Source organism: Myotis daubentonii, chromosome 3 (assembly GCF_963259705.1).
Source record: "Myotis daubentonii chromosome 3, mMyoDau2.1, whole genome shotgun sequence".
NCBI classification, from domain to species: Eukaryota; Metazoa; Chordata; class Mammalia; order Chiroptera; family Vespertilionidae; genus Myotis; species Myotis daubentonii.
Window position 1 is genome coordinate 59,675,787 of NC_081842.1, and position 118,373 is coordinate 59,794,159.

The following is a 118,373-nucleotide window of genomic DNA, read 5'->3' on the forward strand; positions in this document are numbered from 1 at the left end:
AATTTGGAGATAATGGTAATAAGACAAAGACAGTTGGAAAGGAGAGTTAACAATAGTCTTGTTTGTTTAAAGGTCTCAGAGATTTGAACAGGCTTCTAGGTACAGGAAAAGACCATCTCTATGGAGAATTTGAAGGCGAGAGAGAGGAATATTGAGAGTACAAAAACTCTAGGGAAAGTAAGCTAGGTAATGGTGACACATATGTGAAAATTCATCAAACTTTACACTAAGACTTTTGATTTCTGTATTTTATTTTAATTATAACTCAATAAAAATAATTTTTAAAAAATAAAGAATACCTCAAAAAGGATTGTGATTGAGGGCATAAGTAGAGGTTGTAAAAAAAATATATAGTTAAAATAAAAAAATCCTTAAAATTAAAAAAAAGTAGAGGTTGTTATATTTCCTCTGAAATAGACAGGAAGCTATTGTTCACCATACCCAAGAACTATACTCCAACTTTAAAGGAAGTCATTTTTAAAAATCAATGGGAGTACTGATTATGTATGTGAGTCTTTTATTCTATAACTGAATAGAGACCATGGCTTATGCTTTTTATTCTGCATATAGTGCCAAACCCCAATTTGGATGGACTTGGTAACTAATACTATAGAAGGAGCAAACATAGATCTCAGCTACCTACGTACCGTCCCCCTCTCAAGTAAAAACAAAACAAAACTGTTTAGTACTTTACATATAGGTTGTAGTTATTATAAAGTGCTGATTAAATGCTTTAGAACAATGATTATATAGAGGCCAAAGTGAGATATAAGCCAGTGTTTCCTAAGAGAATTCTTTGAAACACTGGGTCCACAAGATACCCTGAAAAAAATATCCTTTAGTCAAACAAGTTTGGGAAACACTATGTGCCATAACCTTCTCTTTGAGATTTTCCAGTGCATATTAGCATGTTAAAGGCTATAAGAAGTCATGCAGTAAAGAAACATTTTAAGCTGTGTTCAGCCTAGCATTTTTCAAACTTATTTTGCCATGAGGTCTTTATCTTCCTATATAACACTCATTATTATCCTATATAGCAGATTTTTAACAGAATGTACTTTGAGAAATGCTAATTCAGATAGAGCCATAGGTGACAAGTCCACAGAAAATAACTGGGTGATGGGTATCTAAGCTCCATCTCTAGCCTGTGAGGATAATGTTACAGAGGACAACTATAACATCATCCTATAAATGTCTCCTGGCGCTAATTTCAGGAACTTAAAAGATACTGAACTGAACAGACCATTAGTCTAACTCATAAAAAATTTTAAATTCTTAAGAAGAAAACTACAGAAAGAGGTTAGAGAAGAGAATAAGAGTTGGTATAAGAACCGAAAAGAGGGACTCATAGATATTAAAGGAATTGGGATGATTCAATATGGAGAAGAAATGGCGAGTATATCAAATAACTACACTGACGTCTCTAAAATTATAAATTTTCTGGTGGTTAGCAATCTTTATTTTCCCTGAGATCAGAACAAGAATTAGTCTTAGACTACAGGATAGAAAGTTAAAATTAGATTTAAGTAAAACAACAACAACTCCTGATTGAAAAGGATGTAAAAATATTGGAAAAACTGATAATGAAAAGAAATAGCCTTTCTATGTGTGTGTCTTAGAGAGATTCTATCTGTCATGGATGATATGGTGTGTTCTTGCTTGGGAAAAGAGGCTCTAAGTGGTAACCTCTGTGAAATTAATCTGTAAAACTTCTGGGGGTGTGATCTTCCATCTTCCTTACTTGAATTTTCCCAACCATGAGTCAGCAACGGCGGCTCCCAGAATGGGAGTGAAATAACAGAGGCTGCTGAAGGCATGGTATACAGATGTGGAGGTATCTTCATTCCAGTGCAGGAAATACAAGAAATACAGGGTCAGCACAGCTGAGATGGGAAAAAAAATGGAGGCAAAATAAGATAGGTGCATTAAAGTGACTTATGGAAGAGAAGTACATTTGCTCTATGGTCTTTGAAGGTGATCTTAACCTTCAACACTCCTAGCAGTGAAATGACTGAGGAGTGGCTCCCAGGCAGTAGAAGCAGTGCCCATGGGAGCTGTGAATGGGGTGGTGCTTAGTGTACAAATACAATACTCCTCCCTTCAGTCTATGTTCACACATAGCATCATTTAGGCCAATCATAAAGAATAGGATGCTTCTAATATACCTTCCATCTCCTTTTCAGCAACAATCCTATGTAATAAAACGCTAATATGCAAATCGACCAAACAGGGGAATGACCAGTCACTATGACACTCACTGACCACCATGGGGCAGACGCTCAACACAGGAGCTGCCCCCTGGTGGTCAGTGTGCTCAGCTAAAAGTGGGGCTCAAGACCAGCGAGCACAGCAGCGGTGGTGGGAGCATCACTCGCCTCCACAGCAGCGCTAAGGATGTCCAATTGCCGGCTTAGGCCTGCTCCCCATCAGTCGGACATCCCCCGAGGGCTCTCGGACTGCAAGAGGGTGCAGGTGGGGCTGAGGGACACCCCCCCCCTGCCCGAATGCACAAATTTCGTGCACCGGGCCTCTAGTACATTCATAAAACTAATATGAAGAATGGAACTCAGATGGTGAGTGTTTTCTCATTACAATTCTCACAGATTGTGTTCTGGTTTCTATTAGTCCTTTCTATGCTTGGCCTGTATCCGTTACTAGGTAAAATCCCATGAGGCATTTATTGGAAGTCCTGGCCAAAGGAAGGGACCAATTTGGATGAAGACAGAAAGAGTGGATAAGGGAAATAAATGCATACAAGAAAACTAGACATTACAAACATGGAGTGAGGGTGCATGGATAAGACTTTGGGACACAAAATTACCTTTCATTCCATAATAGGAAAAGCGCTCACAGAATTCATTCACCACAATGAAGATAATGCTCAGTGGATAGTTGGAGCCACAGATTTTCTATGAAGCAGAAAGACAACGGTTCAAGCATGAGCTTCTCATTTAGATCTCTACCATTCCACAGCAGAAAAATGCATTTCTTTCAAGTCACCATGATAGGTAATGTGAGGCAATGATGCCTACTCTTCAAGAAACAGCTATTATCTACTAAAAGTGCTTGCATTGATTGCTGATTTAGGAATGATAGAAGCTATAATGAACATTACTTGTTCTTCATTCATTTAATATGGAACTGCTCAGATATTCCTTGATCCTAGACCCAGGATTTGCTTATCTTCCCATCACTACTAACTGAAAAGCCTGGAACTCTGGGCAGAATACTTACTATATCTAGGAACATAATGAAGAGGTGGCTATCAATAGATTAAAAACAACCCTCCTAAATATTAATATACTAGAAGCCCAGTGCATGAATTCATGCACCAGGGAGGTCCCTCAGCCTGGCCTGTGGGATCGGGCTGAAACTGGTTTTCCAGCATCCCCCAAGGGGTCCCGAATTGCAAGAGGGCACAGGCCAGACCCCACCAGTGCACGATTGGGACCAAGGAGGGATGTGGGAGGTTGGCCAGCCAGGGAGGGACCGCAGGAGGGCTCCAGCGCATGCCCAGCACATCTCGCTCTATCCGGATCTGCCAGACCCCAGCAGCAAGCTAACCTACTGGTTGGAGCATCCGCCCCCTGGTGGTTAGTGCACGTCATAGCAACTGGTCAACCGGTCGACTATCTGCCCCCTGGTGGTCAGTGGACGTCATAGGGAGCAGTTGAGTGGCCTTAGCATATTACACTTTGGTTGAACGGCCGACTGGACGACCGAACACTTAGCATACTAGGTTTTTATTATATAGGATATTAATGTATGATAATAACTTGCTTGAAAGACACAATGAATTGACTTATAACCTTCCCAGCTCACAGCTTGAGAATTCTGCAAGCTGACGTTTTGTTAATACACTTTCACTAGCTATGTAACATTGTCACTGGCTGGGGGAACATATTGACCCTGGCCATGTCACTACACCTGTCTTTATGCTTCAGGTCTGTTACTTCAACAAAATGAGAATACTACCACCTCTTGGCCCACATTAAGTACTTAGTAAATATTGTCCATTATTACTGTATCCTCTTCATTACAGGATTTTGATGTGAGAACTGAATGAGATAATGAATTTGGAAGTGCTTTAACCATTATTACTTTTTTGTTTTTCTATCCTGCCTCCCACTGTAAACTTGAACACATCGTAAGTACTGAATCTATTCTCAAACTTCTCTTGGTGTCCAGCTTAAGACTCTGGACACGGGGAACTAAGGGCTGCGTTTTCATATTGGTAAGAAAGAACAAGCACACACAGTTCTCTAGCACAGAAGTGCTTGCCAAGTTTCCCTGGACTTTCCCATTGCTTTTTCTTTTCTTCACAGAGAAATTCAGAATATACATACAATGAAACATAGCAAAGTCCTGGGTCTCAAGTGAAAAATTTTGACTATCTCTTCCTGCTGCTTCCCCTCACAAGTAAAAGAAACCTGTTTAGGTTTTCACGTTAATTCTAACTCCAAGAAAGAGTAGTTTTTAATCCCTATTACATCTCAGCCTAACGCTCCAAGAAGCCAAAGAAGAGAACCAAAAGAACAAGCTTGTTCCTGTCTAAGGCAGAAAGGAGTCTGGGGACTCACCGGAGGTGGCTTCTTTGGAAGGCTGGGAGGTGGAGGTGGTACCTCTTCAGTGGAGACAGGTGAAAAAAAAGTTTCCTTGGACTCATTTTTCTGGAAGGGATTCATAGCTGGCTCCTTACTCTCTCTCTCTCTTCAAGCATTTGGCTTCGGTAAGCACTTGGGACAGCTGCCAGCCTACTGTGAAAAGTGGGACTGACTGGGAGGGGAAAAGGGGTGGCTTTAGAAACTAGGTTTAACCCTGTAGGTGTTGGCTTGAGCAACTGCCTGACCCAGAGCAAAGCATAAATCTATAGGAAAAGAAAGTGTTGGGTCTTAGAGACTAGTTCAAAAGAATAATTATGTAAAAGGAGAATTGTGAACAACACATCATAAGATGGGAAAGACAATGCTGGAGAATTGCAAAAGAATGCATAATAGTTAAGAATGCAATCCTTCAAACATAGATTTAAGCATTGATTTCTGGATAACAACAGTTGCCACTTACTGAACACCTATTATAAACAATCTATACTAATAAAGAGCTAATATGTTAATGGTCAATACGCCATAACGGTAATGACCAGATCATTAGCATATTAGCTGGAGCATTGCTCTGGAGATGGGCAGAAGTGGGGAGGCGCCCAGAGGAGGCGGGACCATCCCCTGCTGGGGAGGGAAGGGGTGAGAGTGCATAGCGCCCCCCTTACCAGTCCTTCGCCACCCACCACTCACACTCTGAGTGCCCAATGGCCATCTGACAGGGGAAGGAGCACAGCACAGGGGGTGGGAGGCTTCCATGCTCTCCTCTGGTGCCATGATGGGGTGGTGCTGCTGTGTTGCTCCAGAGACGGGGCGGAAGCGGGGAGTCACCCAGAGAAGGCAGGACCAGCCCTAGGTGACTCGAGGGACCGAGGGTGGGGCTTAAAGCGGCCAGCAAAGGCCAGAGGGTTTGGGGGCTGGGCCAGGTGTGCTGGAGCTCTGCATGGAGAGGTTCGGGTGTCAGGGCAGGGCGGCACCACAATTTCAAATTGTGCGCTGGGCTCCTAGTATACATATAATTACATATAGGGTATGGCAAAAGTAGGTTTACAGTTGTTTGTATGGAAAAGAATATAGTAATCCTATATAATAAAAGTCTAATATGCAAATTGTTCAACTGGGAGTTCAACTGCTCACTATTATGTGTGCTGACCACCAAGGGGTGGTGCGGGACACGGTGGGCGTCTGCCGGGGTCCAACCCCAGCAGGTCCAGGGGTCCCCAAAGGTGTGGACGGAGTCGGCGAAGAAGGAAGGACACAGAGACAGCGTTCAGTTGATCAGCAGCCTAGCCAGGATCTCTAGCCAAGTTCTGGTCTGGATCTCCAGAGAGGTTCTGATTCAGATCTCCAGCCAGGTTCAGTCACCAGGTTCTAGTCAGGTTCTCTTGCCATGTTCTATAGTCAGGTTCAGTTCAGGATCTATTGCCATGTTCTCTCCAGCGAAGTTCTTCTGTCTCCAGGCTCCGTGTAGGTTCTGTCTTCTGAATTCTGTCTCCTGAGTTCTGTCTTCTAAGTTCTGTGTTCTAAGTTCTGTCTCTTGCTGTCTTGTTACATCTGTATTTATACCAGTTGATTCAATCCTATCAATCTCTATTCCAAAGGTTAGGGCGTTTCTTATCTCCATTCCAGGGAGTAAAGATTATGTAGCTTAAGTAAAGTGATTAATTACCCGCCTGGCACTTAGTTGAGGGGTTTTATTCCCTCCCTAACTTCAGGGGAAAATCCCTACCTGGGGATTCAACCTTTCTCCGAGAGGTGACCTTGGTTAAAACACAGCGCCAAGAAGGTGAGCAAACATATTAAGAACCGTATGCCATATATGCCAGGTCCCTTGAAACAGCAAGGATGGACCGGCTCCCGGCAGGCGTCAGCAATGCGGGGCTGGCAGTGGGCTGCAGTGAAGGCATTGCCGGCCCGATGGACCTGGACAAGAGTGGGTCCATGGCAGGATGGTGGAGCAGGTAAGTGGGCAGAGCTAGGCCAAGGCAGGTGTGAGCGGGGTCCTGATCACCCGACAGATGGTGACCAGCGGCTGGAAGGCCCTGATCGCCTGATCAGGGCTGGGCCCCAGGCTGGGACAGGGTACTGGGAGTGGGTGGCTGCGACCAACCTCCCGCAGTGCCCGAGTGGGGGGCTGTGACCTCTTGCCAGCTACCTGGGGGTGGGGGTGACAGGAATGGAGGTGTGGTGAGAAAGCGTGCTGCCTGCCCGGTTTCCATGCAGTGCCACTGGGTGGCCCAGAGGCCCATGCTATGCCCTGGCCATGACATCTGACTATACTCACCGCATCTCTGTGTGGGGACTGGGGTGCCATGACTCAGGTGGAGGGGGGTGAGTGGGGGCCCAGGGACCCAGGTGCTTCCCAGGGCCCAGAGGTCAGCTGGGACCTGCCCTTCCATGCCAGATGCTTGCACTTCTATCACCGGCCAGGCCTAGGGACCACACCCTTGCAGGAATTTTGTGCACCAGGCCTCTAGTCCTATATAATAAAAGGCTAATATGCAATTGTCCCCTTGGGAGTTTGACTAACCAGGAGTTCGACTATTTGCTATGGTGTGCGTTGACCACCAGGGGATAGCACAGAATGAAGGAAGGCCCTGGCCAGCAGCTAGGGAAGGAAGGCCCCAGGCAGTAGTCAGAGGCCCCTATCGGCTCTGATTGCGGGCCAGGCCTAGGGACCCTACCCATGCAGGAATTTCATGCATCGGGCCTCCAGTAAATAATAATACAAAAATAAACAATATTTCATGTACTCACAACTGTAAACCTACTTTTGCCTCACCATGTATATATAATCTATCTACCTATTCTGGAATTCTAGCACTGGAATTTCACCATGACAAATAAAGATTGGTTTTAGTAAATTGAAATTCATTGGAGAGGGGGAGTCAACACAAAATTGAATTTAGAGAGGTAGAAAGATGATGATTTTTGGTTTTCAACATAATAAAGTTCAAATAGAAATATCCTATAAGCAATTAAAGGCGTGGGGCTAAAGAAAATGAGAGAAAAGGGTGGTGATGTACATTTGGGAATCATTCGTCTCCTTTGCTAAATTCATCCCCTGTGCTTTCATCACTTCAAGATGAGTCCATCATTTCATGAATAAATATTTAATTTGAGCAAAAGTTATGAACCAGTTACTTTCTAGGTACTATTGCAAATATCATTTTCCTTATATTTTAGTGGATGAACTCCCAAATACTCCAGAATATAGTTAGACTTTTTCAGAAGAGGAATAAGAACAGGGATGGTGATAACAGATGAATTTTATACATACTGTATTATTTTTTTTTAATATATTTTATTGATCTTTTACAGAGAGGAAGGGAGAGAGATAGAGAGTTAGAAACATCGATGAGAGAGAAACATCGATCAGCTGCCTCCTGCACATCTCCTACTGGGGATGTGCCCGCAACCCAGGTACATGCCCTTGACCAGAATCGAACCCGGGACCTTTCAGTCCGCAGGCCGACGCTCTATCCACTGAGCCAAACCGGTTTCGGCAATACTGTATTATTTTTACTAATTCAAAAAAGTAAAAAAAGGAACAAAGGAGTAGGGTGCCCTTCTAGTTTTCAGTTAAAAGGAAAAGAATGGTCAGAGAGCAATAAGAAAAAATAAGGAAACCAACTAGGAGGTCGGGAAACAGGAGAATGAATTATTTTATCTGAGACTATGAAAGAGAACCTATGGCTCTATTCCTTGCAAAATTCTTACATTACCTATTTGAGTAATTTATTGACAAAACCAGGAAAAGTCTGGCCTATCTTCCATAAACAACTTCAGACTTTGACCATGGTCTCCCAGCTTTTTTTACACGCATCCCCGCTCTGTCCCACAAACTTTTACCTAAAGAGTCCAGCTTCATTTCTGAATGTAGCATTAATAATTAAGCTGTAGTTATTCTTTCAGGAAATATTTCTCTGTTTGGGTTGGTTAATGACCCTACATGCAAAACAAATGAAATTACTAATCAAGTTAACCACTAGAGGCATAGATGCCTTGAAGGGCTAATTATGTCAATGGCTCCCCTGCTCTAGCCTTGTACTTCTAGAACAGCATTTGACTTAGCAGAGCAGATGAAATAGTACCTGTATGCAATGCACTATTTCATTTGTGCTTATAGGTACCCCAAATACTAAACTTTATTGCATTGGTTCTCTGATACTCCTTTGTGTAGATAAAATTCTTCTTTTGATGATGGCAATATAATGCTAGTATTCATAGACTCAAATAATATCAGAGATGGAAGAAATCTTAATCTTGTCCTATGTAAAGTAAACTTGCCTGATGATCAGTCATTAATGTTAATTTACATATGTAATAGAGGCTCAGTGCACGAATTCCTGCACAGGTGGGGTCTGGCAGCCTGGCCCCAATCACGGCAGATCGGGGCTGGGCCTGTTGGGAGGAGAAAGCAGGCAATTGCTGGCCCACCCTGATTGGGGCCCAATCATGGCCAGGCTGGCTGAGGGGAGGGGCCATGAGCAATTGGCTGATGGGCCCCACCACTGATTGGGGTGGGGGGAGGATTGGGAGTGGGGCTGGAGAGGGGCTGTGGGTGGTGGGCTGGCCAGCTCCATCCCTGGTTGGTGTGTGTGGGGTGATTGGGGGCAGAGCTGGCTGGGGGGGAGGGGCCGCAGGCCAATCGGGGTGGTGGGGGCCCATCGGGAGCAGGGCCGGCCAGGGGGAGGGGCTGCAGGTGGTTGGCCAGCTGGCCCTGCCCATAGTTAGGGTGGAGGGCTGATCTGGGGTGGGGCCAGGTGGGGGAAGGGGCTGCAGGAGGTTGGCCAGCCAGCCCTGGCTCCTATTGGGGGAGGGGGGGCAATCAGGGGTTGGGCTGGCTGTGGGGAGGGGCTGCAGGCTGATAGGGGTGGTGGGGGCTCATCAGGGGCAGGGCTGGCCAGCAGGAGGGGCTGCAGGAGGTTGGTGGGCCAGCCCCACCCCCTGATCAGCCAGTTTGCTGGCTGCAGTGAGCGTCATAGCAACTGGTCATTCTGGTCATTATGGCGTTCTTGTTGCTGGCTTTTTATATATATAGACTAGAGGCCCAGTGCACTAATTCGTGCATTGGTAGGGTCTGGCCAGCCTGCCCCCTGATCAGGGTTGGGGGACTGATTAGGGGAGGGGCTGGCCAGGGGGAGGGGCCGCGGGTGGTTGGCCATCTAGCCCCATCCCCTAGTTGAACTCCTCGTCGAACACCCGGTTGAGGGGACAATTTGCATATTAGCCTCTTATTATACAGGACCAGAGGCTTGGTGCACAAAAATTTGTGCACTTGGGGGGGTCCTTCAGCCCGGCATATGCCCTCTCTCAGTCTGGGACCCTTCGGGGGATGACCATCTGCAGGCTTAGGCCTGCTTCCTGGGGGATAGGGCCTAAGCTGGCAGTCATACATCCCTCTGGCAGGTGGAGGGCCCTCAGGGGATGTCCACTTGCCAGTGGGGACCAGGCCTAAGCTGCAGTCGGACATCCTTAGCGTTGCTGAGGAGGTGGGAGAGGCTCCCACCAACACCGCTGTACTGGCAGCCGTCAGCCTGGCTTGTGGCTGAGCATAGCTCCCACTGTGGGAGCGCACTGACCACCAGGGGGCAGCTCCTGCATGAGCATCTGCCCCCTGGTGGCCAGTTTGTGTCATAGTGACCAGTCATTCCCAGTCGTTCTGCTGTTAGGGTCAATTTGCATATTACCCTTTTATTATATAGGATAGAGGCCTGTTGCATGGGTGGGGACTGGCTGGTTTGCCCTGAAGGGTGTCCTGAATCAGGGTGGGGGTCCTGCTGGGGTGCCTGGCTACTCTGGGTGAAGGGCTGAAGGCCGTTTTCAGGCTGGCCATACCCCCTTCAGGGTGGGGGTCCCCACTGGGGTGCCTGGCCAGCCTGGGTGAGGGAATGAGGGTCGTTTTCGGGCTGGCCATACCCCCTTCAGGGTGGGAGGTCCTGCTGGGGTGCCTGGCCAGTCTGGGTGAGGGACTGATGACTGTTTGCAGTCTGGCCAAGCCCCCCAGCGGGGACCCTCACCCCATGAGGGTGTGGCCATCCTGGGTGAGGGGCTGATGGATGTTTGCAGGCTGGCCATGGCCCCCAGCCACCCAAGCTCCCAGTGGAGGCTGGCTGGAAGCAGGTTTCTGGGATTTATCTTCTATAATTGAAACTTTATTGCCTTGAGTGGAGGCCACAGCTGGCCAGGGAAGGTGGGAAGCTTGGCTTCCTCCATCGCCGGGGCAACCAAGCCTCTTGCTTGCTCCAGCTCCCTGGCTGCCCGCCACCATCTTGGTTGGGTTAATTTGCATATAGTCGCTCTGATTGGCTGGTGTGCGTGCCTTGGGCATAGCAGAGGTGCGGTCAATTTGCATGTTTCTCATTTATTAGATTAGACTAGAGGCCCGGTGCACGAAATTCATGCATGGATAGGATCCCTAGGCCTGACTGGCGATTAGGGCTAATAGGGGCCTTCTGGCTACTGGCCGGGGCCTTCCTTCCCCAGCTGCTGGCCATGGTCTTCCTTTATTCCATGTTGCCCCATGGTGGTCAACGCACATCATAGCGAGCGATTGAACTCCTGGTCTCCTGGTTAAACTCCTGAGGGGACACTTTGTGTATGTATGTGGGTGTGTGTGTGTATATCCTATCTAATAAAAGAGACACATGGTAATTAGCCGTAACTTCGCTACCTTTCCCGTTGGCTAATCAGCGAGATATGCAAATTAACTGCCAACCAAGATGGCAGCCAGCAGCCAGGCAGCTGACGCGAACAAGGAGGCTTGCTTGCTCCAGTGACAGAGGAAGCCAGGTTCCCCGCCTGCCACTGCTGGGGTCTGAGCTGCTCTCTAAGAAACATTGTTACAAATATAGAAGCTAAACAAAACCCCAGAAACCTGCTTTCAGTCAGCCGGGATTTCAGAGCTGGAGTCGCAACAATGTTTCAAATGCAGAAGGTAAACAAAGTCCAGAAACCTGCTTTCAGCAGCTGAGGTCTCAGAGCTGGAGCCGAGCCTCAGAGCTAAAGACGGCTCTCAGCTCCAGTGACAGCCATAGAAGGTAAATAAAATCCCAGAATAAAAAAGAAAAAAGAAATAAAAGAGAGGTTGGGAGTTTCAGTCACCCGCCAGCCTGAAAATGGCCCTCAGCCCCTCACCCAGACTGGCCAGGCACCCCAGTGGGGGCCCACACCTTGAAGGGGGTGTGACCAGCTGCAAACAGCCATCATCCCCTCATCCAGGCTGGCCAGGCACCCAAGTGGGACCCCCACCCTGATCCGGGACACCCTTCAGGGCAAACCAGTCGGCCCCCACATGTGCACCAGGCCTCTATCCTATATAGTAAAAGGGTAATATGCCTCCCAGCACCAGGATCAGCGGAGCCTCAAGGCCTCCCGGCCTGGGATCAGCGGAGCCACAAGGCCTCCCGAACCCGGGATCAGCGGAGCTGCGAGGCCTCCTGGCACTGGAATTAGCGGAGCCGCGAGGCCTCCCAGCACCGGGATCAGCAGAGCAGCGAGGCTTCACTGCCCCTATGTCAAGCGGAGCCATGAGGCCTCCCAGCACCGGGATCAGCTGAGCTGCGAGGCCTCCTGGCCCCTGGAGCAGCGTGACAGGGGGCAGTGCTCAAATCCCCTGATCGCCCTGCGGCTCTGTGTGTGACAGGGGGTGGGGTCACAACCTCCCTATCCGCCCTGCTCTGTTGGTGACAGGGGAAGGTGCCCCAAACCCCTGATCGGCCCTGCTCTGTGCCTTACAGGGGGGAGCTCCCCAACCCCCTGATCTGCCCTGCTCTGTGCATGACAGGGGGTGGCGCCGCAACCTCCCCATCGACCCTGCCTTGAGTGTGACAGGGGACGGAACCCCAACCCCCCAATCGACCCTGCTCTGAGCCTGACCAGGGGCAGCGGGGCAGGCACCTAGGGAGTGGGCCTGCCCTCTCCCACTCGGGAGTGGACCTAAACCAGCAGGTCGTTATCTCTGGAGGGGTCCCAGACTGCGAGAGGGCACAGGCCGGGCTGAGGGACCCCCCTCCCCCCTGAGTGCACACATTTTTGTGCACCGGGCCTCTAGTATCCTATCTAATAAAAGAGAAACATGGTAATTAGCATACGACCGCTACCCTTCCCATCGGCTAATCAGGGAGATATGCAAATTAACTGCCAGCCAAGATGGCCACCGGCAGCCAGGCAGCTTAAAGCGAACATGAGGCTTGCTTGCTTCAGTGATGGAGGACTCCAACGTTCCCCGCCTGCCACTGCAGGCCTCTGAGCTGCAACTCTAAGCAACTATGTTACAAATATAGAAGCTAAACAAAACCCCAGAAACCTGCTTTAGTCCGTGGGTCTTCAGCCAGCAGGATCACAACATTGTTTGAAACCTGCTTTCAGCAGCGGAGGCCTAAGAGCTGGAGCCAAGCCTCTGAGCTAAAGCTGGCCCAGAATAAAAAAAAAAAAGGAGCGGTTGGGAGCTTCAGTCACTCACCAGCCTGAAAACAGCCCTCAGCCCCTCACCCAGACTGGCCAGGCACCGCAGTGGGGACCCCCACCCTGAAGGGGGTGTGACCAGCTGCAAACAGCCATCATCCCCTCACCCAGGCTGGCCAGGCACGCCAGTGGGGACCCCCACCCTGATCCAGGACACCCTTCAGGGCAAACCAGCCGGCCCCAACCCGTGCACCAGGCCTCTATCCTATATAGTAAAAGGGTAATATGCCTCCCAGCACCGGGATCAGCTGAGCTGAGAGGCCTCCCGGCACCGGGATCAGTGTGACAGGGGGCAGCGCCCAAACCCCCTGATCACCCTGCAGCTCTGTGTGTGACAGGGGGCGGGGCCACAACCTCCCTATCCGCCCTGCTCTGTTTGTGACAGGGGAAGGCACCCCAACCCCCTGATCAGCCCTGCTCTGTGCCTGATAGGGGGAGCTCCCCAACCCCATGATTGCCCTGTGGCTCTGTGTGTGACAGGGGGCAGCGCCCCAACCCCCTGATCGTCCCTGCTCTGTGTGTGATGGGGTAGAGCCATAACCTCCCCATCGGCCCTGCCCTGAGTGTGAGAGTGGCAGTGCCCCAACCCCCTGATCGGCCCTGCTCTGTGGGTGATAGAAGGCGGCGCCCCAACCCCCACCCCACGGGCCCTGCTCTGAGTGTGATGGGGTAGAGCCATAACCTCCCCATCGGCCCTGCTCTGTGAGTGACAGGGGGGAGCTCCTCAACCTCCTGATCGGCCCTGCTCTGTGCATGACAGGGGGTGGTGTCGCAACCTCCCTATCGACCCTGCCTTGAGTGTGACAGGGGGCGGTACCCCAACCCCCCAATCGGCCCTACCGTGAGCGTGACTGAGGGTGGCATCACAACCTCCCGATCTGCCCTGCTCTGTGCATGACAGGGGGCGGCGCCCCAACTCCCCAATCAGCCCTGCTCTGAGCCTGACCAAGGACTGCACCTAGGGATTGGGCCTGCCCTCTGCCACCCAGGAGCAGGACTAAGCCAGCAGGTCGTTATCTCCCGAGGGGTCCCAGACTGCGAGAGGGCACAGGCCGGGCTGAGGGACCCCCCTTCCCCCCGAGTGCACAAATTTTTGTGCACCGGGCCTCTAGTATATATACATTTGTATACACACACACAAACAAAAATATACAGGTCCCTTAAAAATGTATCTAAGAATCTGTTTTTTAAATTAAATTTATGAGGTTAACATCGGTTAATAACATTATATAAATTTCAGATGTACAGCTTTGTAATATAATATGTGTGTAACCTATTGTGTTTTCACCATCGGAAGTCTAGTCTCCTGTCACCTTATATTTGACCTCCCCAGTTCCCTTTCCCCTCTGGCAACCACAATTCTGTTGTCTGTACCTTTGAGTTTTTGTTTTGTTTTGTTGGTTCATTTATTGCTTTTTGTGTTATATCCCACATATTAGTGAAATCATACAGTTCTTTTCTGCTTTTTTCATTTACCATAATAATCTCAAGATCCATCCATGTTGTCACAAATGGCAACATTTCATCTTTTACATGACTGAGTAGTATTCCATTGTCTATATGTAATTGTCTGTATCCAATCATCCATCTAAGGACACTTCGATTGTCTCCACATTTTGGCTATTGTAAATAATGCTGCAATGAAGATTGGGGACATACATCTTTATGAGTGTTTTCAATTTTTTTCAGGCAGATACCCAGAAGTGGGGTTTGTGGGTCATATCATAGCTCTGTTCTTAATTTTTTGAGGGACATCCATACTGTTTTTCATAGTGGCTTCACTGATTTACATTCTCACCAGCAGTGTACTAGAATTCCATTTTTTCTTCTCTAACACTTATCTTTTGACTTATTAATAATGGTCATTCTAACAAGTGAGTTCATATCTCAGTGTGGTTTTGATTTTCATTTCCCTAATATAATTGGTGACATTGAGCATTTTTTCATATATGTGTTGGCCATCTATATATCTTCTTGAGAAAAATGTCTATTCAGGTTCTCTGCCCATTTTTGTAATTTTTTTTTCTGTATGTGGTTGAGTTGTAGGAGTTCTTTATATGTTTTGGATATTAGCCCCTTATGGGAGGTATCATTAGCAAATATCTTCTCCCAATTAGGTTGGTTACCTTTTTGTTTGGTTGATGGTTTCTTTTTCTGTGCAGAAGCACTTTAGTTTGATGTAGTCCCATTCACTTATTTTTTGCTTTTACTTCCTTTACCTTTAGGGTCAATATCACAAAAGAAACTTTATTTTATTTTTTATTTTTTTAGGTGCCCTTGACCAGAATCGGACTTGGGACCCTTCAGTCCGCAGGCCGACACGCTATCCACTGAGCCAAACCAGTCAGGGCACAAAAAACCCTCTAAAAGTCCATAAATTTAGTGCCTATGTTTTCTTTTATGCATTTTATTGTTTCAGGTGTCATATTCAAGTCTTTAATTCACTTTGAGTTAATTTTTGTGTATGGTGCCAGATGGCAGTCTAGTTTCATTCTTTTGCAAGTAGCTTCCCAGTTTTCCCATTTATTTATTTATTTATTTATTTATTTATTTATTTATTTATTTATTTATTTATTTTAATATATTTTATTGATTTTTCACAGAGAGGAAGGGAGAGAGATAGAAAGTTAGAAACATCGATGAGAGAGAAACATCGATCAGCTGCCTCCTGCACATCTCCCACTGGGGATGTGCCCGCAACCCAGGTACATGCCCTTGACCGGAATTGAACCTGGGACCCCTCAGTCCGCAGGCCGACGCTCTATCCACTGAGCCAAACCGGTTTCGGCGTTTTCCCATTTATTGAAGAGATTTTCATTTCTCCCTTGTATATTCTTGGCCCCTTAGTTGAAAATTAGTTGCCATATATGTGTGAGTTTATTTTTGAGGTCTCAGTTCTATTCCATTACTCTGTGTACTTGTTTTTCTGCCAACACCATACTGTTTTGATTACTATAGATTTGGAGTATAGTTTGAAGTCAGGGAGTGTGATACTTTTGACTTTGAGAACCCATGTTTTTAACAAGAACCTTTAATGATTTTTATGACAGGGATTTAGAGAACCTGGTTTGAATTCCCTCGCCTAGTCTAACCTGAAGAATGTTACAGAACAGCTCAGAAGGGACAGAGCATGGATCAGAACTCCAGCCTTCCAAGGCCTATTCTAGAGCCCTATCAGATCAATATGCCTCTTATACCTTATCGTTTTTGCTAAGTTGAAAACAGATATAAGGACAAAAAGAAATAGATTTGAGCACAAACTCTTCAGAGACAAAATATAATAAAAAAGAAAAAAGATAATAAAAATGGAAAATTCTAAAATATCTGTGATAAGAATAAAAACATTTATGTCCTCATTGCTTGACATCTGAGTGACATTTTATAGTCATCTATAGAAAGGAGACTGATGCTCTAAATTGATAGATACTAATATATTCAGAGAGAATATGGAAATAAAACGTGTTTAACAGGCATATAAATATAAAATCAGCACACAAAAATAAATTGTATATAAATTCAGCAAAAGCAAATAGAAAGAAGGATTTAAAAAAATAATAATAGCATAAAAAAAATACCTGGAGGAAGTCTAACGAAAGATGTTCAAGACCTCAAAAATCACATGATCTTACTTACATGTGGAATCTAATGAACAAAATAACAAACAAAACAAGTCCAGAGACATGGAAGCATGGAAGAGACTGACAGATCTCAGAAGGAAGGGGGGCAGAAAGAGATTAACCAAAAACCTTTACGCACACTTAGAGGCCTGGTGCATTAATTTGTGCACGGGTGGGGTCCCTTGGGGTGACCTGCAGGAATCAGGCCCCAGTTCGCGGACCCCAGCCTTGCAGCCCCAGCTCGTGCCCCCACAACCCCACCTGGCACCTAGCCTTGGCCTGGTGCTGCCCCCTCACCTGCTCCACCATCCCTACAGGGCGATCAGTTGGGGCCGGGCCCCTCTGTCCAGCTCCCTCAGCGACTGGGATCCAGGCGGTGGCCCCACCCCCCACTGCCCCCACTGGTCACCCTCTGTGGGGCGAATGACAGGGTGATCGGGCCCCGCTTGCACCTGCCTTGGCCTGATGCTGCCAGCTCACCTGCTCCACCATCCCTCTGTGGTCCGGCTTGTCGGGGCCCATCAGGGCCAGCAGCACCTCCACTGTCACCCACTGCCAGCACAGTGTTGCTGACGCCCGCCATGTTCCGCACTGTCCCTGGTGGTCAGCGCACGTCATAGCACGTGGTGACCGCCCAGGGGGCAAATTTGCATATTAGGCTTTTATTATATAGGATATGCATAGTCCATGGATACAGACAATAGTGTGGTGAAGGCCTGGCGTACGGTGGGAGCCAGGTGGAGGAGGACAGAGGTGGGGAAGTGGTGGACATCTGTAATACTCTCAACAATAAAAACAAATTAAAAAAAGAACTTGCTACTGGTCAGTGGCTTTCAACTATAAACTAATATTTATTTTTTCATACAAATAAAAAAATGTTAGAGATGTAAATATTAATTATATCAACACTTAACTGTTTATTTTTCTCTCAAAAGTAAAATAAGAAAATGATGAAAAATATTGAGATAAGTTATTTCATTAAAATAATTATTTAGCTTCACCTTACCCTAAATTATAATTTAATTTTGTCAAGGACTAATAGATTTTCAACAAAAATTAATGGAATACGAGATAGAAAAGGCTCAAAGATATAATTAAAATCACAGAATTTATTATAAATCCATAGCTTTGACATTTCACAATTGGAGATAGCAATCTGGTAAAACAGAGCACTGAACTTGAACACTACAACACCTGATCTGCCACTTGTTAACTAATAATATGTGGGCAAGTTACTAACCTCTGAGTCTTTTTTCTCATCTGTAAAACTTCAAAAAAGTGCCCAGCTAGGTGTGGCTCAGCAGTTCAGCAATGACCCAGGACCAAGAGGTCACCGGTTTGATTCCCGGGGTTGTGGGCTCAATCCCCAGTGTGGGGCGTGCAGGAGGCAGCCAATCAATGATTCTCTCTATCGTTGATGTTTCTATCTCTCTCTCCCTCTCCCTTCCTCTCTGAAATCAATAAAAATATATTTTAAAAAAAGAGCAAGTGGAATTAAAAGAAAATTCTTTTAAAAAACTTCAAAAAACTTTTAGGATTAAATGAAAACACATGGAAATGCAGGTTCTCATAAAAGGTTAAAAAATGTAACATCAATAGAAAATTCTGAATCAAATTTAATTTCTTTTACCACTTAAAGTACATTTTCCTCAGTCTTAGGAATTTTTTTTCTTAGTATAAAATATATTGTCATATGTCTTGTAAATTTTATATTTATAGCTGAATGTTTCTTCAATCATCAGTATCACTTCCTGAATCACTCAGCTGCAAATCGTTTCCTAAAATAAAAAATAGCAAAACTGTAATAATGAAATATTTATATTTAATATATTTATTTTTTTGACAACAAATATTATACAAAAAGTAATCCAAGTGGTCCTATTTAGGCAACATTTTGTCATTAATAATCATATTGTTGATCCTACAATTTAATCATATCATTAGTAACTTAAATAATACTATCTCTAAAGAAAAAATACACCATCAATCTTCAGCATAGTTTTAGTATCATCTGGCTTCTATATTAGTATTCTTTTACATACCAACATCACCCTTCTTTTTATATCACTGGTTTAACTACATCAGGAAATGAGAGAAAATATAATTTAGAAGATCAGACCATATCATTTGGAAGTGAAAAAATTATATAACTTCTTACTCAAAATGTTGTCAAAATATTTACATAGTGTTTAAGGGTAACTCATCATTGATTCCTTTTGTAATTCATCCATGTGATTAAAGTCATGAAACTTACATTCCAGTGGAGAAAACAGACAGTAAAAAAAATAAACAAATATATAATATAATGCCAAGTAGGTATAAATACTATGAAAATATAAAGATGGGTATGGAACCTGGCCAGCATGGCTCAGTGGTTGAGTGTTGACCTATGGACCAGGAGGTCATGGTTGGATTCCTGGTCGGGGCACATGCTTGGGTTGCCAGCTCTATCCTCAGTGTGGGGTGTGCAGGAAACAGCTAATCAATGATTCTCTCTCATCATTTGTATTTCTATCTCTCTCTCCCTTCCTCTCTGAAATATATATATATATACGTAAAATAAATAAATAAAAATGAGTATGGAGAGATGAGAGATGCTACTTTATACAGGGTAGTTGGGGAGGCCTCCTTGAGGAGTGACATTTGACTGGAGATCAAGATTTAAAAATAAAGTCAGCAAAATATGGAGATGGGTAACTGCCCAGGCTCAGGGAACAGCACATACAAATGCCCCAAGGCAGAAGCATGCATGTTGTGTTCTCTGACTATGAAAAGGCCACTGTGGCTGGAGTGAAATGAATGAGGAGAATGATAAGAAATGAGGCCAAAAAGATATCAGTTGTTTTTTAGGTCATGGTAAAAACTTTGAATTTTGTTTGATATGGGAATTCATTGGAATAAAGATTTGGGAGTCACTGACTGCAGGGGTTTATCTGAAATTATGGAATTGGACAAAATCATTTGGGTGGTAAATTAAAATGGTTAAAAATATTCTCATATTTTTTAACTCCTCCACAATCAACAAAAGCTGGCATGTTTCAAAGTTAATACACAGTTTAAGAGTAGATTTTATGAGATTAAAAATGGCGACAGAGTAGGAGGATGCTGCACAGACATGCTCCCAGGAACAAGCTGGAATTACAACTGGAATACAGAAAGGCTTCCTGAATAATCAATGGAAAACTCACAGGAGAGAACACTGATACCCAAGGACCAAAGGTGGAGACAGCACAGAGACTGGTAGGAGGGGCGGAGGCGCGAAAGGGCTGACCTGGCACCCACAGACGGCAACTGAAGTCCCGGAGAGATATATCAGCTGTGGGGGAAAGAGGGGTGCCACTGAGAACTCTGGGATCTAATCCCAAAGCTGGGGCTCCCCAGCAGAGAGCACCAAACTGAGGAAGATATCCACATAACATCTGGCTGTGAAAAGCAGTGGAGTGCTCTCTGCCAAGGAGTGGCAGCTGAAAGTTCAGGCACCCTCTTAAAGGGCCAATGCACAAAAACTCCCTGTAGAGCCACCCACCTTGTGCTCTGGCAGAGGGAGGGTGAAGTGGAATAGAGCTGTGAGAGCAGAACCCAGGACTGGGGACTCAGAGGACAGAGCTCAGAAGGCAGACATCCCAGGTTTCCTGGGCTGAGTCATTCCCTCACACAGCAGGAGACATCCTTCCCACATAGACATCTGCCTGACTTGGGGGGGAAGACACACTACTGGAAAACACCTTGCCCTGAGGCCACTTAAGAGATTAAAAATAACAATTAGCCTCCAGGCAGAAGCAACTGCCCCACCCAGTTGAAAAAAACTCTCACCACACCTGAGGATGATTGCCTGGGGGCAATTCAAGTCAAAATCTTATTAGTCTGTAGACCAGTGGTTCTCAACCTTGGCTGCACATTAGAATCACCTGGGAATCTTTTAAAAATCCTGATTTCTGGACCTCATCCTCCGGAAATTCTGTTTCTTTGTTACTAATGTTGTGGCCCCACCCCATAACAAAGAAACAGAATTTCTGGAGGATGAGGCCCAGAAATCAGGATTTTATAAAGATTCCCAGGTGATTCTAATGTACAGCCAAGGTTGAGAACCACTGCTGTAGATAGAGGTCTCTAGAGGCTTTGAGTCTTTGCCTGACCCAATTAGTAAGAAACAACCTTCTACACTATCCTGCACTAGAGATTGAGAGGTATAGAGGATCTACCTAAAACATAGTCACAAACCCAAACAGACAACCAAAATGAGGAAACAACAAAACAACCCCCAAATGAAAGAACTAGAGAATTCTCCAGAAGAAGAGATAAATGAAGCAGAGATAAGAAATTTATCTGAAACAGAATTCAGAGCAATGATGTTAAAAATGCTCAACAGCATGAAAAAAGATATAGTAACTACGAAAAAAGAACAGTCTGAGATAAAGAATGACATAACACAAATGAACACATTGGAAGGAATACACAGCAGATTAGGGGAAGCTGAGGATTGAATCAGTGAATTAGAAGACAGCTGAAAATATCATTCAATTAGGGAACCAAAAAGAAAAAGCAATTAAAAAACAGGAGGACAGCTTATGAGAGCTGTGAGACAATGTGAAAGGTAACATTAGAATAGCAGGTGTGCCTGAAGAGGCAGAAAGGAGAAAGGAATAGAGAAGGTATTTGAAGAAATAATGGTAGAAAACTTCCCTAACCTGGTAAAGGAAAAAGTCACACAAGTTCAGGAGGCACAGAACCCCAAACAAGAAGAACCCAAATTACACTGTCTATTAAACTGACCGATGGCCAGGCACATCATAATTAAAATGCCAAAAATTAAAGACACAGAGAGAATCTTAAAGGCAGCAAGAGAAAAGAAAACTGTTACCTACGAAGGAATTCCCATAAGGTTGACACTTGATTTCTCATCAGAAACTCAGGCCAGAGGGAATGGCATGAAATACTCAAGGTAATGGAAAGCAAGGATCTGAGACCAAGATTACTATATCCAGCAAGGCTATCATTCAAAATAGATGGTTAAATAAAGAGCTTCCCGGATAAAAAAGAAAAAAAAAAAGCCTAAAGGAGTTCATCACCACTAAGCCAGCATTACAAGAAATGCTAAAGGGATAGCTGTAAGGGATTGCTGAGAAGAAACAGAGAGAAACCTAGCCATACTGAATTAAAATGGCTATAAATAAGTACCTCTCAATAATAACCCTAAATGTAAATGGATTAAATGCTCCAATCAAAAGGTGTAGGGTAGCTGAATGGATACAAAAACATTACCCAACTATACGCTGTCTACAAGAGACCCACCTCAAAACAAAAGACACACGCAAGATGAAAGTGAAGGGATAGAAAAAATTTTTCCATGCAAATGGAAAAGAAACAAAAAAAAGCTGGAGTAGCAATACTCATATCCGACAAAATAGACTTTAAAAGCATCATGCTAAGCGAAATAAGCCAGTTGGAGAAAGATAAATATCATATGATCTCACTCATTTGTGGAACATAATGAACAACATAAACTGATGAACAAAAATAGAGCCAGAGGGGAAAAATATTCTAGAATATAATAGAAGTAATCCTGTTATTTGCAGATTTTTAATATTTCCTACAACTTTTATGATATCATACTATGTTAATACAATTTTGGTGATATTATTATACTTAAAATTCTTTTATTCTTGAAATATTAATGTTTATTGCATATAATATTATAGGTAAGACCATTTTCTTGAATAATTGGTGTTTATGGCATGTAACATCATATTTAAAATGATTTTTCTTGAGATATTGTTTATTGCATGTAACATTATATTTAAGATCATTTTTCTTGAAATATTAAGGTTTCTTGCATGTAACATTATTATATCTAAAATCGTTTTTCTTGAAATAAAAAAACTGGGAAAAAGGGTAGTTTTTATGCAATATACAAGTTATTGTAAGACATCTCAGTCCATTACCTGAACTCCAGAACTGATTACATCATTTGATAAAGAAATCTGCTAAAGCTTCTTGTGTGCATCTGGTTCCCATGTCCATTTTCTCATTTTCAATACTTAAACTTCCACTTACTGCCTTAGCTAGTTTGGCTCAGTGTTTAAAGCATCAGCCCATGGACCAAGGATCCTGGGTTTGATTCTGGTTAAGGGCATGTACCTCAGTTGCTGGCTCAATCCCCAGCCCTGATCAGAGCAAGTGCGGGAGGCAACCAATTGATGTGTGTCTTTCACCTCGATGTTTCTCTCTCTCCCTCTCCCTTCCACTCTCTCTAAAAAGCAGTGGAAAAATATCCTCGGGTGAGGATTAGCAACAACAAAAAATTTTTCCACTAATTACTATACAACTATTGAATGGCATAAGAATGTTAAACTTGATATGATACCTGTAACAGGCATTTCTCAAGTGACACAAACCCAAACATCCTGAATTCTACTTTTCTTACTAGACTTCATGCTATAGAGGTTATATTACCATGTTGTTAAAATGGTCAGTTTTGAAGATATGAGATTAGTCTTTGAATATGAGATGTTTAGTACAGGCAATATTTTTAATCAAAATGGTAATTATAACTTGGGGAAAAATAGTTTCCCATAGCAAATGCATTCAGACACCTAAACCAATGGTTTTTAATGAAACCAATACTGCCCCCTAAGAGATGTTACAGAAATTTACATGAGGGGTTGCTTATGCAGGTGATTTGCAAATTGCTAGTGGCATTCAGTAGGAGAATAATTTAGGGATGTTAAATGTTTTGCAATGCTGGGGCCAGTCTTGTACAATAAAGATCTCTTCTACATTCTGTAACACTTGAAAGTCCAGTGGGATATTCATGTACTTGGAAGAAATGTTTATAATTTTAAGGCCATAACCAAATTACATTTTTATAAACTAAAAGTATTCTTTTGCACAGATTTAAAATTCACTTACGAGGATGTAGCTATCATGTAAACTGAGAGAATACTTTACTTTTGTTTTTCTTAGAAGCATAGAAAGATTTTCTTTTTTAATAATTTGGGAAAACACAATAGTGATCTCAATGCTGCCCATTGTATTTGGGTCAGCAATACAGCACCTCAATACAGAGTTGATATATATAATTTTATTTGTAAATAATTCTTTATTGTTGAAAGCATTACATATGTCCGTCCCTTTTTTCCCACCATTGACCCTCTCCAGCCCACCCCCCCCAGGTTCTCACCACCCCATTGTCTGTGTCCACGAGCCACGCATATATGCATACAAGGTCCTTGGTTGATTACCTCCCACCCACCCAGCCTCCCCTGCCTTCCCTCCAAGATTCCGCACTCTGTTCCATGTACTCTGTTCCATGCTTCTGTGTCTCTGGACCCACTCCATTCCTCAGTTTATTTTGTTAACTAGATTCCACAATTGAGTGAGATCATATTATACTTATCATTCTCTGATTTACTTATTTCACTTGGCATGATACTCTCCAGGTCCCTCCATGCTGTCTCAAAGGGTAAGAGATTCTTCTTTTTTTACTGCTACATAGTATTCCATAATATAAATGTACCACAGCTTTTTAGAGTGGATATATGTTAATTTATATAAATTATTTTCATTTTGTCTTAATATATTAAATTAATAATTTTAAGACAGTAAGGGAGATTAAAAATATCTGTTATAAAAGAGGGTACTAGGTTTGATAAGGTTGAAAAATGAGATGATTTCAGTAACAGTAGGGAGAGTTTATTTTCTCTTATTAGGAAACCTCCAGTTTGGATAAAATATATTGAGAAAAAAATCCCAAGTGGTTACTATTGGTATAACAAATCACTACTGACTTTTGCATGTAATTTTTGTATTCACAATCTTTCCAATTCTTTTATTATTTCTATAGTTTGCTGATTCTCTTGGATTTTCTATGTAGGAAATTACACTGTCTATTAAATGAGAATTTTATTTATTGTTTCCAATTCTTATATCTCATTTCTTTTATTTTTTATTGCATTTTCTAGAGCCTTCAGTAAAATGTTGAATAGAAATCATAATATTAGTCCTCCTTGTCTTCTCCTGACTTTAGTGAACAAGAGAGAATGCTTCTAGTCTTTATTACCATAACTAGAGGCCTGGTGCATGAAAATTTGTGCACTGGAGTGGGGGGTTCCTCAGCCCGGCCTGCCCCCTCTCATAGTCTGGGAGCCCTCAGGGGGTGTCCTACTGACAGCTTAGGCCCGCTCTCCATGGGGGAACGGACTTAAGCCACAGCTGGCCTCCCTCTGTGGGAGGCGACCAGGCCTATCGGGAAGGCACCACCCCATCACCCCGCTGCCGCCACTGCTGCTGGCCACAGTGGCTGCCTGCCCTTGGACGGAAGGACATCCACAAGGACGGGCGTTCGGCTGTCTGGTCTAATTAGCATATTATGCTTTTATTATTATAGATGTTTAGGTGTTTTTTTTAATAGTTAATTTTTATGAAGTTAAAGAAATTCCTTTATATTTAACCTTTGGTAAAAGTTTTAAAATTAATATTGAATTTTGTTAAATTCAAATTTGCTGAAATGATCATATGGCTTTACTCCTATAACCTGTTAATGGGGTGAATTATATTGATACTATTTCAGCTACTGAACACTTCCTACATTTGTGTGATAACCCTCATTTGGTCATGATTTAGCTTTGCTTGTTTCAAGTACATTGGTCATTCAATTCGCTAATATCTTATTTGGTAATTTTGCATCCATGTTATTAAGTGAAACTAATCCACATTGCTTTTTGTCTGTACAGTTTTTATATTGAAATTATTCTAGAATTATAAAAGAATTGGATCACTTTCCCTACTTTTCTATACTCTGAAAAGGTTGTAAAAGAATTATTTGTGAAACTATCTTTAGTTTTCCAGTACCTTGGGAATTTGGAAATAGGGTAGAAGATAAAGAGACATTAGTTTCTTCAGGCTTTCCATTTCTCTTTGAGTCAGATTTGGTAAATTATACTTTTTCTAGAAAATCATCTACTTCTATGCCAAATTTACTGGGTTAAATTTTTCATATAATTCTCATAACTCAGAAAACAAAAGCATAGCATAGCTATAATTTTAACCACTTTTTCATTACTAATATTGTTTATTTTGTGCCTTTTCTCTTTTTCTTCATAAGCCCTTGTTAGAGGTTGGTCTTTTTTATTAGTTTTCAAAGAAATTACTTCTGGTTTTGTTTATCCTCTAATGTTTCTTTTTTTCCCATTACACTACTTTAAAATCTAATCTATATTACTTTCTTCTGCTTCCTTTAAGATGTTATAATTTTTCTAGTTCCTCCAAGTGAAACTTTTACTCATTTATTTTCAATTAAAAAATTTTTGTGAGGCCATACAACATTTCCTTTTAAGTACATGTTGGCTGCATTCCAAAATTGCTAAGATATACTATTTTTGATTCTGCTTAATTATAAATATTTTATAATTTCATGTAGCTTCCATTTAACATGTAAGTTATTAGGCATGTGCTTTGAAGTTTCTAAGCATGTATTTAGAATTAATTTTTATTAATTATTTATATTTTTATTGTAGTATAATCATATAAAATAATCAATAAAATATGAATTCTTTGAAATGTGTTATTTCCTTAATATAGTAGGAATTAATTTCTATAAATGTTTTACATATATCTAAACCAAAGGCCCACTTCGCAGTTTTGGATTGTAGGATTCTATATTTACTATTAGAATAGGTATGTTAATTATGTTGTTGAAAGATTTTGTATGTCTTTACTAAATTTTGTCTGCTTGATTACAGATGTGTTAATATTCTGCTATGATAAACACTTGTCTTATGTCAATTTCTCTTATGTCAATTTTTGTTTTATATGTATATACACATAAATAACTACATATTTTAATATATATGAACATATGTGGTAAAGATATATTATTATGGGTATACCACTTAATAATTGTTTATCCTCCTAGTGAATTAAACCCCCTTGTCATTATTTGGCCATTCAAGAAATCAGATGCTCCAATTTTACCTCTCAAGTTAGGAGTAATAGCTTTAAAGACATAAATAACTGGAAGTTCAAAAGACCTTTCCTGGGCCCTAATTAATGCATAGTTTTACTCTCTTCACCACCTAGACTTGGCTCTTTTCTTGTTTAATTCTGCTACTAGGCTAGAGCTAGTCAGTCTTTCCTAGATACTTACTTTATCATTATTAATTTACACAGTGAGAGTAGTTTTAAACATAAAATCCCATTCTCCCCCAGAGAGTATCAACCTGCATGCCTTTCCTTGGCATCTACTATATATCAGGTACTGTGCTAGGTGCTAGCATTCAATGATAAGAAAAAATAAAGAAGATTGCTGTCCTCCTGGAGCTTATACTTTGGAATAGAACAAATCACACAAAAAAATATAAATTGATAACTATGAAATCTGATATAAAAAAGATATTACTCTGAAGGTCTAAAAAAAGAGGGATCTGACCCTATCAGGAAGGTCAAGGAGGCTTTCTTGATAAAGAAAACTTTGAATTGTAACCCAGAGGGGAAAAAGTTAACTACATGAAAAGCAGGAAGTATTTCTGGATGAATGGACAGCATTTAAAGGGTCCTGATATGGAGAAAGGGTTTAAGTATAATGACAAAAGAAGGCAAATGTTGCTATAATACAAAGAGAAAGATCATTATGTTAAGGTGTTTTGTTGCTATCCTAAAAGAATTACAAGCTATTAAAAAGTTTAAAGCAGAAGAGGCGACAAATCATAGTTTAATTATGAAAAGATCAATATAGTTGCAATGTACACAATAGATAAAAAATGGGTTTAAATAGAATGGGGTGAACCAATTAGAAAGTCACTACATAGTTAAAGCAGGAAATAATGGTATCTATAATAATTTATAATAATAAAAGCATAATATACTAATTAAACTGGATGGTCCAGACAAAGCCATCCAATGGAATGACCCGTCACTATGATGCACACTGACCACCAGGAGGAAGATGCTCAACACAGGAGCTGCCCCCTGGTGGTCAGTGTGCTCCCATAGGGGGAGCACTGCTCAGCCAGAAGCTGGGCTCACCACTGGTGAGTGCAGTGGCGGTGGCAGGAGCCTCTCTTGCCTCTGCATTAGCGCTAAGGACCCCTCGGGGGATGTCCGACTGCCGGCTTAGGCCTGGGGGAGCGGGCCTAAGCTGGCAGTTGGACATCCCCTGAGGGATCCCGAACTGTGAGAGGGCACAGGTTGGGCTGAGGGACCCCCCCACCACCCAGTGCACAAATGTTGTGGACCAGGCCTCTAGTATTTAACTAAAGTAATAGCGGTAGTGTAAGGACAGAAAGAGGTCTCTCCTTTTATTTGCTGCAGCCTTTCCTAATTATGAAAAGCACCTAGCAACTAAACCCCAAGATTGGTGGCTCCTTTGATTCAAACAGCTCTTCTGTTCAAGCTGAGGGTCAAGATAAGCTACTCTCAAGGCTTCATTCTCGCATCCCCCTCTCCTCCCTGCTGTTTTCATAACTCAGGGATAATTCACATCCAGGAGTCTCTAGTTAGTAGAAAGTGCCTTTCCTCCTCCCTTTCAAACCCAAGCCTCCCCCTTTTGAACTTTTTGTAAATTTTGCTCTAAGCATGTTATACAGGCTTGGAAAATATACTGATAATACACCTCCTTAGAACATTTGCCAGACTATCTCCTGGAAAGCAAACAAACTATAACTTTTCAAGACAACCCCCCTGGTATCTGCCCCATTTGAACCCAAGCCCTCTTCCTTCCTTGTCGCTTAGCAACAGCCACTGCTTAAAAGAGCAGGCCACCCTTTCTTCCCTGCCTGTATTGACTAGCAATACTTGGCCTCTCTTGGAAAGTAAAATAAACTTCCTCTCTGCATCTCCTCTTTTAGTTGTGAATTTTTTCACAGCCCATGTCACCAGCCAAACCCTAACAGGTAAAGATGCAGAGAAATAAATGAATTTGAGAAATATTAAGGAGGTAAAATAAACAGAACTTGGTTAAGGACTGACTATACTGTAAAGAAAGAGAGGAATCAATTCTGGTCAAGGGCACATGCAGGCTTGATCCCCAGTAGGGGACGTGCAGGAGGCATCCAATCAATGATTCTCTCTACTCATTGATGTTTCTAGCTCTCTCTCTCCCTCTCTCTTCCTTTCTGAAATCAATAAAAATATATAATAATAATAATAAAGTAAAATTGTTTTAAAAAAGAGAGGAAATCAAGTCTTGAATACAATCAGGCTTCTAGTTTGCCTAATTAGAGGAATCCTATCTTTTATTTGGCTGAGCTTGTTTAGAAAATAAGCTCAGCTAAACACTATAAGTTGGTAAAAAAAAATATTATAAGTTGGTTTTGGACAAAGTGAATTTTAAATGCCTTTTACTAAAAGATGATGTTGGATTTATGCATCAAGAGCTCAGAGGTCTGGGTCAAAGATGTAAATTTAGAAGTTATCCACTGACTGCACCACAAGTATGGAGATTATGCAAGGAAAGAGTATAGAAGAAAAAGGACCTAGGATTAAGTCTTGAAGAACTCCAGCTCTAATGACTGAGTAGAAGATAATAAGCCAGCAAAGGAGACAGAGAAAAGTATCTAGAAAGATAGGAGAAAAGTCAATAAGACATTATGTAACAGAGTCTAAAGAAAATGAGTAATTCAATAAGAAGGTAATGATTAATATCATCAACTGAATAAAACAGGAGTCTTTCTCCTTATACAAATTTTACATCATAATTGGTATGGCTTCACTGTGAATTTTTACTTTTCTAATTACTCATGCTTATGTATACTTACTTAAAGTATTCATCAGAAGGCCACTGTTGTTATGATATCTATTATGAACAGCATCTACATCAGGAATCCTGCATTGTGGCATGGCAGACATGGTAGGATCTCCAGAGATATAATTCCCTGGATCAGATGGAGAGGGTCTGTACTCTTCATCTTCTGAGTCACTGGAACTACCCTCACTGCTTGAAGATGATGAACTTTTAGAATCTGATGAACTACTATCACAACTACTCATCTGGTCCATCAGACTTGCTTCTGCCTTCAGTTCTGAAAATGTAACAGAAGTTAATAGATAGGTTAAGTAAATAATATTAAATACATATAATAAATTTTGAATGAGTTAGTTTCTAAGAAAGTGTTAACAAGAAATAAGACTAAACATACATTTACAGCTTTTTACTTTAAAAGCTTCTCTACTAATACAAAATAAAAAGTAACATCCTCCTCCTAACCTTCTTTAAGTTCCTTTAAGCCTACCCCCTCAGCCCCTCCCCATCCCCCCCGGAATAATCACTTTCTTGTGACCATATATGTTTTTAAATTCTGATTGGAAACTGGTATTTTAGATTTTAACACCCAACTCACACATTGTTAGAGCCTGAGTTCACTCTTTGTCACTACCCAACTAAGAGTTAAAAAGAGAAAAAGAAAGGAGCAATTCAAATTTTCCTGCAAAAGCTGCATCCATGGACCCAAACTTTTCCTTTCCAGCTTTTCTCTGTAGTACCTCTTTCTCTCATTTCTGGACAACATACATTTCTGGACAACATACATACAGAGTTCAAGAAATTCCCCAATTAAAAAAAAATCTCTATCATCAAGCCAAGCCTTACTTCAATGTTGAAATTACGAAAATTAGAAGACATAGGCAGTGTCTAAATCTAAACACTACATTTATTTATACTATTCTACTGAAATATACATGTAATTCAAATAAAATATATTAAAAATGTGAAAGATTAAAACTATAAAAATTAAAACTTATTTAGGCAGGAACCATCCTCCAATTCTTTTTATTTCCCCAAAACATATAAGGCAATGCAATACATACAGATGAATTCCTTTTTTTGTCAGCTCTATTGAGGTATAATTGACAAAATTAAAGTGTACAGTTAGTTTTTGTCATGAAAGTATATTACATTTTTTGTCAAATGCTTTTTTACATCTATTGAGATGACCAAGAGTTTTAGTCCTCATTCTGTTAACGAGGTGTATTGTGTTTATTGATTTACATACATTTAAACATTCTTGCATCCCAGGCAAAAAAAAAAAATACATTTAATCATCATGGTATATAATTCTTTTAATGGGCTAGTTTTTTTTGTTGAGAATTTTTGCTATGTTCAATAGATATTGGTTTGTAATTTGCTTTTCTAATAGTATCCTTTGTCTGGCCCTGGTATGAGAGTAATGCTGGCCTCATGAAATGAATTTTAAAGTGTTCCCTTCTCTTTAATTTTCTGAAATAGTTTGAGAATATTTGGCATTAACTCTTCTTTAAGCAGACATTTGGTAGAATTCATCAATGAAGCTGAAAAAAAAATTGCTTTTTAATCAAGAATGATAGTTTGCCAAAACCGGTTTGGCTCAGTGGATAGAGCATCGGCCTGCAGACTGAAGGGTCCCGGGTTCGATTCCGGTCAAGGGCATGTACCTGGGTTGCGGGCACATCCCCAGTAGGAGATGTGCAAGAGGCAGCTGATCGATGTTTCTCTCTCATCGATGTTTCTAGCTCTCTATCTCTCTCCCTTCCTCTCTGTAAAAAATCAATAAAATATATTAAAAAAAAAAAGAAAAAAGAATGATAGTTGAGCCCTAGCTGGGTTGGCTCAGTGGATAGAGCGTTGGCCTACAGACAGAAGGGTCGTCCTGGGTTCGATTGTGATCAAGAGCATCAATCCCCAGTAGGGGGCATGCAGGAGGCAGGCGATCAATGATTCTCTCTCAACATTGATGTTTCTATCTCCCTCTCCCTTCCTCTCTGAAAAAAATAAAAATATATTTTTTAAAAAAGAATGATAGTTGAAGTCACAGGGATGTAAAGGACAGCACAGGGAATATAGTCAATAATATTGTAATAACTACATATGGTGTTAGATAATTACTAGACTTATCAGAGTGATCACTTCAGAAGTTATATATAAATGCCTAAACACTATGTTGGACAACTGAAACTAATATAATATTGTATGTTGACTGTAATTGAAAAAATTATTTAAAAAAAGAATGACCTGAAATTTGTCAAATGTTCTTTCTACTGTTTTTTTTTTCTTTCTTTTTTAAAATTTGGTTTTTATTGATTTCAGAGAGAGGAAGAGAGAGGGAGAGCGTGACAGAAACATTAATGATGAGAGAGAGAATCATTGATCAGCTGCCTCCTGCACACCCCACACTGGGGATTGATGTGCCCTGATCGGAATGGAACCATGATCTCCTAGTTCACTGGTCAAAGTTCAATCACTGAACCACACAAACTGGCCTTTTTCTACTGTTTGTTTTTGAGATGGCTTTTGTTTTTTATTTTTAAAACTGGTGAATATTGATTGACTTTCAAAAATGTGTACTCCTGGGAAAACTCCACTTACTCATGATATACTGTCCTTTTAATATCTTAGCATTTCTCCACCTCAGCAATACTGGCATTTGGAGTTATATAATTCTTTGTTGCTGTTCTGTCACTGCAGCATGTTTAGCAGCATCCCTAGCTTCTATCCACTAGATGCCAGTAGCACTACTGCTTGCCAGCTGTGACAATCAAAAATGTCTGCAGACATTGCCAGATCTCCCCCTAGGGGACAAAAATCATACCTAGTTGAAAACCACTGTTATATAATCGTTAAATTCAATTTGCTAAAATTTTGTTTAAAAATTTTGCATCTGTATTCATAAGGTATCAGTTTGTAGTTTTGTTTTGTTTTTTTTTTTCCTTTGTACTATCTTTGTTGGGTTTTGGTAGCAATAATTCTGACCTTGAGGAATGAGTTATAAAGTATTCCCTCCTTATTTGATGATTTATTTTAGATTTATTTATCTTTATTGTTGAGGGTATTACAAATGTCCCCCATTTCCCCCCAATTGCCCCTCTCCATCCAATTCCTGCCCCACCCTAGGTCTTTACCACACTATTGTCTGTATCCATGGATTATGCACATGTGCATGTAAGTTCTTGAATTATTCCTCGCTGGTTCCCCTCTCCCCTTCCCTCTGAAATCCATCACTCTGTGCCATGCTTCCATGCCTCTGGGCCTATTTTATTTGTTGGTTTATTTTGTTCATTAGATTCCACATATAAGTGAGATCATGTGATACTTGTTTTTCTCTGACTGGCTTATTTCATGTAGCATAATACAGAGTTTGTATCAAATTGATATTATTTCTTCCTTAAATGACTAGTAAAATTCTCCAGTGAACCCACCTCTGGCTGGAAATTTGTGTGTTTATGGGGGTAGGGATAGGGTTTTATTCTATTGTTTAAATTATTACATATAATATTACATATGTTTCCATTCCCCCCATTGACCTCCCCTCACCCCCCGGGCATATGCCCTCACCACCCTAGTGTCTGTGTCCATTGGTTATGCATATATGCAAGTATACAAGTCCTTTGCTTGATCTCTTACTCCCCCCACCCTCAGGGGTAGGGCTTTAAATACAACTCAATATTTTTAGAGGATGTAGGAATATTCATGTTATCTGTTTCTTCTTGAGTCAACTTTGTACCCTTTAAGGAACTGGTCCATTTCATCAAATTTATCAAATTTATGGGCATGCACAGGGAGAATAAGAGTTTAAGTAACTTTCCCTAGGCCACACAGCTGATACATGATAGAGCTGAGATTTAAGTGCAAGTATTCTGACTCCAAAGATGACATTCTTAGTTAACCATATATACTATGTCTAACAGAGACCAAAAGCTGGTTCTTTGAAGATTGAAATATATCAAATTCTAGAAATATTGATCAAGAAAATGAGAAAGACATGGCACAAATAATCAGTGTTAGGAATATAAAAGGGCCATAACTATGAATATTGTAGGGCTTTGTATGGCTAAATTATGCTAACAGTTTGAAAATGTGAATTAAACTGACAAGTTTCAAGACAAAATTAAATAAAGAATAAAAAAAACTGAGTAAACCTATAGTCAGTAAAGAAATTTACCCACACTATCAAGAATCAGGAAAACATATACAACAGTTTCAATGAATAGAAAAGTATCTTGTATATAAATCCTTTAGAGTACATTCAGACATGTACACAGATAGACAGGAAAAGGAGAAGAATGTGTTGGAAAGTAAAGAGACTCCTGTAATTTTTTTAAAAAACCTAAACCAAAGTGGCAAAATGTTAAATCTTAAGTTGTAGGTGTATGATTTGTTATATTATTACCCGTATTTTTCTGTATGTTTGAAATATTCATTAAGGAAAGTTTTAAAGGTTAGTTGAAATCATGTACAGGAAGACTTGGCACATAGTATTTACCTTTAAAAACATAATGTAAAAATTTTACAGTATGGATAGAAATTGACAGTTGCATTAGGGTGGTGAGATTGAGTGATTTTATATTAACATTATTCTTCAACATTATATTACCTTCTAAATAAATAATAATTGTCTAAAAAATAACAACTTCATTATAAAAATTCAAATAATTTGCACATAAAAAATGAAAGGTTCCTATAATCCAAACTCCTAAAGATAATGCTTACATTTTACTATAATTCTCCCAAGTTCTTCTATGCATCTACAAACTTATACAAATTTTGTTTTCAAAAATTATTCATACAACACATATATTACATGTAAAATTTTCTTTTTTGCTTAATAAAATATCTGGATATCCTTCTTTGTTACTAAAAATGTGGTCTCTTTTAAAAAATCGATGTGCAGTATTTGATGGGCACTTGGGATTTTTCCATTTTTTCCTTAATATGAAAAACGCTGCATAGAACATTCTTATGTGACTGATAGGGATATATCTATGTATATCCTATATAATAAAAGGCTAATATGCAAATCCAATGGCAGAATGACCAGTCGCTATGGTGCGCACTGACCACCAGGAGGCAGATGCTCAACACAGGGGCTGCCCCCTGGTGGTCAGTGCACTCTCACAGAGGGAACATGACTCAGCCAGAAGCCCAGCTCATGGCTGGCGAGTGCAGCAGCTGTGGCAAGAGCCTCTCTTGGCTCCACTGCAGTGCTAAGGATGTCCTACTGCTGGCAGTCAGGGAGCAGGCCTAAGCCGGCAGTCAGACATCCCCCAAGGGCTCTAGGACTGTGAGAGAGTGCAGTCCAGGCTGAGGGACGCCCCCTGAGTACACATATTTTGTGCACCAGGCCTCTAGTATTTAATATATCTATCTGCACAAGTTTTGCTTTAGGAGAACTTTCTACGTAAGGGATATGCACTTTTTATTTTAATAGTTATTAGCAAATAAGGATGATGATAATAACAAATCCTCATATAGTAGTTACTATGTACTAGACCAGTGATGGCTAACCTATGACATGCGTGTCAGAGGTGACACGCAAACTCATTTTTTTGGTTGATTTTTCTTTGTTAAATGGCATTTAAATATATAAAATAAATATCAAAAATATAAATCTTTGTTTTGGTGTAGCTGCAAATATCAAAACATTTCTATGTGACACGGCACCAGAGTTAAGCTAGAGTTTTTCAAAATGCTGACATGCCTAGCTCAAAAGTTTTGCCAGCACTGTACTAGACACTGTTCCAAGTGCTTTGCAGAAAAAATTGCTCTACAAAAATTAATATGTGCCAAATTATAATTTCTTAAAAAATGCATGAACTACTTGCTTCCCTTTATGTTCTTACCACTACCGAATGTTGACAAATGTTTTAGCTACTTCCAATCTCATAAATGGAAAACTATCTGTTAATCTTAAAATGTGCATTTTAAAAGCATTAGTGAGTTTCACCAATCTATCTATATAAAAGCCTAAGCGACCGTTAGGATGGAATGACCAGTCGACCAGTAGCTATGATGTGCATTGACCACCAAGGGGCAGACACTCAATGCAGGAGCTGCCCTCTGGTGGTCAGTGCACTCCCACAGGAGGAGCGCTGCTCAGCCAGAAGCTGGGCTCATGGCTGGTGAGCACAGGTGCAGCGGCAGGACTACCAAACAGGGAGCGGCAGGAGCAGGCGCAGTGAGCTAGGATGAGCATGAGCAGCATGGCGCCTGGCCCCGGTTCGGGCTCCGCCCTGGCTGCCTGCTGCTTGGTGCACTGCTACATCCCTTAGCAGTCAGACATCCTCCAAGAGGTCCTGGATTGCGAGTGACTGTGTCATAACTTATAAACTACTACATCCCATACACAGTTAAACAAGGAAGGTGGCTTCTGTAATATTTGAAAAAGAGATCTGTGGCTGCTTAATTCTACTTTATCAGAAGACTCTCCAAACTGTCCACGTCCTATTTATTCTACATGGGGATGAACATGCATTCCTATATATTGGGAACAGTCTCTGAGATTTAAAAATTAAAACCTGGCAAGACTACTCTAACAATGAAAAAACAGGATGCTGCAGCGATGACATGCATGGACTCTGGCTTGCACATTTTGCAGTCAGCCCTGATTCTGACACTTATAACTGTGTGACAAAGCCAATTACTTCTCTCTGCTTCAGTTTTTCCACCCGTAAGATGGGGAAAATGGTACTAATACCTCAGAAGGATCATGTTATGAACTACTTTTTATAATCAGAGCAAAAAAATGTAGCTGCCCATACACAGCAAGATGCCTTTCACCTGTATGGAAAGTATGGTCACTGGTGCATGCAGCATCGTGGATTGCAAGAAGAATGTCCAACTAAGCCGGCCTAAGCCGGCAGCATGCGGACATTCCCCCGAGGGGTCCTGGACTGAGAGAGGGTGCAGTCCGGACTAAAGGACCGCCCATCTCCCCCCCCCCCACCCCCAGTGCAGAAATACACTGGGCCTCTAGTTAATAAATAATATTGACGAGACTACACTCTGTTTTACTTACAACTGTAAACCTACTTTTGCCCCACCCAGTATTTATTAGCCAATGTATATTTTACGTTGTGAAACAGACTTAAATCTATATAGAAATTTTGCATGTGATAAAAATGGCTCTTCATATTACAAAAGAAATGATGGCTTATTCAATAAATGGATATTGATATATAATACTGTTTATCAATACAATATGTTGATTATCAAGACTATTTATTGATACTGTTGGGGCAGAGGGAAATTTGGATTCTTATTTCTTAAACCAGTGGTCGGCAAACTCATTAGTCAACAGAACCAAATATCAACAGTACAACGATTGAAATTTCTTTTGAGAGCCAAATTTTTTAAACTTGAACTATATAGGTAGGTACATTGTTATTAACTTAATTAGGGTACTCCTAAGTTGGCCTTTGCTAAAAACGTCCTCAATCTGATTGAGGTACGTTCGCTGAGGTCGACCCCTTCCAACTCTCCCATCCACACTCGTGTTGTATACTTGTTTCGTCTATCTCCTTTCATTCATCCTCTCTATATGTCCAAACCATCTCAACATACCTAAAAAAATGTTTCATTTTATAATAATAAAGCCACCATCACAAAATAATTACAATTCTTAAATTGATGACAAAAATACCTGTAGGATTTGCAGCTGGTTGGAAAAATACAGGTAACTTTATGCTTCGAGTAGGCACTTTTGTCACCCGCGCGCGATTTGCGGACACGACTAGCACTAACCACTGCACAATGAGACTGCTGACTGACTGGCTCACGCAACTCCTGCATGAATCACGCACGCCTCCCCCGAGCTGTGTATCCCGCGGCCCGCCTGTGCTGCATCTCCTGTTGCCTGACCAATCGACACCCCCCACTTCGCCACTTCTTCAAAATAGACTTGCCCAGGCCGAAAACCAACTTCTGCGCATGGGCCACGAAGTTTCAATCGCACTGTACGTGCGCGCCCGCACGTGGTATTTTGTGGAAGAGCCACACTCAAGGGGCCAAAGAGCCGCATGTGGCTCGTGAGCCGCGGTTTGCCGACCACTGTCTTAAACTAAAATTCCAGGTAGCTCAAAGATGTAAATGTAAAAATTAAACCATAGAAACACTAACACAAGTGCTAGGCATCTAGATATAAATCTGAAAACATGATTCAACTATTGCAGGAGGCACTGGCAGAGTAGGGTCAAGAAAATATTTAAAAGAAGGCTGTCTGCCCTAGCTGGTTTGGCTTGGTGGGTAGAGTGTCGGCCTGTGGACTGAAGGGTCGCAGGTTCGATTCTGGTCAAGGGCACATGCCCAGGTTGGGAGCTCAATTCCCAGGAGCGGGTTTGCAGGAGGCAGCCAATCAATGATTCTCTTTCATCATTGGTGTTACTAGTTCTCTCTCCCTCTCCCTTCCTCTCAGAAATCAATAAAAATGTTTAAAAAAAAGACTGTCTAAGGAACAGGCTATACTAGTTATATACATCTCAATGTAAATTCTTATACAAAGTTAGATCTTATGCTTAGATCATGTTAACTTACTCTACTCTACAATGCTTCAATACAATGCTTTTATTAAGGTCTCTGCTACAAAAACTGACACAGAGAGGAACTTCTCGTATTGTAAAATTATCATTGAAGATACTATATCATTTAATATTCCCTAGAACGGGTTCCATATGATGAACTTCTTTTAGAATTTAATAACAAGGAAGAGTCTAATTCAGCCGCGGGCCGGATCCGGCCCGTTTGAAATGAATAAAACTAAAAAAAAAAAAAAGACCGTACCCTTTTATGTAATGATGTTTACTTTGAATTTATATTAGTCCACACAAACACTCCATCCATCCTTTTGTTCCGGCCCTCCGGTCCAGTTTAAGAGCCCATTGTGGCCCTCGAGTCAAAAAGTTTGCCCACCCCTGGTCTAATTCTTTAGAACCTGTCTCTTAGATAATCCAAAATATGCTATTTAGGTCTTAATTTTTGTTTTAGTGTTTAGAAAGCTCAGATCTAAATTTAATGTTTTATTTATTAACGAATTTGCTTCCTCTTCCCCTTCAATACCATGATTTTCTTTTCCAGTATTTTTCTGTATATATGTAAATTAATGACATCATGATTTGAATCCATTTTGGAAGCAGATATGATATAATAATAAAATCAAAATCCCTTTTACCAAAAAAGGGCTCTGAGCTTATATCTTCCTTATTGTTAGTAAAGGGGACAATAATATATTAGGGGACTAAAACTATACTGGGCCTAGAAGAGAGCAAGTGGAATTGGATTGCTACATGTAATTTATATAGGAAAAGTGAAGAGGCAAATATACAGAAGCAAATATACTTTGGTGACCAGGGTCTTATTACTACCACAATTACTATAACACTAACACTGAAACTGCAGCTAGAAAAAAATGGAGATTTAAATGTTCTTACTTTCAAAAGGACTGTGCCTCCCTAGAAACACTTTCTGCTCAGATTCAGAAGAACTTGCCTGCTGCTTCCGCTTACTATTTCTCCTCACTTCACTATTGTTTTGGTGACATCTTAGACATCTATAGTCTGGCTATGCATAAAGAACTTCGACAGGAAGATGCTGTGAAGAACTGAATTTGAATCATCACAACTGTCAAAAAGAAGAAAACTCCAGTTACATATATCTAAACACTTTCCCCCCTGAATAATAAAAAAAGATATAAATTCTCTTATATAGATACATAATTACAGAATACCCTAAATCACAAACTATACTCTTCCTCTCCAAAATCCATAATAATAAAAAAAATTATGTTCTCAATAAAACTTTACAGTTAATTCCTTTGTTAATTAAAATGAAAAATTTCACTTATCTATATCATAAAAACAACCGGTCACCAGGACTCATGGCTCGCGTGGTGGGGGGAGCCCCGCGGTGAAGAGGGAGCAACAAGGCAGGTGGCGGGGCCATGTGGCGGAGAGGGTGCAGGGGATGGGCGCTGGGCAGGCGGGAGGTCGGCGCAGGTCCCCAGGTGGTGAGCAGAGGTGCTCCCGCCACTGGGGGAGGGTCGGGGGCGCAGGGTGAGGCGGCACGCAGGGGAAGGGCGCGGGCTGGGAGCTTCGCAGGGCACCGGCAGCGTCCACAGAGCGTGTGAGGCGTCACGGGGTGGCGGACAAGGCCCTGATGGCAGGCTAGGCCTAGGGGACCCTACATGCGCATTATTTAATCGTGCGCTGGGCCTCTAGTTCTTAATAATTTCTTGTAAAGGAACATTATATACACTTAGATTTTACCTCTTTCAATATCATCCATCGGAGATGTTGGGGACATCTTGTCTTCGGATGGAGAATCTTTTACAAGATTGGGAGTCCTAGTTAAATTCCACATTTGTTGCTGCTGATGCTCTACACGAGACTGAATTTTACTGCTTCCTTCAACTCTGCAATTAAGAATATCAAAGGTCAGCCCTGGCTGGTTTTGCTCAGTGGATAGAGCGTCAGCCTGTGGACTGAACGGTCCCAGGCTCGATTCCGGTCAAGGGCACATGCCTGGGTTGCGGGCTCCATCCCCAGTAGGGGATCCTGTGCAGGAGGCAGCCAATCAATGATTCTCTCTCATCATTGATGGTTCTATCTCTCTCTCCCTCTCCCTTCCTCTTTGAAATCAATAAAGATATATTTTAAAAAGAGAATTATAAAAAAAATCAAAAGTCAAAAAAGATATGATGGCAATGTAACAATTTCAATTTACGAAGTTACTAACACTGACCACTTATTTTTTCCCCTAGACATCTGTAAATGGTATTCAAGAATTAAAACATTAATTCATTATTTAACAAATACTTCTGGATCCCTGCCTGCTATATATGCACGGCATATACACAGTTCCATTGAGGGATACAAGTGTGAATATAAACAAAACCACTGCTCAAAATTAAAGTGTTAAGATATACACAAATGCCTAAAATAAAATACACCTAAGTGTATATAGGTACTATATATTCCCTACATTCTAAAATTATCATTTCTGTTAAAACTAAGTCACTTCCACATTTTAACAGAGGCTTGCTACTAAAGCAGATTCATTTCCTGTTAATACTTTTAAGAAGAGTTTATAACACAATTATATTTGACTTTTCTGCCTTTCCTTTTTCCAGTCACCAAATTCTGTCAATTCTTTCTGGTATGCATTTTTCTGTTTCCCACATAGTTTCACTTTACTCAGTTATTTGGTGTATTAATGTTTCAAAACAAAAATATTTTTAATTAAAAATTTAATCTTAGTTTAAAAAATTTAATACATAATCACTGCCAATGGAGCCGTTAAGACGTCCTAATTTCATATTTAATATTGAAGGTATTAGCTTTAACCTACCTTTATGACCTTACTTTTAATCCACTATCAACCTCACTCCTCACTTTCCAATACTTATTTATTTGCATGCACAGAGACAAATCCCTTCCTTATTCAAACAGGTCTTACTCATTGGCCCAAAATAAGTCAGATATATTCCTGCCTTTAAATATCTTCATGTTCTCTCTGATCAATTAAATCAGTCATTTTCAAACTTTCCTACCAATAAAAAATCACCTGGGAACTCATATATTTAATAAGCATTAAGGGTAATTCTTATCACCAAGTATGTTTGGTGTGGAAAAAGCCCTAAATCTTAACCTCTTCTCAAATTACATCAATAAAGGCTCCCTGAATGCTGCAATCAACCATAATCTTTCTCTTCCTTTAATTCCTAGAGCAAATTTTATCTATACTATTTGCATAGCTTTGAGAGCAAATCCCTTATATTACATAGCAATTAATGCACCTGCCTAATTCCAAAAAAAGGTATGAGATGGCTATATTCTCTTATTGACTTTCCTAGTAGAATTATATGTTAATCCAATTAAAATGCAGAAATTTTGAGGTTAGTACTTATATAGAAAACCTTCGTTCTCCAAGTGCCTTACATAGTCTAGGTGTTCAAAGACACTTTTACTAATGAAGATGAAATTATGTTGAAGAGTACATAATGGCTCCTTTCAGTCCAGTTATATATAGAAGAAATTATATCTATACATGTAGAAAATATTCAGAAACAAGTTTTTATGTATCACAGAGAAAAATCGTACAAGGTTGTGGCTAAGGCTCTCCACCAAATTTAAACTTGAAAAAAGGTTAAAACATTTTTGTATCCCATATAAATAAGCCTTATATAATAATGTGGCTTAATCAAATAATTTTTTTCACTGACATTTCCTTAGCAATTATGTGTTGATAAAAGAATTTGTTTTGTTAACCACATACCTTGTTTTTTTTACAGTGATGTTGCTGCTGAGTTTTTCTAGTCGACATTCTCCAGTATCATGGTTAATTATCAAAATGCATTCTTTTAAGTAAGGTTTCTTTGAACCTTTAAAAACAGTTACTGGTGAAGTTGATCCCTGTTTAAAAAGTTAATTATCATTACTTGAAATTTATCATATAAATTCAATTAGGAGGAACTTTGAGATCTTCTGTTTCTCAATCTATACTTCAAGTCACCTAACTACCTAAGTTTAGTAAAAGTCAAAAATAAAGAGAGGCTGAGATCTTAAAGTTGCTATCCTTGAGGAAAGGGAATAGAGAAAGTACTTTCCCTGAGTCAGTAAAGATTTGTTTCATTCATCTACAACAGGTAATTGGGATTCAATTCTAACACAACCAATATATTTTACAGATAAAGGAGCAGAAGCCCTGAATCATATTTTCTACCCCTTTTCTTCCTTTATAAGTTTAGTTTTTAAAATCTTATATTTTCTTAAAATGGTGCTTCCCTATGCAGATTAAGGAAAATGAATGTATCAAGAAACACCTGTTGTCGAAACCGGTTTGGCTCAGTGGATAGAGCATCGGCCTGCGGACTGAAGGGTCCCAGGTTCGATTCCGGTCAAGGGCATGTACCTGGGTTGAGGCACATCCCCAGTAGGAGATGTGCAGGAGGCAGCTGATCGATGTTTCTCTCTCATCGATGTTTCTAACTCTCTATCTCTCTCCCTTTCTCTCCGTGAAAAATCAATAAAATATATAAAAAGAAAAAGAAAAAGAAAAAGAAAAATTAAGTTTAAAAAAAAAAAAGAAAGAAACACCTGTTAGAGTAAACCCACTGATTAAACTTAGCATCATGAAAGGTGGGACAAGCAAACATTATATGCTTCATGACGTGATATAAAAGAAAGTATGCAGCATCACCCCAAAACAAACAAAACAAAAAACCCACAAATAATCTAACTCTCATCAAGTCTTTAAATATATAACTACCAGTTTACAGGAAATATGAAGAATAAAGGAACAAGTTAAATAATACCAGGCAGAAGTAATTTGAAATCCAGAACATGGGTATATTCTCTAAGACAAATAACCTGGTTTCTCTAGCATACTAATTGTATAAAAAGGGGAAGGGACATTTACAGAATAAAAGAGACTTAAGAAACATAGTCAAAATATTATAGAAACTCTAATTTGGATTCCTAGAGGAGAAACTGTAAAAAGACATTTCTGAGTGCATCATGAAAATGTGAGTATGGATCCAGTATTATAATTAACTAGGGGCCTGGTGCACGAAATTCGTGCACTGGGTGTGTGTGTGGGGGGGGGGGAAGTGTCCCTCAGCCCAGCCTGCCCCCTCTCACATATTGGGAGCCCTCAGGCATTGACCCCCATCACCCTCCAATCACAGGATCGGCCCCTTGCCCAGGCCTGACGCCTCTGACAGAGGTGTCAGGCCTGGGTAGGGGACCCTCATTTCCCCCCATCACTGGTTCTGCCCCCAGCCCAGGCCTGATGCCTCTGGCCAGGCATCAGGCCTGGGCAGGGGACCCCCAAACCCCTCCGATTGCTGGCTCTGCCCCTTGCCCAGGCCTGATGCCTCGGCCAGAGGCGTAGACCCCCATCACCCTCCGATCGCCTGATCGGCCCCTTGCCCAGGCCAGACGCCTCCGCCAGAGGTGTCAGGCTTGGACAGGGGACCCCCATCTCCCCCCGATCACTGGCTCTGACCCCCACCCAGGCCTGAGGCCTCTGGCCCAGGAATCGTGCCTGGGCAGGGGACCCCCATCTCCCTCTGATCGCTTGCTCCACCCCCCGCCCAAGCCTGACGCCTCTGACCCAGGCTTCAGGCCTGGGCAAGGGGACCATCATATCCCCCCAATCCCCGGCTCTGCCCCCCGCCCAGGCCTGATGCCTCGGCCAGAGGAGTTGACCCTCATCACCCTCCGATCACCAATCACCGGATCGGCCCCTTGACCAGGCCTGAGGCCTCTGGCAGAGGTGTCAGGCCTGGGCAGGAGACCCCCAGCTCCCTGCGGTTGCAGGCTCCGCCCCTGCCCAGGCCTAACGCCTCTGGCCTAGGCATCCGGCCCGGGCAGCGGGGACCCGCAGCTGCAGCGGCCCCGCGATCGTGGGCTTCGCTTTAGGCCCAGGCAAGGGACCCCTAGCTCCTGGGACTGCCAGCTTCGACCGTGCCCAGCTCCCATCGCTGGCTCCACCCCTACTTCCTGCTATCACTGGCCAGGGCGGAAAAGGCACCTGATTCTCCGATCATGGCTGGGGGGGCAGGGCAAAGGCGGCCCCAGGGCCGCCTTTGCCCTGCCCCCCAGCTCTTAGCTCCCCCCTGGGTTTCCGATCACTGTCAGTGGCAGGGGGCTTCTTCCTGCTTTCCCTTTCGCCTCCCTGCACTGTGCCTATATATGCAAATTAACCACCACCTTGTTGGCAGTTAACTGCCATCTCAGTTGGCAGTTAATTTGCATATAGCCCTGATTAGCCAATGAAAAGTGTATCGTCGTACGCCAATTACCATCTTTCTCTTTTATTAGTGTTGATTCTGCTACACGTAATAACAGCAAGTTACTTAGGTAAAAAAAGAAAAAATCCTTGTCAGTTAGAGATGCATACATAAGCATTTATGAAATGGCATAATATCTGAGATTGCTTTAAAATATACCAGGAAAAAAAGTGGTACGAGAATATATAAAAAAGATTAGCAAAATGTTGGTAATTATTGAAAATCGGTGATGAGTACATGGGGGTTCATTATACTATACTATTTTCCATAATAAAAGGTTAAAGAAACCTAGATCATTGCTCACGACCTATGTGTTCTCCTCCTTCATTCATGTGCATCCCTCAATCCTTAAGGAATCTTGTTTATCATCTTTTAACTTTATTCCATACATTTGTATCCTTAAACAATAAAGTGTTATATTTGCTTGTCTTTTAACTTTTTAAAAATGCATTAAAATGTTAAAGCACTCATTATAATAATTTTGTCAAACACAATAGTAATATTAAATCTGGTTAGAAAAGGGTGACTTCTGAAAAGACTAAAGGATATATCATAGTTTAAAAGTTAACAATCAGAGATTTAACATGTAACAGAAAAAGTAATATGAGATAAATTTGGTAATTAAAGGTATCATAAATGGGGGTAGATTAGAGATTTCTGAAAGGTAGGGAGAGAAAATGATGAAACCAAAAGAAAAGAACAGGTTTTCACCTCACATCTAAGACTTAAAAAAATCTATAGGGAATCAAGCATGCAAGGTACACAGACAAGAATATGTCTGGAGTGGCCTTAGAAGAGTGAGATGTGGAGCACTAAGTTGAAGCACTGGTAATGTGAAGAGCCAGAAACATGGTCATGACAAAACAAATTGGGCTACTTAGTTGGTAATTATATTTTTCAAATGTCCTGGCTGAAGACAAGTGACTATGATACCCCAAAATAGCAAGGACTTCAAGTTACGGTTGGTAGACATTCATGCAATATTCTTTTATATTCTTATTAAAGACTAGAGGCCTGGTGCACGAAATTTGTGCATTGGGGAGGCGGTCCCCTCAACCCAGCCTGCACCCTCTCCAAACCGGGACCCCTTGGGGGAAGTCCAACTGCCAGGGATCAGGCCTACACTGGCAGTCAGGCATCCCTCTCACAATCTGGGACCACTGGCTCCTAACCGCTCACCTGCCTGCCTGCCTGATCACCCCTAACGGCCCCTGACTGCCTACTTGATCACCCCTAACTGCCCCCCTGCCAGCCTGGTCACTCCTCACTGCCCCCCTTCTGGCCTGGTTGCCCTTAACTTCCCACCCTCCCATGCTGGCCTGGTCACCCCTAATTGCCCCCCTCTGCTAGCCTGGTTGCCCCTCACTGCCCCCCCTTCTGGCCTGGTTGCCCCTAACTGCCCACCCTCCTGTGCTGGCCTGGTCACCCCTCACTGCCCTCCTCTGCCAGCCTGGTTGCCCCTCACTGCCCCCCCCTGCTGGCCTAGTCGCCTCACACAGCCTGCTGTATGGTCATTTGGTCGCCCCTCACTGCCCCTCCGCCTGCCTGGTTGTCCCACACAGCCTGCTGTTCGGTCGTTGCATGAGGGTGTCCCGACCAATTTGCATGTTCCTACTATTATTAGTATAGATATTTGTATTATTACCTAGATAGAATACATCTTAAAATTATAATACATTATTGTACTCTTGAGTTACTAAAGAATAAGGATTAGATCATAAAATTTTGTATTGCTCCTAGCAACTAAACTACCAAGCCCTTCACAGATACTCAATGAACGTTGAATACCAACAATATGAACATTTTTTACTGTAATTAACAAGGTAAATAAGACTTTCATAGTCTCTATACCTGTCTTTCACACTTAAACAAGTTTTAAAAAATTAAACTTTTTGTCATCATGAAATTGAGCAGCATTATTTTTATTTATTTATAGTTTTGTAAGTCATTGATATATTTCATTATCTTGGGAAAATTAAAAAAGGACAAATACAGTTGACTACATTTTGGTGGTAATTAAGATATAATTTTCATCTTACTATTTTTTATTGAATTTATTGGTACAATATTAATGAAATTGTATAGGTTTCAGGTATACAATTCTATAATACATCATCTGTATATTGTATTGTGAGTTTACCATCCCAAGTCAAGTCTCCTTCCAGCACCATTTATCCCTTCTTTACCCTGTGCTATCTCTACCCATCCCCACTTTCCTGTGGTAATCACCATAGTATTATCTGTGTCCATGAATCTTCCTTTTTTTTTTCTTTGCTAATCCTTTCACACTTTTCACCTAGCCCCCAACCCCTTCTCCTCGGACAGCTGTCAGTCTGCTCCCTGTATCCATAAGTCTATCTCCACTTTGTTAGTTTATTTTGTTCATTGATTCCACATATAAGTGAAATAGTATGGTGCTTGTCTTTTTCTGACTTGCTTATTTCACTTAGCATAACACTCTCCACGCCCATCCATACTGTTGCAAAAGGTAAGATTTCCTTCTTTTTATGACTGAGTAGTATTCCATTGAATAAATGTACCACAGCTTTTTTACCCACTCATCTACTGAGGGGCACCTGGGCTACTTCCAAATATTGGCTATCTATACTAATAAAAGGGTAATATGCTAATTAGACCAGGTTGACTGGACATGTTCCAGACATCCAACTTCCTTCCAGACAAAGCCATGGTGGCAGGGGCCAAGACAGAGGTGGTTAGAGACAATCAGGCCAGCAGGGGAGCAGTTAGGGGGTGGCCAGGCTGGCAGGTGAGCAGTTAGGGGGTGGCCAGACTGGCAGGGGGGCAATTAGGGGGCAACCAAGCTGGCAGGAGGGCAGTTAGGGGGCGGCCAGGCTAGCAGGGGACCAGTTAGGAGGAGATCAGGCCAGCAAGCAGAGGCAGTTAGGGGCGATCAGGCAGGCAGGCAGGTGAGCGGTTAGGAGCCAGCAGTCCCAGATGGCAGGAGGGATGTGCGCAGGAATTGGGCCTAAACTGGCAGTTGGATTAATAAAATTACATAAGTTTCAAGTATACAATCATCATCTCACTTAGATTATTGATATTTTCCTCCATACTCTACTTCCAGTTTTGTTTCTTATCTGCTGACAGGCAAATTGATCATGCCTCATTACGAATATCAGAAAAGGAAAGTAATCAGTAATGGAATGGAAATGTACAATAGTATTCCTAAAGTAACGAGGAGGGAAAAAAAGAAAGATGAGATGCCTGAAACTAAATAAAGAACAAAAATGAGGAAATAATTCAAAATAACTAATAAACATACAAAATGATAATAAACATACAAAATAAAAATACAAAATGATACAAGTAAAAATTAAGTATGTCAACTTCGAATTAAATGTGGATATAATTCTCTTAGTAAAAATAGAATGTCAAACTGGGTTTAAAAATGAAACAATATTCTGTTAACAAAATATATACTTAAAACAAAATGTCAACTAAATAAAAGGAAAAGAACTAAGATTCCAGGAATATGCAAACAGAAAGCAAAGGTGGCAATATTAATATCAGATATGGTGGCATTTAAGCTTAAAAATCACCAAAACAAGATAAAAAGGGTTGATTATGTAATGACAAAAGATATAATTAATTTAAAAATATAACTACAACAAGCTGTTAAAATAGGACTCTGGTATTAAAATAGGCTGAAGTCTCCAGAATGCAGTGGGCTATTTTCCCATGTGAGCTAAGTAAACTTAATGAAAGGAATCAGACTGGGTTCAATATATAGAATGGCATAATAGTCTACCAGACATACTAGTATAGAACTCTCACAAGTCTAAGGTTTGAGGGATAAATTCATAAGCAACCAGTAAGGATGCATTTCCTACATAATAGGAATTGTAGTTGGAAGTTTCCGGTGGGCTATTTCATTGAGGCCTACAAAAGTACCCGATATTTTTAGTCAGCACTAAAAATATGCCAAATTTGGACTGCACCAATGACAAATTATAACAGTCTTTTCCTTTCAAAATTCAACATTTTGAATTTTTTTTAAAAAAATATACTTCTTTATTGATTTCAGAGAGGAAGGGAGAAGGAGAGAGAGAGAGAAACATCAATGATGAGAGAGAATCATTGATTGGCTGCCTCCTGCACACCCCCTACTGGGGAACGAGCCCGCAACCCAGGCATGTGCCCTTGGCCGGAATCGAACCTGGAACCCTTCAGTCCACAGGCTGACGCTCTAACCACTAAGCCAAGCCAGCTAGGGCAACATTTTGAAATTTTATAGCAGTTAACCATACAGAACTGTTTATAAAGAAAAGAGATTTGCAATGCCCAGTATTAACCAACTAAATTGTCTTACTTTTTTATTAGTTTCTCCTATATGTTATCAAAACAAACAAACAAAAACCTAGAGAAATGAGAATTAGAAAATCTACCCTATTGAAGAACCATGAGAACCTTCTTTAAAGTATCTACACTAATAAAAGAGAAACATGGTAATTGGCGTACGACCGCTACCCTTTTCATTGGCTAATCAGCGAGATATGCAAATTAACTGTCAGCCAAGATGGCAGCCGGCAGCCAGGCAGCTTGAAACTAACATGAGGCTTGGTTGCCTCAGTGACGGAGGAAACCAACGTTCCCCACCTGCGGCTGCAGGCCTCTGAGCGGGCAGTTTAAGAAACTCTGTAACAAATACCGCCGGACTTCAGCCAGCAGATTCGCAACATTGTAAGCAAAGGCCAGAAACCTACTTTTAGCCGCGGAGGCCTAAGAGCTGGAGCCAAGCCTCAAAGCTAAAGCTGGCCCAGAATAAAAAAAAAAAAGAAAAAGAAAAAAAGGAGCAGTTGGGAGCTTCAGTCACCCCCAGCCTGAAAACAGCCCTCAGCCCCTCACCCAGACTGGCCAGGCACGCCAGTGGGGACCCCCACCCTGAAGGGTGTGTGACCAGCTGCAAATAGCCATTATCCCCTCACCCAGACTGGCCAGGCACCCCAGTGGGGACCCCCACCCTGAAGGGTGTGTGACCAGCTGCAAACAGCCATCATCCCCTCACCCTGGCTGGCCAGGCACCCCAGTGGGGACCCCCATCCTGATCCAGGACACCCTTCAGGGCAAACGAGCCGGCCCCACCCTTGCACCAGGCCTCTACCCTATATAGTAAAAGGGTAATATGCCTCCCAGCACCGGGATCAGCAGAGCCATGAGGCCTCCCGGCACCGGGATAAGCGTGACAGGGGGCAGCGCCCAAACCCCCTGATCGCCCTGCGGCTCTGTGTGTGACGGGGTGGGGCCACGACCTCCCTATCCACCCTGCTCTGTTCGTCACAGGGGAAGGCACCCCAACCCCCTGATCGCCCTGTGGTTCTGTGTGTGACAGGGTGCGGTGCCCAAACCAGCCCCTGCCACGGGCCCTGCTCTGTGTGTGATGGGGTAGAGCCATAACCTCCCCATCGGCCCTGCCCTGAGTGTGAGAGTGGCGGCGCCCCAACACCCTGATCGGCCCTGCTCTGTGGGTGATGGGGGCAGTGCCCCAACCCCCTGATTGGCTCTGCTCTGTGCGAGACCGAGGGTGGCGCCACAACCTCCCCATTGACCCTGCCTTGAGTGTGACAGGGGACGGTGCCCCAACCCCCCAATCGGCCCTACTCTGAGCGTGACTGAGGGTGGCATCACAACCTCCCAATCTCCCTGCTCTGTGCATGACAGGGGGCAGCGCCCCAACTCCCCAATCGGCCCTGCTCTGAGCCTGACCAGGGGCTGCACCTAGGGATTGGGCCTGCCCTCTGCCACCTGTGAGCAGGCCTAAGCCAGCAGGTCGTTATCTCCCCGAGGGGTCCCAGACTTCGAGAGGGCACAGGCCAGGCTGAGGGACCCCCTCTCCCCCCCGAGTGCACAAATTTTTGTGCACCCGGCCTCAGGTCTATAATAATAAAAGCAGACGGAAAACCAAGATGGCGGCATAGGTAAACACCTGAAATTGCTGCCTCCCACAACCACTTCAAAAATACAACTAAAAGATAAAACAGACATCATCCAGAACCACATGAAGGCTGGCTGAGTGGAAATTCTACAACTAGAAGGAAAGAGAAAACATACAGAGACTCAGAGGAGGTGCGGTGTGGAAGTAAAGTGCAGAGGTACGGAGGCGCACACAGAAAGGGCTGGCAGCTGAGGACACAGTTGTCTTTTGTAATTGGGAGGGAGTCTCAAGCTCCCGACTGCTCTGAACTCCAGTTCTGGGCAAGACTCTGGGGACCCAGACTCATACAGGGAGAGGCTAGACCAGGGGTGGGCAAACTTTTTGACTCGAGGGCCACAATGGGTTCTTAAACTGGACCAGAGGGCCGGAACAAAAGCATGGATGGAGTGTTTGTGTGAGCTAATATAAATTCAAAGTAAACATCATTACATAAAAGGGTACGGTCTTTTTTTTTTTAAGTTTTATTCATTTCAAACAGGCCAGATCCGGCCCATGGGCCGTAGTTTGCCCACGGCTGGGCTAGACTGTCTGGCATCGGTCGGACCTCGAGGGCAGCTTTCTCTCAGAGGTGCTTGCAGCGATTACCGGGACACTGAGAAGCGGGGCCTCTTAGGACAGGACTGAGGAGCAGCCATAGCTGCTTGCTCCGCCCTGTTGATCCCCTGGGACCCCGCCCCACCCAAGCTGTGTGCCACCTTTTGCATATGAAAGGCCTGGCCCTTTGCAATCTGAAAATTACCTAACCAACTGCAGCTGGCCCAAGGCCCCACAGCAGCTTGCATTCCTTCACAGCTGAGCTCCTGCTGGGTAGCCTCAGGCAGAGGCTAAATTAGCACCTCCTTAGCGATCCAAGAGCCAGTGTACCCAGTGGTCAGAGTGGGACCATCCAGATTACAACTCCTCAGATCCATAAGGGACACACTCAGGGGGCAGACTCAGTGAGCACCAAAGCCCCATTGAAGCAAGTCTTGCCCCAGAAGGGTGTCTCCAGCACAGAAGTTCTCCCACTGCAGACACAGCTGATTCTCATAGCCAATTGGCCTGGAGGTCAATTCCTCCCAGTGATACCAATAGCAATCAAGGCTTAACTACAAGACTGTGCACACAGCCCACAGGGGTGCACCAAGAATGTCCACCTCAGGTAATTGGGGAGGCTGAGCCACTGGGCCCTACAGGACACCTAACACAGAAAGCCACTCTATCAATACAGGGAAGAATAAAAAATGCGGAGACAAAGAAACAGGTCACAAATGACAGAAATGGAGGAAAGCAAACTACTGGATATAGAGTTGAAAACCACACTTTATAGGTTTTTCAAGAATTTTCTAGAAACTGCCGATAAACTTAGTGAGACACTCAAGAAATCTAGTGAGACTGCCGATAAATTTAATGAGATCCCCAATAAGTCTAGTGAGACCCTCGAGGTTGTGAAAAAGGACCAACTAGAAATTAAGCATATACTGACTGAAATAAAGAATATTATACAGACTTCCAACAGCAGACTAGAGGATCGCAAGAATCAAGTCAAAGATCTGAAATACGAAGGAGTAAAAAACACCAAACCGGAAAAGCAAAAAGAAAAAGAATCCAAAAATATGAAGATAGTGTAAGGTGCCTCTGGGACAACTTCAAGCATACCAACATCCGAATTGTAGGGGTGCCAGAAGAAGAGAGAGAGCAAGATATTGAAAACCTATTTGAGGAGGGGAGTTATGGGGGGGAAAGGGAGGAACAAATGTAATAATCTGAACAATAAAGATCTAATTTAAAAAAAAGTAAAAAGAAAAAAAAGAAAAGAAAACCTATTTGAAGAAATAATGACAGAAAATTTACCCTACCTGGTGAAAGAAATAGACTTACAAGTCCAGGAAGCGCAGAGAACCCCAAACAAAAGGAATCCAAAGACGACCACACCAAGACACATCATAATTAAAATGCCAAGAGCAAAAGACAAAGAGAGAATCTTAAAAGCAGCAAGAGAAAGAAAGTCAGTTACCTACAAGGGAGTACCCATACGACTGTCAGCTGATTTCTCAACAGAAACTTTGCAGGTCACAAGGGAATGGCAAGCAATATTCAAAGTGATGAATAGCAAGAACCTACAACCAAGATTACTTTATCCAGCAAAGCTATCATTCAGAATTGAAGGTCAGATAAAGAGCTTCATAGATAAGGAAAAGCTAAAGGAGTTCATCACCACCAAACCAGTATTAAATAAAATGCTGAAAGGTATCCTTTAAGAAGAGGAAGAAGAAGAAAAAGGTACAGATACAAATTATGAACAACAAATACACATCTATCAACAAGTGAATCTAAAAATCAAGTGAATAAATAATCTGATGAACAGAATAAACTGGTGATTATAATAGAATCAGGGGCATAGAAAGGGAGTGTACTGACTATTCTCCGGAGAGGGGATATGGGTGTGGGGGATGCGGGAAGAGACTGGACAAAAATTGTACACCTATGGATGAGGACAGTGGGGGGTGGTAAGGGCCGAGGGTGGGGTGAGAACCGGGTGGAGTGGAGCTATGGGGGGGAAAAAGAGGAACAATTGTAATAATCTGAACAATAAAGAATTAATTAAAAAATAAATACATAAAAGCATAATATGCTAATTAGACCGGACATCTTTCCAGACGAAGCTGAGGCTGCAAGGGCCGAGCCCCTTGCATGAATTTCATGCATTGGGCCTCTAGTAGTATAATAAAAGTTCTATTTTATGGGATGACTCCAAGCTTCTAGGCATTTTTACCAGGATGATAAAAATGAATTCATAAAGAAAACAGGAGAAACTAAATGCCTCAAACTAATAATCATTATAGTTCCATAAAATACCCACAAAATTAAGAACTCTGAAGAGTAAACCTCCTACTGGTTTTTTTAAGAAGTTCTTTAATTAAGAAGGAAAAATTCACAAAGTTCAGTTGAAATTGTAATTTCTATTCTTATTCATAATTATTTAAGGACTGCAAGAAGAATAAAAATATTTGCTCTTGATAGGTGGTAATTTTAACAATTTTCTTTCATTCTATCTGTCTAAAAGAGTTACAGGATACGTTCAAACACTTATGCATTACACAAAGGTCCTTCACTTCCTGATTATTAAATACCTTTCCACCTCTCAGTATGTCCCCAAATGCACCCACCTAGCCAAAGTAGCTTATATATAGTTCTTCAAATGTAACAGGCTCTTCAGTTGCTTTGTCTTAGACCAGTGGTTCTCAACCTTCCTAATGCCGTGACCCTTTAATACAGTTCCTCATGTTGTGGTAACCCCTAATTTCATTGTTACAAATTGAACATAATTAAAGCATAGTGATTAATTACATCAACAATATGTAATTATATATGTGTTTTCCGATGGTCTTAGGTGATCCCTGTGAAAGGGTCGTTTGACCCCCAAAGGGGTAGCAACCCACAGGTTGAGAACCGCTGTCTTAGACCATTATCTTTTTCTTTTCTCTGCCTAAAATGTCCTTCCCTCTATTCTTCAACTAGGCAACTTCAAAACACTATGTACTCTTGTCTCATTTCCCTCTCCTGGCTGAGTTACCTCACTTTTGTACTCCCATAATACTCTGTATATACTCTTGTGATAGTCCTTATGTTTCTATATTATAATCCATTATTTCCTGTCTTCCTCATTAAATAACATTTTTTTAGGACACTGACCATGTCAAATATATCTCTGTATTCCCAATAGCTACCTAATGCATGAATTGTGTAATTATTTAATTTAAATTCAGTGGGAATCTTACAAAAATATCCCTTTAGTCTAAATATATAGAAATAGGTCAGCCGGCATGGCTCAGTGGATTGAGCATCGTCCCCTGCACTACGAGGTTTCTGGTTCGATTCCAGTCAGGCATATGCCAGGGTTGTGGCCTCAATCTCCAGTAGGGGGCATGCAGGAGGCAGCCCATTGATGTTTCTCTATCATCGATGTTTTTCTCTTCTCTCCTTCTCCCTTACCCTCTCTCTAAAGAATCAATAAAATTAAAAAAATTAGTTAAATAAATAAATAAATATATAGAAATACTGCCCAGCCAGCACGGCTCAGTGGTTGAGTGTCAATCTATGAACCAGGTCACAGTTTGATTCCTGGTCAGGGCACATGGCAAATACCTGGGTTGCAGGCTTAATCCTCAGTGTGGGCCATGCAGGAGGCAGCTATCAATGATTCTCTCTCACCATTGATGTTTCTGTCTCTCTCCCTCTCCCTTCCCCCCTAAATCAATAAAAATATATTTAAAATAAATATATATATACACACACATATATATATATATATATATATATATATATATATATATATACTCACTTCTATATTTGGCAGAGTTATTGTCACCTGTTCACCTTTGCCGACCTCAAGTTCTCCTTCACAAGAAGTGTCAACAGAAGCTGGTTTGAAGTCATCTAAAAATAAATATGGATACAGATTGTTATAAGATGGAACAATACCCTATTACTTAGATATGAGCATGTGTCAGAGTGATAAATCATTTTTCAACAACCAGTTATTAAAATGGTTTAAAAGAGTCTTTATATTACAAATAAACAAACAAAATACAATCCAGTTAACTTCTGTATGTATAATAAGGAACCACAAAATTCAGCTAGAATAAAAAGATGAGAGGTTGGCCAACAACCTCTGACATCAGTTTCATGATATCAACATCAATGGGGAGAGAAGAAAACGATATCTTCTTTTATAATATCTTTTCAGAGACATCTCCTTCCATTCTTGCCTCATTCAAACTAGCTTCCAATCAACAAAAGGCTAAACTATCAAAGTACCTAGAGCTTGCCCTTCTTTTCTCTGTGCTTTTGCTCTCTTAGAATTGGAATCCTATTTTAAAATTCCCTCATCTATGAAGGGGTCTCTGTGTTTAGCCCTTTCCCTATTCTCCAAAATCTCAGCTCTTATGGATTTCTGTAGCATTTACCATATCACTTATGAAAATCTAACATATATTACCTGAAATTATTTAACTCTTTGTGTCCTATTGAACTGTAATATTTATTTAGTTATTTTTAATTTATTGGGGTGACACTGTTAACAAAATTATACAGGTTTTAAGTGCACAATTCTGTAACACATCATCTGTACACTGTATTATGTAGTCACCACCTCAAGTCAAGTCTCCATAACATTTATTTATTTATTTATTTTACTTATTTTTTAATCCTCACCCGAGGATATTTTTCCTTGATTTTTAGAGAGAGTGGAAGAGAGAGGAAAAGACAGAGAGAAATATCAATGTAAGAGAAACTCATCAATTGGAGGCCTCCTGCTCTTGACCCGAATCGAACTCGGAAGCGAACTCGGAACCGAACCCGGAACCCTTCGGTCTGCACGTTGATGCTCTAATCCACTGAGCCAAACCAGCTAGGGCAAGTCTCCATAACTTTTTTTCCCAAACTGTTTTTAAAAAATAATTCTTTATTGTTGAAAGTATTATATATGTCCCCTTTTTACCTCCACTAACCCCGCTCCAGCCTACCCCCGCCCCTCAAGTCTCCATAACTTTTAAAGCACAATGCCTCATATTTGAATTCCTTCAGGATTGTGGCTCCTAACACAACGTCTTTAATATAATGGGTTCCTAAGAGATCTTCATAACTGACTCTGGTTCATATTCCTTCTCTGAACCACCTCCAAACTTCTTTCTAAAAAATATTTTTATTGAATTTTATTTATTTTTATTTTTTGGGTTGTTTTTTTTTTTTGGCGGCAGGCAGTGGGGCGCAGGCACCGCCAGGCATGCACAGCCGCGGGCTCCCGGAAGGGGGCCTTTTAATTGAATTTTAGAAAGAGAAGAAGAGAGAGGGGAGAAGAGAAACATCATGTGAGAGCAGAGCATCAATCAGCTGCCTCCTGCATGCCTCCTATTGGGGAATCCAGTCCATAACTCTTTTGATGCATGAGTTGATGCCCAACCAACTGAACCACACCAAATATTTTTATTGTGTTCAGAGAGGAAGGGAGAGGGAGAGATAGAAACATCAATGATGCAAGAGAATCATTGATGGGCTGCCTCCTGCACGCCCCCTACTGGGGATGGAGCACGTAACCCATGTGCCCTTGACCAGATTTGAACCTGGGACCCTTCAGTCCTCAGGCTGATGCCCTATCCACTGAACCAAACCAGCTAGGGCACCAATTTTTAAAAAAATATATTTTATTGATTTTTTACATAGAGGAAGGGAGAGGAATAGAGAGTTAGAAACATTGATGAGAGAGAAACATCGATCAGCTGCCTCCTGCAAACCCTACTGGGGATGTGCCTGCAAACAAGGTACATGCCCTTGACCTGAATCAAACCTGGGACCATTTGGTCCACAGGCCTATGCTCTATCCACTGAACCAAACCAGTTAGGGCCAAATTTATTTTTAAGTATAAAGTAATTTAAGTTAAATTATGTGTTTGTGTTCTAATTGTTTTGAGGATTAGATTCATCTTTACTGCAAGACTATCATTTCTTTAGGGTGGATATTGCCATATACCTTTTGTACTTTTCACTAGTATGCTTCTGTTCTCAGAGAGGGTGCTCATTACTTATTATTTGACAACAAAGACAATTCTCTGTAATAAATATGCTAAACATTAATTAGCGGTTCTCAACCTGTGGGTCGTGACCATCGGGAAACACATATAGCATATCAAATATTTACATTACGATTCATAACAGTAGCAAAATTACAGTTATGAAGTAGCAACAAAAATAATTTTATGGTTGGGGGTCACCACAACATGAAGAACTGTATTAAAGGGTCACGGCATTAGGAAGGTTGAGAACCACTGCATGGCCCTCTGACCTCCCATGTTTTTGAGACAGTGACACAAAGGATAATACTGGGAGATATGACTGTCATTTGACACCACTAAATAATGCTTTGAAGTTAGACAGGTAACCCAAGGCAGTGAGGCAGACCAGTGGGAACCCTAGTGACCCAGAGAATGACTAAACCCAATCAATCTCAAGGGGACAACTACAACTTGGCTCCAGCCAACCACTGCCAAAAGGAATATGGGCTAGGTATTGCCAGGTTATCTTCTGATTTTTTAAAAAGATAAGCTGGTAATTCAGATTTTTGTATAGTAGGTCTTCATTGTTAGGTATTTACAACTAATTCATATTAGTTGTAAATAGTTAACTGTGTGGGCCAAGCAAAACATCTCAAAAGTAAAATTCAGCCAATAGGCTGTTAATCTAGATCTTTGGTTTTAGTGTTTAAAAACTGATTATTTTTCTTTTAATAAATCATCACCTTTTAATCTTTAAAACATCTCTTTAAATTGAATACTCTCACCCATATTTTATAATGGGGCACTCCTCTGTAATACTAGTAAATCCAGTAAAAGATCAAGTCAGGAACTCAAGCCACATATTCTATCCACTCATCCTACCTAATCCTATCTAATAATAGACAAACATGGTAACTGACCATACCTTCACTACGCCTCCCATTGGCTAATCAGTGAGATATGCAAATTAACCGCCAACAAAGATGGCAGTTAATTTGCATACGTAGGCATGAAGCAGCGGAGCGAAGACTGAAGGCGGCTCCGGCCGGAGCAGCGAAGGCAAGAAGGTGGCTTCAGCCGGAGTGAACGCCTGGGTCCCAGGTGCCGGAGGAAAACTGGTGCCAGCAGCCAGGGGAAGGGAAGGCCTATTGCACGAATCTTTTCGTGCAACACGCCTCTAGTATTATATAGCCTCTTTGCCTTATATCCACAATTCTTCACTTTTGTATATGTGTGTGTGTTGCGGGGGGGGCGGGGGGGCAGTGTTAGGATATGAGGAACAGTCATAGGTCCTTATAGGTATCTGATGAAAATTATAAACCAGATATAGATCCTCTCTACAAAAAAGTATACATAAATATGCATATCAAATACTGTATAATTTCAAAAGATTTACAAGCCCTTGAAGCCTGTCCATAAATGCCTATAGTATCTGAGATAACCAAAAAGACAGTGTGCTCAAAATATCTGTAGGTTTACTTAATGATAAACATGAGCTTAAAATCAATAAGTCTAAAAATGGGCAAAGGACATAAATAAACACTTCTCCAAAGAGGACATACAGATGGCCCAGAGACATATAAAAAAATGCTCAGTCACTGATCATGAAAGAGATGCAAATTAAAACAACAATGAGGTATCATCTCATACCTGTCAGAATAGTACCAAAAATCAACAAATGACAAGTACTGGCAAGGTGGTGGAGAAAAGAGAATCCTAGTACACTGCTGGTGGGAATGCAGACTGGTACAGCCATTATAGAAAACAGAATGGAGTTTCCTCAAAACATTAAATATAGAACTGCCATTTGACCCAGTGATCCCATTTCTAGGACTATATCCTAAGAAACCCAAAATACCAATCAGAAAGAATGTTTGCATCCTATGTTCATAGCAGCACCATTTATAATAGCTAAGATCTGGAAACAGCCCAAGTGCCCATTAGTAGATGAGTAGATAAAAAAAGCTGTGGTACATTTATACCATGGAATACTATGCAGCAGTGAAAAAAAAGAATCTCTTACCCTCTGAGACAGCATGGAGGGAGACCTGGAGAGTATCATGCTAAGTGAAATAAGTCAGTCAGAGAAAGAGAAGTATCACATGATCTTACTCATATATGGAATCTAAGTAACAAAATAAACTGATGAACAGAGTGGGTCCAGAGACACACAAGCATAGAACAGAGTGCAGAATCTCAGAGGGAAGGCACGGGAAGCTGGGTGGGTGGGAGGTAATCAACCAAGGACCTTGTAAGCATATATACATGGCCCATGGACACATGGGGTGGTGAGAACCTGGGGAGGGGCGGGGGCAGGCTGGAGAAGGTCAATGGGGGAAAAAAGGGGACATTAAGTAATACTTTCAACAATAAAGAATTATCCTATATAATAAAAGCCTAATATACTAAGTGTCCGGTTGTCCAGTCGTCAGTTCAACCAATCAAAGCATAATATGCTAATGAAATGCTAAGGCTGCTCCACCGCTCGCTATGACGTGCACTGACCCCCAGGGGGCAGACGCTCTGAATGGTAGGTTAGCTTGCTGCTGGTGTCTGGCCAATCGGGACTGAGCAAGATGGGCTGGACACCCCCTCCCGTGTCCCTTCCCAGCCCTTATTGTGTACTGGTGGGGTCTCTCGGCCTGGACTCCACCCTCTCGCAATCTGGGAGCCCTCGGGGGATGTCGGGGAGCCAATTTTGCCTGATCCTGCTCAATGCAGGAGCTGGCCCCTGGTGGTAAGTGCACTCCCACAGGGGGAGTGCCACTCAGCCAGAAGCCGGGCTCATGGCTGGTAAGCACAGTAGTGTTGGCAGGAGCCTCTCCCACCTCTGCAGCAGCACTAAGGATGTCCGACTGACAGCTGGGAGCGGGCCTAGGCTGTCAGTCGGACATCCCAAGGGCTCCTGGGCTGAGGGACCTCCTCCCCCGAGTGCATGATTTTCTTGCACTGGGCCTCTAGTTTACAAATAAAATAAAATAAATAGGTCTATCAAAACTATTCTGAACCTATTTGCATTTCTATTATTCTATTAAGATAAATTTCACTTTTTATTATGTTATTTAAGCAATGTCATTTATTTACCTTCAAGCAAAAAGTTTTTTTTTAAAAAAAATGTTGGTTTTTTTAATCAGAGAGAGGAAGGGAGAGAGAGAGAGAAAAGCATCCAAGAGAGAGAGAAACATGGATCAGCTGCCTCCTCCTGCACGCCCCCTACTGGGGATGGAGCCAGCAACCAGGGTATATGCCCTGACCAGGGAATCCAACCTGTGACCTTTTGGTGCATGGGACTAAGCTCAACCAACTGAGCCACACCGGCTAAGGCAAAACAACTTTTTTAAAAAGTAGACAACTTTTCAGTTTCAAGGGGTTAAATATAGTTCTAGAATTTTAGAATTTGTTGAATAATCTCATCTTCATGCTTTCTATATGCTTCCAAATGTCAAATGCATTCTCTTGTAAGTTGCTGATTCCAAACTAAATAGTTTATTTCTTTCAGTTCTCCTTGGTTTGGAAATTTCACCACCAATTTTACTGTTATTTTTTCTCTCTGAATTTCCTTCATCTATGTTATTTTCTTTGGCTTTCTAATACAATTACTTATCCTATATAATAAAAGGCTAATATCCAAATCGACTGAACAGCAGAACGACCGGTTGCTATGATGTGCACTGACCACCAGGGGTCAGACGCTCAACACAGGAGCTGCCCCCTGATGGTCAGTGCGTTCCCATAGGGGGAGCCAGAAGCCGGGTTCACAGCTGGAGAGCACAGCAGCAGTTGCAGGAGCCTCTCCCGCCTCTGCGGCAGACTAAGGACCCCTCAGGGGATGTCCGCCTGCTGGCTTAGGCCCGCTCCCTGACTGCGAGAGGGCACAGGCCGCGCTGAGGGATGCCCCGAGTGCATGAATTTCGTGCACCAGGCTTCTAGTATTTAATTAAATATAGAAATACTCTGCCTGCTTCAACAACAAGAATAAAACCAAAGAGCTGAAAACCTTTTACTGTCTTCCACAGGACTAAGAGTGTATTCACACATCTGGGTTTATTGTGGTTGTTGTTTAGTTTATTTTCATTCTTGTAGGTGGATCATCTGATTCTCAGACTTTTAAGCCACAATTCCAGCATTTTGAGAACTTTTACAAATGAAAGGCTTTGAAACCCCTGCAAAGTGCTTTTCAAAGGCTATTTTTATTCACTTAATTTTGGGTTCACACCCTTAAAAAGAGAATATACACCCAAGTTAGATGAACATATATTCTTGAGCAAATTTTTATTATCTTAAATTCTGTAATTTGGAAAATAAAGACTACTGTATACCTGAGAAAGAAGAGGAAAGAAGAGAGGTAATACTAGTTGAGAGAAAGTCATGGGGAAACAAGATAATAACTACAACATACTTTTGTAAAATGGGACTGAAGAAGGCAAGAAACTTTACAGCCAGCACTTACTGTCTCACTGTGGGGAGCTTAGAACAACAAAAATATGGAGAAGAACTCAAGGGGCATTGTTTAAGAGCCTCTGTTTACAAATATCTCCCCCATTTATTCCATCAATTGGATATTGATTTTCTTAACAAAATCCTTTATAAAATGTAAGTATATCCTTGGAAAATTAGAAGCCTATTGGTTCTTCATATCTTTACTATGAGTCAATATAATTAGATTGTCTAAAACTTACTAAACATTTTGGGAATGTAAGTTCTAATGCGGTGTTTTGGTTGAAGCATGGAACACTTCAGAGTAAAAACCATTAAGACCTCTGGATGGTCTAGGACTGTGGTCGGCAAACTGCGGCTTGCGAGCCACATGTGGCTTTTTGGCCCCTTGAGTGTGGCTCTTCCTAAGCCTTAGGAGTACCCTAATTAAGTTAATAATAATGTACCTACCTACATAGTTTAAGTTTAAAAAATTTGGCTCTCAAAAGAAATTTCAATCGTTGCACTGTTGATATTTGGCTCTGTTGACTAATGAGTTTGCCGACCACTGGTCTAGGAGCAGGAAGACAGAAAAATGTAAAACTGAGACACTAGACACCAAGGAAGGGCAGAGCTGGGGAAAGGAAGTGAAAAAATACCTACTTTACAATTTTGGCACAGAAAAATAAGAGGTTATGACTCAATGATCTCAAAGTTTCCTTTCCGCTCTTTAATTTTATAAGGGCTATTAAGCAAAGAATGAATGTTTTACATACCAAATCATAATATGCTATATTTTCCTTTCTGTAATCTATATCATCCAACTATTAAAACAAAAGAGCTCCCTTTTCAACCTCAACAACACAAAAAAGAATAGGACTTAAACATAAGACGGGAAACCATAAAAATACTAGAGGAATCCACAGGCAGCAAAATCTCAGACATATGCCGAAGCAATTTCTTCACTGATACTGCTCCTAGGGCATTGGAAACTAAAGAGAAAATAAACAAATGGGACTACATCAAAATAAAAAGCGTCTGCACAGCAAAAGAAACCATCAACGAAACAACAAGAAAGCCCACTGCATGGGAGAATGTATTTGCCAATGTTATATCTGATAAGGGTTTAATTTCCAACATTTACAGGGAACTCATACAACCTAACAAAAGGAAGATAAACAACCCAATCAAAAAATGGGCAATGGACCTAAACAGATACTTTCCGAAGAAGACAGAAGGAAGGCCAAGAGACATATGAAAACATACTCAAAGTCACTAATCATCCGAGAGATGCAAATCAAAACGACAATGTGGTAGCATCTCACACCTGTCAGAATGGCTATCATCAACAAATCAACAAACGACAAGTGCTGGAGAGGATGTGGAGAAAAAGGAACCCTTCTGCACTGCTGGTGGGAATGCAGACTGGTGCAGCCACTGTGAAGAGCAGTATGGAGTTTCCTCAAAAAACTAAAAATGGAACTCCCATTTGACCCAGTGATCCCACTTCTAGGAATATATCCCAAGAAACCAGAAATACCAATCAGAAAGGATATATGCACCCCTATGTTCATAGCAGCACAATTCACCATAGCTAAGATCTGGAAACAGCCTAAGTGCCCATCAGTAGATGAATGGATTAGAAAACTGTGGTACATCTACACGATGGAATACTATGCTGCTGTAAAAAGGAAGGAACTCTTACCATTTGCAACGTCATGGATGGAACTGGAGAGCATTATGCTAAGTGAAATAAGGCAGTCAGAGAAAGATAAATACCACATGACCTCACTCATTTATGGAATATAATGAACAACATAAACTGATGAACAAAAACAGATCCAGAGACAGGGAAGCATCAATCAGACCATCAAACCTCAGAGGGAAGGTAGGGGAGGGTGTGAGTAAAGGGGAGAGATCAGCCAAAGGACTTGTACGCATGCATATAAGCCTAACTAATGGACACAGACACCAGGGGGGTGAGGGCATGAGTGGAGGGAGGGGGTAATGGGGGGATAAGGACACATATCTAATACTTTAATCAATAAAGAAATTAAAAGTAAAAAAAAAAAAAAACACCAAAAACTAGTTCCAGAAGACAACCAAAAGGAAATCAAAAGGAGAAATCACAGGGAGGTCAATATCTTTCCAATAAAGAATAACACACCCTCCAGTACTTTGATGATTAGTATTTGATCATCAGGAACCCAAGAAAGATGCAGATTATTAGAATGGTTCAGAACCTCTCCCCAGGAACACACTAAATAAGAACCCTAATTAGCCAAACAGAAAAAGTGACGGGAAAAAAAGGATGATTTGTCCACCAGCCTCAAGGCATCCCCCCTCCCTCTGTCTAAACTGGGTCCTTTGCTCCCTTCCACTTGCCACCTGGCTGTTTTCCTTTCCACCTTCGTATTGCCCAGCAGTCACGTCTGTCTCCACAGTCACTGCTGTAGACCCTCTTCACAAAGTTTCCCTTTCGCCTGCTGGTTTTCCTGAAATCTCTCTGTCCAGGGTTTCTCCTCACCTGCTCCTTCCCCCGACGCCCCTAGGACTCCAGGCAGGGCGGTGGATCGCGCGGGGCGCCCCGTTCTCCAGCAAAATAAGGGAGTCCTCCGTGGAAACACAACTCGGAGACGTTTGTGCCTCCAAACCCCCATCCCCAGAGCTCCCCCCTTTCCCCGGGATTGTCCTCACTCACAGCGCACCGTGTGGAAGGCGCATCGCGGCTGCTTCTCAAAACTGTCGCCCAACTTGAGAATCCGCTCGCGACTGTCGACGTACCAGGGTCCATTCATTATTCTCCGTCGGCTCCGACTTCGCCTTCGCCGCGGACCCGCCTCCGGACCCTCTGCCACCTCAGCCTGAGGAGCAGCGTTCGCGGCCGCCGGAGCGGCCAACCCAGACTCCGCCCCGCGCCCAACGCGCGCGCCCACTGGGAGCATCTCGAGTGCTGATTGGCTGCCTGGCGAAAGGCGCCCCGCCCCTTGGCTCCGAGAATCCCGGTCCCGCCTCCAGGCCTTTTCCCGCGTTGCGACGCACGCCGCTCCGGGAACGCCGTGCCACGGAGGTGCGCGGTGGGAGTGGGGTCTTTCGGCGGAGGAACGCGGAGTGGGATGAGGTAACGGGCCTGAGGTGGCGGCGGGGGAAGGAGAGGGCCCCGAGGTACCAAGAGGCGGGGGCGCCAGACTTCTGGAGCTAGTGACCCGGACTGCGGGAGCCCTGAACGGGAGAATGGGCCTGCTGCACGCCCGTTCTGTGGAGATTTAGCCTGGAAACTGAGGCCCGGGGAGGGGCGGACTCGGGGCCCGAGGCCTGGTAGCGCCCAACTTGGTTCTAGAATCAGGAGTGAAGGAGCTCGCGGCCTCAGAACCTCGGTCCCGGGACCTGACTGGAAGGCGACGCCGTTACCTAGGCAATCGTTTTCTGACTTATTTCCAGAGGAAGTTCGCGGCACGATTAGGACCCACAGGTTCAGGTCGCGTGAAGCGAGGCGGGGAAAAGATTCTGAGTTCGAAACTGCAGATGTTTAGGATCAATTGCAACTCCATTGCCTTGTGTTGTCTTATTTCCCTCACAGTGATCCGTGGAGGCAGTAAACCGCGCAGCCGAGACGACCAGGTTCCTGAAGGATCAAGGCCGGAGCTTGTGCTCTGGCAACAGGGTAATAGCATTTATACTAGAAAATAATTCTTTCTTTCTTTTTTTTCTGTCAGAAAGTTCATGAGTTTAATAGTGATAAAGATGAGGGAAGTGTTGTCTTAGAGGAGAAGCACCTCCAAAAGGTTAATAATGTAATAAAACTCTACTCCCTTACTTAACTAATACCTTAGCCAGATTTGTCAATGCATTGTCCCAGGCAGGCAGATGAATGCCTCCCAGAACCTATCTGCTTATCTAAATGCGACTCTTTTTTTTCTTTTCTTTATTTTTTTCTAAATGCGACTCTTTTAAGGTGAAGGTGTACTGAGACGTTATTCTGTGGTGAAGTCAAACCCAGAATCTTTGGATTTGAACTTCATACTTGACAGTGTGACTTTATGCAAACAAAAGTGAAGTATGCTCATTGTAAAAATCGGGGGAGAAAATAATAGTTCTTACACCTTGGAGTTGTTGAGAGAATCAAATGAGTTAATACATGAAAGCATTTAAAGCTCAACATAATAAAAGCTCTGCAAGTGGTTATTAATATCGACTTTACTGTCATGCAACATTTTAGGGCCATCCTCGGTGACTGCCTTCTCTTCTAAATCTTGAATTATTCTAGGGAGTAGGAATTGCTGCTTTGTTTATTTTACAAACAAGAAAACTGGTTCAGGGAAGCCCAGTCTTTTGACTCTATGATCTGTATTATCTTCTGTGTCATCCCTTTGGCACTTAACATTTTATATAATTATTTTATTTTACATATATGAGTGTGTGTGTACACTTTTCCTTCCCAATCACCACATTGGAGGGAATATGTCCTAAATAAAAACCTTTGTGACCCTTGCATCTAATATAGTGTCCCCCCATGTGTTGGGTGATGATAATGTTTCAGCGGTTTTATTATGTTAGCCAGAGAGCAAGAACAGTGTTTTAAGCCTATTTTACCTAAAAAGGCTTCCAACCAGAAATCTTAGGTTTCCATTTTTGTGTAACAAGGAGAAAAGCATTGGGTCAAGAAACTGAGTTTTAGAACGCTCAAAGTTGGTGCCTTTATTTGTTCTCTCAAGATATACTCATTAAGTTTCTACCCTATGCCAAGCTCTAGTCTCGCCTCTTGGGTATATAGCAATGAACCAGAGAGAAGCAGGCAGCTATCAAGGGTGGAATGAGTTTTGCCCTCATAAAGCTTACATTCTAGTGTGAATTTTCTCCAAATTATGCTGTACCAGCCTAGGAATGAGCAAATAGATTAATGAACTACATAAAATCCAAAAATACACTCAAGTGGAATTTCAGATAGTTTCTGTTATATCTGCCCATGACTAATTATCTCAGGAATTTATGACAGCCATGTGCATTTGTTCTTATTTCACCAGTAACCTCATCTAACTTAAAAAATTTAGTTAGATTCCCATCTACGCCATTCAGAAAAGTAACTTAACATATGTACTGTAGATATAAATAAATAAGTTATATGAAAATACAACAAAACCACAAAAATAGGAGAATATATATTTAGGTCTTTGGATAGGGAGCATGACACCAATGGCAGGAGCCATAAAGGAAAAGATTATTATGCTTGACTACATAAAAATTATAAAACTGATAATACAACTTCAAGGAAAATTCATCTTACAAAGTACCAGATGAGTGCATAAAGACATGTACCAGGGTACATTGATATTCATTACCGCATTACTGATTATAGCATACACTCTGAATGACTTCCAGTAGAGGAGATGTTTAAATATACAGCCCCCTTCTCACCCTCAATGGATGCCTGTAACCACAGGTGCACCAAACCATACATATACTATATTTTTTTCCTATGTACATATACTAATGATGAAGTTTACCAGTATAAATTAAGCACAGTAAAAGATTACTAGCAATAACTAATAATATAGAACAATTATAACAAACTAATAAAAGTTATGTGAATGTGGTCTCTCTCTCAAAATATCTTATTGTACGGTGGTCACCTTTTTACTTCAAGAAAGCAGTTTACAGCTTCTCTTTGACATATCCAAATTGTCCAGCATTACTACTCTTGCACTTTGGGGCCATTATTTAGTAAAATAAGGGTTACTTGAATACAAGCACTGCAATACCAGAACAGTCCTATGTCATCACCAAGAAGGCTTCTAAGTGACTAGTTGGCAGAAAGACTTTGGAGACACTGGACAAAGGGATGATTCACATCCAGGGCAGAAGGGAGTGAGATGGTACAAGATTTCATCTATTTCATACTGTTTAGAATGGTCTGCAACTTAAAAATAATGAATTGTTTATTTCTGGAATTTTTCATTTAAAATTTCTGGGCCTCTGTTACCGCGGGTAATTGAAACTGCAGAAAGTAAAACCATGGATAAAGGGGGGACTGCTGTATTTTGATACACTCTGATAGAGGAAGCATAGCTTAATGTTGTCATTGAAAAGAATGAGGTATCTATACCTACATTCTTGGAAAGTTGTATGCCTGATATGTGCTGGAAGATGTGCTGGACTTTCTTTAAAATAGTTCCTGAAAATTTGTTTTTTTTAAATGATTCATATTTTACCTAATAAGGAATGATTTGGGATGCATGTATTATGGCCAGCTCTTCAATATAAGGATGGACAAGTGTGGTGAATAATAGCTAAAAAAGTGATTTAGAATAGGTGATTTGGGTATGTTTTGTGTTTTTTACTGTCTTATATGGGAGGGAATATTATAAACATTGTAATTAAAACCGTAGACTTTGGAGTCAGACTGATTTGAATTTGAATGCATGCTGGTGGAACCATGACAAGTTTCTTAAGTTCTTCAAGCTTTATTTTTCTTATCTGTAAAATGGAGATGATTATGGCTTACAGTCTTGTTATGAGGATTAAGTAGGGTATGCATATAAAATATGGTACTTTTTTAAGAGTGATATCTTTCAGAAACTGTGAGAGATAATAAATGCTTCTTGTTTTAAGCTGCTAGTTTTACAGCAATTTGTTATGCAGCAATAGATACTAATACAGATGCCTTTCTTGTCTTTCACACAGAATGTTCTTAGAAAGCTGAATGAAACTGCCCTAGCTGGTGTGACCTCATTTGTTTGGGCATTGTCCTGGGCACTTAGAGGCTGCCAGTTAGATTCCAGGTCAGGCAGGAGTTGGTGTTTTGCTCTCACATCGAAGTTTCTCTCTCTTTCTCCCTCTGCCTTTTTCCTCTCTCTAAAAATCAGTTTTAAAAAAATTAAAAAGCAAAAGCACTGGATGAAACTAGTTTTGCTCATCTAAATCTAATTTTGCTCATATAAATAGTAGCCCTCTGTATTATCTTCTCTTTTGTGTTATTTTTTCATTGAGTTTGTCTTGAAGTTCTTTCAACATCAATACACATAGACTTCCTTCATTCTTTGATTTGATGCACAGTATTCTAAGCCATGGATATATTATGGATTATTTAAACACTAAAGGCCCGGTGCATGAATTCGTGCGCGGGTGGGGTCCCTCGGCCTGGCTGGTGATTGAGGCCTATGGGGGGGGGGGGGCAGCCAGCGGGGGCGGGGTGGGGTGGGGAGGGACTGTGCGAGGTTGACTGTGGGAGCACACTGACCACCATGGGGCAGCTTCCGCATTGAGCGTCTACCCCTTGGTGGTCAGTGTGCTCCCACAGTCAACCTACCCCTTGGTGGTCAGTGTGCATCAAAAAAAAAAAAAGTGATATCTTTGAGCTTTGAATGCTTTAAATTATTTTTATAAAGAAAAGCTTTAGCAACAAATTGAATTGGAATGTGGGTTTAAAACAGTGTTTAAGATAATTGATTTTATTCAGTCTGTTTTTATAAACAAGCTTTGATTATTTTATAATTAAACAGCATTTCTGAGTTGTGTGTTGGGGATCTCCAAGACTAATCCCAGGTTCAATAATTTGATAGGAGGGCTCACAGTTCTCAGGATATCACCGTATTCATGACTATGATTTACTTATTTGTAATTTTTTTTATTGATTTCGGAGAGGAGAGGGGGAGACATATAGAAACATCAATGATGAGAGAGAATCAATTGGCTGCCTCCTGCACGCCCCCTACTGGGGATTGATCCCGCAACCCGGGCATGTGCTCCGACTGGGAATCCAACTGTGACCTCCTGATTCATAGGTTGGCGCTGAGCCATGCCGCCTGGGTTGTGATTTATTATAGTGATGAAAAGATACAAATCAAAAGAAAAAGGCCCATAGGGCAAGATCTAGAGCAGTGATGGCGAACCTATGACACGCGTGTCAGAGGTGACATGCAAACTCATTTTTTTGGTTGATTTTTCTTTGTTAAATGGCATTTAAATATATAAAATATCAAAAATGTAAGTCTTTGTTTTACTATGGTTGCAAATATCAAAAAATTTCTATATGTGACACGGCACCAGAGTTAAGTTAGGGTTTTTCAAAATGCTGACACGCCGAGCTCAAAAGGTTCGCCATCACTGATCTAGAGGAAAACAAGTACAAACTTCCAAAAGTCCTCTCCCAGTAGTCACATAGGACATTCTTAATTTCTCCTGCAATGAGTTTTGACAACATATTGAAGTGTTGTCTATTAGGTTAGCTCACTAGAGATTCAGTGACCAGAGTCTTTATTGGAGGATAGTTGTGTAGACAATCTGTTACCATGTACCAGATTCCAAATTTCAGGTAAGAAAGTAGGCATTCAGCATAAATCACATGGTTTAGGCACAGTGAGTCATTCTTATTAGGGAATGGTAGAAACCTAAAATCCAAGTTCTAGACACCAGCCGAGGACCAGCCTTGTAAGGAGACCTTTGAAAAAATAGCAGTCTTGGGCCTATGTTAGCTCTTTTATGCATATGCAATTTTTCTTTTATGATAAAGGAAAATTAATTCCTATCCTAGGATTGTTGTTCAGATTAGAAAAAGTGAATGTGAAGCCCCAGACACAGTTCCTGACTGTTAGTGAGTACACAATAAATAATACCTACTGTAGCTGTTACAGTAAAGTATAGGGGTCTCTTCTCTCTTTTAGAGGTACACTAACTTAGGAAAACCAGAGATTTCTATAAGGGAGAAATGAAAAACAAAATAAAATCTACCTTTCATTTCCCAAACAAAGCAAGTAACGTTAAGTTTTCATTTATATTGAAACTATATTTCAAAACTTTAGGGAGTAAATATTTTAGGGTATTTGACCTTTCTTTCCCTGATTCTGTTAAAATACAGGTGATATGAGAAATGAAGCCAAGTACAGACCCAAGGATTTTATCTCTAGCTGCTGAAGTTGCAAAAAGTCCTGAGCAGAATGTCCCTGTTATACTGTTGAAGTTAAAAGGTAAGAAAATCTTTTTGTGATTGGCTAACACTGTTTAAGGAATAAAACAATTCCATCATGGGTACAATTTTAGTATTTGTTTCTACAGTAAAATCTCACCATAATGGACTAATTCCAGCAAGGGGGTGTCTGTTAAAGCCCAAAGTCTATTATAGTATAAAGTAGGTTTTCCAAATGCATATGTTAAAAAATTGACAAATTAGTTTACCTGTTTTACTTATATAGTAAATGTTTGTGTAATTAAGCATGTATGAAAAGTTTAATTTCATAGAAAAGTTTTCTGTATGTATTACTATAATTTTAAATTTATACTGAATAGGTCTAATAAATGTGTGCATTCACCAGTCACCACGAGTAAACAAAATGCACACAGCTGGGCTGTGGCTTAGCGCACGTTTGAACATTGGCCGGCATTCCTTAAACCTGCTGCAGAGCCTTAACTGGTTTGGCTCAGTGGATAGAGTGTTGGCCAGCAGACTGAAACGTCCCAGGTTCAATTCCGGTCAAGGGTATGTACCTTGGTTGCGGGCACATCCCCAGTAGGAGGTGTGCAGGAAGCAGCTGATGGATGTTTCTCTCTCATCGATGTTTCTAACTCTCTCTTCTTCTCTGTAAAAAAAAAAATCAATAAAAAACAAACAAGAAATACGGCAGAAAGTCACTCCATGCAACAACAGAACCAATTACCACTAGCGATGGGGTGTGATCACATGCTAATCATTCGAGGAACATTAATGAGCAGTGAATCTTGGATTTAAATATGTAGACTATAATTGTAGATACGTAATATTTATTTATGTTGGCAAAATTACTAGTATTTTTTCCAATATATGGCCTATTTGCTAAAATTTATTAAAAATAACTGAACTCATAATAAAAAATAACTTGTTAATTTAATTATAAGCAAATCTTCGTTAAAACCATTTTAAAATTAACAGGGTGTTAATTTTCACATATGACATAAGGACTGGAAATTTTGTCCATTAAGTCCAAAGCTCGGCCCTACCCAGTCTGGCTCAGTGAATAGCACGTTGGCCTGCAGACTGAAGGGTCCCAAGTTCGATTCCAGTCAAGGGCATGGACCTCAATTGCAGGCTTGATCCTGGGCTCTGATCAGGGCTCATCTGGGAGGCAACCAATTGATGTCTCTCTCTCATACTGATGTTTCTGTCTCTTGTGTCTCTCCCCCTCCCTTCCACTCTCTCTAAAAATCAATGAAAAAATATCCTCAGGTGAGGATTAACAAAAAACCAACAAAAAATCCCAAGTCCATTAAATCGAGATCCTTAAAATAAAGGGTTCACAGTAATTTGTTCATAGAAACCTTAACATCATGATAAAGCAGTGCTTTCTCTTTTAAATTATTTTTAGTTACTATTCAACCTATAAAAAATAGTTTTTGAATTTATTAAGTTAAAGTAAGTATATCTTATTTTCTTTTGCCTTAGAAATAATAAACAACACACCTTTAGGAAGCTCAGAGTTGAAGAAAATCAAACAGGATATATATTGTTATGACCTCATTCGATATTGCCTCTTGGTGCTCAGTCAAGATTGTTCTCGAATCCAGGGTGGTTGGACTACAATTTCCCAGCTTACACAGATATTAAGGTAAAATGAAGCAATAAGTCTGTGTTCTTGGGAAATATATTGTTAGATTCTTATTTTCAACATTTGCTCCTTTTTGTTCATTTGCCTAACAAGCATTGGCAGCCTCCTATTGTAGGTATGGTTGTACTTTTCTTTCACACTGTATGTTGTTTTGCATCACAAATCCTATCTAATAAAAGAGAAACATGGTAATTAGCGTACGACCGCTACCCTTCCCATTGGCTAATCAGGGCGATATGCAAATTAACTGCAAGCCAAGATGGCGGCCAGCAGCCAGGCAGCTGGAAGCGAACATGAGGCTTGCTTGCTTCAGTGACAGAGGAAACCAACGTTCCCCACCTGCCACTGCCAGCCTCTGAGCTGCAACTCTAAGCAACTATGTTACAAATATAGAAGCTAAACAAAACCCCAGAAACCTGCTTTAGTCGCAGGGCTTCAGCCAGCAGGATCGCAACATTGTTTCAAATACAGAAGGTAAACAGGCCAGAAACCTGCTTTCAGCAGGGGAGGCCTAAGAGCTGGAACCTCAGAGCTAAAGCTGGCCCAGAATAAAGAAAAAAAGGAGCGGTTGGGAGCTTCAATCACCTGCCAGCCTGAAAACAGCCCTCAGCCCCTCACCCAGGCTGGCCAGGCACCCCAGTGGGGACCCCCACCCTGATCCAGGACACCCTTCAGGGCAAACCAGCCAGCCCCCAACCGTGCACCTGGCCTCTACCCTATATAGTAAAAGGGTAATATGCCTCCTGGCACCGGGATCAGTGTGACGGGGCAGTGCCCAAACCCCCTGATCGCCCTGCGGCTCTGTGTGTGACAGGGGCGGGGCCACAACCTCCCTATCTGCCCTGCTCTGTTCGTGACGGGGGAAGGCGCCCCAACCCCCTGATCAGCCCTGCTCTGTGCCTGAGGGGGGAGCTCCCCAACCCCCTGATCGCCCTGTGGCTCTGTGTGTGACAGGCTGCGGTGCCCCAACCCCCTGATGAGCCCTGCTCTGTGCATGACAGGGGGGAGCTCCCCAACACCCTGATCCACCCTGCTTTGTGCGTGACAGGGTACAGAGCCCCAACCCCCCTGATGGGCCCTGCTCTGTGAGTGACGGGGGGCGGTACCCCAACCCCCCAATCGGCCCTACCCTGAGCGTGACTGAGGGTGGCATCACAACCTCCCGATCTGCCCTGCTCTGTGCATGACACGGGGCGGCGCCCCAACTCCCCAATCGGCCCTGCTCTGAGCCCGACCAGGGGCTGCACCTAGGTATTGGGCCTGCCCTCTGCCACCCGGGAGCAGGCCTAAGCCAGCAGGTCGTTATCTCCTGAGGGGTCCCAGACTGCTAGAGGGCACAGGCCGGGCTGAGGGACCCCCCCTTCCCCCCGAGTGCACAAATTTTTGTGCACCGGGCCTCTAGTATATATATATGTGAATATTTCACTGTCTAAAATTTTGCTCCATAAGGTCTATGAAGATCGTGATAATGTCTTTTGCTCACCATTGAATTCCAAGTGCCAGTAGACTCTTTATTGACTGAGAATTATAGGAAGAAATGAAACTATTAAGGCACTGGCTCTATACTGGAAAAACTTACCATAGAGATGGGTGTCACAGTCATGTGAATTTATTGTATAAGGCAGAATGAAATAGGTGCTGAAATGAAAGGCATAAGCAAAGGTAGTATAGGAGAACAGAAACTATTTATTTCACTTTGTGTTGATTTAGCTATCTCAACTGTGTATTTCATTAGGTAATCCCAATCCTGTCAATATTTAGAAGCAGCATTTACTGGTCTACTGCCATGCTAAAAATTTAGAGAAAAGAGATCAAAATCTTTTATTTTGAAAGAGTTGATAAAATAAAGCAGATGTTCCCAGTGTCTATGGCACCTCCAAATTAACTAACTGAACGTGTGCTTTACTAAGTGAATTTAGCTTTTGAAACTGCTTACTCCTACTTTGTTATTAGGTGAAAGACAGACTCAATGTATACTTTTAAAAAAACAAAATAGCGGTATACTTAGTACTTTTTTTATACTTTGATTTTCAAGATTATTTACATAAGTAAATAAAGCTCTATGTCTTTGTTTTGATTAGATGTGTAAGCTCATGAAAATATTGGTTGATCTGTGCTCTCTTGAGTGGAATCCAATGTTTGTGAACATATAAAAAAAAAACTAGAGTCTCGGTGCACGAAATTTGTGCACCGGCAGCGGGGGGTGGGGTGGGAGGTGGGGGAGGTGTCCTTCAGCCCACCTTGCACACTCTCACAATCCGGGACTGCTGGCTCCCAACCACCTGCCTTCCATGATTGCCCCTAATCGCTTCTGCCTGCCAGCCTGATCACCACGTAACCACTCCCCTGCCAGCCTGATCAACACCTAACTGCTCCCCTGCCAGCCCGAAAGTCCCCAGCTGCCCTTCCCTGCCAGCCCAGTTGCCCCTAACTGCCCTCCCCTGCAGGCCTGGTCCCCCCCAACTGCCCTCCCTGTCGGCCATCTTGTGGTGGCCATCTTTTAACCACATGGGGGTGGCCATCTTGTGTGAGAGTGTGGCAGTCAATTTGCATATTACCTCTTTATTATATAGGATGATTTTATTTGTTAATGTTCTCTGTAAAAATAGGTATTCTTAAATAAGTAACTTTAGGAGCCAAACAGAAACTGATACATATGAGCATTAGTCTATTGACTTTAGGACTTGATGTGAAAACCCAAAAACAAAACAGATACATTGAGCATTAGCCAGTTAAGTTTTTATCATAATCTGTCTGTAGTCACTATTGCTCATCAGTGTCTGCATATTTTGTGGAAAAGCCTCAGACAGCAGTACTTATTCATGACACGTATAGAGACCATGCTTGAGTTTCCTCTTCTGATGTAAGGAATATGCAGTCAAATATTTTGCAGCTTTTAGGAAATTAGCTCTATTAGAAAGTTGAATTGGTATAAAATTAGAGTGCTTGCTTTTCTAATCTGTCCCTTGCAGACTAATCTCACCCTGGGTATTTTTTCAGCTATTTGATGTCTAAAATGTATCCATTAACACAAATGATACTAACAAATTAAACTATCAAGGTATCCTATTACTTTTAGAATGTTTGTAGTCCATTCACTGAAAACTTGCCTCATTTCTCTTTAGTGTGAGTCAAGTGCATTTTGTTTCCTGAAGAGTTGACAAATAGGTTTTTAGGACACATGAGTCTTGGCTCTAAGTATAGGCAAAGCCTGCATGACTTTTCTAGAAAGTTGTTAAATAATTTTCCAGCAAAAGTTCTTTATTGGCTTGACAATTAAAGGAAGATACTAAAAATTCTTATTAAGGCACAGTGTCTATAGAAGCTTTAGCATTCAATTGAAATTTATAATTAACCCAACCTGAGTCACAAACTTGTGCTCTTATTTCAGCCATTGCTGTGTGGGCTTAGAGCCAGGAGAAGATGCAGAGGAATTTTACAATGAATTACTTCCATCAGCTGCAGAAAATTTTCTGATTTTGGGAAGGCAATTGCAAACATGTTTCATCAACGCAGCTAAGGTATATGTGTTTATTTGTGCTTTGTGTTTTGTAGCCAAAACAGTTAAATTCTTGAAAAGATGTCCCACGTTATTTTTCAAATGTACAATATTGGGCTGAATGTACAATTAGAATAGTAAATTCAAATATTTTTAAAGTAACAATAAAAAAAAATGTCTACATTAAAAAAGTTTTAAATGCTGGCTGAAGCATACTGTTTGACTTTTTGAAGGATCTGCCTTACTATGCAACTTTGAACAGCACCTGTAGACATTTATTTCCATAGCAGTTTCCTAAAACATACCTTCTACTTAAAAAACAGTAGAGGAAAGTGTTGTTCTCTAGCCCCAAGGCTTTTCTCAATAACTCCAATGGTAAAGCAAAATAAAAGTGAACCTTCTATTAGATCTTTCAAATCTTCTCTAGTCAAAATATTTCAACCTTAACATAGGGTCATATCAATCCAACAAGTATTTCTTGGATGAATTGTACTAGATGCTATATGTACTTTTTTTCTGACCCATGGAATTAAGAATTTGGAAATAAGCCCTGGCCCAGGTGGTTGGAGCATTTTCCTGTACACCAAAAGGTCTTGGGTTTGATCCCCAGTCGGGGTATGTACGGGAGACAACTGATCGATGATTCTATCTCACATCAATGTTTCTGTCTCTCTCTAAAATCAATAAAAAAAGGATATCCTTGGGTGAGGATTAAAATAATAATAATAATAAAAGAATTTAGAATTAATTTTTTTAATATATTTTTTTATTGATTAAGATATTACATATGTGTCCTTATCCCCATGTTACCCCCTACCCCCCCGCCCCCTCCCGTTGTCCGTGTCCATTGGTTAGGCCTATATGCTTGCATATAAGTCCTTTGGTTGATCTTTCCCCCTTACCCCCACCCTCCGCTACCTTCCCTCCAAAGCCTGACAGTCCAATCAATGCCTCTCCGTCTCTGGATCAGTCCTTGTTCATCAGTTTATGTTGTTCATTATATTCCACACACGAGTGAGATCATGTGGTATTTATCCTTCTCTGACTGGCTTATTTCACTTAGCATAATGCTCTCCAGTTCCATCCATGCTGTGGCAAATGGTAAGAGTTCCTTTTTCTTCTTCCTCTTCTTAAAGAATACCTTTCAGCATTTCATATAATGCTGGTTTGGTGGTGATGAACTCCTTTAGCTTTTTCTTATCTGTGAAGCTCTTTATCTGACCTTCAATTCTGAATGATAGCTTAGCTGGAGAAAGTAATCTTGGTTGTAGGTTCTTGGCATTCATCACTTTGAATATTTCTTGCCACTCTCTTTTGGCCTGCAAAGTTTCTGTTGAGAAATCAGCTGACAGTTGTATGGGTACTCCCTTGTAGGTAACTGCCTGTCTTTCTCTTGCTGCTTTTAAGATTCTCTCTTTGTCTTTTGCTCTTGGCATTTTAATTATGATGTGTCTTGGTGTGGTCGTCTTTGGATTCCTTTTGTTTGGGGTTCTCTGCGCTTCCTGGACTTGTAAGTCTATTTCTTTCACCAGGTAGGGGAAGTTTTCTGTCATTATTTCTTCAAATAGGTTTTCAATATCTTGCCCTCTCTCTTCTTCTGGCACCCCTATAATTCTGATGTTGGTACGCTTGAAGTTGTCCCAGAGGCTCCTTACACTATCTTCATATTTTTGGATTCCTTTTTTCTTTTTGCTTCTTCGGTTGGGTATTTTTTGTTTCTTCGTATTTCAAATCTTTGACTTGATTCTTGGGATCCTCTTGTCTGCTATTGGATCTCTGTATATTATTCTTTATTTCAGTCAGTGTATGCTTAATTTCTAGTTGGTCTTTTTTCATATCCTCCAGGGTCTCACTAAATTTATTGGCGGTTTCCAGAAAATTCTCTAAAAACCTTATAAACGTGGTTTTGAACTCTATATCCAGTTGTTTGCTTTCCTCCATTTCTGTCATTTGTGACCTGTTTGTCTCCGCATTTTTTATGCTTCCCTGTGTTGGTAGAGTGGTTTTGTGTGCTAGGTGTCCTATAGGGCCCAGTGGCTCAGCCTCCCCAGTTACCTGAGGTGGACACTCTTGGTGCACCCCCTTGTGGGCTTTGTGCACAGTCTTGTTGTAGTTAAGCCTTGATTGTTGTAGGTATCACTGGGAGGAATTGACCTCCAGGCCAATTGGCAGTGAGAATCAGCTGTGTCTGCAGTGGGAGAACTTCTGTGCTGAAGACACCCTTCTGGGGCAAGACTTGCTTCAGTGGGGCTTTGGTGCTCACTGAGTCTTCCCCCTGAGTGTGTCCCTTATGGATCTGAGGAGTTGTAATCTGGATGGTCCCACTCTGACCACTGGGTACACTGGCTCTTGGATTTAAGGAGGTGCTAATTTAGTCTCTGCCTGAGGTTACCCAGCAGGAGCTACGAAAAGATCTGCAGATTCCCCTTCCTTTTTTGGAGTTTGGAGGTGCCCAGATGAGGCCCAGCTGTGAAGCAATGCAAGCTGCTGTGGGGCCTTGGCCCTTCTCTTGGAAGTTCTGGGTCTGTCTGGCCCAGCTGTAATTTGTTAGGTAATTTTCAGGTTGCAAAGGGCCAGGGCATTCATGTGCAAAAGCCTCTGCTGCAGCCTGGGTGGGGCGAGGTCTCAAGGAATCAACAGGGTGGAGCAAGCAGCTATGGCTGATCCTTGGCCCTGCCCTAAGGGGCCCGGCGTCTCTGTGTCCTGGTAATTTAATTGCTGCAAGCACCTCTGAGGGAAAGCTGCCCTCAAGTTCCGAGTTCTGCCTGCTGCCAGACAGTCCAGTTTCTCCCTGTATGAGTCCTGGGTCCCCAAAGACTTCCCGGAACCAGAGTTCAGAGCAGTCGGGAGCTTGTGACTCCCTCCCGATTCAAAAAGACTGCTGCATCCTCAGGCACCAGCCCCTTTCCGCGTGCGCTCGAGCCTCCGTACCTTTGCACTTTACTTCCACAGCTCCTGAGTCTCAGAGTGCTTTTCTCTTTCCTTTTAGTTGTAGAATTTCCACTCAGCCAGCCTTCCTGTAGTTCTGGATGATGTCCGTGTTGTCTTTTTGTTGTATTTTCTTTTTTTAATATATTTTATGGAGTTTTTACAGAGAGGAAAGGAGAGAGATAGTTAGAAACATCGATGAGAGAGAAACATCGACCAGCTGCCTCCTGCACACTTCCCACTGGGGATGTGCCCGCAACCAAGGTACATGCCCTTGACCGGAATCGAACCTGGGACCTTTCAGTTCGCAGGCCTACGCTCTATCCACTGAGCCAAACCGGTTTCGGCTTGTTGTATTTTTGAAGTTGTTGTAGGAGGCAGCAATTTCGGTGTTTACCTATGCCGCCATCTTGGTTTCTCACTCTAGAATTAATTTTAATAAATTTAGAAGTACATTGCTTAATTTCCAAATATTTGAGGATTTTCTTGATGTTTTATAACTGTTATCCATTTCTTAATTCGGACATGGTTAGATAACATACACTGTACATTTAAAGCCTTTGAAATGTTTTCAGACTTGTTGTATGGCCTCCATATGTTTTTATCTTGGTGAGTATTTCTTTGTAAGCAGTCCTTGCTTTGCACATTGCTATCTCAATTTAAACACACATATCAGAGCCATGTAAAAGTTTAAATATGCACAAGTTTCATTTAACATGATACCATGCAAAAGCAAGCACTCCCTGTATACCTGAATATGAATTCTGCAGTTGTTTGTGTAATGTTTCATTAGTGTCAATTACATCAGTGTGGTTGTAGAATATATAAGGAATCATAGGTCTATAATTCTGTAACTCCTTTATGTTGGAAGAGCTCTTGGTTATATGAACATTTGAGTCTACTGCTACATTAGAGATTAAGCAGATGCACAACTTTTGTGAATTACAAAGCTATATAAGTCATCATGAAATCTTAAGTTTTATTTGAGATGCTTTGAGAATATAAGGAATAGATACAGTCTTGTACTTCAAAAAAAAAACTCAGGCTAGTAAAATAGTCAAGCTCTAGATATTTCTTTTAGAAAACCTAAGACAAATATATTATTTAAAAAACAAGAAATAAAAAGTTATATAAGTGAAATTGAATGACATGGACAACATATTGTGGTTTGAGTGTAAGACTCATTGTTGGCATAGAATTTAACTTAGTAGTGGAGAATATGCCTTCTTTGTAATAGGTTACATATTCCACTTGTAGAATTTCCACTGCCATTTTTGAGGGATGCTAGCACTAAATCAGTATTTGCAAATTTGCTAGATTTCATTTTATTCAGGTCAATTAAAGTGGCATGAACCACGGGCATTTTGTTGGACTTGATTTCTTTTTCTGGCTATGCCACAGACCAATTCTTATGTCTTATCTAATCTAGAATAATTTTCACCCTGTATTCCAGAAAAGAAGAAGCTAGGAAAATTGTCATTTATCTATTGACTTAACATTTGCTAATTGTATGAGTCGTTTTTAGATATTGAGTGTATAGTGGAGAGCTAAATAACATGGTCTCTACCCTCATGGAGTCAAAGAATAGATGCTGCAACTGAAATACACTATTAATAATGCTTTACATGCTGACACCTACATTTGCATATTGTGATTTTCAGCGTTGGGTGTATAACCAAGTCATCCATCTAACTTTGTAAAAATACAATGTCCAGACTTTACCTTTGGAGATTTAGAATCACTGTGTTTGCACCAATGCCTGTGCATGGTATATTTAAAAAGCTCCAGAGGTGTTGAGAAATCCTAGTGTAACCACTTCCAGTTTTTATACTACTTTCATTGTCTTATTTAATCTTAGGGTAACAACCATGTCTAGTAAGTAGAGTAGCCTATAAGCTACTTTTTTTTATAAACTAAAAAAGTAAAGGCTTCAAGATGACATACCTCATGAATAACTGTTAGATCCAGACACCAGGTCCCCTAACTCCTCAGAAGTCAATTCATTCTCTCTCTCTCTCTCTCTCTCTCTCTCTCTCTCTCTCTCTCTCTCTCTCTCTCTTTCTCTCTCATAAAGCAATTACAGAAAAGTAACTTGGTTTTTTTTTTGTTTGTGTGTGTGTTAAGGGTGAAGAAAAAGATGAATTACTACACTTTTTCCACATTGTGACTGATTCTCTCTTCTGGCTTGTGGGAGGCCATGTTCAACTTATCCAGAATGGTAAGAGAAAAGATATTTAATGTAACTGATAGTCATTATAAAGTCATATGCTAACAGTTGGGGGTTTTTTCTAAAAATACATACTTCGTTAACTATAAGTATAACCATAATTAAAAGAAACCATGTTGAAATAACCCCACATATAAGAAAATAAAAGTCCATTTGAACATTCCAGCTTTAAAGAGCCAACATTGACAATGTGAATATATTAAGGGGAAAATTGCTAAAATATAACTTTCTCCTTAGCTTTTTCTATTTAGCAAATCCAAGATAAGAATTAATAATAATTTTAATAATTTAGAGAGGACATTTTTTTTTAAGTTTCAATGATTACAGTTGTATTTGAGATTTAGTATGAGAGAAATCCCTATGTATATAGACTATTTATGTAAGGGTAAGGTTTTATGTAATGACATTTTATTGAACTTTAAAGTTATTTTATAGGCTATTTCTACACTTACATTGAGAAATATAAATATATGTTAGTGTTATATTTTCTTATGACTGAGAAAGTAATTCTTAATTATAATTATGGGAGCATTTTTCTGTTTTGAAAAACAAATGGAACAATGTAGAAACATTTATTTATTTTCGGAATTAAAATTTAAATTGAATTTTTATTTTTCTCTTAGGATTATTCATACAAATAATTTAAAGAGTCAAATAGTTCTGTAAGGATTATTAAACAGAAAACATCATCCCTGGTTCTCATGCTTCACTTCATGTCCCATTTTCCCAAGGCAATTACTTTCAGTTTATTTAACTAACTAGAGGCCTGGTGCACAAAATTGCACAAAATTCGTGCATGGGGTGAGGGGGAGGGCGTCCCTCAGCCCAGCCTGCACCCTCTCGCAATTTGGGATTCCTCAGGTAGGGTCCCTAGGTCTGGCCATCGATCAGGGCCTATGGGGGCTTTCCTTCCCCTGGCTGCCAGCAGCTGGCCCTGCCACTGCCACTGCTTGCCATCTGTGCGGCACTGCCCCCCTCTCCCCTGCCACCGATCGCCTCCCTCTGCAGGCGACAGGTGTGAGGTGCGATCACTTGGATGGCCTGGGCCTCCCTCTGAAGGGCGATCGCTGGCTGGCCCTACACACCCACCACAGCATCACTGGCCAGTGGCCTGGGCCTCCCTCTGTGAGACGATCAATCATGGGGCTCCCAGATCGATCGCCCCACAGAGGGAGGCCCCGCCCACCTGCCACAGCGCTGCCAGCCCCGTGGCCTGGGCCTCCCTCTGTGGGGCCATCGAGCGTGGGGCAATGGCAGGGCTCCTGACCAATCACATTGCACTCGCCTTGGCTGACAGCATGGTCATCCAGAAGGTCATCTGGATGTTATTCTGCTGTTTCATCATTTGGTTGATTTGCATAATATGCTTTTATTATTATAGATATTCTTGGTAGTTATATTTCTGTAGAGCTAAGGAATATGCTTAGATAATTCCTTTTTTTGAAAACACATTATTTGTTTCCTGTTATGGAACAAATACTATTATAAAGTTTCCAATTTAAAGAAATATTTTACAAAAAATATAAAGTACTTAGTTTCATTATAGTGGAATGTAAAACACCTCATAAAAAGAGAGATAGGAAGAGAGAGAATACTTGCATAATTTAAAACATATGCCATATATCCTTTAAAAATAACTAACAAAAATGACAATATTCTTCAGATCATCTGTAGATTTAAAATATCAATAGAGTATATATTAAAACTAAATTAAGCAGTTGTGAAATCTATATGCAAAAAATAAGTGGGTACAAAATTGGAGTCTCCAATAACCTTTTCTCTCTAAAAAGAATCAGCTGCTTCGAGAAATGGCTGACTGCAGATCCAAAATAGAAAATACACAAAGTAAACCTGAAATATCTGGAATACCAGATAGGAAAGGTGCAATCAAAATGTATTTGGGATTCTGTGAAAAGGACTCAGGAGCCAATATAAGGAGGCTTATATTAGTCAAAAACGGTAAATTTGAATGGTAATCAGAATAATAACTACAGTAGATTGAAACAGCAAATATTATGAGACTATTTTTAAAAATTGCCATTACAATCCAATAGGGAATCAGTTCATTTTGGTAGATGGAGACTCCAACATTTATCTTGCCTTTTCTTACATATTCATGAGAAATTTCTCTGTAAAAGTAATCTAACCAATAAGTGAAAAAGAAATAATGGAATAGCGCTATTTTGCAACCCTTGGTGGATTAGTAAATTTAGAAATTAATCATCAATCACTGTCAACATCTTTAAAGGATAATCATAGTGAATTCAAAGTTAATTAAAAAGTTAATAAAACATCTTTATGTAGGTAAAAATGAAATATTTTACTTATCCCAGCTACTTAGAAGAACTTTTTTACTATGAAAGTAATGGAATATAAGAAGCCTTAGAAATATTTTATAGTAGTGGATCTGTTTTCTGAAGTTTTTAAACATTTAAAAAATAGGTTTCTAGTGAAATACTGAAATATTATACTATATATAAATAGACATGAGAAACAGTAGTCCGCATGTGAAAGAAATCAAATATGTTCCTTCAGGAAAAAGGAGTAAGTTGTTTTGTAGAAACTAGGGGAGTGTTAACAGAACTTCCTTGCCATATACCTGATCCCACTTTAGTTACAATTCTGATTAGTTAGCAGAGAAGGGAATAGAAACTAACATTTAATCGGAAACCACCCTGTTCTTCAAGATTCTACAGTAGCCTGTAGACAACTGTTATTTCTAGTTTTACAGGTGAAGAAATGAATGTTCTGAGAGGTTAAACAATTTGCAGTAAGCATCCAATGCCAAGTCTTCAAAACTGGCTGCTGAGAGCCTAAAAATTATTAACCAATAAAAGCAAATGTTTTGTACTTGATGATTTTTATTATTATTTAAAACAAAATGTTAGCAAACTTGATACATTTTATAACAGAATTAAATTTTTTGCCGAATCCGGTTTGGCTCAGTGGATAGAGCGTCGGCCTGCAGACTGAAAGGTCCCAGGTTCGATTCCGGTCAAGGGCATGTACCTGGGTTGCGGGCACATCCCCAGTAGGAGATGTGCAGGAGGCAGCTGATCGATGTTTCTCTCTCATCGATGTTTCTAACTCTCTATCTCTCTCCCTTCCTCTCTGTAAAAAATCAATAAAATATATTTAAAAAAAAAAATTTTTAAGGATGTGATTATAGTTACCTGTGCCATTTCCATGTTCTCCCTTCATAAGAAATTTGATTTTATTTGCTGAAATTCACTATTAGAAAAGAGATTCAAATTTAGGATATATTTTATTTTTCATTTAAGGAGAGCTAAGAGATTCTTAGCTTGGTATTGATGGTTGCTCTCTGACTATCTAGTCTAGACTAATAAAAGAGAAACATAGTAATTGGCGTACGACTGCTACCCTTTTCATTGGCTAATCAGCGAGATATGCAAATTAACTGTCAGCCAAGATGGCAGCCGGCAGCCAGGCAGCTTGAAACTAACATGAGGCTTGGTTGCCTCAGTGACGGAGGAAACCAACGTTCCCCACCTGTGGCTGCAGGCCTCTGAGCCGGCAGTTTAAGAAACATTGTAACAAATACCGCCGGACTTCAGCCAGCAGATTTGCAACATTGTATGCAAAGGCCAGAAACCTACTTTCAGGAGCAGCAGCCTAAGAGCTGGAGCCAAGCCTCAAAGCTAAAGCTGGCCCAGAATAAAAAAAAAAAAGAAATAAAGGAGCGTTTGGGAGTTCAGTCATCCCCAGCCTGAAAACAGCCCTCAGCCCCTCACCCAGACTGCCAGGCACCCCAGTGGGGACCCCCACCCTGAAGGGTGTGTGACCAGCTGCAAACAGCCATCATCCCCTCACCCAGGCTGGCCAGACACCCCAGTAGGGACCCCCACCCTGATACAGGACACCCTTCAGGGCAAACCAGCCAGCCCCACCCATGCACCAGGCCTCTATCCTATATAGTAAAAGGGTAATATGCCTCCCAGCACCGGGATCAGCGGAACCGAGAGGCCTCCGGGCACCGGGATCAGCATGACAGGGGGCAGCGCCCAAACACCCTGATCGGCCCTGCTCTGTGTGTGACGGGGTTGAGCCATAACCTCCCCATCGGCCCTGCCCTGAGTGTGAGAGTGGCGGCGCCCCAACCCCCTGATCGGCCCTGCTCTGTGGGTGATAGAGGGTGGCGCCCCAACCCCCCCCCGCCCCCCCCCCCACGGGCCCTGCTCTGTGTGTGATGGGGTAGAGCCATAACCTCCCCATCAGCCCTGCCCTGAGTGTGACAGTGGCAGCGCCCCAACCCCCAGATTGGCCCGGCTCTGTGCGTGACAGGGGGTCGCGCCGCAACCTCCCCATCGACCCTGCCTTGAGTGTGACGGGGGTGGTGCCCCAACCCCCCAATCGGCCCTGCTCTGAGCCCGACCAGGGGCTGCACCTAGGGATTGGGCCTGCCCTCTGCCACCCAGGAGCAGGCCTAAGCCAGCAGGTCGTTATCTCCCGAGGGGTCCCAGACTGCTAGAGGGCACAGGCTGGGCTGAGGGACCCCCCCTTCCCCCCGAGTGCATAAATTTTTGTGCACCGGGCCTCTAGTTTATAAAAACTGTCCATAAAAATGGAATGACTTACTTATAGTTTTTAAGCTGCGTATGTTAAAATCTTTATTTTTAGGTATACATAGACAGGAAGTTTAGCAGAAATAGTCATGCTTTGATTTGGTTTTGAAAGGACCAAATTGTATCAACATAGAATCTTTGTTTTAATTTTTCTTTTTTCCCTCTTACTTTAGTACTACAAAGTGAACATTTCTTGCACTTACTGCAAACTGATAATGTTCAAATAGGATCTACAGTCATGAATATGGTACAGAACATACTACAGATCAACAGGTGACTTGGTTTTACAAAATACTTATAATTTTTTATTTTTGATTAGCAGCATAACCAATTTTATTCCAATTTTACTGAAATCAATTGCAAATGGAGTGTACATGTCACTTATTACCATTGTCTATCAGAAAGAAAAGAATATAAAATAAGATATTGGAAATTTATTATTGAATTGATATCTTATCTGAGAGCTTAAGATTTTATACCAAATCTCACACTTAGTGAAGAAAAATTACTGTCATTTCTGAAGAAAAGTTTTGGAATCATAATAACCATTACACCTAGTATATGTATATATGTATGTATATGGCAAATGAGCATGTGAAAAGATGGTTAGCAACATTATTAATTAGGAAGATGTCACTACACTCTTGTTAAGTGACTAAAATTTAAAACATTGACTTACCTAAGTGTTAGAGATATGGAAGAACTCATTCACTGTTGATTGGAGTGGTAAAATATGCATTCACTTTGGAAAAGGTATGGCAATTTTTTTAACAAACATGCATCTATATGATCTATCAATCCACTGCCTAAGAAAAATGAAGCATATGTTCATACAAAGACTTGTACACAAATGTTCATAGCAGCTTTATCTGTAATAGCCAAAGACTAGAAACAACCCAAATGTCTACTATAGGTGAATAAACATGTATCCATACAATTGATTACTATTCAGCAATAAACAAATGAACTTTTTATGCATGTGCTAACACAGATGAATATCAAAGTAATTGTGCTCAGTGAAAAAAAAACAGACCAAAATACATTCTGTATGTTTTCATTTGTATAAAATTCTAGAAAATGTAAACTAGTTTTTAGTGACAAAATACATCAGTGATTGCACACCCCTAGAAAATCACATACTCCTGAATGAGGTGAGTATAAAGACACCCAGTAATCCCCTTTAGAGTATTTCTAAGTTTCAGATCATTTTCATGACATCTGCAAGATAAGGTTGTTAGTGTAATGAAGGAAATACCAAAGGATAAAATTCCTTTTGTATTAAGTATATGATAATTGAATTCCTATAGCATTTTTGTCTTTATGTTTGGAGATAGGTGCCAGGGAGGGCAAAGAGAAAAGGACCACAGTGGAACATAGGGAAACTTTGGTGGGGGGGAGTTGATATGTTCATTAGGTAGATTGATAGATTGATTTTTGTTTTTTTCCATTGATTTTAGAAAGGGGAGGGTGAGAGAGGAGAGAGAGCGAGCCACATTGATTGGTTGCCTTTGGCATATGCTTCTACCGGGGTGGGGAACCTGCTACCCAGGTATGTGCCCTTGACCAAAATCGGACCCAGGACCTTTCGATTTGCAGGCAGATGCTTTAACCACTGAGCCATGCCAGCCACGGTCATGTTAATTATCTTGATTATTATGGTGGTGAAACAAGTCAAAATTTATCAAATTATACACTTTAAATATTTGCAGTTGTATATCAATTAAACATTAATGAAGCTGTTAAATCAGGATTTGGTGACGTTTTGATATGGGACACAATAAAAGATGCATTCAGGTATGACACCAATATGACAAAGTTTTGGTGTCATATTGGGTAATTAAACAGTGCTATAATCTAAACAAAGAATATAAGGAGTTGGTGTGGGGAGACTGATGACAGATTCAGTATGAATTATGTTAAACACAAGATAGATATACTCATCAGGCAGTGAAATTAGTGTCCATGTAAAGACTTGGACACAAGTGTGTTTTTTATTTTCAAGATGTTTATTTTCTGTTAATTTCTTATTTGAATAAAGAATTGCCATTTATTCCTCAAGTTTATAAAAGTCAGAGAAAAATACTACATACTAATAAAACCATGTCTTTCTTTTAGCTATCATTGTATTTAAATATTGTATTCTAAGTACAAGATTTCAATATCATGTTATAATAACTAGCATAGATTCAATTATTTTTAACTCATTCAGATTTCTTTTCCATTTAGTGGCATTTCATGTAGTCAGGGTGGCAAACTTGTTTTTCAGGGTTGTTTTTTCAATTACAGTTTACATTCAATATTCTGTATTAGTTTCAGATGTATAGCATAGCGGTTAGATAATAATGTACTTTACAGAGTGGTCCGCCCAATATTTCAAATACCTATCTGGCCCCATAGTTATTATGATATTATTGACTATATTTCCTATGTTGTACTTTAGATCTCTGTGACTGTTTTGTAGCTGCCAATTTGTACTTCTTAATCCCTTCACCTTTTCTCCCAGTCCCCCAGACCTCCTTCCCTTTATCAACCATCAGTCTGTATCTGTGAGTCTCGTTCAATTTTGTTTATTATTTTGTTCTTTAGAGTCCACATATAAGCAAAATCATATGATATTTGTCTTTCTCTGGCTTGTTTCACTTAGCATAATACCTTCGAGTTTCATCCATGCTCTTGTAAAAGGTAGTATTTCATTCTTTTTTATGGCCGAGTAGTATTCCATTGTGTACCCAAATGTTTGTAGCAGCTTTATTTGTAATGGCCAAAAACAAGACGACTCAAATGTCCGTTGACAGGTAAATAGATAAACTGTGACCTCTGGAAGAAATCTGGTACATTTATGAATAATCAGCCTACAAATGATATTAAAAGCACGAGAGAAGATAAATAAGCTCAGTGGGAAATATGAATAGAGTGAGAAAGGAAATGGGTTGAAAATAAAATCCTGGGGAATAACCTTTATACTGGGGAAGGAGATCCAGTAAAGAAGACTGAGAAAGAATGGTCAGAAATCTCTGGGTGGAGCATGGAGGAGGAACCAGAAGAAAATTGTATCACAGAAGTTGAACTGGTAGAGAGTACCAGGTACAACTCTCACTTTTTCTACTGCACAGAAGTCATTTATGGTGTTATTGAATATGAATCTTTTGCTCTCAGGTAAGCGTCATTGCCATTATCTTCTACAAAGCAATTTCTCCTTTTAAGAATTACAAAATATCCTAATTAATAGTGCGTAGATAGCCAAAGGTGCACATCCCTAGAAAATCATATACTCCTTAGAGAGGTGAGTAAAAGGATCCCCAGTAATCCCTTTTGCCTTTTGACTATTTCTAAGTGTCAGATAATTTTTCAAGACATCAGTTCTGCAAGATTAGGTTTTTAGTGAAATGAAATACCTAAAGAACAATAAAGTTCTTTCTATAGAAAGTGATAATTGAATTCCTATAGCATTTTTGTTTTCATGCATCACTAAGCTGCTTTTGTAGCCTTGAAGCTTTTGAATCATCTGTTTAATATATTGCACAGTTATCTTAACTCCACAAGTTGATTTTAAGTTTTTCTGAGGAGGGGCCTTTGGCCACTTTGTATTACCTATTTTTACCTAGCATGGTGCCTTATATATACAGTATGAATTCAGTAAATATTAATTGATTTATTGTGCTGCATTCTTGGGACTAAGGTATACATTTTTTTATATATATACATTTTTAAAAAATAGTTACCCTCTGCTCGGCCGGCGTGGCTCAGTGGTTGAGTGTCGACCTATGAACCAAGAAGTCACGGTTCGTTTCACGGTTAGGGCACATGTCTGGGTTGTGGGCTGGGTCCCCAGTGGGGGCATGCAGGAGTCAGCAGATCAGTGATTCTCTCTCATCATTGATGTTTCTGTCTCTCCCTCTCTCTTTTTCTCTGATATATATATTTTTTAATGGTTACTTTCTTGGATCAGGCCACAGCCAGGCATCAAGTTGCTGAACATTTTATATTTAATTTGTTGTGATATCTATGTATCAATTAGTAATTGTACATTTTTATTTTTTATTTATTCTATTAGTGGTGATTTACTCAGAATAGAAGCAAAAACCCTGCATTCAATTTTAGATGAAGTTATTTTCAAGCTTTTATCAACTCCTAGTCCAGTCCTAAGAAGTACTGCTACAAAGCTCCTACTGTTGATGGCAGAATCCCATCAGGAAATTTTGATTTTACTAAGACTAAGTGCCTGCTACAAAGGTAGTACATATGTTCTTTCTTTTCTTGAGTTTTGAAAAAATAACATTGATGGTTTATGGAAAACAATTCCTGTGTTTTGAAAAAGTCTCTAACTGAAATGTGCAGATAAAACCCTATCACAACAGGTAACCAATTCAGGAAAAAGTCTTTATATAATCAAGCTATCTTCATGTCTTAACAGATAGCATATGGTACATTGTTGATGAATGAATATTTCATCATCATTTACAATGAATATTTACTTCCTTCTGACAAAAAGGTTGTGTATAGAATATACCATATAGTGATATAAAATTATGACCAAAAAGATTGGTGACCTTTTACCAACTTTACTGGAGAAAGTAAATCTGTGCCTGAGAGATTGACAGCCCTTTAGATATTTATATCAATTAACAATTACACTTCAACTCCCTCACTGTCTTTCCTCAAAAACAAAACATCTCCCTCCCTTTTAATCAAATGTGTATGTGAATAAAAAGTCAGAAAATTTAAGACGGAAAGGGCTCATTATATTACCCTTCCCAGATAGTAGCTTTCATTTAATTGAACATTTACTATGTGTCAAATACTACTCTACATTATATGCTTTAAAATATTTAATCCTCATAACCTTATGAGATATTTACTCTTATCCTTATTTGATAGCAATGGGAACAGAGACATGGAAAATTTATTCAGGATCACACAGTGTTGTTTTTTCAATTGCCAAATGAAGTTATATGTTAGTTTTGTTTTATTTCTTTGCTAGCCAGAGCCATTAATTTATTATTCTTATTCAACATGGTGCGGAAATGGGTTCTAGTTTATTAAATATACCTGTTTATACAGGGTTATATTATATGTAAATTTTAAAATTTTAGAATACAATGTGATGGATTTAATACCAAAACTATTACAATGGCCTTTTATAATTCTTGATGGCACTTTAGTAACTTGTCTTGCACCAGACATTACTGTGAACATTGTAATTATCTTGTGTTAAAGGGACAGAGAGGTAGAGAAATTGCCAGTAATAAAACCCTCTAGTTGATTTTGTGCCAGGTGTATGTACATTTTTAAAATCTGTAATTTATATAGATTTCTTCTATAGAAATGCGACTGTTACAACAGTTCATTATAAAGGAATTTCACCTTCCTTTCTTTTCTCAATAGTAGAACTTACCCAGTTTCTTCAAAATATTTTACAATTATTAATATTGCTGAGAACATCATTCTTAAAGAGAATATAAATCATGAAAAGATCCATATAGTGGCTTCCCCAATTGTGCACTCCAAAGCCATTGTAGCTTACTTATTTATTTTGAATACATATGTTATAATACATCATTTCAACATGCCTTGGAAATTATACTTACTTTGTACCTCATACTACTACTATGTTTTATTTTGGATGAAAATGCAGTATTATACTGTTACAGCACTTCTGTAATATTTGCTCAGGAAGCTATTGATTTGCCCCAAGTTATTTGTATTACTGTATACTGTATTACTTAATAATAACTTTAATCATGATAAATAGGTCAGCCAGCATGGCTCAGTGATTGAGTGTCGACCCATGAACCAGGAGGCCACGGTTCGATTCCTGGTCAGGGCACGTGCCCGGTTGCAGGCTCAATCCCCAGTGGGGGTGGGGGCGTGCAGGAGGCAGCCAGTCAATGATTCTCTCCCATCATTGATGTTTCTATTTGTCCCTCTCCTCTCTGAAATCAACAAAAATATATATACAGATTAATATTTTTAAATAGGTAAAAAATAATAATGACAAATAGCCTGCTTAAGTGTTTCCACTGGGTAGGTATTACAAAATATGTATTCATTATCTTTTTAAAACTGTTTTAGTCTAAGGTATTTATGTTAAAACAGAAAATAAATTGTCTATCTCTACTCTTTGACTTACCACAATGATTCCAATCCCCCTTTTTGATTAAAGAGATTGACTAGACATATTTTGCATCAGATCGTACAAGAACTGTTAGGACACAGAGCACATAATTCTTAGGACAGAGGCATATCCTAAATATCTCAATCTAGAAGTCTTTGAGAGAAGGAAAAAGAAAAATCATGTGAATAATCTTGTGTTCATTTGTTTCTAGATTAGCCTTTTTAACCTTAATACTGATTAGATAACAAAATCATATCTTATTATTAATAGTTGTATCTTTGTTATTCCATTTCAGGACTCAGAAGTCTACTAAATAAACAAAAGCCGGGGACAGAGTTTCGTCATGAATTTAGACAGCTCATTAGCCTTTTAAGCCCGAAGGTCTATCAGGAAGTAGAAGAGCAGGTACTAAATTATAAAAATAATGTGAAATTATAAAAATTATTTGCTAACATGTCAATAAACTTTAGTTTCAAAATATTGGAATGATAGCCTCTTAAATCTTTTTTTTTTTTTGCTCTCTCTCCCCCTTTTATAAGTTATTTCTAAGATCCAGAGTAGCCATAGTTTGATGGGAAAAAGGGTTACTTATGGATTGATTTTAGTACCTTGAATCTTTGACTAAGCTGTCAAACAAAGAAGTTAAAACGGTTAAATAAGCAGAACTATGAAATACTTGAAGCTCATCAGACTATATCTTGAATACTTTCTATATATTGCCTAAGTGAGCCTAACATACCTCCTTTGGGAGGTCAGGTTTAATATTCTTAGGTCTTCCCTGTCATGGGCCTATGAAAATGTTGCCTCCTGCCCAACTTATTAATGCTTCCCCAGGGCTGATAATTTAAGAGGTAAACTTCTAAAAAAAAAAGCTTTTTTAGAGATGTCTCTAAATTCTGGCATTTAATTTCAGAAACTACATCAAGCAGCATGCTTGATTCAAGCTTATTGGAAGGGTTTCCAAACTAGGAAGAGATTAAAGAAGCTTCCGTCTGCTGTGATTACTTTGCAGAGGAATTTCAGGTAAAAAATTTTGGTGAGAGGAATGTTGACCTGAGAAGGCTACATATATCTTATTAGAGTACAGCTGAGTGAAAACAGGATTTTTGGGTTTTGGGATTTTCTTCAATTTTCTAATCTGTTTCTTTTATTCTTACTTTTCATTGTTCTGTAAATTTCTGAGTTACAGCACTGTAGTAACCAGATGTGCGTTCAAGCAAAGGACATAAAGTAAAACAAGAATATAATGTAACGGATACAGTCTTACTCACTTAAGAAGTGTTTGTGGGCCAAGTCTACAGAGGGAGCCAGTGATAGTCAATTACCTTTTCGAACCCTTAAAACCAAAAATTCCCATAATTGTTTATATGTAATTATGATTAGAACATGTGTGTGTATTTAAGTATGTTAACCTGATCTTCTTAAGTAAAGAGGGCATGAATAGATATGGTTATTGTGATATGACATAATCTGTCATCTCTATTTCAGGTGGACTAAAAATGAAATACTGAAGACATAGCCCAGTTTTTGATGTGACTAACCCATCCAGATTCTTAGAGGCAATAAAAAGAGCACAAACACGCAAATTACTTAGCTCCCAGGTCATTTATGATACAGTTGAGCCTTCTCAGAGTGATTTCTCAGGCAGCCTAACTTAAATTTTAGTTTACTAAAGTGAAACTTGCATGTTCCAGAAGTCAGTGTGTCTTTTTTTAAAAAAAAAACTGAAACTATTCTTTGAATAACTGCAGCTGCATTTCTCAGTTTTAAAAATATTTTAAAATAGTGAACTAAAATTCAGCTTTAAGTTAGACTGCATGACAAACGCATTCTTTATCATAAATAACTTTTTCATAAGATCATCTACGGCTCATGTGTGTGTGAGTGAGCACACTTTTCATTGCCTGTAACAGTCTGGATGGGTTAGTGGCAAGTATTGAAGCTATTGTGGCTAACTGTATCCCTTAGTAGACATTCTTTTTATTGATGAAGGTTTCCTTCAAAGAAGAGTTAAAGATAGGATATTAATATTGGGCATGAGCTTTGTTGGTAGCAAAAAAGGCATTAATTCTTTAAACATATTTAAATTGCTAAATATAAGCCAGAGGCTTTACTAGATATTGGAGAGCTAAATAGAGTTGAGTTTGAATCTCACCTCAGCAACTTATGGGCTGAAGACCTTAGACAAATTGCCCCACTTCTCTCAGCCTGAAATTTTCCATCTATAAAATGGGGATAATTGCCTGTGTACGTCACATGATTAATATAAATTTTTTTTTTGGTATAGTACCTGACATTTAGAAAATGGTAGGGATAATACATATGGCACATTTTTTGCCCTTGAAGATTTGCAAATCCAGTTAATTAAATAGTCCTCATGAGAGGCAAGTATAATCCATTCCAGCATTGCTCAGAGTTTATTGTCTTACCTAAAAGCTCCTTTTGAATTTTTAAAAAGGATTTCTTTGGTGATGTAAATTAGGGAAATGATGAATGCTTTGAGAGACACTGTGTATATATTCTTCTGTTCAGGAGCTGAGATTTCTTAGTATAGTCTTCCTCCTGTAGTATATTCATTATTTATGGATTCTACCTGCTGTTAACCTCAGCTATTATCCTCTTACATTTAAAGGTACTCTTTACATGGATTCAGATATTTAATGTTTACTCTCACAGTAATTGCCAAATATGCCAGATTACTTTCTCTTGCATTATTAAAGAACAGAAGTATGTCTATGGAATCTAATTCATAATAAATTGTTTTAAAATAGAAATTCCATTGCTTTATGTAACCAAACCAGATTGGTTATAAATATTTCCATTAAAAGAATTTAGCTTTTAAGCCAAAGTTATTTAAATCTCACATTATAATGAATTTGTTTCCAGTATTTTGGATTTGAAGTTTTAGGATGGAGTGTGGTATAGTTTTAGCCTTTAGGTTCTATTTAATTTTCTTTTTTTAATTTTGTTTTATTGCTTAATCTATTTAGTTTTTTAATTTCAAGTTTGCTTCAAGCTTCAGCAGCTTTCCTCTTTTAGTTGTAACAGTTTATGCAAATTTCTCTTGCTTCCTTTATAGCTGGGCTTTCTGCAAAGGTTATTTCTGTCCCTTTGTGGTTAGGTCATTATCTCATATTCATTTCCCCCTTTCGTGTTTTTTTGGATGGAGAGACTGCCCATCACTCACAGTTATGGAATTATGGGCCCTGATGCATCAGAGCTCTCTAGATTCAGCAAGAGGCACTTTTTCTTAGTCACCTTTGCTAAAGCACTTTCTTGGAGGATTTTTTCTTGTTGTTTTTACTTAATGGTTTTTTGAAAGAGAGAGAGAAACATTGATTTGTTGTTCCATTTATTTATGCATTCATTGGTTGATTCTTTATGTGCTCTAACTGGGGGTCAAATCCACAACCTTGGCGTATCAGGCAGATGCTTCAACCAATTGAACTACCCAGCCAGGGCTTTTTGTTTAATTTAATCATTTTTCATGGTCAGAAACTTTATTTTCTGTTACGTACTCTTTTCCTCAGCATTGTTTTCTGTAGCAACTTACAGCTGCTCCAGTTAACTTTATGAAACTTCACAATTTTCCTACTTCTATTATGGAGTTGCTGATATTTATGTATTTTAATTATATATCTTTGACCTTGTAGGAAAATAAAACAAATTTTTCTTCTACCCATCTTAGGTTCATTGGCTGGAGCCCTGAAAATTAGACTAACAGAAAAAACAACAACACATTAACAGGAGAAAAGAGTTTATTTACTTGTGCAGTGCATATCATGCAGAAGAAACCTCACATGATAAATAACTCAAAGGGTTGGCTAGAATTTGGGCTAATAAACATTCTAACAAAAATTAGTAAATTTTGAAGGAAATGGTGGGTACAAAGAAAGGAGATTTAGGCTTCCAAGGGCAGCATACTGTCAAAAGGTAAATATATTGGGGAAATGAATAGAAGATAGGGGTTATTTGTGCAGGTTTATCTTATTCATGGCCATAAAACTTCTTTGGGATAGAGGGATTTGTGGCACTCCTCATTTCTCAGACCTTTTTGCTTTTAATTGGATAAGGAAAGCTCTGGAAAGTCTTTTTTTGCATATGTCGATTCTCATTTGCTTCCAACTCAATCTTCACACCAAAGTGGCATATTCTGCTACCTTTTTAAAAAAAATTGTTGACACTATTACAAATGTCCCCCATTATACTCGTGTCTGTGTCCATGGGCTATGCGTATATGTTCTTTGGCTAATCTCTTCACCTTCTTTTATCCAGCATCTCCCACTCCACTGCTTGCTAACATATTCTGCTAACTTTTAACTAACCCTTGAAACTGAGCTCCTTAAGGGAATAATTGTTTCTCTTCTCCTTTAGGACAGTAGTACCAAGCAGGTAGCAATTACTCAGAAAAAAATGTTTGTTGAGTAAAGGAACAGGGCCCATCAACTGCTTTGCCCATTAATTCATATGGTACTCCACAGGTTCATACTATTTCACAACAAAGGAATTCTTAGAGAATTTCTGATGTCTTGTCAGCAGGTAGTTTGGTCAATTCCCTCTTCTATGGCAAAGATTCATGTTTGTTAAATATACATCATGGAATGCAGTTACATAAATTAATTAGAGAATATGATGTCTAATCAGTCATTTCATTTTCAGAAGTGCTATACAAATGCCAGATGGTCATATGCCTACTAAACCAGTTAATAATGTTTTAATATTTGAGTGATAAGTGATTATAGACACTCTTACTCACTAAAATGTTACTAAGGGGGGAAACATTAAAAATCCTAATAAATATTTTTAAATGTGAAATTACAGTATATGAATCCAGAAACACATATTTACCATCTTTACTCATAATTTCAATCACCAAACCTCACTTTTCTACTATCTTTCTGGTTTATATTTTACTTTCATCTGCATGCTTCATAGTCTTCCAGGTTTGCCATATTTCATAGCCTGTATGCCTAAACTGTTTATTGAACTCAGGTTTTTTGACATATCAAATGTCCTAGTGATGTAGTTTTAATGATTACTATGTTTAGTATATTAAAGTTAATAATGCATACTAGGTGTTTATAATCAGTTCAGTTAGAAACAAGTGGTTTTTTGTTTTTTTGTTTTGTTCATCAATTTGAAAGGCGATGCTGTTTAGAGCCTGTTCTCTTTTACCCTCTATAAGCAGGTAAGGGGGAAACGCCCTTATCTGCATGTTGTACAGACACACCTTTTGGAGGGAAGGTCCATAGGAGAGGCTTGCTTCCATCAGCTAGTGGGAAGGAAAGGGAAAGGTTTTTACTTAATCTAACTATCAGGAGGAGCAAAAGATATGTACTTAGAACTATTCAACTCACCCTACAACCTCTCTGAAACATCTTCTCTTTTGGCACACATGTACTTGAGGTCTTTTCTACCTTTGATGATAAGGATAAGAAAGACTATGTTTTGCTTTTTAATTTTTTTTAAATTCTTTATTGTTGAAAGTATTACATATGTCTCCTTTTCCCCCCATTTACCTCTCCCAGCCCTCTCCCTCCTCCCAGCACAGGTCCTCACCCCTCTACTGTCTGCATCCATTGGTTATGCTTATATGCATGCATACAAGTCTTTTGGTTGATCTCTTAACCCCCTCCCACCCTTTCTTACCTTCCCTCATGAATTTATTGAGGTGATATTAGTTATTAAATTGTATAGGTCTCAAGTGTACAGTTCTATAATACATCATCTGTGTATTGTATTGTGTGTTCACCCAAACTCAAGTCTTCTTTTATCACCATTTATCCCCTCTTTACTCTCTTCTATCTCCCTTCACCCCCTTTTCCCTCTGGTTACACAATACTGTTGTCTGTGTCTATGAGTTTTTGTTTGCTTTTATTTTGTTTATTTTTCTTAATCCTTTCACCTTTTCCACCCAGCCCCCCAACCAGCTCCCCTCTGACAGCTGTTTGTTCTCTGTATCTATGAGTCTCTTTCTATTTTGTTAGTTTATTTTGCTCATTAGATTCCACATATGAGTGAAATCATATGGTACTTGTCTTTCTCTGACTGGTTTATTTCACCAAGCATATACTCTCCAGGTCCATCCATGCTGTAGCAAAAGGTAAGATTTTATTCTTTTTTATAGCCTAGTAGTAGTCCACTGTGTAAGTGTACCACAGTTTTTTTTTTTTTTTTTATTGCTTAAAGTATTACAAAGGGTATTACATATGTATCCATTTTATCCCCCCGCCCTAGACAGTCCCCTAGCCTCCCCTATCCCCCAGTGTCTTATGTCCATTGGTTATGCTTATATGCATGCATACAAGTCCTTTAGTTGATCTCTTACCCCCCTACCTTCTGCCCCCCAACCCTCCCCGGCCTTCCCGCTGCAGCTCGACAATCTGTTTGAGGCAGCTCTGCCTCTGTATCTATTATTGTTCAAAAGTTTATAATGGTCTCTATTGTCCACGAATGAGTGAGATCATGTGGTATTTTTCCTTTATTGACTGGCTTATTTCACTTAGCATAATGCTCTCCAGTTCCATCCATGACGTTGCAAATGGTAAGAGTTCCTTCCTTTTTACAGCAGCATAGTATTCCATCGTGTAGATGTACCACAGTTTTCTAATCCATTCATCTACTGATGGGCACTTAGGCTGTTTCCAGATCTTAGCTATGGTGAATTGTGCTGCTATGAACATAGGGGTGCATATATCCTTTCTGATTGGTGTTTCTGGTTTCTTGGGATATATTCCTAGAAGTGGGATCACAGGGTCAAATGGGAGTTCCATTTTCAGTTTTTTAAGGAAACTCCATACTGTCTTCCATAGTGGCTGCACCAGTCTGCATTCCCACCAGCAGTGCACAAGTGTTCCTTTTTCTCCACATCCTCTCCAGCACTTGTCGTTTGTTGATTTGTTGATGATAGCCAGTCTGACAGGTGTGAGATGGTACCTCATTGCTGTTTTGATTTGCATCTCTCGGATGATTAGTACCACAGTTTTTTTATTCACTCATCTCTTAATGGGGACTTCGGCTGCTTCCAAATCTTGGCTATTGTAAATGAACATAGGAGTGTATGTATTCTTTCAAATTAGTGTTTTGTGTTTCTTTGGATATATTCCCAGAAGTGGAATTGCTGAGTCATTAAGCAGTTCTATTTTTAATTTTTTGAGCTAATGCCATAGTGCAGGGGTCCTCAAACTTTTTAAACAGGGGGCCAGTTCACTGTCCCTCAGACCGTTGGAGGGCCGGACTATAGTTTAAAAAAAAAACTATGAACAAATTCCTATGCACACTGCACATATCTTATTTTGAAGTAAAAAAACAAAACGGGAACAAATACAATATTTGTATTTGCATGTGGCCCGCGGGCCATAGTTTGAGGACCCCTGCCATAGTGTATTCCACAGTGGCTGCTCCAATCTGCATTCCCACCAACAATTGAATCTATCTGGTCTAGTGTGTCATTTAAGCTACTGTATAGGTCTCAAGTGTACAGTTCTTGTGTGTTTTTTTTTCTGGAATATCTATCCATTGATGTCTGTGGGGTGTTAAAATCCCCTACTATGACTATGTTTTTGTCAGTCTCTCCCTTTATGTCCATCAAGATTTGCTTTATATATTTAGGCGCTTCTATATTGGGTGCATATATGTTTACAAGTGTTACATTCTCTTATTGAATGGATCCCTTTAGTATTATTTAATATCCTGTTTGTCTCTTCTTATAACCTTTGTTTTGAAGTCTGTTTTGTCTGATATAAGTATTGCTACCCCAGCTTTTCTTTTGTTTCCATTTGCATGAAATATCTATTTCCATCTTTTTACTTTCAGTCGGTGAGTTTGAGATACCATACTCTTCAGTGGGGACTTTTGCAACTAAGATATTGTGAACCACTGCACATGGGCATGGGGGCCAGACCTTTTCCATGTCTCTGCTCATCTTACTGGTTTCTACATGGCTTCTGTAAATCCTTGGTTATAATACTTATGTTCAGCTAGTCTTCAGTTGGATATTCAGATTGCTCTATAATTTAGCAGTAAATCTGGTTTGGTGTAGGGAGGAGGTGAGTGTAGCTTCCAATTTCTCTGCAGCAATCTTGGAATTATAAGAAAGATATTTTGAAACAAATAAAGTCTCTACTTTGGCCTAAGTGTAAAACCAAAGAACAAATTGTACTAAGTAGCAGTTAACCCTTTGTACGCCATAAGCATCTATAGACGCAGTGGGGATGGTTTCCATTTTGGACTCGTGGCAGTTAACTGGTTAAGAAGCAACTGATCAATGATTCTCATCATTGATGTTTCTATCTCTGTCCCTCTCCTTCTCTGAAATCAATAAAAATATATATTAAAAAAGAAATAAATGGAAAGAAAACAAAACAACACGCATGAAATGTTATCAAAATTATTTTCTGAGTTTTCTCTACTTTAAAATACTTTCTTTTAAAGTTGTCTTATTTGTTTTTGCTTTTTCACAAGAAATTGAGTTAAAAATCATTATAACTGTCTACACCATTATGAAGTCTGCCTTTTAATACTACCGAGCTATGGCCAAATTGACTACATTTGTTGGCAATTTAATTATAAGAAAGCAAATTCTCTTAGTAAGATACATGCAAATTAAATCTATATAGATAAAATAAATAATGCATTCTGCTTCTCTTTTGTCCTCTTTGGTTTCTTTCTGTATGGTTATCTGAAGGAATTTTGAGTATAGTATGTTTACTAGAGACTGACACATGTGATCTCCTTACATAGTAATTTAGGAAGCATTCAAAACTGGCTAGAAATGGCTAAGGAGAAATTTTGTTGAGTAAAAGCAGATAATACAAAAATCCTAATTAAATAAAATTTTGTGGCCACATATTATAAAAATAATATTAATAATTGAGAAATATGTAAACATCTAAAGAAAATTAAAGTCATCCATAATCACACCATGCATGTGTTGAAAGTTTTGTTTTTAATCACTTGTTTTTCTATATAAGTAAATACACACACACACACACACACACACATATATTTATATATATTAAACAATTTGGATCTCTTCTCTATCCTGATTTTATTTTCACTTGACTTAGATTGTTGGTATCTTCCCATGTTACTGAATATTCTTTGAAATTTTCATTTTTTATAGTACCCATCCATTGAATGAACCAGTATTTATTTATCCAACTCGCTATTGTGGGCGTATTTTTGTTTTCAACTTGTTACTGTTGTAATGCTATGGAGAATAATATATAACACGTTTTTCCTTAAGAAAATTATTAGAAATGTAATTAATTGGTTAATATTTTTAAGGCTTTTGATATATTCTTTTTATTGATTTTAGAGAAAAGAAGGGGGGGGCACATTGACTGTTGTTACACTTATTTATTCATTCATTGGTTGTTTCTTGTATGTGTGCTAACCAGAGACCTTGGCACATTGGGATGATGCTCCAAGCCCTGAGCTACCCAGCCAGGGCGACATGTATTTTAAGCATTTCTCTGAAAGGTTGTATAGCAGCAGCACATGAAAATTTATTTCATCATTCTCTAACACTAGGAATTACGTTTAAAAAATTTTTTAACAATATTTATATGTATACTAATGAGTTTAAGCATTTTTCATATACTTCTGAGTGGACATATGATTTATGAAAATTGTACATATGGTATTTAATGTTTCCATCACAGATCTAAACGAGCAAAGATATTATTAAAACTAAAAAGACAGAAGGAAGAAGAGGACAACAGATTACAACTGCAACTTGAAAAGCAGAGAGCCATGAGACTTTCCCGAGAAGTACGGCTGAATATGCTTGAAATTGTTCATCCAGGTGGGTGGCAGTATCAATTTTATAAATGTAAGAATGTTTAGGATATCATTTAATAAACCAGATTTCCTAGTTACCTGATGATTACTTTTTTAAAATTTGGACCTTTTCTTTGTTTCTCCATTTTCAGATAAATCTTATTAAATCTCTTGACTTGAAAGAAAAGTTACTATTTTTCTGATTTAGGCCTCTTAGTTAATGACGAGCTACCTCTCCACTAATTTTTTTTATTCTTATCGTTCAGATAAATTAGAGAAATAGGTAAACATATTCTTAAAGATAGCTGTCAGTGAATTGAAGTAAGGAGTTAGAATATGACCCTTCTACCACTAGAACTTTACTCATGCCTCAATACAAATTTTCTAACACCTTCTTGCCACCTTTGACACACTAACCTGAAATTTTTTTAATTTAATTTTTTCCATCACCATTTATCCCCTCTATGTCCTCTTCCACTCCCCTCCCTCCTATCCCCCAAAAATCTTCACACTGTTGTTTATGTCCATGAGTTCTCTCTCTCTTTTTTTTCTTTTTTGGTCAATCCTTCCACCCTCCAACTACCACCACATTCCTCCACCAGAGCTATCTGCCTGCTCTCTATCTATGAGTCTGTTCTTTTTTTGCTTGGTAGTTCAGTTTATTCATTAAATTCTACACTTGAGTGAAATCATATGGTATTTATCTTTTCCTGACTGGCTTATTTCACTTAGTATAATGTTCTCCAGGTCCATCCATGCTGTTGCAAAGGGTAAAATTTTCTTCCTTTTTACTGCAGAGTAGTATTCCATTGTGTAAACGTACCACAGTTTTTTTATCCCCTTACCTGCTGATGGACACTCGGGCCGCTTCCAAATCTTGACTATACTGTATAATAAAAGCCTAATATGCTAAGTGTCCAGTTGTCCTGTCATCCGTTCAACCAAACAAAGCGAAACATGCTAATGATATGCTCAGGCTGCTGAACCACTCACTATGACATGGGCAGACAGTCGACCTGTGGACCAGTTGCTATGACGTGCACTGACCACCATGGGGCAAGCGATCTGACTGGTAGGTTAGCTTACTGCTGGGGTCCAGCTGATCGGGTCGTAGCAAGATGGGCCGGACATGCTCTGGAGCCCTCCCACAGTCTCTCCCCAGCTGGAGAACCTACCGCGACCCTCCCCAGCCTCGATTGTGCACCAGTAGGGCCCCTTGGCCTGGCCTGCACCCTCTCACAATCCGGGATCTCTCAGGGGATGTCAGAGAGCTGATTTCAGCCTGATCCCACAGGCCAGGCCAAGGGACCCCACTGGTGCACGAATTCATGTACCAGGCCTCTAGTTGTAAATAATGCTGCAATGAACATATATATATTCTTTTGAATTAGTGTTTCAGATTTCTTCGGATAAATTCCTAGAAGTGGAATTGCTGGGTCATAAGGCAGTTCCATTTTTAATTTTTTTAGTTAACTCCATAATGCTTTCCACAGTGGCTGCACCAACTTGCATTCCCACCACAGTGCACAAGGGTTCCCTTTTCTCCACATCCTCGCCAACACTTGTTGCTTGTTGAAAGTAATATTAAAATGTATTCTGAGAAATCTGACTGGTTTCAAGATTCTTTTTTTGTTCTTCTTCTTCCCTTCCTACTACTCATTTCCAGTGTCCTTCACTAGTTTTTTATTTCTCTTCCTTTCCATAAATATAGATGTTTCTTGGTATTCCAACTCCACCCCATTATTCTCATGTTGCTCTTCCTAAGGTATCTCATTCATAACTGTAGCTCCAACTACTAAGTGCTGAGTACTCTGAAATCTTGTCTCCATCCTTACCCACTCTCCTAAGCTTTGGTCCAGCAGAACTTTCCACAAAATGAAATTTCCTGTATCTGCACTGTTCAATACTTAGCCACTGGCTAGAGGTGACTATTGAGTACTTGAAATGTGGGTAGTGTACTTGATGACCTGAATTATTAATTTTACTTTATTTAAATTTAAGTAGCCATTGTGGCTAGTATCAACTATTTTGGACAACAGCTATGTAGCCAGCTGCCTGTGGGATAGCTTTACTTAGCTATCTACAAACATCCCAAAATCTAGTCCTTATCTCTCCCCTTAATTTCCTCTCTGTGTATTCCTAATCTCAGGTTATTGCACCAACAGTCTACTCAGTTTCTGATCTGTGAGACATACTAAAGTTCTGTCCCTCTCTTACCACCACATTTGGTTGGTCATTAAATCCTATCAAACATTTTTTTTGGAACTATCTCTCAAATACATCCCTTTTTATTATTACCTTCTATTGCCTTGTTCTATCAGTTAGCTACTGTGAACCCTGGGCTATATGCTGACTAACTCTGATAAATTAAAAAGAAAGTAATCAGTAGAATTGAGTGGGTGACTGGAGAGAAAGTTAGAAGCACACAGAGTGGATAATACATACATATGTTTTGCCCTTTCCCTCTGATGGTACTAAATGACTTTCTTACCATGTGCTTGTGATTCTTTTTCTAAATGTTCTTGCTATTGGATTTTTCAGCCCTTTTTTCTGTGACACAAAACATTATATGAGTCTTTTCTCTAAAGAAGTTGTATAATCTGAAATCTGAGAAACCTTTTGAAGCTCTTTCCTAAATTTTAGAATCATATAAAATAATGGGATTGGGAAAATAAGTAAACAGTATTAAAAAAACAAAACTGCAGGATTTTTGTTATTATCGTTGTCCTGGTTCCAGAATTTGAGTGAGAAAGCATAGAAATGAGTAGGTTGTAATAGTGTCTGTCCTCCTTTTAGGTCAGGTGGAAAAACATAATCGGGAAATAGAAGAGAAATCAGCATTAATTATCCAGAAACATTGGAGAGGGTACAGGGAAAGGAAAAATTTTCACCAACAGAAGCCATCTCTCGTGGAGTATAAAGCAGCTGTCACACTTCAGAGAGCAGTGAGTGTGATGTAGTAAAAGTACTAGATTAGGAGGAAAAACTTGGATTCAAATGTGACTTTGCTATTTACCTGCTATAAATCTTGGTCTACTCATTTAGCTTTCTGAGCCTTAGTTTCTCTTCTATAAAATAAGAACCTTCTTACAACTTACCAACTAATTCAGTCCTTAGTACTTTCATAGATCTTTATACACATTTACCATACAGCAGTGTTTATTTGTTAAATTTTTTCTTTCTTACTTGAGTTATGAACATCTCAGGATAAAGACCTAAGTGTTAATTTATTGTAGTCAGCTTTCAGCACGTGTCTGATGTTTAAAAGGATGTCTACCCTACCATTTTTCATTCAGGTTTTATTTGAGTCAGATGACCTAATTTATGGGAAAGTGTTTCGTAAATTTCAAAGTTCTATGCAAGTGCAGTATGTCGTATTTGATGTTTTTAATGCACAGATAATGTAATAAATATAATTTGATCATTATAATTTTTGAGTTACAGAAAGGTGTTCTTAAATTATCATTTTCTTGTGGTTTATCTGGAACATAGTAATATATATATATAACTTCCCAGAGAAAGGCCAGAACTGTTGTTTACTTCCTATTCTTCCCTTACCTGGCAAAAGCAGAATCATTGTTTTTTAGGTAGCTAAAAATTGAGAAAGTCCTATATAAAGTTGATTATATATATATATATGAATGCCTTGGAAAAACACTGCAGAAGAGTATTTATTTCATTTAATTACCAGTTTTCCTAATACCTGGTTAACTTTTATACTAGTATTTGTACTAGAGGCCCGATGCACGGGGGAGGCGGGGCGCGGGGGGGGGGGGGGGGTCCCTCAGCCTGGCTTGCACCCTTTCCAATCCGGGATCCCTCTCACTATCCGGGACCACTGGCTCCTAACCACTCACCTTCCTGATGCCCCTGATGGCCTGATCCTCCTAACTGCTCTCCCCTGCCGGCCTGATCCTCCTAACTGCTCTCCCCTGCCAGCCTGATCCTCCTAACTGCTCTCCCCTGCCAGCCTGATCCTCCTAACTGCTCTCCCCTGCCGGCCTGATCCTCCTAACTGCTCTCCCCTGCCGGCCTGATCCTCCTAACTGCTCTCCCCTGCCGGCCTGATCCTCCTAACTGCTCTCCCCTGCCGGCCTGATCCTCCTAACTGCTCTCCCCTGCCAGCCTGATCCTCCTAACTGCTCTCCCCTGCCGGCCTGATCCTCCTAACTGCTCTCCCCTGCCAGCCTGATCCTCCTAACTGCTCTCCCCTGCCGGCCTGATCCTCCTAACTGCTCTCCCCTGCCGGCCTGATTGCCCCTTACAGCCTCTGCTTCAGCCCCGCCACCGTGGCTTTGTCTGGAAGGATATTTGGAAGATGTCCAGTCTAATTAGCATATTACCCTTTTATTAGTATAGATTTCAGGTCCTATAGAATTTTACAATCCCTTATAGTTGAATGTTAGGTCAGTTTTGTTATTTTCACAGTGATAGGTTTTGAAAATTCTGAATTCTCTGAATAACTTTTTACAAAGATTTTTTAAAGCCATTAAAAAAATAGCCGGAACCAGTTTGGCTCAGTGGATAGAGCGTCGGCCTGCGGACTGAAGGGTCCCGGGTTTGATTCCGGTCAAGGGCATGTACCTGGGTTGTGGGCACATTCCCAGTGGGAGATGTGCATGAGGCAGCTGATCGATGTTTCTCTCTCACCGATGTTTCTAACTCTCTATCTCTCTCCCTTCCTCTCTGTAAAAAATCAATAAAATATATTTTTAAAAAATAATAATAATAAAGTGCTGGGAAAATAGGAAGAGGTCTCTGCCATCTCCTTCCTCGGGCTCTTAATCTTAGGCTTTATCTGCGTCAAATAGTCCTGCACCACCACTAAATCACACCCACACCTGATAGTTCTGCTAAATAAGATCATCTAAGGATTAAACCATGGATGTCAGTGCTGGAGATATATTCTTTTCTTTTTTTAAAATATATTTTATTGATTTTTTACAGAGAGGAAGGGAGAGGGATAGAGAGTTAGAAACATCAATGAGCGAGAAACATCGATCAGCTGCCTCCTGCACACTCCCTACTGGGTATGTGCCCACAACCAAGGTACATGCCCTTGACTGGAATCGAACCTGGGACCCTTGAGTCCGCAGGCCAATGCTCTATCCACTGAGCCAAACCGGTTAGGGCTGGAGATACTTTCTTTAGAGGAACCCTTGGGTCCTTTCTAATACTTTTACCTCATGGCAACCTCCTTGTTAAAACTCTTCCCTGTCAAAGAATCAACTGGGTCTTATATTAATTTGACTCGCTACCTTATCTGTAGGTACGCCCAATACATTGTAAAAGGGTCCTCTACCTAAAGTGAGGTACCCCCAATTTGTCCACCATTCCTTTGACAGAAAAGCAGGGGTCATTATAGGAGAAAATCTGAGGACAATGAAGGCAGGGTTGTTTTGGTTTTTACACTTTCTTTTGGCATAAGAGAAAAAATATTCGCCAGATCTGCCTAATATCTTAACCACCCAAAAAGAGGAATATTGGTTTCCATTGAAGCAAGATCAAAAGAGATTTTTTATGGAAAAATAATTTTTATAGTCTTTGCAGGTCACTACTAAAAATAACAGTTAAGCTCTGGCTGGTGTGACTCAGTTGGTAGTAGTGTTGCCCCATACACCAAAAGGTGGCAGGTTTAATTCCTGGTAAGGACACATACCCAGGTTGTGTGTTCAGTCCCTTTTTGGGTCTTGCGCGGGAGGCAATTAGTTGATGTTTCTCTCGCACAATAATGTTTCTCTCTCTCTCTCTCTCTCTCTTCCCTCCCTCCCTCCCTCCCTCCCTCCCTCCCTCCCTCCCTCCCTCTCTTTAAAAAAAAACAAAATAAAATAACAGTGAAGCCAAAGAAAAGCTAGTCAAATATAGAAAAGGAAAGAAGAGGATTACTTTAAAAGAGGGAATGGAGAAAGAAAAGTGAAAGTACAGACAGGGAAGAAAAAGAAAAGTAGTAGAGAAAATCAGAACAGGGCAATGGTTAGTAAAAGATATACTTGCCACATTTTTTAAGCATCCATTTCTAAGACATACACTTAATTGGACTTGTATTGCTCAATATAGTAGCCACTAACAACATGTGGCTATTGAGTACTTACATGTAGTTAATCCAAGTTGAAACGCGTTGTAAATGTAAAATACCCACCAGATTTTGAAGACTTACTATGGAATAAAAAAGTAAAATATCTCATTAATAATTTTGATATTGATTTTATGTTGAAATGCTAATATTTTATATATATATGTGAAAAATGTTAACTTTACATGTTTCTTTTTACTTTTTTAAATATATCTATTAGATAACTTAAAATTGCATGCGTGACTTGCATTATACAGGGTGAGTCAAAAGTGAGTTTATAGTTGTTCATATGGAGAAATAATACAATAATAATAATACAAGAGTAAACTGTGTTTTATGTACTCACAATTCTAAACCTACTTTTGCCCCACTCTGTATTTCTGTTGCCACTCTAGTTGACCTTGGTAAGAAAGAAAACAATCATCAGTTTCACAGAAAAATGTAGGGTTTATCATTTCATTGAATTCATCCCTCAGGGAACTGGTTATTAGTGTCCTTCACAGAGAAAGGCTAGAACTGTTGTTCACCTTCTGTTCCTCCTTTACCTGGCAAAAGCAGAGTAATTATTTTTTAGGTAGCTAAAAATTGAGAAAGTCCTATGTAAAGTTGGAATTCTCTGTAGTGGTGTAGTGTTGGAATTCAATTTGTTTTTTTGGTATTTATTGATTTTGAGAGAGAGAAAGAGAGAGAAAAAAAAAATCAATCTGAGAGAGAAACATTGATTGCCTCCCCTTCCCAAGCCCCAACCAGGATTAAACCCACCACCTTTTGGTGTATGGGATGATGCCCCAACCAACCGAGCTACACCAGCCAGGTTGGAATTCAGTTTGAAGTTAGCTACCTTTTTCTTTTGATGTTGCAGAATTTTTTTTTTTTTTTGTCGTCTCGTCTCTTAAGAAGTTTAGAAGGTAGGTCATGGTTGCTATCCCTTGATTCTAGAGCAGGGGTGGGCAAACTTTTTGACTCGAGGGCCACAATGGGTTCTTAAACTGGACCAGAGGGCCGGAACAAAGGCATGGATGGAGTGTTTGTGTGAACTAATATAAATTCAAAGTAAACATCAACACTAATAAAAGAGAAAAATGGTAATTGGTGTACGAGCTACCCTTTTCATTGGCTAATCAGGGCTATATGCAAATTAACTGCCAACTAAGATTGGCAGTTAACTGCCAACAAGATGGCGGTTAATTTGCATATGTAGGCACAATGCAGGGAGGCGAAAGGGAAAGCAGGAAGAAGCCCCCTGCCACTGACAGTGATCGGAAACCCAGGGGGGAGCTAAGAGCTGGGGGGCAGGGCAAAGGCAGCCCTGGGGCCGCCTTTGCCCTGCCCCCCCAGCCATGATCTGAGAATCAGGTGCCTTTTCCGCCCTGGCCAGTGATAGCAGGAAGTAGGGGTGGAGCCAGCGATGGGAGCTGGGCACGGACGAAGCTGGCAGTCCCAGGAGCTAGGGGCCCCTTGCCTGGGCCTAAAGCGAAGCCCACGATCGTGGGGCCGCTGCAGCTGTGGGTCCCCGCTGCCCGGGCCAGATGACTCAGCCAGAGGCGTCAGGCTTGGGCAAGGGGCCGATCCTGCGATTGGAGGGTGATGGGGGTCAACGCCTGAGGGCTCCCAGTACGTGAGAGGGGGCAGGCTGGGCTGAGGGACACTCCCCCCCCCACACACACACACACCCAGTGCACGAATTTCGTGCACCGAGCCCCTAGTCATTACATAAAAGGGTACGGTCTTTTTTTTTTCTTTTTTTTTTTTTTTTAGTTTTATTCATTTCAAATGGGCCAGATCTGGCCCGCAGGCCGTAGTTTGCCCACGGCTGTTCTAGAGCCAGAATGATGGCTAATTCTTGCTATTTGATTGCAGCGGAAAAGTACTATAGTGCCATTACACATGTCCATCACAGACCTACCACAAAAGCACTTAGTGAAACAAACCATTGGCAGTTGAGAAAATAAATAAAAATTGGGGAGTAAATACAATTTCAGAAAGTCCTGAAATGACATAGAATGGGGAAAAGATACAGAAAAGTCAAGGTGAGGCCCTAGCCGGTTTGGCTTAGTGGATAGAGCGTCGGCCTATGGACTGAAAGGTCCCAGGTTCGATTTCCGTCAAGGGCACATGCCCAGGTTGTGGGCTCGATCCCCATTGGGGTGTGCAGTAGGCAGCTGATCAGTGGTTTTCTCTCATCATTGATGTTTCTTTCTCTCCCTCTCCCTTCTTCTCTAAAATCAATAAAATCAAAATAAAAAAGGTCAAGGTGGGCTTTTTCTTATCTAAGGAGAGATTCCTGTTTTGGAACATTTACTTTGAAGTTCCCAGCATAGCATCATAAGCATAGGATGGTACTGAAAGCCAGAGGTGGAGGAAAGGTAGGAGAAGTAAGGAAGAAAAATCAAGAAAAGGGAAGAATAGAAGGAAAGGAGAGGGTCTCTCAAAAGGAGGGTGCAAGTACAGTTTAAGGCTTGGTTTCTATACTAAAAACACAGGAGTATTAGGGAAATTATATATACTGAATGTGAAGACCTCCAGTCCTTTTCCTCATCTCAGCTCTCAGGGTGCTGTCAGCCAGGTTTATATCCTATACACAGTAGATTGAATGTGTTTTCTTTGGGAAATCTGAATAGCCCAAGGGAAAAGTCTTAAGTATACTCACAGTGAGGTAACCCAGTGAAACCACCCAGTTCAGAAGCCCAATATTGAAGGACATAGGAGATACATCCTACCCACCTACTGCTCAGAATTTCTAAATAACTCATAAATATCAGCTGAAAGTATCACAGGACATCTGAAGAAAACTAAAGTTGAATAAAACTACTTGGTAAAAATAGAGATATTACAAGGGTAAGAAAACTTAAAAAATCTATTATTTCCTCAGACAGTAAAATAAAATAATACATGAAACAAAACCAGAATGCTTATAAGGAGAAAAAATAGATTAAAATTTAATAGGAAAAGAAAGGACGTGCCCTGACTGGTTTGGCTCAGTGGATAGAGTATTGGCCTGCAGACTGAAAGGTCCCAGGTTCGATTCCGGTCAAGGGCATGTACCTTTGTTGCGGGCACATCCCCAGTAGGAGGGTGTGCAGGAGGCAGCTGATCGATGTTTCTCTCTCATCGATGTTTCTAACTCTCTATTCCTCTCCCTTCCTCTCTGTAAAAAATCAGTAAAATATATTTAAAAGAAAGAAAAGACGTAATAAAAGTGCTAGGAAAACAGGTTTGGGAAACCTAGGAAGCAGGGCAAAAAGAAAAGATAGCCAGTCCAGGAAGTCAGACACCACATTTGAATCAAACAACCAAAAAAAACCTGAGGGGTGGAAATCAAATAATTTAAGGTTTCCCAGAACTGAATGTCATGAGTTTTAGATGAAGAGGTCTGACTCCTGTAATATAATGACAGAAACACCTACATTTATTTCACATTACTGTGAAATACACTGGGAAGAAAACTACTTCTCAACAGCATCATTAGAAGCAAAAAGGCATTGGAGAAAGACTGTGACATGCCTAAGCAAAAATTATTTCCAACTAGAATTCTGTACCCGACTAAACCATCTGTTAAAGGTAAACATAGACTAAAGACATTTTTATGCATCACAAAGTCTCTAAAAGGAATAACCCAAGAAAGAAAACAACATAGAATCCAGGAAACACAAAGGAAAGATGAAAAGAGTCCCCAAGATGATAGTGAATGAGAGCTCAGGATGATAGCTATGCATGAGTCACAGAGAGCAATCAATCCAAATTGGAGCATGTGAGAACGCTTCAGAAAATGTGTATCCAAACAAAATGAATTTGATAAAATGCCTGATGTGTTTTAATGTATTGAAAATTAGGGCAGAGTTTCTGATCAGTGATAAATATATAGAAAACTAAGCATAAGAAAACAAAATTATTAATTCTAGTGAAAATAAAAGATATACAAGGAAGGAAAAGTAATCATGTTCAAAATTTATGTAGTAACTAGATGCCCATCAAGTGAAATCGCATGGCCCCGCCCACCCACGCAGCCTTGCTGTGCTTGTAGCCCTGCCCACCCATGCATGCCCTGCCATGCTCATAGCCCTGCCCAGCCACTGCGCAGCCCCACCCACATGCACCGGTCTTTGGTGGTACGGCATTAGGGCCACAGGCCTTTTATCCTATATAATAGAGGTAATATGCAAATTAACCCTCACGCCCTCACAAGATGGCTGCCTACAACCAGGCTGGCAAGGGGGTTAGTGAGGGACGACCAAACTACTGAACAAGCAGGCTGTGTGGGGCAACCAGGCCGGCAGGGAGGTTAGTGAGGGACGACCAAACAACTAAACAAGCAGGCTGCGTGGGGCAACCAGGCCGGCAGGGGGTTAGTGAGGGACAACTAACGACTGAACAGCAGGCTGTGTGGGGTGACCAGGCTGGTGGGGGGGGGCCATGGGGGGCAACCAGGCCGGCAGGGGGGGCAGTGAGGGGAGACTAGGCTGGCGGAGGGCACAGCTGGGGGAGATCAGGCCAGTGGGAGGGCAGTTAGGGGCGACAAGGCTGGCGGCGGGGCAGTTGGGGGTGACCAGGCCAGCAGGGAGGGGCAGTTAGGAGCGACCAGGCTGGCAGGCAGGGAGGGAGCAGTTGGGGGCAACCTGGGCAGCAGCGGGGGTCAGGGGCGACCAGGCTGGTAGGGGGGGCAGTTAGGGGCGATCAGGCCAGCACACAGAGACAGTGGGGGCAATCAGGCCAGCGGGGGCGGGGGGGCAGTTAGGGATGACCAGGCAGGCAGGCAGGTGAGTGATTAGGAGCCAGTGGTCCAGGATTGTGAGAGGGATGTCTGACTGCCTGTTTAGGCCCGATCCTGGATGGGGCCTAAACTGGCAGTCGGACATCCCCCAAGGAGTCCCAGATTAGAGAGAGTGCAGGCTGGGCTGACGGGACCCTCCCCTATCTCCCCGTGCACGAATTTCGTGCACTGGGCCTCTAGTAATATAGATAATGATGTAAACATGAACATTGACTTAACTGAAATTATGATATATTTTTTTCATCTTATTTATCGTTTACACAATGGACTACTACATGCTATAATTTTATTTTTCAATTACAGGTTACATTCAATATTTTTTATTAGTTTCCGGTGTATAGCATTTAGACCAGGGGTCCTCAAACTACAGCCCGCAGGCCACATGCGGCCCGCCGAAAACATTTATCCGGCCCGCCGGGTGTTTTTGCTTAGCAGCCGACTACTTTTCTTTTAAACTATAGTTCGGCCCTCCAACAGTCTGAGGGACAGTGAACTGGCCCCCTGTTTAAAAAGTTTGAGAACCCCTGATTTAGACAGTCATATGCTTTACAAAATGATCCCCCAGTATTTCCAATACCAACCTGGCATCATACATAATTATTATAAGATTTTCCCTATGTGGTACTTTACATCACCATGACTATTTTGTAATTAATATTTGGGTGTTTGGTGATATGGAAAGTATGTGGGTTTACAAGCAGTGAAAAAGCTAAATCTCTGCCTTCCATACAAGAAAGTCATTGAATAATACCTGTATCTGAAAAATCACAGAGAAGTAAGTGGAGATAAGCATCTAAAGAAAAACATGGAAGAGTTAAAGTTGTCTTTGGGGGGAAGGAAACTGGCAGAGAAAGAGAGGTTGTTTTTTTTGTTAATAATTCTTGTAAAAATGACACTTTAAAAAATAGAATTACATAAACTTTTTCTGGGAAACATCAAACTTTTAGTAAAAGCCTAAAAATACTTTAGGCTTTTCAGGCCATGAAGTCTATTGCAACTATTCACTTCTATAATTGGAAGCTATAGACAATACATAAACAAATGAATGTGACTGCGTTTCAATAAAACTTTATTTATAGACACTGAATTATGGATTTCATATGTCACAAAATATTTTTTTTTAACTTTGTAACCAGATAAAAGGTAAAAAAGCCTACTCTTAACTCGAAAACCATTCAAAAATAGGCAGCAAGCTAGACTTGGCCTGAGGGCCATAATTTGCCAACCCTTGCCTTAAACCAGCGATTTTCAACCAGTGTGCCATTACACACTGGTGTGCTGCAGGAATTTTAAAACATGCACTACCTGACTATTTAGACAGGAGCACTGACCTCTTTTCCCTTAGCTCAGTGGTCAGCAAATTCAATAGTCAACAGAGCCAAATATCAACAGTACAACTATTAAAATTTCTTTTGAGAGCCAAATTTTTTAAACTTAAACTATATAGGTAGGTACATTGTTATTAACTTAATTAGGGTACTCCTAAGGCTTAGGAAGAGCCACACTCAAGGGACCAAAGAGCAGCATGTGGCTCGCGAGCCGCAGTGTCCCGACCATGGCCTTAGATTGTCAAATAAAAAAATGACAACAGCCAACACAATAGCTATCTGGTGTGCCGCAGAATTTTAGCAATTTGTTTATGTGTGTCATGAGGTGAAAATCATTGCCTTAAACAATATGAACTTCAATGGGAAAAAAAAAAAAACTGCAAAGAAGGGAGAATAGTGAAAAAAATAGGGCAGAATAATTTCAAATTTGTCTCCAAATCTTGCCTTTTAACAAGATTTTCTGTTTTACCAGAATTCCATTCTAAAGGAAATGAGGAAGAACATTCATTTACAAAGCTTTAACTTATAGATTATCCTTTGGATCTTTACAATCTGTAGGCTAAGTAGAATTAGGGTCACTGTTTCTGTCCTATAGAGATAAGGGACTAGCATTGAAACTAGAACTCAGTGCTTATTTCCTGTTTTTCCTCTTTATTGTTTATGCACAAATAATACATGAATATATCCTTGTAAAATATGAAAATACTACAGAAGAATGTAATTAAAAAGTAATTATTTTCTCTCATCCCTGTCATAGCCCCATCCCTCTCCTCATACACACTGAGTTAACAGCTATTGCAGTATTGTTGCCTCCATATTTTGTTGTAAGAAGAAATTAGTTCTATTAGGGAAGAAAAATCATAAATCTTTTTTTCCCCCAGACTCTTAAATTTCTAGCAAAGTGCCGTACAAAAAAGAAACTATTTGCTCCTTGGCAAGGACTCAGAGAACTCACTGATGCACGTAGAGTTGAACTGAAGCAACATGTTGATGACTATGTCAGAAGACATCCAGTATGTAGTTTTCTATCCTATATCAGTGTTTCATTATTTTAGTACATGATATTTGCCAACAAAGCATTGTCTCAGATGGATATGTACATATATTGATGGTGTAAGGCAAAGCAGTTGCTTTATCATAGAGTTAATGGATTTAGAGTCTTCTCTATAATTTTATGGACCAGAGATGTGTAGTCAGTTATACAGGAGGGACTTTGCTTCCAGTCAGTTATTTTCCATACTGCATTAGCAAGACTGTCTCCACATTCACACCAACATTTGTTATTTTTACATCCTAATGGGTGAAGTGGTATTGTAATTTGGATTTGCATTTCCCTGATGATCAGTGATTTAAAGCATCTTTTCATGTTTTTATTGGCCTTTTTAAAATCTTTTTGGAGAAATGTCTATTCAGGTTCTTTGTTTATGTTATAAGTAGATTGTTTTGTTGTTGAGTTTTAGGAGTTCTCTATATATTTTGGATATTAATCCCTTATCAGACACATGATTTGCAAATATTTTCTCCCATTCATTGGGCTTCCTTTTTAATTTATGGATAGTGTAAAACTTTGATTGCACAAAAGTTTTAATTTTCATGAAGACTAGTTTGTCTTTGTCTTCTTTTGTAGTCTGTGCCTTCAGTTTTATATCCAAGAAATCATTGCAAAATCCAATGTCAAGTTTTCCTCCATTTTTTTTCTATGAGTTTAATAGTTTTAGCTCTTACATTTAGATCTTTAATGTCCCTTTTTTTTTTTTTTAATGCATTATGTGATTCTGATGCATACTCCTGTTTAAAAAATAAGCCCTAGCTGGTTTGGCTCAGTGGATAGAGCATTGCCCTGTGGACTCAAGGGTCTCCGGTTCAATTCCGGGCAAGGGCACATGCCTCGGTTTTGGGCTTAATCCCCAGTGGAGGGTATGCAGGAGGCAGCTGATCAATGATTCTTTCTCATCATTGATGTTTCTGTCTCTCTCTCCCTTTCCTTTCCTCCCTGAAATCAATAAAATTACTATTTTTTTAAAGTTCTGGTTTAGCCATTTTATAGTGCACCTGTTTAAGATTCCATGGCTGAAAAGTGAGATGTTAGCTGGAACAGAGCTGAATCCAAGATGCAGGAATTGGAATTTTTGTGGTGTTGGAAGCTTTAGCAGCTTTAAAGTTAAATTTCATTCTGATCCAAACTAATTAGTTAAGTTCCCTTTAAAGTAGCTGACTGGCCAAAAGAACATGATCCTTTAGCTGATTTTGTCCCTTGTTCTATGAAATCAGAAGCAGTTACAAGATGGCTTAGATAAGTTTGGGAATCGTAATATAACTAAGATAGTCTTATCAGGTGGGGTCTAGAACAGACGGGTTGGCCTTGTTACTTCTCTTCCAGGCCATGTCTTCACCAAACCATTTATAATTTTTACTATAATTTCTAGGTCTTCTCCCTTCTCCCAGAATACCATACTGTGTGAGGAAGTGAGGCATAGGAGCATACCAAAAAGAAACTTCCCCACCTATATTTTCATCTAAAGCTGCTTTTAAGAATCTATTTAAATGCTTGCACAAGAGTAGAAGGTGGACATCAGTCATAACAATCAACTAATAGATGAGAGACAAGCATTCTGGAACCTCTGCTAAGTAGTTGAGGGAAACATACTTTGGTATATATGTCCTTCCTGTGACAGTTTTTTTATGTCCTCTGTTTCAAGAGCTCTCAGATGTCAGATGTGGCCAGCAGAGAGCTCCATTCCCAAGCACAAGAACGACTACAACACTACTTCATGGGCAGAGCCCTAGAAGATAGAGCCCAACAGCACAGAGATGCTCTGAAGGCGCAGATCAGTACCAACATTGAGCAGTTAATGAGTATGTGCTCATTCCATTTTTATTTTCTAAAAGGAACCTTTACAAGATTTTGTGATATTAAAAATCTTCAGAAGGAAAACACCGTTTAGTGATCTTTTAGTCCATCTCCTATCCTTAGAAATTTCTACTTCTAGGTCATACCAACACCCAGTGTTTCCAAATGATGCAGATCCCATAACCTCCTTCTTGACTACTTCCTCCAGCCTTTCTATCATTCATGTGCATCAACTCAGACAAAGTTATTCACTTTAAAGATACTAATACCAGGCATAGCTGGTTTGACTCCGATAAAGCATCGGCCTGTGGAGTGAAGGGTCATAGGTTTAATTACGGCCAGGGCACATGCCCAGGTTGCAGGCTCGATCCCGGGGGGAGGGGGGTGGGCTGTACAGGAGGCAGCTAATCAATGATTCTCTCTCATCTTGATTTTTCTCCCTCTCCCTTCCTCTCTGAAATCAATTTAAAAAAAAGAAGTTACTAAGACCTACTAGCCAGATTGAGCCAGATTCTATTATGTAGTCTCAAAAGCTGTTGATCATATTTTAGAAGTAGATGATAGCAGTGGTTACAGTGCCATTTTATAATTTTTAATGACGGGCTTTCACAAAATTGAATTTATCTAATCATCACTGGTGCATTTAATGAGCTATCCCATCTGTGAAGCCATAGTGTTTCAGTCAGCCTCTAAAACACTTGAAATAGCAGAGGGGACTGGGGTCCTCTATTTCATGACATTACTTGAAAGTTTTGTATTTTTGAATGAATAAGTGGCTATAACTGAGACTCATCTGTAGGATGGAGTTCTGCTATTATTTTAAATATTCCTGCTTATAAATAAATCTGCATCTTATTTTATTCTTTTAAACACAGAATGAGGGAGTTGGGTGCAGTTCCTGCCAGCCACGCCACAACTACAACTTGTGAATAGTTACATGCCACCTAGACTTAGCAATGATGATAGATTCAGAGTTGGAACTATGTCCCTGCCTGTTATTGCAGAATTTTGACTCTGTAGTTTCCAAGTTCCTCCTTGTTTGTACAGAACTCTTCCACTTACCTGTTTATTTTCTATTTACTACAGAGGCACCAAGTCTGAAGGAGGCAGAAGGGAAAGAACCTGAGCTCTTCCTAAGTAGATCCAGACCTGTGGCGGCCAAAGCCAAGCAGGCCCATCTCACCACTCTGAAGCATATACAAGCACCTTGGTGGAAAAAGCTCGGGGAAGAAGCAGGAGATGAGATTGCTGTCCCAAAGGATGAGCTTAGTTTAGAATTAGGAACTTTATTCATTGGTGGAACCAAACCGCCTTAACGAGTTATCCTGAGAAATGATATAAATCCTACATTTCAGGAGATTATATTGGCCTGCCTCTGGCATGCTTTGACAAAACTTATGGTTTTTCAGAGGTTCTAAGCAAAGAGTTACCTTCTACCTCTATCTCAGTTGTTTTCTTTTTTTTCACACACCTCCATCCCTGGCCACACACACAAATTGCTGTGGCTTTTATTGTGGAACTAAACTGAGCATGTTATTCTACTGCTTTTATAAAATGTGATATTTCTCTTTTTGTTTCTGCTGTTTTCCAACTAAAGTTGTTTTCAAAATAAATACCTTCAACAGTTCTGAAAAACTTGTCAGACTTACTTCAACTTTTCACATTTATTATTAAAATTCCTATTCTATGAATACAGAAAGTGTACTCTTGGCCTTTATTAAAGTAAGGAAAAGGTCAACTGATAGACATTTAACTATTTTCTACAAAATATTGTTTGAACTCAATTTCTATCTTGTTATTTCTAGAAGGAACTACATTTAAAAAATCCTAGGATTCAATGCAATAAAAAATGTCTCCATATAAAAACTGCGTTCTTTCTATAAGAAATATAAAGCCCACCATTTCCTTATTTATCTTGTCTCCTAGGAATCTCAGAGCTAAATATAATGCTTAATTTCTGTTATGTTCCTAGGTACCTATATGATTATTTGGTTCCAACCTAATAATTTCTGATAATCCCTATTTATCTTTGTGTTTTAATAGCAAAAGCCACCACTATTTATGTTTGTTAACAATACAGAATTTAAGTTAAAATCAATTAGCAAATCATGGACTCCATATAAGGAACGATGGAGTGTGTGTTTTTTATAAATGAGTGGTAATACCAGTATTTCGGGATGGAAAGACCAAATAGCATAATGTCCATTCCCAAAGTTGAGTTTAGTAAAATTCTAGTCAAAATCCTAAAATAACTTTTAATAATAATTGGAAAATAAATGTATAAAAATTCATCTGTGAATAAGCAAATGAGAGTTCTGGTTTCACTTAGAATGTAGAAAGCTACATGAGAATGTTGTTCCTACCTTAAAATAAATGCTAGGTAATCTACAAAAATAACTTTTTTTTAGCCTATCAGTTAAAGCCTCAAGAAAACTAAGTAAATTGAGATAGGGCTCAGTATCTGTGAAATGAACTATTTCATAGTTAGTAGAGCATTGGAGACTAAGGTAACAGGATAAGAAATGATA

The 118,373-nt window shown here is 40.4% G+C and overlaps 3 protein-coding genes across 7 annotated transcripts in view; 1 reads left to right on the top strand and 2 right to left on the bottom strand.

Moving 5' to 3' along the window:
• The window catches only part of SLC15A2 (solute carrier family 15 member 2), a 27,990-nt gene extending 23,208 nt beyond the window's left edge, over positions 1 to 4,782 (bottom strand). The window contains exons 1-3 of the mRNA XM_059687699.1: positions 4,581 to 4,782; positions 2,822 to 2,909; positions 1,742 to 1,883 (exon numbers count right to left, since the gene is read on the bottom strand). Of these exons, the coding sequence (XP_059543682.1) occupies positions 1,742 to 1,883; positions 2,822 to 2,909; positions 4,581 to 4,685 (335 nt within the window). The 5' untranslated portion in view covers positions 4,686 to 4,782. The remainder of the gene's footprint in view (positions 1 to 1,741; positions 1,884 to 2,821; positions 2,910 to 4,580) is intronic.
• Positions 4,783 to 18,082: 13,300 nt separating this feature from the next.
• On the bottom strand, positions 18,083 to 64,018 carry EAF2 (ELL associated factor 2). Of its 3 annotated transcripts, none has more exons than XM_059687701.1 (6): positions 63,898 to 64,004; positions 54,489 to 54,583; positions 41,694 to 41,830; positions 39,686 to 39,831; positions 29,437 to 29,700; positions 18,083 to 18,462 (listed from the first exon to the last, which is right to left on the bottom strand). In XM_059687701.1, exons 1-6 carry the CDS (start codon positions 63,905 to 63,907, stop codon positions 18,416 to 18,418), a joined length of 699 nt encoding a protein of 232 aa, XP_059543684.1. In that variant the 5' UTR covers positions 63,908 to 64,004; the 3' UTR covers positions 18,083 to 18,415. The 3 variants fall into 3 exon arrangements, with proteins under 3 accessions (XP_059543684.1, XP_059543685.1, XP_059543683.1); XM_059687700.1 differs by having other exon boundaries at positions 18,084 to 18,462; positions 63,815 to 64,018; XM_059687702.1 differs by lacking the exon at positions 54,489 to 54,583 and having other exon boundaries at positions 63,815 to 64,018.
• Positions 64,019 to 64,110: 92 nt separating this feature from the next.
• IQCB1 (IQ motif containing B1) lies at positions 64,111 to 117,480 on the top strand. Of its 3 annotated transcripts, XM_059687703.1 has the most exons (15): positions 64,111 to 64,234; positions 64,694 to 64,777; positions 69,968 to 70,076; positions 71,525 to 71,687; positions 75,079 to 75,208; positions 80,239 to 80,332; positions 85,098 to 85,197; positions 88,979 to 89,157; positions 91,335 to 91,444; positions 91,953 to 92,062; positions 100,705 to 100,847; positions 103,619 to 103,767; positions 113,876 to 114,007; positions 115,694 to 115,850; positions 116,932 to 117,480. In XM_059687703.1, the coding sequence occupies exons 3-15, from the start codon at positions 69,980 to 69,982 to the stop codon at positions 117,159 to 117,161; spliced, it is 1,794 nt and encodes a 597-aa protein (XP_059543686.1). In that variant the 5' UTR covers positions 64,111 to 64,234; positions 64,694 to 64,777; positions 69,968 to 69,979; the 3' UTR covers positions 117,162 to 117,480. The 3 variants fall into 3 exon arrangements, with proteins under 3 accessions (XP_059543686.1, XP_059543687.1, XP_059543688.1); XM_059687704.1 differs by lacking the exon at positions 113,876 to 114,007; XM_059687705.1 differs by lacking the exons at positions 88,979 to 89,157; positions 91,335 to 91,444; positions 91,953 to 92,062.
• Positions 117,481 to 118,373: the final 893 nt, after the last annotated feature.

Bases quoted from the DNA above. Each gene is read 5' to 3' on its own strand.
- EAF2 (XM_059687700.1), bottom strand. From the start codon at position 63,911: ATGAATGGACCCTGGTACGTCGACAGTCGCGAGCGGATTCTCAAGTTG. The intron at 41,831-54,488 runs GTGAGTATATAT...CTTTTTAAACAG, and splicing joins TAACTCTGCCAAATATAGAA to GGATCAACTTCACCAGTAAC. The intron at 18,463-29,436 runs GTAAGTATACAT...TTTTTATTTTAG, and splicing joins CCTTCTGATGAATACTTTAA to GAAACGATTTGCAGCTGAGT.
- IQCB1 (XM_059687703.1), top strand. From the start codon at position 69,980: ATGAAGCCAAGTACAGACCCAAGGATTTTATCTCTAGCTGCTGAAGTT. The intron at 70,077-71,524 runs GTAAGAAAATCT...CTTTTGCCTTAG, and splicing joins TATACTGTTGAAGTTAAAAG to AAATAATAAACAACACACCT. The intron at 103,768-113,875 runs GTGAGTGTGATG...TTTTTCCCCCAG, and splicing joins CTGTCACACTTCAGAGAGCA to ACTCTTAAATTTCTAGCAAA.